Here is a 121,896-nt window from a genome sequence, read left to right as displayed (position 1 = left end):
TGCTTTTTATTGAAAAATGATCAAATGTACAGAAGAAGAAAAGTCCAAACTGTCACACACTAGATCACAGTTAGAGTTGCTAATTTCAAAGCTTCAAACCTACAATACAAACTAAATTATGACCCAGTGATAGGCTGCGGAGAATCACCATAAACAGTACTTCACATGTGGCGTTTCGTAACACTTGTACCTTCTATGCTGTGTTTGAAAAGCACATTCAATTACACTGGTAAAATCTTTCAAACAACTTCAACAGAAAATGTTTTTCACTCCTTCCTTCTTCACAGTACACGTCTGGAGTTTGGATTAATTTATCTCAAATAAAGCAGTGGTCCTCAACCTTTTCAGCCCACGACCTCCAAAATAAAGGTTCCATAGAGCAGGGACCCCCACTGTAGCTGAAGGTGGTTGAACACAGACATGAACATTGAAGAACAGTCATGTGGAGACAGGACCATCTATAAGGGGGAATAAAGGGGAGATTTTTGGGGTCCATCCATAAAGTCAGTAAAATGATGGTCCATTGTTCTATGAATCTGTGATAACCACATTTATTTATTCATCTGAATAATATCCACTGTTATCCAGGAACGTTTATTATTATTATTATAGTCATCTTAAAGATGGAAATCATGGTTTTAATCACTAATAAAATGGTTCAAAGTGACCAAAAATGGTGGAAAAACCACAAATTGGTTAAATGTTACAAATTAGAGTGGGCCAAAAACACAAAAAGTGTTAATAAAAGGGTTCAAAGTGTCAATATTGGAACAATTAGTTTAAACTGGCAAATAATGGGTATGACAAATTGTGAATGTGGTTAAATTGGCAAAAATAAGCATGAAATATGGTGAAAAGAGATTAAAAGTGACAATAATGGGTCAATATATGTGACATTAGGTGTAAAGGGTTTATAAGTGCTGAAAATGTCAAAAATCTGCAGAAAAGAAAATGGGAGTAATGTAGCAAAAATGCACTAAAAGTGTCTCCCGACCCCAAGGTTGAGAACCATTGAAATAGGGTAAAGGTTACTAACTAAATGGGTTCAAAGTGACCAAAAAGTGGAAAAGGTGGTGACATTGGATTCTAAAAACTACAGAAATTGGTTAAAAGTTGCAAATTAGGCCAAAGACAGACAGAAAAGGTGGTAAAAATGGGTTCAATGTGTCAATATTGGAAGAATTAGTGGAATAATTATTTTTAAACTGGCAAATAATGGACATGACAAATGGTGAATGTGTTTAAATTGGCCAAAATAAGCATGAAAAGAGGTTAAAAAGGACAATAATGGGTCAACATGTGACATTAGGTGAAAAATGGTGGAAAGAGTTTATAAGTGTTGAAATAAGAATAAAATGTGATGTAGAAGTGTCAGAAATGGGAGTAATGTAACAAAAAAGCATTAATAGGAGCACAAATATGGCAAGAAAAAGTGATTAAAAAATAGGTTAAAATATGGTGAGTTTGGTGTAGTTTCAGAAAAATAAGCAAAAATGGGCTCAAATTGTTCAAAAATTTTTCTTGGTTTCTTAAAGGCATTTTTGCAACCCCAAGGTTGAGAACCCCTGAAATAGAGTAATGATAACTAACTAAAACACTGTGTTGAGTTAGTCGTGATCAGTCGCTGTCGGACCAGTCCAGCTCCATCATGTCCATGGCCGTCTTGGCCATGTTGATCTTGGTTCCGTGTCTCACGCTGCAGCTCTTCATTGAGTTTTGATTGGATGACGTTCGGAGGCTGACCTGGACTCCGGAGTGGCCTAGGACTCCCACTTCTCCTCTGATTTTCTGGTTGATGGCTTCGCTGCGGTCGCCCCTCACCCCCTGCACCACCAACCCCAGGTCGCCCCTCCTCACGCCCCGCCCCACTACCTTTATGTCTTTCTCCATCTCGCCCATGTCGTCTATATCCAGCGTGAGCATCTCCCCCAGGCTGCCCACGTTACCATGGAGACCCTTGAACAAGGTGGGGAGCCGCCCTCGCTCTTCCATCCTGTCGCCAACTTTCTCCACCTCCCACCCTCCTCCTCCCTCCTTTTCTCTTTCGCCATCTCCCTCCCCGAAGCCCCCCGAGTACCCTCTCACTATGGTGGTCACCCTACTCCTCTGCCTCCCCACTTTCTCCCTGTCCCCCTCCTCCCACGTCCTTTCCTCTCTCTCTACGACGCCCCCAGGGAAGCTTCTGAGGGTCACCTGCACCCGCCGCTCCCCCTCCAGACTCCCACTGTTGTCTCGGTCCCTCCAGCTTTTCTCGTCCATCGTTCCTTCCTCGTCCTCTTCATCGTCCTCCTCACCGAACGTGCCCTGCTGCAGCCCCCGGAGCATGGCGTGCAGCCTCCCGCCGTCCAATGACCCCACCCCTCGTTCTGACCCCGAGCCGCCCCCCCTCTCTGAGTCGCCGTTGCTGAGCGTACGGAGCAGAGAGCTGACCCCAGCGCTGCTCACCCCTGCACTGTTGGAGTCCTGGGAGTGAGAGCGGAAGAAGGAGCCGGAAGAACCAATGGAACCGATGGACATGGGTGTGAAAAACTGCAGAGAGACACCAACGAAGAAGAAGAGGAATAGTTTTCACATCAGTTCAGACGATGATGTACAGTTAGTCCAGTATTTAACAACCGTTTTTGGGTCGTGACCCCATGTTCATTTCTAAGGACCCCAGAGACTTTTTTTTTTTTTCTAGAATTAGATTTTGATCATGTTTGTTATATTTTTTATTTTATTTTAACTAGATTTACATTTGAAAAAGTGACAATATAGCAGAGATTTTGTGGTGTTTTAATTTGAAAAACAGTGACGATTAAAAAAAATTTAACATTTTAATAAGTTTTTTTGTTTTTTTATCATTTACTAGACATTTCAGACGATCCCAAGGTTGAAAAACACGTAAGTTAGTGTTTTGATGACACTTTAAAGCTGCTGGACACATTTTTTAGCAGATACTGTAAATCCATAGTGTCATTAAATTAAAGATCATTTGCTTGAAAAAAAAAAAGATGCAAAAAGTTGAAAGTGTCGCTCAAAAGTTTGTTTTAATTTCCGCTCTGTTCATAGACTTTGTTGGAAAGGTTTTGTGCATTGCATTGTGGGATGTGGAGTCCTGTAAACGGTTCCATAGAAATGTTTTTGTTTCATTCCTAAGGCGCGTTTACACCGAATGCGACTTCAGTGACTATAGTTGTTTAAATCGTCCTCGATGAGTCGCTTGAACATTTGCTCTTTTTGCTCGTTTCATCGCATCATCTACACCAGTGACGTGACGCGATTGTATGTCGTGCGTCACTTGAAAAGGTTTGTTTGAGCGACTTCCAGCCGCTCAAAGCTTGGTTGAGTCACGGGAATAGCACGTTGCGTCATTTACATGATTTTTAATGTCTAGTCGCCAGATTTGCTGAAGTCATGTTCAGTGTGATTTCTTGTGATTCTTCACCAGACGAGGAGGACAATGATTGGATTTTGTTCCCAGTGTTTCCCATGACATCACCTCACTCTGCCAGACATTCAATTTCAACCAGATCAGATTTTTCTGTGTAGTGTTGACAGGTTTTTGAGGCGTGTGCGCTGCACAAAAGCTTCCACAGGATCTAAAAACATTTTCCTCATATTCACTTCATATGCGCGTCTGAAGTTCCACCAACCAGACTTCCTTTGTTTTCACCATCAACTATGGAGGACATCAGTAAAATCTCTGCTCTTTATCTTCTGTGGAAGGTGAAGAGCCGCCAAAACGCTCAATGCCGGCGTTCCTGGATTCACAGGTTTAACCAGCGATGCATCCAACTCGATGAGTTTCACTGTTTTCTTCAGGAGCAACAAATCCTTCCTGGTCCTGGTAAAAGAAACCAGTCCGTGTCGTAGAGCTCCAGGTGGTCACACACCGCCACCATTATTTTCTCCTCCATGCTGAAATGTGTGAAACGACCAGTGTTCGTGTTGACGACCTGACGTCTTTGTCAACAAGAACTCTGATTGGCTTTCACGCGTCACACGAAACATTCAATTTTTTCAACTCAGGCAAATGACGAATGTCACGGAAAATCTGGAGCGCGCGTGTCGCGGCCGACACTCTTACCACGCGGATCAAAGGAGAAGAATTTGCCTCTTACTGCGTCCATCCCATTAAGTTTGTTTGTAGTCTGCGAACGCAGCCTAAGCCCAGAATAAAACAAACGGCATCGTTTTCCTGCAGCTTTCAGTGAAAACAACCGTAATGTGTTGGGAATGTGTCACTTTGGTACAATTTTTGGGGACAAACATGAGAAATTACATAAAGAATGAAGCATCTGTCTACTGGCCTCTACATCCCACAATGCAATGCGCCAAACTTTTCAGACAATGTCAACCAAACAACAAAGAAAATTTTCAAGCAAATGAGAATTTTTCTGAGCACATGATCTTTGATTTATTGATCTACTGTATGATACTGACACTAGAGATTTATTTAAAATGCTTTAAAACGGGCGACAAATGAGACGTTATTTCCTATTACTGTCAACTTTTCAATCACTAAGACCCGTTTTGTTACGTTGTGGCCTTCTACTGCTCAGGTTCCACAAAGGAACCACACTGCCATCTTAGCATAAGCCCCGCCCACCTCTGTGAGCACGCCATGCTTACAGGTGAGATGCTAGAGCGCTCCATGAGGAGGGAGGGAGGACTGGGGGTCCTGTTGGACCTCTCCATCAGCCTCTCCTCCCACAGCCGGAGCCTCCTCTCCCTCTCCTCCAGCTCCTTCTCCTTGGAGTAGAGTTCCCTCTCCAGCTTACGAAGGCGCTCCAGCGTCGACTCGATTTCACATCTGTCAGATAAAAGCAACACATTAAACACAATGTTTACAACGTAGGGGTGGGAATCTTTAGGCAACTCATGATTTCATTTATTTACGATTATAATTGACTTTTCTTTGTTTCTGTTACTGATTCATTACAGGAGACAAATTTTATTTTATAAACCAGCAGAGGAAATGTGTAAACTGTTAAGATTTTTAGAATTCAACCAAACAAATTTAGTTTTCCAAAATAGCTTTTTTTTTTTTTTTTTTTTAAACATGCATTTTACAGCAATGCCTGTCAAAAGAAGAGTCTCTTTCAAAATAAAAGACAAGTCCAACATGAGAGACGTTAAATCTGAGTAGCTAGTTATTTATTTTTGACCAGCTGTTTGTGACCCACCCAGTACAGGTCCCACTGTGACCCACCCAGTAAAGGTCCCACTGTGACCCAGTACAGGTCCCACTGTGACCCACCCAGTAAAGGTCCCACTGTGACCCACTTTTGCTTTCTTCTTCTTCATCTCCTCCTCCTCCAACTCATTGTTTAAAACCTATTTAGTCTAAGACGGGCTTTTACTTTGTAAATAAAGGAGTTCTTTATTTCCACTCCTTTTTTAGTGTTGAGTTCTACTAAAAATGTTTCTCTTCTCTGTTTATTGTGAATTTAAAGCCTCAGGTTCCTGAGCTACATTTGAAAGATTTTTGGATGTTTTGAGTAACATTATGTCTATTTTCTATTTACTGTCTACTCCAGTAGTACTATTACAACTCACTCATTATTATTATTTATAGAAAAAGGTCATTTGACCAAATGTTAACTGCTTTACTTCAGGGAAAAATAACACATAGAGAGAAGGAAGTCAGAATGTTTGAATATTAAATGAAATGAATGAGTCGTAACTAATGTAAACCTCTCACAGTGGGTAATATGAATACACACAGAACAATGAATAATTACATTTGCAACAAACCCTATAATTAGTAGGTTTTTTTTTTATCTAAGAACTTTGTGCATATTTATTGTGTCGTTTATTAACATTAATCATAATTTCAAAAGAAAATAAATGAATTCCATTGGCCTTATTATTATTTATTTTTTTTTCTTTCTATTTATCTTTGTTATCTTAAAATAAAATACGTGTCACTGTAATTTTTTTCCAGTTGAACTTAATTGCAGTACTAGATCTGGCCACAAGGTGTCACTTTAGTTTTCTTTAGAAATGTATTTTTAAGAACAAAGACCTGACGCTGCATTTGCTACAAAGGTGCTTTTTTTTCTTCATCCAACCGTTTTTTCTCATTCATTCATTCATCCTGGTCCAGGTTTTTCTTCATATTATTACCTTTGGCTCTGGATTGATTGCTTTGGGCTGTTCTGATGTTAAATATGCCCAGAATCTCACACCTTCTCTACTCACTCCATCCTCTGGTTTCCACTGTTTACAGCGTTTGTTTCACTTGGAAATTTCACACTGACACATTGCTTTTGTGTCCTCTATCAACTTCTCTGCTGCTGCTGAAGTGAATCCTCCTTTAGCCTCCTCTAAAACTCCCCCACCACCCCATCCCTCCCTCTCCGTTTGTGGGGGAGCGAGGGCCAAGTGGAGGGCGGAAGGAATCTCTTCCATGGAAGCTTTCCAGAAAGCTTAATATAGACTAAAGTGGAGCACAGGGTCACACATTCAACTTATCTCCAGAGTCCACACAGTGTGTGTGTGTGTGTGTGTGTACTTCCCAGCACGTGTGAACTTTTTAAAATTGTCCTTCTGATGGGAACTTTAATGGAAAAACTGTAGGCGAGGGTGATTCTTTCAGCCAGGAATCTAAAAGTGTGTGTGTGTGTGTGTGTGTGTGTGTGTGTGTGTGTGTGTGTGTGTGTGTGTGTGTGTGTGTGTGTGTGTGTGTGTGTGTGTGTGTGTGTGTGTGTACCTCCACTGGTCTTTATTGTGTAGGAAGGAGTTGCACTGGTCTGGTAGTCTGCTATCATTGGCCATGGCCTCCAGGGTCACCAGTACTTGTTTGAATTGAGGACGCTCCTGTAGGTTGAGAGCAAAAGAAAGTGTAAAAAAAATACTTAACATTGGGGAACAAAAAAAGTGAAATCTCGTGCATGACAAAAATCGGAGGATTTCTCCTCAGCTCGGCTTAGATACCTTTGGATCTGCCTGCCAACATTTTCTCATCAGCTCTGCGAAACTTGCTGGACAGCTGGTGGGGATGGTCAGCCTCTGGATACCCCAAAAAAACACACAAACACATGGCTGGGATCAACCAAAGCTTCAAAGAACAGCCGAGGTTCAACGATCAACTACGGCTGGGCCCGTGGAACGTCCCCGCGCCGAATAGCATGTACCATGTTCCCAAGAATTCAGTGGAATGACTCGGTTCCACCGCGTAAAACAAATGAAATTGTGCGATGGACAATGGTAATCCACGTTGAATTGCCTTTAAAACGATATATCACACGACTATGTCACGATAAATTTAGAAATTACCGGAAAAGGAGGTGAGCCGCCCCCCCCTTTCAAAAATGTCTCCGAGAGGCTCTAGACATCCGCTCACAGAATATCCATGTCAAATTACCGCCCGATTCAAAGAGCATCAACAAGGGAATAGTCATTTGAAAAATGGCGCCCCCTGTGGCACATACAGAGTAATGGGCCCCATTCATATATTGTATGTGTCAATAATTCTGTACCAACTGTCGCAATATTTGACTCACAAATAAATGAGAAAACGACTTTAATGGAATTTGCCTAATTCCTCCGGGTCCCTAATTGTATTGTGTGAGGCATAATCCTAATCTACGTTGAATTACCTTTGAAATGATACATCACACGACTATTGGAATTCAAACTGCATTCCGATCTAACGAGAATTGTGCCAATGTTTCGGTACCACCAACTGTCGTAATATTTGACTCACAAATAAATGAGAAATCAACTTCTTTTTTCTTTTTTTTTAGGGCCCCTAATCAAAAATCGGGCTCTGAGCGTTGATTCGTACACATCCATAGATTATAGCTACCAAATTTCAGCCCAATCCGTTCCCGAATAACAGAGGAGTGATTTTAGCTCGTGTACACAACAAGAAGAAGAACAAAGTGAGGGCGTTTAGAGTCGGAACCCTACATTTGTTTCCAAATCTGGCCAAATTATTTGCGTCCAAATTCTGTGCAAATGAATTAATATTTAGAGGTTGTACAAGACACTTGAAAATTGCTCTAATGTGTCAAACTCAAGGCCCAGGGGCCAAATCCGGACCTTTAAAGCACCAATTCGGCCTGCAAGAGAAAGTTAAAAAAAAGTCAGAGAAAACATGAATTATTGTGTAAATTACCAAATAATCTATTTGTAGATATCTCAAATTTATAAACTCCACAATATTTTTAGGGTCTTGCATTTTGTTTATCATCACATTAATGCAGTCATTTTGAATTGCAAATTGTGGAAAGAACTCTCAATTTTTCCACAAATCTTGAAATTCCTCACTAACAATACCACAAAATTTCTCTACATTACACAAAAATCAGTAACAAAATCATCCATCCATCCATCCATCTTCTTCTTCTTTATCCGGGGCCGGGTCGCGGAGGCAGCAGTCTCAGCAGAGATGCCCAGACCTCCCGATTCACACACACCTCCTCCTGCCGTTCTGGGGGGACCCCGAGGCGACACCAGGCCAGCTCAGAGACATAGTACCTCCAGCGTGTCCTGGGCCTTCCACGAGGCCTCTTCCCAGTAGGACATGCCTGAAACACCTCCCGAGGGAGGCGACCAGGAGGCATCTGAAACAGATGCCCGAGCCACTTCAGCTGGCTCCTTTCGACGTGAAGGAGCAGTGACTCTACTCCGAGCTCCTACCGAGTGACTGAGCTTCTCACCCTATCTCGAAGGCTTCGCCCAGCCACCCTGAGAAGGAAACTCATTTCGGCCGCCTGTATCCGCGATCTTGTCCTTTCGGTCATTACCCAAATTTCATGACCATAGCTGAGGGTAGGAACGGAGATCGATCGATCCCTCTTCACCACAACAGTCCGATACAGCGACCGTATCACTGCTAACGCCGCACCGATCCGTCTATCGATCTCACGCTCCATCTGACCCTCACTCGTAAACAAGACCCCGAGATACTTGAACTCCTCCACTTGAGGCAAGGACTCTCCACTGACCCAGAGAGGGGAAACCACCTTTTTCTGGTGGAGAACCATGGCCTCAGATTTGGAGGTGCTGATCCTCATCCCGACCGCTTCACACTCGGCTGCAAACCGCCCCAGTGCACGCTGAAGGTCCTGATTTGATGAAGCCACAAAATTCCTCTAAATTACACAAAAATCAGTAACAAAATCAATCATTTAAAATTGAAGTGATTGACTTAAGGTCAAACTGGTCCGTATTTGGCCCCTGAACTAAAAATAGTTTTACAGCCCTGCTCTATGTGATAACATGGAGAGTAAAAAAAAGTTTTTTTCTGCAAAAACAAATTGAAACTTGGATAAAAATGTTAGAAAGTCCAGTAACCAGAGTGTCTTTGTTTCTCCAGATGAATCCAGTTGTTTCCTGTGTTAATTATAAATGCTGACGTCATTGTTGATCAGACAACCACCCGCTGTGATGAACGTTGCCCCCTCTCTGGAACAGTTTCTTTTGTCATTGCGTTTATTATGTTATTATTCTATAGAACAAATATGTAACTTTCTTATAGAAAAAATGAATTATTGTGCTTGAATCATTGTTTGGCTCATTATGTGGTCTTTATGGTTTTAATGTCATATTGACTGATGTCATTTAAACAAACGTGTGACTATGTCCCACCCCCACCCATTAAAAAACAAAGGGCTGTGACTCCGCCCAGGGGGAAACGTGTTTAAGAACAGTTGATGGAAACCATTTTCCCTGAGGATTATTTCCAGTATGGTGAGCAGTTGAAGGGTCAGGAAGAGAAGTGAAGCAGAGACGGCAAAAAACTAAGGGGGGGGATTTTTGGAGATTAGCCAACAGCTAAACAAGAGTTCTCATAGTTTCTTTAGTTTTAAATCCAGTCTGTGTGTAACTTAGACCTGTCCCCATCATCATCCTCTCAAAAAACAGCTCTACTGTTTCCACCCTCTCTCTCTCTCTATTTTGTCGCCCGTCCCTCGCTTGCTCGTAAAGACGTTAGGAAAGAGGGGGAGGGGGGGTGGGCTCTGGCCAGGCTCCACTGTTGTGTGTCCAGGCCTTACAAGAGCACAGAACTGACATCAGACCTAAAAATATTCCACCTCAGACTCACAAGCTCACAGTGGAAACCATGAGAGCATCACATGGTGCCTCCAGCTCTACATAGTACACATAGTACACAGTGTGCATATAGTACACATAGTACACAGTGTGCATATAGTACACAGTGTGCATATAGTACACAGTGTGCATATAGTACACAGTGTGCATATAGTACACATATAGTACACAGTGTGCATATAGTACACAGTGTGCATATAGTACACAGTGTGCATATAGTACACAGTGTGCATATAGTACACATATAGTACACAGTGTGCATATAGTACACAGTGTGCATATAGTACACATTGTGCATATAGTACACATAGTACACAGTGTGCATATAGTACACATTGTGCATATAGTACACAGTGTGCATATAGTACACATATAGTACACAGTGTGCATATAGTACACAGTGTGCATATAGTACACATATAGTACACAGTGTGCATATAGTACACATATAGTACACAGTGTGCATATAGTACACAGTGTGCATATAGTACACATATAGTACACAGTGTGCATATAGTACACAGTGTGCATATAGTACACATATAGTACACAGTGTGCATATAGTACACAGTGTGCATATAGTACACAGTGTGCATATAGTACGCCTCCAGGATTTTGAGGCGTGCAGGAAAGATTGTGGCCGACCCCTCCCACCCCGGTCATAAACTGTTTCAATCTCTCCCTTCTGGAAGGAGGTTTAGGTCCATCAGGACCAGAACCTCCAGACACAGAAACAGCTTCTTTCCCTCTGCCACCATCCACATGAACACACCCCAAGTCACCCACTGAACCCCCCACCCCCACCCGATCACCACCTCCATGATGACATTATCTGCTGCACTGTATATACAGTATATATATATATATATATATATATATATATATATATATATATACATATATATATATATATATATATATATATATATATATATATATATATATATATTTATCCTATATTCTCTATCCTTTGTTTATCCCTCATCCTTTATATTTATCATTATTATTATTATTATTGTTGCTGGGTTGTTCTTTGTTTTTTTATTTTTTTGTTGTTGTTTGTTTTGTGCACCAACTACCAAGACAAATTCCTTGTACTGTCCTTAAAACTGTACATGGCCATTAAAAACATTTCTGATTCTGATTCTGATATAGTACATATAGTACACAGTGTGCATATAGTACACAGTGTACATATAGTACACAGTGTGCATATAGTACACATAGTACACAGTGTGCATATAGTACACATAGTACACAGTGTACATATAGTACACAGTGTGCATATAGTACACATAGTACACAGTGTACATATAGTACACAGTGTGCATATAGTACACATAGTACACAGTGTGCATATAGTACACATAGTACACAGTGTACATATAGTACACAGTGTGCATATAGTACACATAGTACACAGTGTACATATAGTACACAGTGTGCATATAGTACACATAGTACACAGTGTACATATAGTACACAGTGTGCATATAGTACACAGTGTGCATATAGTACACAGTGTGCATATAGTACACATAGTACACAGTGTGCATATAGTACACATAGTACACAGTGTACATATAGTACACAGTGTGCATATAGTACACATAGTACACAGTGTGCATATAGTACACAGTGTACATATAGTACACATAGTACACAGTGTGCATATAGTACACATAGTACACAGTGTGCATATAGTACACAGTGTGCATACTCATAGTACACAATGTGCATAGTACACTGGGGGGTGGATACACTAAAGGTTTAGGGGTATTAGGGGTATTAAGACGTGTGCAAATGTCACTACACGTGCTAATAAACCGTACAAACCCTAGGGAATCAGGAGTGTGCTGCTGCTGCACGTCGCAATGCGACCTCAATCCAACTCTAATGAATATGTAAAGTAGGCGGAGCTCCCAAGGGGAGCAAAAATCTGGGAGGAGGACATGCAAATAAATGAATACAGTGGACGCAATGCAATTCATCAAACCAGAAACTGTTTGCGGTTATTGTTTTAGCACAAGAAAATAGTTCGACTGGCATTCAGGTGCAAACTCACACGCAGAGATCAGCTGCAGTAAATGTTGACACAAAACACAGCGGAGATGAAAAAAGGCTCCAGTTAACCTTTATAGTATAAAAAATAATTTAAATAAAACAATAGTTAATATTAACATCCACTAAATGAGAAAATAAAGTGCATAATTTACGCAGTGATGGTATATGAGAGTGTGCTGACACAGCGCTGCTCAGACCTACTGGATGATGGTCAGTTGATCATCTTCAAATAATACAGACTGATTGACAGACTGTGTAGCTGTATTAACTCAGATCAATGGTAGATCAATAGGACGGTTTATGTCCTAATCTGACATTTTTTCATTAACTGATCAGAGCAAAGTTACAGGACCTGATGGAGAACATTAAATGAGGGAGAAAAATATCATTAAGTTTTAAAGTGTGCATACTACACATAGTACACAGTGTGCATACATATAGGTTTTAAAGTTGTTAAAAAAAAGAAAAAACATTATCTGTTCATTTAGTTTTCTACATTATTAAATGTTTGTGCAGCAGACAGAGAAGTTTATCTGTCTCCATTTTAACTTCCTCAAATGTCATTGTGTGCTTCTGTGCACTCACGTCTTCAAGTTGAACGAGCAAAACGCTCATTAAATAGGGGCGGTCTGCACCAGTTCTGCATATACACTAATCATTGCTGCAACCTTAATGAATTCCTCACTGCAGGTGAGAAAGGATTTAGAGACACAACTGGTTTATTTCCCTTTATTTCAGATCTTAGTGAATCCGCCCCAAAGTGCACAGTGTACATATAGTGTACATATAGTACACATGCTCAAATCAAACTAAGACCTTGTCCACATGTAGCCTGGGATCTGCTAAAACAAATGTATTTTTTTACGGTTTGTCATCCACACAAAAATCTATGATGAGGTCATTAAAAATGGGGCTTTTGGAAAACTTGAACCAAAGTGAAGATTTGGTTTTAAGATTCCAAACGTCACAGGGACTGTGCTGGTGACACTGGTGTGGGGCAGAGGTGCCTGGTTGGGGGTGCTTGTGCACGCCTGCTTGTCGGTCTGTGGCTGGTTGATGGCGTCCTCTCTCGTTGGGGGGGCCGGGCCGCCTCCCTGTGGACTGGGTCTCAAACATGGGTAGGCAGGTGTGCAAAACTATAAGTGTGCACTGGGACCCCAATACATAAAGCTGCCAACCACAGAGAGTGACGTCACTGGTGAGTACTGAAACACATTTATGCAGTTTGGTGTGGATGGATTTATTTTTTTTAAATGATGATGTGTGGACCTAACTTTTTATTTTAACAGAGGATGGTGGATACACGTCTATAAAAATACCTGCCTACGTGTGGACGAGGCCTAACAAGAGAAAGTTCTGAATACCTCCTGCTTTTCTACGACCAACCACGCCACCTGAAGGCCTTCGAAACCTTTGAAAGGAACTTCCCGAGTCAGCATCTCCCATAAAACCTAGAACAAAGAAGCATACATGACTGGAATATCCAGATATTGTCTTAAAAACGAATGACAATATGGACATTTGAAGCCGACTCACCACTCCGTATGAGTACGTGTCACAGGTCTCTGACACAGGAAGACTCTGAATGACTTCTGGAGCCATCCATGGAAAAGTTCCCACCACCGTCATGTGAGTGGTGTGAGACAAGAACTTAGACGCTCCGAAGTCACAAATCTGAAAGCACAACAGAACCATGGTAATAAATGCTGATGTTTTTATCTGTATGTACAGTATGTAGAGAAATAATCAGGAATACAAACCTTCAGCACTTTATCAGCCGTCATTACCACTGCAAAATAAAGACAAAATCAACCTGTCACAGTTAGATAATGACAGTAGAAATCAAAGTTAAACGTGTATACTGTAAATAGGAAGTGACATCAGAATGAACTCATAATGTTACCGTTGCGTGACTTCAGGTCTCTGTGAATAACTTTGATTGGTGCGTCTGCGTGTAAGTAATTCATCCCTGTAAGAAAATACAACAGTAAAAACTACAGCTGCAGTTATTCTCTGCTGCTGTAATGGTTTATGTGGTGTTAGTTATCATTATTAAACATGTGCTTAAACTCTGCTGTATTTAAAGTTTAAAGTAGGGGTAAACATGTAGAAGTAGAACATCCAAAGACATATATATATATATATATATTTATTTACCTTTAGCCATCTGTATGGCCCATGTCATGATCTGCTCCATATCCATCTCTTCACTCTGTTCACTGGACAGATATTCATACAGAGACCCCCCACTGGCATATTCTAGACAGGGACGAGTGTAAAGACAAATAATTAGAATAATACAAAATAACAACATAGAAAACTGCAAAACTTAGCATTAACCTTTTTTTTTTAAATGTAAGGCAATTGATCAATGTGTTTAAATAACGTTTTTAAATGTCATTTTATAATCTTAAAATTAATAGTTAATCTCCAAGTAAAAGCACAAAAGTACTTAAATTAATTTTATCCAATTACAGAAAAATAGACTCTGACAACAGAAATAGACAAAATAACTCAAAACCACATGTTTTATTGATAACAGTTACAGTTCTCTGATGATAAAACCTTCATCGACTCTAGAAAAAGGCACAGAATAAAAACCAACGACCCTGAAAAGGACTTTGTAAATCTTAAGTCTATGATTTATGTAAAAAATAAATAAATCGTGTTTTACAGTCAAGTAAAAATATCTTTTGTAAAGCTCATTTGTTGTTTACTGATTTTGTAACTAATAATTTATAATGCTTGTATAACTCATCTGTATTATGTGTAAATGAAATCAAAAATTGACCATGTGACCACTGGGAACAACTGGTCATCTGTAATATTTGGTTATAGCAGGAAAGAGATGGAAAAGCTCTGCTCTATTTATTAACATGTTTACATAATAATAATACATTAACTCAAGAAACCAGAAAAAAATGAATTTAATCTGTCAATGTGACGTTTTCATCCTTAATATTAATATCAGGGTCCTCCACCGGTTAAAGCTTCTTTTTATGCAATAAAATAAATGTATTTATTTCATTGCAATAATAAAACATGCATAACTGTCAAGGTGAAAAATAATAACAATTAAAAATGAAAGCTTCTATTTTCCCCTGTATTTAAAGGCCTTGATTAATACCTAATTTCACATGTTTATGTTCACATAACTTTTAGTATTGTTGCTCTAACTTTTATGCACATTCAGTTTTTTATTGAAAGAATGATTTTTATGTCTATACATAATAATAATAATAATAAAACGTGATCGTCTGTTTCAAGAGCTACATTATTATCTTTTGCACATTCTATGTCATTATGTGTGTTTTAGGATTAAATTTGCCTATATTGGTATTGTCTATTGTGTATCTATATTGTCATTATATATTTTTCTCTCTTGGTTGTCGTTTAGTGTATTTTTGTTGTCGTTTTGTATATTTTTCTGCTATTTTGTGTTCATTTATAGTTATTTCGTTTGTTCTTGGAGGTAATTGGTCTGTATTTGCTGTTATTTTGAGCATTTTTCCATAGTTTTGTAACTATTTTGAGTTATTCTGTGTATTTTTGTGTTAACTTAAACAAAGATCATTTTTGTACTTTGTGTAATTTTGAGTGAATTTTGATTCACTCAATTTTGACCCCCGGCTGCAGTTACTTATGTCTGTCATACAGTAAGTGCAGTAAAAATAAAAAAAATCTGTTGTTATGCCTCATCATCAACACGTTAAACCCTAAATCCTTTAGTTTAACTCTATTATGCACATGTTGATGTTAAAGGAGGAAAACGCCTCCAACATTTATTTTTCCTCAAATGACTTTTAGCTAAATGAATTATTTAAATAAAACACACACACACACACACACACAGGTCTGACCTGTGACAATGCCATAGTTGGGAGATTCCAGCACGGCTCCATAAAACTGAATGATGTTTTTATGACTCAGCACACTGAGAATCTCAGCCTGGAGGAGGAAAAAAGTAGAAAAAGAAGAAGAACATTTGTGATCATCTAATCTTTGATTATTGATAAAAGCAAACTGTAAACCTTAGTGTGGACTCTGTGTGTGTGTGTGTGTGTGTGTGTGTGTGTGTGTGTGTGTGTGTGTGTGAGCCTCTAAACACCACAGTGTCAAACATGTCATTCATCTAAACTGACATTAAGATCATAACCTTTGCTTTAGTGGAAAACGCAACATTTGCCAAAAGACTTTTTTCTCTCACACGTTTTTTTTCTTCCAAAAACTAATTTGTATTTCAAATCTTTTCATATTGAATGAGAAACTATGGCGGCACTGAAAGTACAGCTCCATTAGGCTTTATTTATTTTATCAACTATAAACAGAATCACGTTCACGTCTGACCACCCTGATGTGTTTTTACGGCTTTCTAAGAAAATCAGAGAATGGAAAATCTTCTCCATTTGTTTAGATCAGTGGTTCTCAACATGTTCAGCCCTTTAGTGACCCCCAAAATAAAGGTCCCAGAGACCAGGGTCCATCCATATAACCACATTTATTTATTCATCTGAATATCCACTGTTATCCAGGAACGTTTATTATTATTATTATTATTATTATTATTATTATAGTCATCTTAAAGATGGAAATCCTGGTTTTAATCACTAATAAAATGGTTCAAAATGACCAAAAATGGTGGAAAAGGAGGTGAAATGAGATTTTAAAAACCACAGAAAATGGTTAAAAATTGTAAATCAGAGGAAAGTGGTAAAAATGGTTCAAAGTGTCAATATTGGAACAATTAGTTTAAACTGCCAAATTATGATCATGACAAATGGTGAATGTGGTTAAAATGGCAAAAATAATAAAGAGGTTAAAAGTGACAATAATGGATCAATATCTGTGACATTAGGTGTAAAGTGTTTATAAGTGCTGAACATGTCTGGAAAGTGGAAAAAATGTGCAGAAAAGTCATTAAAATGTCAAAAATGGGAGAAATGTAGCAAAACTAGAACTTTTACTGAACCTCATGTTGTTTTTATGATGATTGTGTTTGTTTGGCTTTAATCTTTGTGTAGTTGAATGTTGTTGGGAGGAGCAAGTGTAATGTCATTGTACTTGTGCAATGACAATAAAATGATTCTATTCTAAAAATACATTAAAAGGAGCAAAAAATATGGCAAGAAAATAGATTAAAATATGGTGAGTTTGGTGGAGTTGTAGAAAAATGGTAAAAATACGCAAAAATGGGCTCAAATTGTTAAAAAAATATGGGAACACTTTGAAGTTTTATACATGATGCTGTCATTAGCATGAATACGGCATTAAGCGTCCTTTGTTACCCTACCCCCACTAGATCCCTCCACCTAACCCAAAAAATGCCAACATAGCTCCAAAGGTCACAATTTAGATCAATGGTTCCCAAACTTTTTGTACCCATGGTACACCAAAGGACACCTATTGTGTAAAATATCCTTTATAACACGTGTTATTACTCATACATGTACAATATCACGGGCGATCGTACAAGAAAACGCTTGTTGTTTTAATATTTACCTTTGTCAGTCTTAGAATTTATTTATTTATTTATTTTAAAGAATAGTTTTTAGGTTTAGAGTTTTCCTCTGTATTATGAAATGAGTGAATATACAAAGTAGTAAATGTGTAGTTGTATATTACAATAATAATGTACGTGTCAGTGGGTTTATAACGTTACGGTTTCCCACACGTGAAAAAAAAACAACTTAAACCAAACTCAGGTTTTCACTCGTTCTTACTTTAATTTTTTCCAGTGACAGAAAAAAGTGAAAAACCTTTGATCATAAAACACAATGTTAATAAGTTCATCATTTTTCATCAAACAACGTAAGTACAAATAAACACTTTTTCAGGTCAATACATTTAATTTTGTAAAAGTATATTAAATCAATGCAGGTAATTAATCTGTAAAATAAGGCATTAATCAAACAAAAAACTAGATCTACTTTAATAACCTGCAACCTTTTTCCTTATGTTTATATCATTTATAGATATGACAATTTTAATTTAACAACAGAAATACTTCTATATTTTACTATTTTCATACATAAATTCACTTATTAAAGAGAAATTTGTAATACAGTACATACAGAAAGTATTCACACTGTTCCCACATTTCATCATGTTACAGTTTTATTCCTAAATTCTACCCATAATTCCCCATAATGACAACTTAAAAACGTTTGTTTGAGATTTTTGGCAAATTTATTAAAAATAAAAAAGGAAGAAATCACTTGTACATAAGTATTCACAGCCTTTGAGATCAAGCTCTAAATGTATCTGAGGTGCATTCTGTTTCTACTGATCATCTTGAGATGTTTCTACAGCCTAACTGGATGGAGTCCACCTGTGGTAGAATCAGTAGATTGGACATGATTTGGAAAGGCACACACCTATCTATCTATAGAAGGTCCCACAGTTAACAGTGTATGTCAGACCACAAAACAAACATGAAGTCCAAGGAATTGTCTGTAGACCTCTGAGACAGGATTAGGTCTGGAGAAGGGTACAGCAACATTTCTGCTGCTTTAAAGGTCCAATGATCACAGTGGTCTCCATCATCCATAAATAGAAGAAGTTTGGAACCACCAGGACTCTTCCTAGAGCTGGTTCGTACCTCTAAACTGAGTGATCGGGGAAGAAGGGCTTTAGTGAGGGATGTGACTAACAACCTGATGGTCACTCTGACAGAGCTCCAGGGTTCCTCTGTGGAGAGAGGAGAACCTTCCAGCAGGACGACCATCACTGCAGCACTCCACCAATCAGGTCTGTATGGTAGAGTGACCAGACAGAAGCCACTCCTTAGTAAAAGGCACATGGCAGCCCACCTGGAGTTTACCTAACAACACCTGAAAGACTCTCAGACCATGAGAAACAAAGTTCTCTGGTCTGATCAGACAAAGATTGAACTCTTTGGCGTGAATGCCAAGCGTAATGTTTGGAGGACACCAGGCACCGCTCATCACCTGGACAATACCATCCCTACAGTGAAGCATGGTGGTGGCAGCATCATGCTGTGGGGATGTTTTTCAGCAGCAGGAACCAGTAGACTAGTCAAGATTGAGGGGAAAATGAATACAGTAATGTATAGAAACATCCTGGAAGAAAACCTGGTCCAGAACGTTCTTGACCTCAGACTGGGGCGATGGTTTATCTTTCAACAGGACAACGACCCTAAGCACACAGCCAAGATATGGAAGGAGTGGCTTCAGGACAACTCTGTGAATGTCCTACAGTGGCCCAGAGCCCAGACGTGAATCCCATTAAACATCTCTGGAGGATCTGAAAATGTCTGTGCACCAACGTTCCTCATCCAACCTGATGGAGCTCCAGAGGTTCTGTAAAGAGGAATGGACCAAAGTGTCCACAGATAGACGTACCAAGCTTGTGGCTTCATATTCCTAAAGACTTGAGGCTGTAATTACTGCCAAAGGTACCACAACAAAGTACTGAGCAAAGGCTGTGAATACTTATGTACATGTTATATTTTCATTCTTTATTTCTAATACATTTGTAAACATTTTAAAAAAATTAAAAATAATAAAAAATTCTTCATGTTGTCATTATGGAGTATTGTGTGTAGAATTTTGAGGAAAAAAATGAATTGAATCCTTTTTGGAATAAAACTGTAACATGATGAAATGTGGGAAAAGCAAAGCGTTGTGAATACTTTCTGTATGAACTTTATTTTAAAAACTAACTTATTTTAGCTTTTAAATATATAAACAAGGTTTGAAGCTAAAACGTTTCTGGGGTTCTCAGCTCTGTTGTTGTTTATAGGGCGACTTTCTCATCAGTGCGATAACGCTCACCTGTTGAGGTGAGGAGTGGTGTAAGTGTGCACTGTCATGCGCTTGGAGCAACAGTATGGTTGTCACAAAATCCCACGGTACACCTGGACATGCCCACGGTACACCAGTGGGCCACGACACACCGTTTGGGAACCACTGATTTAACAAACAACACAATGATTTAATCTTATTTATAAAACTTCAAGTAAAGTGTTACCAACAATATTCTTAGTTTCTCAAAGGCATCTGGTGACCCTCTCCCTGGGTCTTGCGACCCCAAAGGGGGTCCTGACCCTAAGGTTGAGAACCTGTGCTTTAGAATGTGCTGTCATGTGACTTATTTATACTTTAAACTTTTGACCTCTTCCTGACACTGTGTGTGTGTGTGTGTGTTTTACCTCTTTGTCTATCTTCAGGAGCTTCTTCACAGCCACCTCCTTGTTCTTGGAGATCCACAGAGCCCTGTAGACGCTCCCAAAGCTTCCTCCTCCACAGTTCTCATAAAACAGCAAGTCGTCATGTCTGATCTGGACAAACGACGACGACATGGCATACTGACTCACACACACACACACACCCCCACACCCCCACACACACACAGTCTCACACACACAAAAACAGCCTTGGATGACCAGGATCAGAAGATGAACTTTGGTAAATCCAGGTCTTTTCTGCTCCACAGGTTGGACGATGTTGTCCAGAGTCAGAATCCAGAAAGAACTGGAAGGTTTTTTTTTCTCCTGTCAGTGAGTGAGTCAGGAAAAGTTCTTTATGAAGGAACTACATTGCCTGGTGGTGGTGAGTGCATGGAACTACAACACACACACACACACTTTCACAGAGCTTGAGGATGAAGGGTGTGTGTGTGTGTGTGTGTGTAACAAATACTCACGTTACTGTAATTTAGTTGCTTTTATGGCTTTTTACGTTTTTGAGTATATTTCTAAATGAGGAAATTAACTTGTCTTTTTGTTTTGTTTTTTTACAGAATAATTCATTTCTTTCCTGGAATTAACTGTTACTGAGTAAATTATATATATATTTTGTTTTAAAATAATCAATAGACTTTGTGAAACTACAAAGAAATGAAATGACCAGAAAACAATCAAATGAATCACATCATAGTCGACCAATCAGATTAAACGTAATGCATCACATCATAGTCAACCAATCAGATTAAACGTAATGAATCACATCATAGTCGACCAATCAGATTAAACGTAATGAATCACATCATTGTCGACCAATCAGATTAAACGTAATGCATCACATCATAGTCGACCAATCAGATTAAACGTAATGAATCACATCATAGTCGACCAATCAGATTAAACGTAATGAATCACATCATAGTCGACCAATCAGATTAAACGTAATGAATCACATCATAGTCGACCAATCAGATTAAACGTAATGAATCACATCATAGTCGACCAATCAGATTAAACGTAATGTATCACATCATAGTCGACCAATCAGATTAAACGTAATGCATCACATCATAGTCGACCAATCAGATTAAACGTAATGAATCACATCATAGTCGACCAATCAGATTAAACGTAATGAATCACATCATAGTCGACCAATCAGATTAAACGTATTGCGCTGCAGCAAATCATCATTGAATGAAGGTTATGTTCTCAGTTTTACAGTTGATAAATGTATCTATATTTAGATCATGATCATTTATTTTATTTTTAATTGAATTAATTGATGTTATTTTATTTAAAAAATAAATTAAGTTCCAATTGTGGTACATTATGTCTCTACATTATTTAAGTTTCTACATCATATGTTTACTGTATGTAAGGGACCCGTACCAAGATTTATTACCAACAATAAACGTGAGGGTTAAAGTATAATTAGTAACTTTTATTCTGAGTATTATTTATTTCAGGTACTTTTGTCCAATCAGAGAGTTCAGAGCAGACACACTGTTCAAATATGGTCATTGGCATCCAGGGCATTCCTTCCTCCTGGATAACTGAGGCTATATAAAACCTCACACACACACACACACACACACACACACACACACACACACACACACACACACACACACAATGATGTCAGATGTTATTCCTACTTTCCGATCAGTGTTACTCAGACTTTAAACGTCAGTGATGAACTGTCTGTACTGTCAGTGATTAACAGACACATTAATACCACGAGGCGTCTGTTATCATTACAAGTTTCATATTCATATTCTTCTCTTTCAAACTTCATCCTGTTTCCTGCTCACATTGATGGCAGCGCGACTATCCTGTACCGGGTGATGTCAGAGGGTCATTCCTGTCTGATTTAGTAACACACACACACACACACACACACACACACACACACACCCCTCCCTGTGCTGTAGTGTGTGTGTGTGTGTGTGTGTGTGTGTGTGTGTGTGTGTGTGTGTGTGTAGCGTTGCAGATGTCTTTTCACACATTATTTACACTTAAACTGATTTTATTATTTGTAGAGGTGGTAAAAGTACTAATCTTTAGTACTAAAGTAAAAGTATAGATACTTCAATAGAAAATAACTGGTGAAAGTATTGAAGTTGTTCCTTTATTTGAGTAAAAGTAAAAAGTATTCGCTACTAAATGTACTTATGTAAAAAAGAAAAAATGTCCCTTCAATAATAAAACATATCTTTTAAGAACTTGTAGAAAACTGGAACATGGAAATAAATTCAATCTGTTTCCTTTGAACACCTGGAGAATTGATCACTTATTATAAATACAATTTGTAATGAAATGTTATAAGAAAAAAATGATAATTCTCAATTAAAGTCAGAGCAGCTTTGAGTTGAACATTTTAAAAACTTTAAAATATTAACCATAAACTAAGGGACCTGTCTAACAGAAAAAAGTCATTTTTAAAATATAAGGAGTAGAAAGTACAGATATTTGTTGAGAAAGTAAAGAAAAAGGTTGAAAGTAAAGTACAGATACCAGAAAAAACTACTTAAGTACAGTAACAAAGCTTGTACTTCATTACTTACCACCTCTGAACATTTACTATTTAACAGTTTATTACTGTGACCAATATGCAATGCAATTTTTTTTGCTACACGTCTCTGATGTAATGTTTGAATGACAATAAAGTATTTTATATTTCATATCTGTTACATTATCTATATATATATATATACATGCTTTAATTGTACAGTGATTCCATTGCTGGTCTGTGGGCCATAAAAACTGATAAGTGTATTTTAACTTTTTGACTTTTTTATAGTAATTAAAATAATAATAATAATAATAATAAAACATTTTATTTAAAGGCGCCTTTCAAGGTATAAAGTCACCGTACAGAGAAACAGAATAAAAAACAGTGAAGAACAACAAAAAATATAAAGGAAAAAAAACAAGATGGACAATAATAGAATTTCAGTAGAATAATGTGTGAGTTTAAACAAGTGATGAGTGAATGTGCGTTTGGGACGTCAGGAGGGAGTGAGTTCTAGAGCGACTGAAAGCTCTGCTCCCCATGGTGATGAGGCGTGAGTGAGCGAGGGGGCGTGGCTATGTGGATGAGGTTGGAGAGGTATGGGGGAGCCAGATTGTGGATGGCCATAAAAGTGAGTAGTAATGTTTTGTAATGTGTGATGGGTAACATAACCAGTGGAGTTTATTAGAGAAACCGAACAGGAGGGAATATCAATAATCCAGAGGGGGTGTGACCACACTGTGAACGAGTATCGCAGCAGTGCGAGGGGTGAGGCGTGAGTGGAGGCGGTTCATATTGCAGAGGTAAAAATGTGCAGATCAAAGGGAGGAAGTGAGATGTTAGGCTTGGTGGAGATGTAGAACTGAGTGTCATCTGTATAGCAATGGAATTTGGTGTGATGTTGATGAACAATATGGCTGAGAAGGAGTAAGTAGATAATAAAAAGCAGGGGCCCCAGGACAGAGCCCTGGTGAACACCTGTAGTGACTGGGAGTGGGTGGGATGTAAATGAATGAGTGCGACCTGAAAGGTAAGATTTAAACCAGTTGAGGGCGTGTGTGTGTGTGTGTGTGTGTGAAATGGTATCAAAGGCTGGACTCAGATCAATGAGGATGGAGAGGAGACCAGGAGAAGATGATCAGTAGGGCTGTTTCAGTGATATGGAGGGGGCGGAAACCAAACTGGAACTGTTGATTAAAATGATTTCAGCAGAGGTGAGTATGAAGCTGGTTTTTTGAGTAATTTACAGAGAAATGTCAGGTTAAATATAGGTTATTGAGATTATTGAGTACCAGTGTAAAACTGATAAATGATGATTTAATATGGAAATCTAACTTTGTGGGACCTTTAGAACATTTTAGGGTTTTCAACAGGCGTCACTGAGGATATTATTGAAAACCATCAATGCAGCGTTTAAAGATCTTTCACATAAAAGTTTAAGATTGATATGTTCATTGAGTTTTATCTTTTTCAACATTTGTTTTCATTCCAATTTATTAAAGATACATCACAATGATATTTTATTGTGATAAAACAAATTGCTGTTGTGTGAAATGTAACTTTCTAAACTTAAGGATAATCTCTTAATTATTATTATTATTTTTTATGTTAATTCAAACTTTACAATGTTTTTATTCCAAACGAATAGAAATGCGTCATTTATTGTGATATTTTAATGTGATGCAGTAAATTACTGTTGTGTAAAGTTGAACTTTCTACACTTGAGGATAATTTTTTTTAAATTATTTTTATTTATTTATTTTTTAATACAAGGTTTATTTATTTAAGATTCAGTTTTACAATGTTAAATAGGAAATCACCAATGTTTTTTCCCTCTTTTCTTCAGTCCCTGAACCCCACAGTCAACACATAACGATCCAGACACGTTAAACAGGATACATAAATACAAAGATAATATTATCACGTTTAGTAAAATAAAATAAGTCAAAATATACGTAGAAATATAATGTAGTTAACAGTTCTAGAATAGTTTTTCCTTACACATCGCTATTAAACAATCTCACTTGCGTCCATCTTTTGAAAATAGGCAAGAAAAGGGTCCCAAATTTTGTGAAATTTTTTAACTGAGCCTTTAGTTGTGTATCTGATTTTTTTGAGCTGTGTGTAATATTTTATTTTTATTTATTTATTTATTCAGTTTATTTCCGACATGGTTACGTTCACTTTTTTTTTTTTACATTTTTTTTTTTTTTTGTACATGCCGAAAAAGGAGACGAGAGAAGCAGTTTGGTTATCTGGGTCCCGTCCCCTGTTTTACCATCGCAAATTTACATGGGTTTACATGTCTCTCTGGTCAAACATTCTTGAGTTGTTCTGAACAGTCCTTTTTTGTGTATTCTCATCTGTAGTCAGTGTTGTCTTGTTTTTATTCCTCCTCCTCTCTATCGTTGTTCGTGTTGGCCTTGTTCCCTGCCAGACGTTGTTAGCATTCCTCCAGTTCAAGAATAGTTCCTCTTTCGAAGGTGTTTGGAAGGTTTTTTCCCTTTTCATCCATAATGTCACCACTCGGGAATGTCTCTTTTGGACACACAAGTTTGCAGCTTGTTTTGTCTCTACATCAAGGCTAATCCAGCTGTTAATACATGACATCTCTGACCCAAAGTCCATGTGCCGGTGGCTGTGGATCCTTCCAGCCCAGCAAGATCCTCCTACGAGCCATGAGTGTAGAGAATGCAACCAGTCTAGCCTGGGCCTTGGTCAATTGTGGATTTAAACTCACACCAAAGATTTCAATAAATGGGCAAGGAGCCAGTGCCTTACCACATGCTTTAGAGAGGACTTGGAATATACTGTTCCAGAAGTTATGCAATTTTGAGCAAGTCCAAAACATATACAATAAAGAGCCAGGCTCCTGCTTACAGTGGTCACAAGTGGAGTCAAACCCATCCTTTATCTTACTTAGCTTGGTTTATGACCAGTGGAGGCGGTGCACCACCTTAAATTGATTAACCATGTGTCTGAGGCAGATGGACGAAGTGAAAATTCCCTCAATTATTTTATTCCAACTCTCAGTTGAAATTTGTTTACCCAGATCTTCCTCCCATTTACATTTAAGTGGCTGCAATGAAGCCATCTTATATTCATTTAATAACTCATAGGTCAGACTTATTGCACGTTTGGCATCTGGTTTTATCTTAAAAATATCATCTAAAAGAGAGTGTGGTGGACAAGAAGGAAAGGCGTCAGTATTACACACCATAAGTACCTGTAAAAGTGTGACCGTGGCAGGTCAAACTTAGAAACCAATTGTTCAAAAGAGCAGAAGACGTCATCACTGTAGAGTTTATACAAAGAAGTTATTCCACAGTTCTTCCAGATGTTGAATGCCTCATCTGTTAATGATGGAAGAAACATACAATGTCTCTGAGGAGGAGCAATAAGTGATAGATCAACCAGTTTGAAGTGTCTCCTGAACTGGAACCACAGTTTGGTATAGTGGGACACAGGTGTTGCTAATGCTAATCTGGCACAAAGTAAGGATGGCAGTGTAACATGGTCCACAGACATTTTCTCTTGTATCGCCCATGATGGTGAATTGTCATGATCCAGGGTCCAGTATAACATCGTCCTGACATTAGATGCCCAATAGTAGAACAAAAGGTTTGGGAGAGCCAAGCCTCCAGCGCTCCAATTCATTATTTTTATTTAATGTTAATTTAGTGGTTTATTCTTTTCTTACACTAATTTAGTTTCATCTTTCTAAACATCACATGAATAACTAATGCATTTATTCCAAACTATTAGAAAAGCATCACAATTACTTTGTTTTTATTGTGATATTTTAATGAGATGCAACAAATGACTGAATTTCTAAATTTAAGAAAAAAGAATTTTTTTTATTCTTTTTTATGCTAATAGTTGTTTATTCGTTTTTATGCTAATTTAGTGATATCTTTTGAAACCTCACATGAATAGCCAATTAATTTATTCTAAAATTTAGAATTTTACATTTTACACAAAAGTCACAAACAGAAACCTTTTTTTTTTACTTTAATTTATATGAGATTACGCAGTAATAAATGTTCTGTATTATGTGAGACAATCCTTTAATCCTTTACACGTTAACATGAGTTTTTTTTTTACAGCAACGTAAAATCATCATGTGAGCCTTAGCGCCGTTAAATAAGCTATTTTTTATTTACAAGGCAGAACTACACGTACAATACAGTGACAGGCTACTTTGGAAAAAGCCAGTTCTCCACACACGGCACCATTACAACAAAAGCTCCTGAGATCAAAGGAAAATAATAAGAACACATTCCAGATTTACACCCACGTACACAAAAATAAAAGCACACAGATTGAACACAACCAGCAGAAAAGACATTATTACACACACACACACACACACACACACACACACACACACACACACACACACACACACACACACACACACACAGCTCCATTAGCAGGAATATTCAGGTGTTTGACTGTAACACTATCAGGGCGATATTAATACTTCAATACTGTCAAGAAATGTCCAACTAGCTACTTTATATTTAAGTTTAAACATTTGATATTTTCATATGGACGTCTTCACATAATTAGGTTTTTTCTGTATCATCATTAGGATAAAGAGAGTCTAGTTTTGCTACATTTTGTGGGATATTTTATGAATGATTAGTTAAAAACTTGGTCTGAAGCAGTGGTTATCAAACTGTTTCTGTTGCGCCTCCCGCACCAACAAAATGTCAACAAAATTGGTCAAAACAGTTACAGTTAAAGGTCCCATATTATATTAATTTCATACTATTTCACATAAGTCTCAAAACAGTATTTGAAGCGTTTTGCATCAAATACATTCATCTTCTTAAATGTCAGCATTCTAAAAAGCTCCTTTTTCTGAGTTTACTTCCTGGTTTGCAAATGAGCTGTCTGGCCACGCCCACTTCACATCCCAGCGCGTTCACACATCTTATGTTGAACGTCTCCTAATATTATTTGCTCTTGCGTGTTAATGGATACAACGCTAGCAACAGTAACTGTAGCAATGTTAGCTTCCATGCTAATGCTACTCTGACATTTTAACAGCCAGCAGCTTAAGTCATGCTAGTTAGCCTTATGCTAGTTAGCCTCATGCAGTAAAAGAAAAGCAACTTGTAAACAATGAACTTACATAGTCCATGTTTGTGCTTGAATCGTGAAGTGTCGGCACCGCGTCGTGCTTTATCTGGAGTTTTTAAGCTAAGCTAGTTAGCTAGCTCTGTACGAGCACATGATTTCAAAGCCGGGCACACATACAAACATTTAAGAACGTCATTTAGTAACAACCAGCAAATATAAAAGTAGCTCGTCCTGCCTTAACCATGTAGGGAAACGGATTCAGGATGACCATGTCCAAGAAGAATAAAGTTGAAATATAATGTTGATGTTTAAATCAAAATTTCAAAAATTAAGTCAAATCTACGGAATCTGATGACTTTATTCTCCTTATTCTCAAAATTTCAACTTTAATCTTGATTTGCCCAAAATTATTTTCTCAACCAAAATTGTCCCTAATCTGCTTCCATAACCATGTCTGGGTGGGGCTCACCTTCCTGTGGGAGGGACAGGGGGAGGAGTTATTTCTCTAATGAAGTCATAAACACTTTTTTGTCTGAACACACGTTTCACAAGATGTGGGACAAACAAGGGATGGAGGAATCACACATTTTCACTTTTGGAGCCTCATAATGAGGCTATGGAGATACATACAACTATTAGAAAATATATTTCTATAATATGGGACCTTTAATGAAAAAGATAAAAAATGTGACTTTCCCTTTTCAAAAATCCTTAAAACAACATAAAATAAAATATGTAATGAAATATTTTAGAATAACAATAATAACAGTTTGGGAACCACTGCCCTAAAGTGATTTCAACTGTAATCTCTGATAGAAATCTACTGTATAGAACAAAAGGTCAGCCATGCAGGATAGTGATTGATTTCAGTTCTACACACTACAGTTCTATCCAACAGGCCCAGGGACAAGTCGTAACCGTCAGTTTCGGGGAATTAAAGACAAAGCAACGAGTACCGTAAACATCTGGAAGGAGAAAGACACAGTCATGTGACACTGCCACAGTCTGTGAGGAGTAGGGTTTGCTACTGAATGTCCAGTTAAGTTGGTTAAAGCTACTGGAAACAATCTTTTTTTATTATTATTAGATAAATACAGAGTTTAGGCCTTAGATCAATAAATACAAGATAATTTGATTAAAAAACAGTTATATATGATTGAAATGATTTGTTATTGCATAGAAGAGTTTTTACTTCATTGTTACCAGGATTTTTTGTGTTTGTCCCCTAAAGTGATTTCCCAACACTTTGTTGTTTTTATGGATTGAAAATTGCAGCAAAACAATGGCAGATGTTTATTCTGGGGCTCACAAAGAAAGTTCTGAATCTGGATGTCTTGAATGTCTCGTGGAGTAAAAATGAAGTAAAAAAACTTCTATGCATCCGTTAATGGAAGGGGTGTCAAACTCATATAGTTCAGGGGCCAAATTTGGACCAATTTAATCTGAGATGGGCCACAGATTATAGGCTGTAAAACGAGTCATCATTATCCCTAGTTTGCACTTCCACGTATCATAGTATTTCAAGTATGTAAGGCACCGACAATATCAGAGCAAAAGTAACAGATTCAGCCCCTGCAGCATCTTCATTTCCTTCATTTTGTGACCAATTTTTATTTAATTTGGGGAAATTTTTAAGAAAAATGTGAGGAAAATTGAAGGATATTGGCAAAATGTAGGGTACCTACAACAATTTGAGCTGAAAAATGACTTCCATCATGTGATATAGGCATTGAAGAACAGTTTGTACAGTTTTATTAAATGTGTGTGTTTGGAGATACTGAGATATCTACACAGTGAGTCATGTTTTTACTGTCATTTTTACTTTCTTCTGTCATTTTACTTTCAAGCCCCTCCTCCTAATGTCCAACTACAACATTTTGTATAAATGATGGAATGAATGAGTGATAACATGTTTGAAATAATCTGATTTTGTGAATAAGTGAATGAAACAGTTTTATTGGTCCTGATGTGGGACCAACACTGAGCCTTCTACAGTATTTTCATTTCATGTTCTAATTAAGATCATTTCTATCATCATTTTGTGTATTTTGTTGTTGTTTGTATGTTCGTTTTATTCAGTATATTTTTCTCCTATTCTGTGTGTTTTTGTTGTTGTTTATTTGGTAATATTCAGTGTGATTATCAATTTTAACTAAAAGCAAACATTATAAAACTATTTTTATTGCTTTCATTTGTTTATTTTCCTCTGTACCCCTGTAGGGCCATCACATACCACAATTTGAGAAACACTGGTCTACAGGACTCCACATCCCACAATGCAATGCATTAAACTTTTACGACAATGTGGAGATGAAAAGAAACTTTCGAGCAGCAATTTCAACCTTTAAATCTTTTTTTCTTTTATCAAATAATGTTGTATTTATTGATCTATGAGGCATAAACAATGTCTTTATCTAATGAAAAATGATCGTCTCCTGCAGCTTTAGGTACGTCTGGACAATATGATGCTTTCCTTTTAAATTCCAACGTCAGTGAAAAGGTGTTGGAGGTGGAAGAGTTGGAGCTCATGTCCTCCGTGGCTCCAGCCTGTAAGAGAGCTGAGTCAGCGCCCTCTGGTTATCGATCACACACAGATTCCTAACGTAAGTGCGCACCTCCGCCTGGTTCTTGTTTGGCTGACAAATGTCAGGATCTAAAATTTAAAAAAAACAAACTGTGAGTTTTTATAGCAAAGTTAATATGAACGTGAATGTTCAGACTCACTGAAAGGCTGACTTCTACAATGTCTCACTTGTCGAATAGTGTTTGCAATGATACGCTGGAGAAAGAAGAATAATAACGAGTCTTAAAACCAGCATAAAAACAGTAAATTACTTCACAAACATAGTTGCTGCGACGAACACTTACCATTTTCTCAAAATTCACCATGTTATCGATGTATGTCTTGTTGCCTTCGTGTGTAAATGTCATATCTGGAGAAAATGAACAATAACTCATTTTAAAAACACACATTTCCATTTTGATGAAAAGTTTGGAGCTCTACTAATAGGAAAGCAGAGGAAAGTCTTAAGAAGAATGTGGATTCTCAGTGTGTATATCGTTCATTCTTTGGTTATTCTCTTTTAAAAGCAAATTAAAATAACAAATAAACGGTTATTTTGTTTTTCTGATTTTAATCCAAAATGGAAATGCAACAAAAACCAGATAAGCAGCATTTAAATAAAATAAATATATGAATTGCGACATACTGACACCGAGCGCTACAAACGGCAGACATCGTCATGCACGGAAGTTGATCACAAGAAACGAGGGTCACCAGTAAATACATAACACCAACTCTGGTTCCTTTAATCTTCACATTTTATTTAAAATTATTACTTTGTGTATGTATTCATAATATTTCAATTTGCTTGTACATCAGTTGATTTCTCCTTTTTTCATCCTTTGTGTGCAGCAGACCCAAAAACATGTAAACATCCAAATATGAACAGTTTAATTTTAAAAGTGAAAAACGCTGCTTACCTGGATGTGGTTTTTTCTGTATTTTTGCTTTGGTTTTAAATCAATAAAACAAAACAACCGCAGTTTTTTATGTTTGATTTTGAAACAGAATATCCAAAGAATGAACGATACACAGATGATGTTATTTCCTGGTTGTTTAAATCCTACCTTTAAGCAGCAGCGGCATGAAGGGAATAATTGGTGGTTCCAGTTTGGTGACGGTGAGTCGGTAAGATCGGTGGTTTCTGGACGGGTCCTGAGGTCAAACAAGTAAACGCTGACACATTAACGAAAATTGAAATATTCATATGTGAAATATTTGTGTTTATCGTTACAACAAATGTACCAGTGTAAACAACTGAAGAGTCTACATGTTCACTGTACCCCAATCAATAACTAATATCTATAAACTCACCATCATGTTCTCAAACTCAGCGTAGAACTTTTTAAACTTGGTGGGAAGTTTCTGCCAATGACAAAAGATCAAAACTATGAATGGAGATGTTTAAACAGAAGATGTTTTCTTTTCATGCAACTGCATTTTAACAGTTAACATCAAAGAATGGAAAGTTTTATCACAACCTAAAAATGGGATTAACATTATCAACATTTCAAATAATGACCAATCCGAGCATTAATACAGGAGAGAACAAAGGGCTTTATTTGGTTTTGTTGTTTTATTTTTCTGGCATTTTATTATAATTTAGTTTTTCAGTGTTTAGTTTTTGTCATTTTATGATTTTCTGTTAATGTTTAAGCTTTTTTGAGTCATTTTGTGTTTTTGCTCAGGTTTTGTGGCTTTATTGAGTCACTTTGAGAATTTGTTTTTACCAGTTTATGTTTTTTGAGTCATTTTGTGTGTTTTGTGCATTTTCTTAGCAATGTGTATTTTTCTACTCATCTTGTGTGTTTTTGTTTTTTTTTTCTCTCATTTTGTGTGTTTTTAGTGGCATTTTGTTGATATTTTGTGAGTTTTTAAAAATGATTTTGTGTGTTTTTACTGTTGTTTTTTTGCATTTTGTGTGTTTTTGTTGTTTTGTTTATTTTTCTGTCATTGTGTTGGTTCTTGGATCATTTTGTACAGTTGCGTTGTATTTGTGTTTATGTTTACCTCCCACGTCTGGCTCAGCCTGCTGACAGCTGGGTTGCTCATTCCCATGATGATGGCGAAGAAGGAGTTCAGGTTCTTAAACTCCCGACAGCTTTAAAAACACAAATAGTAGTTGTTTATTCGGTCATTTCATTCCATTAAACATTAAACAAACATTTCCATTATTTTGTGTACAACACACATGAAAGAGTGACTGTAGCTGATCTTCATTTTAAATCCATCAGGTCCACTTACTGTGCTGCAATCTTGATGAACTTCTTCAGCAGCTGGACTCTCTTGCTGAGCTGTGCACAGAGGCAGACTTCAGTCACCACCCACAGCTGGATCTGGTTGAACCTTCTCAGGAACAGGTCCAGGTTTGCTGTGGTTCGTCTGAAACTGGGACGACCAAACGTGTGATAGAGAAGCTCGTGCTGCAGAAAAAGAGTAAGAAAATGAATTAATTTCAGCTATAATTCATCTATTCATGACTAGGGCTGTGCATTACCATGAATTTGACGATACGATACGAATCACAATTTACATGTCACAATACAATATATCCCGATATGAAACAATACTGAAGAAAATGCAAGTGCTGGCTCGCATTGAACTATATTAGCTTAGCATAAATTAGCATTAACATCAGCAATAACATTAGCATTAAGTAGCATTAGCGCTAGTATTAACATTAGCCAGCATTAGCATAAGTTAGCATTAGCATAAATTAGCAATAGCATAAGTTAGCACTAGTATAAGTTAGCATTAATATTAAGTAGCAGTAGCATTAACATTAACTTAACATTAGCTTACATTAGCATAGCATTAACCTAACATTAACATTAGCTTAACATTAGCAGTAGCTTAGGAATAGCATTTGCTTAGCAATAACTAACTAACCAAGCATTAACATTAACATAGCATTAGCATTAGCTTACCATTAGCATTAACCTAGCATAAGCACCAGCCTAGCATTAGAATAGCCTAGCATTAGCACTAAACAATCTTTAGTATTGGCCTAACAATAGCATTACCCTCGCATTAGTACAAACCTGGCATTAGCATTACCATAGCATTAGCACTCGCAATAGCATTAGCCTAATATTAGCATTAACTCAGCATTAACTTTTACTTTTACTACTTCTTGCTGATCTTGACGAGGACAGTCGCACTCTCTGTTTCTCCCTCCCTTCCACTCTTATCTCTCCCTGCTGCTGCTTTGTCTGGTCCTGTGAGCCTAACAAGAGCCTCTCTCTGCAACTCATCCAAAACCGGAATCATGGAATTAATTGGTCTCTCAGCGCTATCGACCAGAAAAGAACCAGGGGTGGTGAAAACCGCATGTCCAAGCGAGACGTTTGCGGCTGGATACACACTTGACCTTTGGAACAAGTGGCGAGTTGTGTGTCTGTCCATCCTTTCCGTGGAGGACATCTACATGAGCTGGTGGCTTCCTAATCTATCGAAAAGTCCGGACTACGCTGGCGACTGTTTTAGAAAAGCTGCCAGTGATTTCTGAAGGATGTAGCAGAGCTCTGAACACTCAGACTCATGTGTTGATCGATATCAAAAGCAAGCAAGAGCTGCTTTTGGATCGTCTACGCGTTATGTAGTTAAACCACTCATTGATTACAGCAGAGAGACCCAGGACAGAAGGCAATTGAAATTTGACATAGCCTGTATCAAAATCACATTGTTTATCTCCCTTTCAGCTTCCCAGCTAGCCAAGGCTAAAGCCAAGGTTGTCTCATCTCTTATCACCAGGATGTTTCTGCAGACGGCGGCTCTCACCCCCACTCCCTCCCCCCACTCCTTCCCTACATTCCCACCTGGAAACTGTTGATGCTGAACTGTTGCCACACATCATCTGGCTGTTGTCAGTAACGCAGCTACAGGACTTCAATTTCAAATGCCCTCGTCGGCCATCTTCCCGCCCCCTCCCATCTGCGCTGCATGGAGGCGTGGTAGCAGCGCCCATTGGCAGCACGCCCATGTCCCCAAACGACTGGAATCCTGTTGTTCTTCCAACCCGACCCCCTCCCCCAGCCAACCCCCCACCCAACCCTTCCCACATGCCTTGTCTCGAGTTGTTTGACTGTGTCATGCTTACATTTATGTTTGCAGAGGCGGTTTTTTTCCTGGTTTCACACTGCTTTCTCTCTTTAGGGAAATCAGTCTCAAACTGGCAGTTTTTTCCCCTCCCCCCTCCTCTCCTCCTGTTGTTGATCCCTTTTTCACCTAAATATGTGGGTGCCACAAATGGCTGCTCCGGTGTGTTGATGTGTACTCTTTCGCTGCAACTACCTAGTCAAATTCCTCGTATTGTTCTAAACTGTACCTGGTCAATAAAGCTGATTCTGATTTTGTTCAGTTCTTAAATTCTTAAAAGTCATTTAGTAGTGAGGTAGTTTAACAAGGTCTGATGGTGCGTTCACTGCCACCTAGTGACCGGGAGTTTACATGCTATGCATATATTAGTGCAATTAAATGTATTTATTTATTGGTAAAAAACATGAAAAATAAATATTTGGACAGTTTTTGAATTGATACAATAATGGCGCGGTGAAATATTGCGATATATCGCAGAATCGATTTGTTCTTCCACCCTTATTCATGACGTATTGCCGGTACTTGAGCGTCGGATGGATTGTCGTTGTTGTCGTTACCTCGTGTACGCAGCTGAAGAGCTCCCAGTCAAACATGGTCATCTGATAGGCCAGATCCTTGGAGCTCATCAGCTCAAACGTGGACATGGAACCAGCAGACGGACCGTCCTGGTCTGGTAGAGGAGTCTGAGGAGCAAACACAACATATCTGTAATATATCTGTAGACATATACAGTACCAGTACCAGTGTTAGTACCAGTACCAGTGTTAGTACCAGTACCAGTACCAGTACCAGTGTTAGTACCAGTGTTAGTACCAGTACCAGTACCAGTGTTAGTACCAGTGTTAGTACCAGTACCAGTACCAGTACCAGTACCAGTGTTAGTACCAGTGTTAGTACCAGTACCAGTACCAGTGTTAGTACCAGTACCAGTACCAGTGTTAGTACCAGTGTTAGTACCAGTACCAGTGTTAGTACCAGTACCAGTACCAGTACCAGTACCAGTGTTAGTACCAGTGTTAGTACCAGTACCAGTGTTAGTACCAGTACCAGTGTTAGTACCAGTGTTAGTACCAGTACCAGTGTTAGTACCAGTACCAGTACCAGTGTTAGTACCAGTGTTAGTACCAGTACCAGTACCAGTACCAGTACCAGTGTTAGTACCAGTATCCTACCAGAGAGCTCAGCTGGTCCCGAGGACACGCAAATAACCTTCCATTGATGCTCAGCGTAGAAAATACAGACACGTCGTTAGGTTTCAGGGTTTGTTTCTCTGTAAGAAGAAGAAATTTAAACATGTATTTAAAACATAAAGATAAAGTTAATTAAGTAAACTTTAGGTTTACAACACTTAACTATGTTTACACCAAATAATATTTAAAATATAAAAGGAAATGAAATAGAATAGAATAAAATAATATTAAATTAAATTAAATGAAATTAAAAAAACTAGAACAAGAACTACATTCAATTCCATTCAAAAACAAAATTCAGTTCAATTCAATTTAATTAAATTATTTTTTTTTCTTGTTTTAAAGGGAAAAGGGTAAGAGAATATAGAATAATAGAATTAAATTAAAAATAAAGAACAATAATAATTTAATATAACAATGTGTTTTTCCTCTCACCACCAGCAGAGCTCAGGTGGACCAGAACCAGCTCCTCAGTGGTTCCCAGTTTATCATTCAGAGTGTTGGTCACGTCTTTACCAGTTGCTGACACAGCGATTCGTATTGTGTTGTAGGTGCGATCGCTGCAGTAAACCTTCAACAGGACTGAGAAAAACATGCTCAATATTATTATTGATGAGGTTTTTAATCTAAACTGCTCAGAAAATGATAGATAGATAGATAGATAGATAGATAGATAGATAGATACTTTATTCATCTCCAAGAGAAATTCACAGTTCCAGCAGCTTACAGGTATGGGAACACAGGGGCATGCAGGGAAAGTACAATGTAGAAATTTAAAAATTTAAAAATGAAGCATAAAACCAGACTGACACAGTTTTGACCAAATAAATGTGCAAAATGTTAACAAATCAATAACTTACTGTCGTCTTGATTTCTAATGGGCTGCTTCTTCTGCAGACGTTCTTCTCCGTTGCTGAACTGTCGTATCAGTGTTTTCTGTTTAATTAAAAAAATCAGCGTCACCACATGAATAAACTATAGGAAAACATCCACCGTTACGTACCTTTTTGGTTGATTTTGCTTCCTCTGAACAGCTGGACAAAAAGATGAAGTTTATTAAACTTAGTGGAGGATGAAAACAGCAGCATAAGAAGTAAAATATTACATTTTAGGAAACATACTGTAACTTAACCACTGCCTCCAAGTCAGGGAGTAAATCTTTCAGAGCTCTCAGGATACGACAATCGTTAGAAACACTGGTGTACAACTCCTGCACAGAAACACAGGACATTAAAACCAGCTTTTTTTAATGTTTATTATTTTACTCACCTCGAGGAAAGACAGAGCAGCTGGCTCCTCCTGCAGCAGGTATGAGTGTGTGTTGGCCCAGCGTAGAGCGAGAACCAGGGCCCTCCTCTTAGTGTTGAGTGCACACTCCAACCTCTCCTGCTCAGGGCCGGGCGGAGCCGCAGTGTGATAAGTACGCACAGGGTTAAAGAGTAAAACCTAGACTATAATAGGATTAGAGCTAATGCTAAACATCTGCAAAACAGCTGCACCAACCTAATCCTGAAGCATTACAGGAAACATTTAACCAATAGATAAAATAAACAAGTAAAACCGTCATAAAACAACAAAAAATACACAAAAATAAAACAAAAGTATAGAAAAAAACAACAAGATCACAAAAAAAGACACAAAACACAGAAAATGACAGTGGAAATGAAAAAATATACAGAATTACTTCGGAAATGCACAAGAAGACCCCAAAAATATACAAAATGACAACAATAATACACTAAACGACAGAAAAATATATAGGACAACATAGATATAAAAAAGGACAATAATACACAAAACATAAACAAAATTATAGAGAACAAAAAACAGCAACAAAACACACAAAATGATAATATTAATACACAGATTTAGAAAAAGTTAAAACATTTTTCCTGTATTAAAGCTCATATTGGTCGTTATTCTAAATGCTGACATAAATGTCGATAATGTGGCCCTAAGATCCAATCATTTTGCTAATTTTTTTCCTGTGATTTACTCTGATTTACGCCCAGAGAACCTGATATATATTTATTTATATGGTGATGATTTTTTCTTTATTTCCACACGTTGCAAAGCGTAGCCGCCTTTCAGGTGTCGTATTACCAAAATAGAAATAAAAGTAAAGCTTTCTTGCTACTAAAAATAATGTTTATGATTATCACAATTCTTCAGATATTTGCTGTAAATATGAAGAAATACCTAAAGCCAAAGAACATGTGAGCATAAAATACAAAATAAAATAAAAACTAAAGGATGTTGAGCCATGAGCAGGGGGCACAGCTGACTGTTGGGCATGAAGACACAGTGCATGAGGACAAAATCATCCACTGCTGGATCTATAGACAACAAACAAGATGAAATCAATCAGATGGAAGATTTTCTCTTGAACAAAATGATAAAAGGATTCTTTTCCCACCGGGTTCATTAGGATGGATGTCCATCCTCATGGTCTCCATAAAGTGCTGAAGGATCTTCTCTGGTGTTCCTGATATCACAGTGTATCTGTACGGGACACAAACATTAGTGCACACAAACTAAAACTCATAACATTGTAAGTGTAAAAGTTATTGATGCATATATTCATAAATAAAACATACTTGATGCTTCCCAGGGTCGAAGATCGAGGACTTTTCTCCAACACGAGCACGACCTGGTCGTGTTCCTTCAAACGTACCGTGTTGGCTTCCACGTCCTGATAAATATTAAAAAGGCAAGTATCACTTTAAATACAGCTTCATGTCAGAGCTTTGAGAATGTCTGTCACACATTTATTAATACTTTTTAAATACCCTGAGGATCCTGTTGAAATCTTCTTTATCTACTCTCAGGAAGTGGCAGTTGTCCTCTCGTAGGACGATGGAGGCGGCACGAGGTGAGTCAGTGACCAAGGCCAGCTTTCCAAAGTCATCGCCCTCATGGAGTGTGCACACCACACCCTGATACACACACACACACATCATTGTTTACACACACTAATCCAAACTAACTCAGACACAGTGGGTTGGTCATCTACAGGCCTGAGGAGAAGCTCAGAAAGAGTTACGATTATTCAACATGACTGAGATGATTCACTTGTAGCCACTTATGTTCATAGTGCAAAGATAAATGATCAGGTGTGTACAGTGCACATGCATTTGTGCATTAATGTATGTATGCATACAATCCCTTAAAGCTGCAGTATGTAGAATCGTGAGATGCTCCATGCTCCCTCCTCCCCTTCTGAACTAAACTCCAGTCTTCTTCTGAACGCTTGCGTTCACGTCCACTCTGTGGAACTCTTTGTGACTGTTTTCTCCATAGAGACCAGTGACAAATGTAGGGATTTTATCCTGTGTTATTGGAGAGTTTTCTGATGTTTTAGAGACATGAACGCACATATCACTCACTGCTGTGAGGACAGTAACCCTGGATTTCCACTGGATGTGTATCTGCTCAGAAACTGCTCCGCTACGTAACTTCAGCGCAATCTGCCATCCGTCAACCCCCACCGCCTCCGGTCTCAGAAGAAGATCTCGCTAATTCATGCGTAATCGCGCGATACATATGTGTGATTCAACCATAGATAAATACCATATTTATATGTGAAATACGATTTTAAAAGTGCTCGGATCGAACCATCGGTCTGGTCCAAAAAGTCCAAAAATGTGCTCAGTTTTTGGATAGAGTCTGAAATGGTCCCGCTGGAGGACCACGGAAGGTCGATGTTTTCCTCCTTGAACACTTTTATTTTGAAAATAATCTGGATATTTTCTTGTGTTTATGTACTACTTCCTGCCCCACACGGGCTTATTTTTGTGAACTTGCTGCAGCAGAGCTCCAGCATGACTCAGCAGTTTCACAGCTGTGCTGGTGCAGATTTGCATGCGGTGGAAATTAACACACTGACTTTAATGGAAACCGATCAGCTGCGTTGCTGTTTCGCAGCAGTTACGGATCCAGTGGAAATCCAGAATAAGTGGGTCAGAGCTGCTCCTCCACCTCCTGATCAGAGCAGATACTCTCCACACTGCACATAAAATGGGTTTGTTCTCTCCACCTTAGATAATGTTTCTCTTAGGTTCACAAGCAATGTATTATGTGTTATTACTATCTCTCTCTGGCTCAGGGAAAACTGTGCACGGACTGAGAGCGGATTGCTAACAGTCTACCGCACACACCGAGTCAGAGGAACCTCCGTGACTCTGTTCCTCCTGAACACGTTTGTGTCTTTATTCTGTTGCTCCTCCACCTTGGTCTTGGAGCCATGGGACTGTCCCTACTCTCAAAACGGGAACGCACATTGACTTTTGACGAGCAGCTCCAGCAGCCAATAGTAACGCTTAAAACAGCTGATGGACCACCCTGTTGGTAGAAAGATCTCTGATTGGCTGAAGTCCAGCGTGATGCTCCTGTATTTCTAAAGCTCATTTACAAAGATTCACTGTCCACTCACACTTTGGATTACAATATGCTCAAATATCATTATGGACTTTTTACCAAATGACGCCAAAAAAAAACATACATACTGCAGCTTTAAACCCGTCTTCCTCAAAGAGTGGTTAGTGTGTTGGATTATTGGGCAAATATATATTTTTAAACTAATATGATTAAAAAGTGAAACAAAAACATTAAACATTTTAAAAATCAATAATTGTGTGATATTGCTTAAATAGTTTATCATGTACAGTTGAAGTAGTAAATAGTAAACAGATCTATTGGCTTTGGATCATGGTCTGGGACTTTTCTTTACTCACTATAGATTTTATAGACCTTACGAACAATGGAAGATTCCATGAATTTCATTTTGAAGGTGATCTAGATTCTGGAGCAGTTTCAAAAATCCACATTTCACATCATTAGCGACATTTAAAAAATTCATATCTCAGTTCGACTGTTTGGTGAGACCTACTGTATGGTTATTAATGGAGATCTTTAAAGTGTGAATAATCACAGATAATTAGTCTCTCTGAGGTGTTGGTAACTGGTTGTTGATGTGAAATAGTTTAGAAACACTTCCTAAACTCTATAGTTGCTCTAATGAGTCGTGATGTGATGAGCAGAGGTTTCTCAGCTCTTTGGGAAACACAATCCTGCTCAGCTTCGTACATACTCAATAAACTTAGATTACATGGAGAGAAAAAGATGCACGAATGCAATCAAACACACCTTTCCATAGATCACCACATTAACTGAACCTTTCTGGATGATATACCAGGACGTCCCCTCCTCTCCTTGGTTAAACACTGTGAGATTTGTAAAGAAAACACACGTTAGCCTTTTATGTGATGCTGACAACATCGTAAAACTGTAAAACTGTTGAGGCGTCCCATGAGGTGCCAGAAACAGAGAGGGAGGAGTTATAGAATTAGATCGTAACAGATTCAGTCAAAGCACACGAGACACGATCAGTTATTTATAGAGTGGAGTATAAAGGTTATCACTGCCCTGTGTCACACAACAGCAAAATTATTATTCATTATTGTGAAATAAATAAATAAGATAAGTAACAAAATACTGTTGGTATATTTGTAAGCATTAAGAAAAGTACATTTCAGGGTTAGAAATCAGAATAATTTGAACTCACACCCATAAATCCTGAGTTAATATATGAGTGTAATCTGAGGTTTCTCAACCAAACTGACATAAATAAGTTTAACTGTAGCTTTAAGAATCAGATTTCAAGAGTTTAGATTTCAAAGAAAAGTAAAAACCAAGACGGACTTACACACAGTTCCAGCTTTAGCATGTGACTCAAAGATCACGACACTCGCCAGTTCTCTCTTCACCTGCAAAATAAATCATGTCATTTTTATATTTAGACTCGCAATTAAATAGGTGAAAAAAAGCAACATGCAAAATTTTTTACCAAAAAATTAATTTAAAAAAGAATATTGAATGGACTGAATATTCTAATAGGGTCAATGCAAACAATAAATATGAAAAAAAAGGACAAGAGTAATCGTGCAACCAGTAGCAACAAAAATTATAAAGAAATATAAGAAAAAAACAGAAAAAGTGTCAAAGAAAAATAAAATTTTCAGGGACAGCGTTTGTACATATAAACATGAGTTAAAGTCTCTGTTCCAGCTTTCATTACCTTGTTAACAAGAGAACAGATCTGATTTAAACAGAAATCTGCCTCAACACAAACAGAATTAATTTATTCTAAATTAAACTGCTTTTAGAACATAAATCTGCATTTTTCTGAGGTCCCACAGTGACTCTCATAAAACGTCTAATTACCCCTCAGGGATAAATAAAGTGTTTGGGAATTTAAACAGAAAAACAGAAAAGACAGAAACACATATATAATATATTTATGTTATATGTTGTAGTGTGTGTGAGGGAGAGAAACAGCTGGACACCTGAGGCGGGGCGTGTTCAGTCAGGTGACGCTGTGATGCAGAGGGTCGTTATGCACGGAGCTCTGTGGATGTCGCTCCGGACGCACCAATGAGATCCTGTGTCTTTCTCTCCATGTTTTGACTGTAAAACTCTCGTGTTGCGCTGATGTCAAGAGCGTCAGGCCAGAATCAGCTGATGTAATTTATGCAGCAATGGAACAATGTTTACGTATGAGTGTGTGTGACACAGCGCTGCTCAGACCTGCTGGATGATGATCAGTAGATCATCTTCAAATAATACAGACTGATTGACAGACTGTGTAACTGTATTAACTCAGATCAATGATAGATCAATAAGACGGTTTCTGTACTATTCTGACTATTTTTCATGAACTGATCAGAGGAAAGTTACAGGAACCCACATTAAATTAGGGGGAAAATATCATTAGGTTTTATAGTTGTTTAAAAAAAAAAAAATTTCATTTCATTTTCTACATTATTAAATGTTTGTGCAGCAGACAGAGAAGTCCATCTGTCTCCTTATTTAAATAAGGAGACAGATTTAACTTCCTCAAATATCATTGTGTGCTTGCACTCACGTCTCCACGTTGAACGAGCAAAATGCTCATTTAAATATGGTGATCTGCACCACGTCTATACGCGCACCTATTAGTGCTGCAGTCTTCGCAGCAGGTGAGGAAACAGAGTTTACCGCCCTTTATTTCAGATCTAAGTGAATCCGCTCCTCTGTGTATTAATTCTACATTCATTCCAGGATTTTTCATAAATAAGCAATGTCTATTACAAGCTTCAGTCTGAAGTAGAAAATTGTGATTAATCACAATTTATTAGAGAAAATTGTGTGATCAATTGACAGCCCTAATGTATATGTATCCATATGTGTATGTATATATACTCTTCATTTATTTTTGTTTGGTTTATTTCTTATTTTGTTCTTGTTTTTTCAGTTTTGCTCTACATAGGAAATTTAGTGGTTTGAAAATCAATAATAAAATATTAAATGACTAATAGTGACTGTTAGTAGTGATCAGTGTGTCTTTAATAATAGATCACATGACTCACAGTGTTGGAGAGGTGAGCTAAGGCCTTGATGTGAAGCAGCTCATCATAAATGATCTCCAGGTCGTCTCCCGTCCTTTGACCAGGCCTGGAAACAGGAAGTGATGGAGGAACATCCAGCTTTGATCAAACATCAGTCAGAGAAACATCTGACAGGAACTATTGGATTAATAACTGATAATAACAACATTTATGTTTATAGCAATCAATCGGTTGATCAATACTAACGATTTCCTGAGGATCATGCGAAGCAGGGCGTCAGGGCCGATCTGAGCGAGGAAGAGGATGGACTCGGGCAGCTCTTCCTCACTCTCCCTCTTCTCCTCCTCACCCGGTAAAGGCGTGTCCTCCTCCTCGTCGTCAAGGAAACGGTAAAAAAGATATTTGTCCTGGAAGCCCAGCTCTTGGTCCACTGAGAGGAAATAAATAAATAAATGAATAAATAAATAAATAAATAAATAAATAAATAAATAAATAAATAAATAAATAAATAAATAAATAACATACATGCAATTTTTCCTATTATTCACTTTTCTTGCAAATAAAAGCCTAAAATAAATACATCTTTACTGATACTTCTAGATACAAAGAAAGATTGATCCAAAAAAAAGGAAGAAAATAAGTATCGGATTATTTTGTCTAAAATCTCCAATATTATATACATTGTTTTTATTGGATTTATTGAGGTTATTTTTCAGGGTCTTTTATTTATTTTTATCCAATTGTAGAATGTTCTTATGTTTAAGGTTAAAATGGATATAATCAGTGACGTGCCGTCAGGGTAGGCAAGGTAGGCAGTGCCTACCCAAGGGTGAATTGATATTTTGATTATTTAATTATAAATTATTTATTTTTCCATTTCCAATAGTCTACAGTACCTATAAGTTTGAAAGTGTCCGCATTTTGTGCGTTTCATAGCCTAAATTACTAAACAGCGCTATTTCCTGGAACAGCTGCAAAGTCTTTTTTTTTTTTTTTTTCGCTCCGCTGTAAGGCAGAGGGAGGCCACGCCCCCTCCCAAAGGCACGTCGCTCTTCTGCCTCCGTTCCCATTGCGTGATTTTATGTGTTTGCGCATGCGCAGTCAGGTCCCCAATGTGATATTCATTTACACGTAAAGGCAGCGTAGAGAGCTGCCTTTACACGTAACTGTGCTATGCTAAATGCTATACGTAAGTTCACAGCACATTAGTGAATAGATGACACGTGACCACTGCTGCTACGTTCTCTAGCTAGTGGGCGGGATAACACTACAGTCAGGATGACAGCGCTAGAGATGATAGAGAAACTTTGTTTTGATGAAAAACGACAGCTTTTAAAAGATGGAGACCAACACCTGAGCTACCAGAGCTTCACTAAGGTAAAGTCAGAACATGTTTCATACTTTTCACAGTGAATGGAACAAAAGGAAGGATTGACTTTGTGGATGCTCCTCACAGAGGATGTTCTGAGTTATTGTTGTTGTCTTTTTCTCTGTTTCTGTGTTTCCAACACAAACAACAGATGTGCTGTCGTGTCATGAGATATATGTTGTTGGACAGTATGGAGGCTATATTAAATAATGTTTATGTTTCTTTAATGGTGTTTATGATGTTGATTTTGTTAGATGATAAATACTTGTTCATGTGGATCTTATTGGGTTTTTTCTTTCTTATTATGAATTTGATATTTTGATAAGTGCATTGAGATGACTTTGTTGTAAATTGTTTCATACAAATAAAATTGATTTAAATTGAATTAACACTTGACAGCAGAAACATATGAAATTGTCATTGGTGGTCTCCATTTGCAACGTGCCTACCCAGCCCTAGTGGTCACAGCACATCACTGGATATAATGTATTGGTTAATAATCTATTGATCAAGTTGTTAATAAAATTCCATGCTACAAAGTAATAAATAAAAGTATATATGATTGGTGATGATATTGTATCGTAAATGAAAAGGTTAGATGAGGGCAGCCCAACTGGATGCAACGTAAAAAATATATTATTCATTCACAATAAGATGAGTATTAATTTTACTTTATTTTTGGTAAAAACATTATGAAACTGTAAAATGAAACTTAAAGGAGCATAGGGCAGGATTTGGGTAAAAAAATAAACATTCTTTTAATGCAAATGGTTGATGAAAGAGAATCACACACATTATTGCCTTGAACTGATTGTGATACATTTTGTTTTGCTGTTCCAGGTACAAATTTCCCACGCAGTTCTGCTGACGTGACGTCAAATGACACTAGTGCTCGTTCTCTACGGCTTGAATACTGGAAATAAAGAAGAATGAGAAGAAGAAGACAGCGCAGTGGACTAAACTACTGTTTGGTTCCACAGACGTACGCAGAGGCATGTGCACAGGTCACGTGAACGGCGAGTAAATAAATAACCGTGTCACAGTTGGAGTGTCATCCTGAGTCCGACCCAACTGTGAAAACCTTATTTTTTCTTAAAGAAATGATATATTTACGTTTGTTTTAGTGGTAAACACTGATTTTATGAACAAAAAACTGTTAATGTCAACCTCAGATCAGCGCATGGGAAACAAGTGAAAGTGAAACACAAACAGGGGTACAGTGCACGCTAGACACCCATGGGATGTATTTCTATAATCCATGTATGAAAGATAATGATAATCTGTGTAGTTCTCACTGTTAAAGCTACATTCTTCAGCTACAGCAGCTGCAGCAGGAAATGAAGAACGCTGCACGCTAACCACACCATGTGACCAACACCACCACCTCTACATATCTGTGTGAACCCCACCCCTCAGGGTTGGGTCGGGTATCCATCCTCTAGTTACAGTAACTAATCAGCTGATAGTTCTACTAACCACCGTGGTGTCACCATGGAAACTGATTTATACTTCCTGCCCTGGGATCATTTAAAGAGTGCAGTAAAAGTCTGAATGTCCGTAAAAATACATGATGGTGATGATGACTGTGTTACATAACATTTTAATTATTAATTGAATTATCTGTTGAACTCACCATGATTTAACCCCCCCTCTTCCAGCAGAGCCTGCCACATTCCCACAGCGTGCGACCGTGTGAGCACACATGCACTCTGCAGCACCAACCAGTCTACCAGCTCTGTGCCCACACAGCACTGCCTGAAACACACACACACACACACATAAATCATTCCATTTAATAATCAAATGCAGAAAAATGTAAATGAGGCCTCAGTGGAACGCTGTCCTTTTACAGCGAATTATAAATGAACTAATATTTACCTAACGCACAGGGCCGGCCCTAGACATCTTGGGGCACTAAGCGGGATACCTTTGGGGGCCCCATACATTCATATATGAACAGTTACCGATACCGTATTCTATTATAAACCAAATTAATAACATTTTCCCCTCTATGAACATGATGGTCATAGTTTAATAACTGCTCCTCAGTGTCAAACATTTTAAATACATTAACTCTAATGAACCACTGTAACCCTGAGGGTAAAATAAAAAGGATTTAAAGCCACTCTAATGGAAGATACATTGTTACAAAAAAGCCTTTACATTTATTCATAAATGAACATTTTCAATAGGCTAATAATACATTTGCATAAAGGATTCCTTCAAATAAACAGAAAAAATCAAAACACTCATTGCAGGAAAAAAAAATATGAATAGTGTTTCTAAAATGGTAAATGTAATTGTTTATAAAAAGGAGCCTAAAAAGAAATGATGGAAAAGTCTAAACATCCAAATGAAAAATGTATTTAAAATATTGTTTAGAACTTAAAAGAAAAACATTACAGATTATCTCCAACCACTTTATTTTCTTTCTTCTTGCTAATAATAGTTTTTCTTGTTTTTGAGAATTTAATAACGTCATCAGAGGAAATCCGCCTTAAGTTCCAACCTCGTGGGGGAGGGTGTTAACCAGTAGTCATCGTGTGGGGGCCCCCTGCTGGACCCTAAGCTTAGTGGTAGGGCCGGCTCTGCTAACGCACAAAACTCTCTGTGGAGAAACAGATGTGCACACCTGTAAGTTTTAAGGTGGTACTTCCTGTCTCTGATCATGTGTGGCGCTCTGGACAGGATCACGTTGCGTAGAACCTTTCCTGCTCTCTGCAGCTTCTCTGAAGGAACCTAACGAAGAAGAAAAACGAGGCACGGACTAGAAACCCTCACAGAGCACACCTGCGTCCTACTAGAATGAATAAAAACTCACAGATGTGGGAACACATTCAAAGACGCGCTCACCAACAGAGCAGCGTTTGAAAAACACCAAAGCAACACATGGTAATTGGGCAGATGGGATCTTTAATCTAGGTGCATGCATTAGCTAATATTAGCATAACTACAGACTACAGAGCATCCATCCTATTACTGACCCTCTGCTTCATTCACTAACATAAAGTATGCAGCAGCATATACTGTAGACGTAGCACACCTGCTAATACGCAGTATTCAGTAATGTTGTGAATGTTAAGATTTATTATATAATTGGGGAAATGTTTAGAGAGAATGATTGTTTTCCTTCAGTTGCAGCCGCCAGATATTAGTTTGGACCAACACAGTGTTTAGTTGGGATGCAGCTATTCTGTGCGGTGAAGAAGATATGCTATGCTAGCAGACAGAGCTAATAGAAAAACCTGACTTTTACAGATATTCACATAATATTACACATATACAGATATTCTTTGGGTGCTAAAGGGCTAAGGAATCATTTATGAACATGTTTAAGAGTAGAAGGCGACCACAAAGAGAGTAGTAGGAGATTCCGTCCGCCGCGGTGCCTACGCTTCTGGACATTCCTGGGCTACTCATACAATTAAAGAAGAAATTCAAATTGTATCGGAACGAAAATGTTAAAGATTTTCTGAATAATAGAAGCCCTGTCATAATTCTGAATAAATAATGAATTTAGCTGTAGAAAGAGGACGTTTAGATTTCTAAAATGCACAATTTTTTATTCTACTTAATTCAAGTAAGATTTCTTTAAGGCATTTGTAGATTTTAATCAAAGAGTTTTAGGCCCCTCCTTTACACAACAACGTTTTCTCGAGAAAACACAACCGTTTTGTTGCGTTTTCTCTGCATTCCTACCAGGGCTTTAAATATTTGCTAATTTTTGTCTTTTTAACACAGACTCGGCTCGGACGCTGCACGGTAAATGAACGGTCAGGTGATGTGTTTCGATTAACGCAAAAAAGATGCGCAAATGGATGCTGAGAAGAATAAACATATTGTCCTGCCATGTTTACTACATTGTTGTTTATGTTTCCCGCGGTCCCATGTAAATGTAATCATTTTGAAAACGTTGCCACGTGAATGTGGAACTTTTTAGAAACAAAAACAGAAACAGAAGCAAAGCGTTAAATAGGTCCTTAAACACAACTGTTACGTCCAAAACTCTCAGTTCTGTCCAATCTCTAAAATATGAGACTAAATGTACCTTATTGTGGGTTTTGTTCACAGAGTCAGAGTTCATGTTGTCCTTATCTGTGTGTCCTGAGGAGGAAAAGTGGCATTAGTGAAAAAAAAACATCTACATTTACTCTAAATATTGCATCGGAGAAAACGAGAAGAATCTCAACGTTGTAAATTATCATTATGCTTTTTATAGTTCATATCTGAATCTTTGAAAAAAAAAAACAAAAAAAAAGAATTATAGCATTATTTTAAAGAAATAAATACACAGCAGGAGCAATCAATATTTTCTTAATTTTCCTATTACCAACACAACTGTTGCCTGTATTTTACTGACTGTCATTGTTGGATCCACTCTCCATGGCACCATAGGGAGGGGCCAACAGTCCAGCCAGGCTCTGACGATACTTCTGTAAAAAAAAAAAAAACACATGTTAGACTGGATTTGGACAGAAAATCTATACGTACTATACTACTGCCATTTCTACAGACATTATATTATAATGTTCTTCTATCGTTCAGTTCCAGCTTGGATGAGAAAACAAAGTGTTTCATACGACATAGTTCTTTGACATGCAAAATAACTAATTATACAATAGACACGAGTGCACGCACACACACACACACACACACACACACACACACACACACACACACACACAGACACACAGACACACACACACACACACACAGACACACAGACACAGCTTTAAACTAGTGTTAGGCTGGTAAATGTATAAAGATGCAGTAGTTCTGGTGAGCATATACTCTTTTGTAGAGTCATCAATAAGCAACCAGTGCCCTCCGAGCACTGCCAGGAACACACACACACGCACGCACACACACACACACACACACACACACACACACACACACACTGACAGAGAAACACAGAGAGCATCTGTTTGACCTAAAGACACAAACACTCTCCTGTCCACTGTTATTTCTTCCATAAACACCCACAGCAAAATAAAATTGTCAAGCTTTTAAAAAACCTTTTTATATTAAAAATACACACTAGGAAGTAATCCAGACATATCGAAAGATGTAGAAAAAAGAACAGTTTATGGTTACGGACGATGAGTCAGACTCACCTGAGAATACACACTATAAAAACTCTTTGCTACTTTACAAATACTCCAAAAACACACAAAATTACAACAAAAAAAATAAAAAATGTTTCCTAAAATTTAAAAAAAAACTTAAACAACCGGAAATTGACTGCAAAAACATACAAAACAGCACAAAAATGTCACATATTTACTACAAATATACAAAAAGTAACTGAAAGACAACTTACTACAGAAACACACAAAATGACAACAAAAATCACACAAACAAGAAAAAATGCACAAAATGATTCAAAGAACGCACAAAACAGCAGCAAAATTTCACATATTTACTACAAAATATACAAAAAGTAACTGAAAGAATTTACAAAATTACACCAAAATTACAACAAAAACACAAATTTACAAGAAATATTCACAAAATGACTGAAAAAAAAAAAAACACAAAACAGCAGCAAAATTTTACATATTTACTTGACTACAAATATATAAAACGGAACTGAAAAAATTTAAAAAAACAAGAACAAAAATATGCATGAATTACGTCAATACATAATATGACTCAAAACATGTGCAGAACAAAACCAAAAATACAGAAAATTACTCTAAAAACACAAAACAACGACAAAAACATAAAATTAGAGACAAAATATACACAAACCCATTGTTATTTCCTGTATTAAAGCCCAGATTGTTATTATTGTAAATACTGACGTGAATATTGATAATGTGACCTCATACAGACGAGAAGTACGACTCACCTGAGGGAACACGCTGAAAACCCTTTTTTACGCACACGCACGCCACCGGACATCAACGTGCACTAAACAGGCTGCTCTGCTTTCTCCTTCACACAGTCGCCCCAGTGTCCGCCCGCCCGCCCCATTTTCTCCCTCACTCACTCTGGCTGCGATGGAGCCAAGTTCTAAAGCGTGTTCCCCCTCACAGGTTACCACGGTGATCTGAGTCCCTGAATTACAAGGCTACACTAGAGGGGGGGAGAGGATGGCAGGACTAGTGAGGGTGTCAGGGTGAGACTGGCCAATGAACAGAGGAAGTGAGAACAGTGGAGCAGGTGGAAGTGGACGAGAGGACACACACACACAGGCTGTGTTTTCTGCTTTATGTCTTATACTGTATGTCTTAAAATAGAGCAGATGACAACACACTACGAGCCCAATAACGACACCGTGCACATGATTTAATAGGAAAAGATCATCTTTGTCTCATGTGGCTCTGCAGCAGAAAAAAAAAGATCACATTTCAGAGAATGAATTTATGTGTGTAGTGACAGCACTTATTATCAGGATGGTTTTTCATGTTCTCACTTTGTGTGTGCATGACTTTTTCAGTCATAATAACATACGTAATATTTACTGATGTTTCTAAATTATTCATCCAAGTTAAGCTGCTGGAGACAATAATTGCTGTGGAGGTTTGGAGGAATGAGACGGAGTCCAGCTTTAGGGTTGCTGGTCAGATGCGGACTCAGATCAATAAATCAAAGATATTTCTTCAGATAAACAGGAGAATTTATTCACAAAGGTGGAATTTGCAGCTTGCAAGTTTGTTATTGATTCCATGGCTTAAATGTGACGAGAACTTGACAAGTTTTGCGTAATGCATTGTGGGATTTGGAGTCCTGTATAAGAACGTAAAGACCGCATCGAAGCGGAAACATTTCTTTAAGAAGTGTTTTACTTCATTCTTAACGAGATTTCTTGTGTTTCTTTCTTCTCCGTAATGTGACATCATTCTGATTACAGACGTATATTCAAGTGTTTCTGTAAAAGCCAAAATATCAGCATCTGCCATTGTTTATCAACAACTTTTAATTTGTGAAAACTCTAGGCACTGCATACTGTAAATAACCAGCAATAGATGTTTCTGTTTCTATGACTGAATAAATTATCATGTTTATAAGACTATAATGTAATACATAAAGACATAAAGCATAAAGACATTCTTGTAAAACACTTATTTATTATCTCAACTCTATGTAAAGATAGTGTGACGTGTTTAATGGTGAAAGTATCCAAAAAAACTGTAGTTGAGTTTAGAGCTGAATCACCTAATCCTAATAAAAATAAATATCAATTATAATAAAATATGATTGTTTGATTATTTTGAAGCAATGTAAGCACTGCATGTACATATCTATATAACAAATATCTATATAAAAACTAATTGTGTTTAATCTTTAGAATGTTCCAAAACACAGCAGTCAGAACTCAGAGGTACCAGATACTAAACAACACTTTCTACACGTGTGTGTGTGTGTGTGTGTGTGAGGTGTGTGTGTGTGTGTGTGGTGTGTGTGTGTGTGGTGTGTGTGAGGTGTGTGTGTGTGTGTGTGTGTGTGTGTGTGTGTGTGTGTGTGAGGTGTGTGTGTGTGTGTGTGTGTGTGTGTGTGAGGTATTTTTGTAGGAAATTAAAATCTAATCTAATCAAAGAATGACTCCAAACACACAAAATGATAACAAAAACACACAATAACTACAGAAATAAGCAAAATTACTGCAAAAACACAAAAAATGTCTCCAAAAACACACAACACGAGAAACAATAGTCAAAGACTCCATAAATCCCATAAAACACAAAACTACTCCAAAAACACACAAAATGACATTAAAAATAAAGAAAAACACAAAAAATTCTAAGGACACAAAAAACATAATTAAAGAAAAAAATGACAACAAAAACCATTTGTTCTTCCCTGTATTTTTCTTTATATTGGTGATTATTCTTAAAGCTAAAATGAACGTTGATAACGTGGCCCTCGGGTCAGACAGTCACATGTTTGTGCCCCCCCCCGCTGTGTGGCTCACCTCCCAGAGGCTCTTGAACTCTCTTTGTTCAATGCGGAGCAGCTCGCTGGTCTCTCTGCTGACAATGGTTGCGTGTCGGGGTGTATTGTCCAGTATGGACTCCCCAAAGGCTGTGCCGATGCCCAGTGTGCAGATAGTAACTGCATCCTGCAGACACAAACCAACAGATGATAAAACATCCAGTTTTATCATTTATCTTAATAACCTATGATGGAACATCAAATACAAAGTAAAAAGTCACATAACGTACACCTTCCCTTACTGTACGAGTGTTTAGTCTGACATTTTAAATATAGCTACAGAATGTAGGCCACCAGTAGCACTTTAGGGCTCAACACATGAAAAGAGCGTTTGACAAAAGACGCTGGAAATAAATCCTCTCCTTCCTCCACATGTAGTAAAACCATCTCATACTGGATTTAACGTAAAGGAAATCCCTTTTTTTATGAACTCATGCAGAAAATATTTAAAACTACTTGTAGAATAATATCAAAGAAATAAAGGTTATTAAAAAAGAAAGACGTCTGACCTGATGAATGGCCGTTTCTGACACTTTGACATCCAGGGATCCAGACAGGACGGCGTACCAACTGGTGCCTATGTCTCCTTGTCTAAACACTGCAGATGGAGAATTGTTTATGTGTGTGAATATGATTTGGATTATAAATGTGTACAGTATGTAATATGATAATAAGTGCATCCATTCAAACCATTTTCAGACCCCCTTGTTCCTGTTTTTCAGGGTCATGGGGTCTGCCGGTGCCTATCTCTAGCTCACACTGGGAGCCAGGCGGGGGTACACCCTGGACAGGGCGCCAGTCCATCACAGGGCAACACACACACAGACAACCACACACACACATTCACTGCTACAGGCAGTTTAGAGAACATGCAACTCCACACAGAAAGGACCCGTGTCCACCCCAGGGTCTAAACCCAGAACCTTAATATGTGCATTTTAGTGATTTTTTTTTCAAATATTGTTCTGTTATTTATGTGTGTATTTTGTAGTTCTTATTCGTTCTGCGCTTTGCCATAAATCTGATGATACGATACAATCCACGATTTGAATGTCAAGATGCAATATGATAAACATTGGGATATCAATATTTATGTGGTTCAGTGATACCTAGTGACTGGGCGTTTATGTGCTAAGGATATGTTAGCGCAATTAAAAAATTTTGTTAAAAACATGTCAGAGATTCTCTAACAGTACGGCCTCCAGTAGTTATGTTTCAACATTTTCTAATTTTGTTTCATAGTTTACCCACTTCCACATCATGTTACACGTTATATCATTTTTCACTGTTTAAATAACTGTTACTGGTTATTAAACTTCCTGAAAACGTACCAATCATGGTTAAACAATTAATAGAAGAGCTGTGCATTGCCATGAACTTGACGATATTATTCACAATTTCAATGTCACAATATGATACGATACATCCCGATACTAAACAATACGTTATACACCGCGATATATCAATAATTACAACATTCCCCTTTACATTTACAAAACAATATGAAATACAATTCATTTCATTTTTTTTAAACTTGCGAGAACAAGTAAATGTTAACTAACTGTAATTTAAGAACCAATATCAAAACAAGTGATATGTTTATCAAACTGTCAAAGTACATTTTTCAAAACTTTAACTTTTGCATCTAGAGCAGATTCTGATTCTGTAAAGTTCTTAAATTATTAAAAAAAATAAATAAAAAAGTAACCACATGCATCTATAAATGTGTCCAGTATGAAAATAAAGCTAGAAGTCATAGAGGAGTGACGTAGTTTAACGGTCTGATGATGCGTTCACTGACACCTGGTGACCGGGCGTTTACGTGCTATGCAGATCTATATGTGTGTTTTGTAGTCCGTATGTGTGTTTTGTAGTTCATATGCGTGTTTTGTAGTGTGTATGCGTGGTTTTGTAGTCTATATGTGTGTTTTGTAGTCTGTATGTGTGTTTTGTAGTCCTTATGTGTGTTTTGTAGTTCATATGCGTGTTTTGTAGTTTGTATGTGTGTTTTGTAGTCTATACGTGTGTTTTGTAGTCCGCATGTGTGTTTTGTAGTCCAAGTGTGTGTTTTGTAGTCTATACGTGTGTTTTGTAGTTCGTATGCGTGTTTTGTAGTTTGTATGCGTGTTTTGTAGTTCGTATGCGTGTTTTGTAGTCCTTATGTGTGTTTTGTAGTCCAAGTGTGTGTTTTGTAGTCTATATGTGTGTTTTGTAGTCATATGTGTTTTGTAGTTTGTATGTGTGTTTTGTAGTCTATACGTGTGTTTTGTAGTCCGCATGTGTGTTTTGTAGTCCAAGTGTGTGTTTTGTAGTCTATATGTGTGTTTTGTAGTCATATGTGTTTTGTAGTTTGTATGTGTGTTTTGTAGTCTATACGTGTGTTTTGTAGTTCGTATGCGTGTTTTGTAGTCTGTATGTGTGTTTTGTAGTCTATACGTGTGTTTTGTAGTCCGTATGTGTGTTTTGTAGTCTGTATGTGTGTTTTGTAGTCTGTATGTGTTTTGTAGTCCTTATGTGTGTTTTGTAGTCTATACGTGTGTTTTGTAGTCCTATGTGTGGTTTTTGGAGTCTATATGTATTTGATAAATTTCAGTCAGGTTTTGTTCTCATCACAGCACTGAAACTGATCTGATCAAAGTGATCAATGACATAAGGTTGAACACTGATTCAGGAAAAAGTATCTGTTCTCATTCTATTGGATCTAAGTCTGCTATTTGACACTATAGATCATACAATTTTGTTACACAGATTGTAAACATGGGTTGGACTAAATGTTAAAGTAATGGTTTAAGTTCTACTTGGAGGATCAAGTTATTTTGTAAACATTGTAAACTTTGAATCTGACAGATTACCAATGTCCTGTGGGTTTCCTCAGGGATCTGTTCTAGGACCTCTTCTGTTAACCTTTACATGCTTCCTTTAGGACACATTTTACAGAACTATAAGGGTTGATTATCAGAGCTACGCAAGATGACAACACAACTATATCTATCACTGAACCCAGATGACTATGGTCCCATTGAGGTGTTGTGTGACTGTTTAGAAAAAGTAAACTGATGGATGAGTGAAAACTTCCTTCAACTAAACCATGACAAGATGGAGGGTGATTGTCTTTGTAACAATGAAAAGAGGACTGCTGTCAGCAAGTATCTGAGTCTGGATCTTTAGAAGATAAAGACCAAGTCAAAACCTTGGTGTTCTGATTGACTCAGATCTGACATTCAGCATCAGATCAAATCTATCACAAAAAACATCTTCTACCACCTAAAGAACATCTCCAGAGTGAAAGGTTTAATGACTCAGAAAGATCAGGAGAAACTGGTCCATGCTTTATCTCCAGCAGACTGGACTATTGTAATGGTCTTCATCAAACATCTACAGCTGGTTCAGAACGCTGCAGCTCAGGTCTGAACCAGAACAAAGAGGTCAGACACATTACACTGGCTCCCAGTCAGCCTCAGAGGAGACTGTAAAGTTCTGCTGCTGGTTATAAATGTGTGAATGGGTTGGTCCAAATACATCAGTGAGATGTTAGTCAGGTAATGAAACCCAGCAGGGTCTCTGAGATCTATGGACACAGGTCAGATAGTGGAGCCCAAGAGCTTCACAGTAACCATTGTGATGCTGCTTTTAGTTGTTATGCGTGCAAAGAAGTGGAACAAACTGCAGCAGAGCTGAAGTCAGCATCACATGTAAACATTTTTAAATCAAAGTTAAAGGAACTTTTTTTCTCTACTGTATATGATTGAGAGAGATTTATGGTCATGATGATGATGTCATGATGATTTTACTGATGATTATAATTGATTTTACTGATGATTTTAAATGTTCTTATTGATTTTAAACAATTGAATGTTTTATCATGTAAAGCACATTGAGTTGCCTTGAGTATGAAATGCGCTATAACAAATAAATTTGCCTTGCCTTTGTGTGTTTTGTAGTTTGTATGTGTGTTTTGTAGTTCGTATGTGTGTTTTGTAGTTCGTATGTGTGTTTTGTAGTTCGTATGTGTGTGGTTTTGTAGTCCTTATGTGTGTTTTGTAGTTTGTATGTGTGTTTTGTAGTTCATGTGTGTGGTTTTGTAGTCCTTATGTGTGTTTTGTAGTTCATGTGTGTGGTTTTGTAGTCCTTATGTGTGTTTTGTAGTTCGTATGTGTGTTTTGTAGTTCGTATGTGTGTTTTGTAGTTCGTATGTGTGTTTTGTAGTTCGTATGCGTGGTTGCAAAATCAGACCATGGACTGCCAGTTGCCCACCTCTGACCCAGGATATTCATAAGCATAATCCATAATACAGTGTATTGATTGTGCTTTAGAGTGACTTTGAGACCTGGTAAAATCCGCCCCCCTCCTGATGCACTAGTGTTGTAAATGTGTGTGTGTGCGTGTACATACATGTGATGCCTTTCTCCAAACATTCGTAGAAGGCACAGGTACAAATCTGTAGGAGGAGAGGAGGTGGAAATCTCTGGAAGGCTTTAACTTCTCTCAGTCTGGTCAGAATAATGTCCACGTCTTCTCCTGAGCGCTCCGACGGCCTGTTCAGAGAACGTTAAAATCACCAATCAACATTAGAGTTACAGAAAACCTCTCACCTTTTTGTTTGTTTTGTTGCTTTAGAATCATGGAATCACATTTATGTCCTTTTTATAATTTTATAATAGTTTTTTATGGATTTTGTAAGGTTTTTTTAATGTAAAAATTAATATTTAAATCTTTTATTTTGTAGGCTTTTTCCTCTAAAATTTCTATCTCTTTTTTTTTTGTGAGGTTTTTTTTTTCTTTCTTTTCTATTTGTTTTAAACTGCTTTTAATCTGACCTGTAACCATGGGAGACCCTACATAAGCACCTGACATTTTGATGAAAAGTATATTTGAACAGAGGGAATAAAAGTTTAACTCCTTATGAAGTAAAATATTATGTTTCTGCTGGTGCATCCCCATTAAAGAAAAAGGTTTGTTTTTTTAACGCAAAAATTAATAGAAATCAAAGTAGTTGTAGCTGCAGCTTAATACATGTCCCATTAATATTAGCGACAAAGAAGCATTTAAGTTCCTTTTTTAATTTTATTTTAGGTATTAAAGTGTCAGCACATGCTCATATTTATTTAAGGTTTTGTTTCATGTTTAATTTTTGGCATTATTGCAATTGTAAATGTATTCTTAGATGAATATCTGCAGGATTTCTAGCTTCACTATGACTATGTGGAGCTGCAGGCTGTTGATGCAAGATTCTTAATGTACTGCTTCTAGTGTTTGAATCTGAACACACGCACACACACGCACACACCTATTGATTTAAATGCCAGTTACTCGCTCATGTCGCTTAATGTTTAAGACAAAGTAGAAAACCCAAATGTTCTTCATTTATCGCCACAAATGGAGCTCGATCCAGGATTCAGACGCTCGTTGCGTAAGTCGTCGTGTGTGGTGGAACATCACAATAGGAGCTGACTGCATGTGCTTATGAGAGTGTGTGCATACGTTTCCTAAACCTTTACTGTTCCATGTACTACAAACTGCAACTAAACATGTAAATTCTGTTTTTTTTCAACAAATCAAGTTTTTACGTTTCCATTTTGTCACTAATGACATTTGCAAAAGATAAAAGATTATTAAACTTTGATTAGTTTGGATCAATAAATGTAATTTACTGTAAATAATTCAAGCAGCTTGCATTAAAGCAGGAAGACAAAATTAAATTTCATTTTGGACCACAAATGAAGCCAAGCTGTATTTTATCTTTAATCTTTACAATTCATTAAAAAGAAAAAAAGATTTTAATCTTCATCAATAGTTAAAACAATAAATAAAACTGCATAATAAAAAATAGAAGATATATATACACACACGTGGGCCTAAAGCAGTGGTTCTTAAACGTTCCACAGTCCCGTACCCCTTCAGACATTTAACGTGAAGCCATGTACCCCCTACTTCTGTACACTGAAAAAACATAATAATGTAATGTCATATACAGTGTAACCCTACAGTGAAATGTGTGTCTGAATTATATATCATAAAAAAAGAATAATGAATAAAACATCTTATTCAGAAGTATCACTCCATTGATTTAATAATTAGCCTACTGGCATTTTCAGTCTACCAAACATTTGTTAAATGAACATAACATTAATACAACATAATCATCACCATAAAACTGTGAAACACAACTCGCTACAACTTTAATGAGAAGAATGACTTTGAAAGGACAGAACTCTCGCTGGGTTTCCATCACCGCAAAATCTTAATATTTCAATCAAAAACTGGTAATGAAAACACCCAAATATTACAAAAAGGTTTTTACACTTTCATGAGGAGGAATTTCACACATTTTGATGATAACGTGTGTCGTAAAAAGCGATATGGAAACATACATGCCTGGTCACATGACCACTTCTCTCTGAGGTACGTGTGGACAGACCCACACATTTCTTAGCGTTATACTTTAAAATGATTAGTACCACATTAGACGTGAAATGGGTGATAGTATATACAGTATGAGCTGGGAACAGGTCTGACTTACGGCCGGCAATGCAAACCAGACTCCTGTCATACAAAGAACGGACAGCCCTTAGCAAAGGGTCCCGGACCCCATACTCCCGGAGCACCCCCCACAGGGCACCACGAGGGACACGGTTGAACGCCTTCTCCAGATCCACAAAACACATGTGGACTGGTTGGGTGAACTCCCACGAACCCTCGAGCACCCGATGCCTTTTTCATCTACTTTAATTTACTGTAAGAGCTCACACTCATCTTCCACTCACAAATCAACATGAATCCAAAATAAGTAGGATTTTATGAAATTGTTACATTTTAAGAAGAAAAGAAATAAAACTACTGTACATAATGTTGTAGACATACACATGTACAATCATACAAAGCATTCCAAGGTGAATGAAATATGTTGAATGAAACATAATGAGGCTAAAAATGACTGGTTTTATGTCAGGTATAATCTGATAATATGTCTGCATATCATAAGATATGAGTTTTAGATGATTTAAAGTTGATCAAGGCATATTATTGCATTGGTAACTTACATGCAGTGTTGGGTAAGTTACTTTGTTACAAAGGACTAGTTATTTTCACGTTCAGTGCAAATGAAGTCTGTTAGATACATGTAAAATAAATACATGTTTAAAAATAATTGAGGATATTTTTCTGCCTCAGCCTGTTTTGTGAGTTTTTATTTTATGTCTTAATGGAGTCATTTTGTGTTTGAGTTGTTTATTGTGCGATCCTAGTCGTTTTGTGTTTTGTTGTTTTTATTTACATTATTTATCATGAAATAAGCTCACAGGAAAAGAACCTATGACATCATCAACAGTCGGCCTATGACATGTATGTTCTGTGATGTCATTGATGCTACTGGTTCTTTGTTTCCTTTTATGTTCATTTAGACCTGGAATATCTGTCACCATGTTTGGATGTGTGAGGAACGTTTTCAAAAAATGTATTAATAGAAAAAATAGTAATAATAATAATAATCCATCATTTTTACGTAGGGCTTTTTTGAGCGCTAAAAGAAAATTAAGGAAGTTTGTCCAAAAGTTCAAAAAGGACAAATCCAAAGCTGCGAAGAGGACATGCATCCCACAGCAGATACCACACCAGAAGGATGATGAGCACCACGAGGAAGAAATATTCAGTCAGGACATTATCTCGTTTCCAGACTTGTCAAGCATATCTCAGACTCAGAGTTTGGTTGGAGTAGGACCATCACAAATCAAAAGACTTGTACCTGGGCAACTATACCATCTTTTCCTTCATCTTCCACTGGTTCAAACCCAACTCTATCTTCAGCATACGTGAATGACTCTGTCCTTGAAGCCCTGGAATATTCTTGTCATCACCCTGAAGCCATGAAAACAACATTCCACCGCAATTCAGCTGTCCTGAGCAGCAGCAAGGAGTTCACAAGCAAGTACAAAGAAGAGGAACTGCTCGGTGAAGGTGGATATTCACAGGTTTACGCTGGAGAATGTCGGTCCACTTCTACACCTGTGGCTATAAAACATATCCCCAAGAAAGACGTGCGGTTTGCGCGAGTGAACTGTCAGGGTAATGTTTATCATGAGATCTTGGAGGTGTTCCTCATGGAGCAGGCGGCCGGTCGTCTCTGCGATGGCAGCTTTGAAAACCCCGCCGTGATTGGCCTCATGGACACCTTTGAGCTGGAGACTGAGGTGATTATCGTCATGGAACGACCCCCGGACACAGTGGACGGGCATGATTACATGTTTAAAGTAAAACATGTGCCAGAGGACCAGGTCAAGATCATCTTTAAACAGATCATCAACGCCGCATTGCTAATGCACAAAAATGGCGTCTTCCACCGGGACTTGAAGCTGGAAAACCTCCTGGTTGATAGGAACAAAGGAACTCCTGAGATCCGAGTCATCGACTTCGGCTGTGGGGATTTTGTGGAAAACGAGCCCTTCAGGGAATTCAATGGAACTCCAGACTTTGCACCACCAGAAGTTTGTCGTGATGAAACTTACAGGGCCGAGGCTACGACGGTATGGCAAATCGGAGTCATGCTGTATATGATCTGTACCAGAGACAGTTTCGAAACATTGAAGTACATGGAACAAGACAACAAGGTGCTGGGAAATGTATCGAAGAAATGCAATGACTTCTTGAGCCGGTGTCTGGCCTTTTACCCAAGTCAACGTCCAACCTTAGAGGATCTACTTTTACATCCCTGGCTGGAGTTAACTGGCCCCCACTCAAATGACCCTGTCCTTGAAGTGCAGGAATATTCTTGTCATCAGCCTGAAGCCATGAAAACAACATTCCACCGCAATTCAGTTGTCCTGAGCAGCAGAAAAGAGTTCACAAGCAGGTACAAAGAAGAGGAACTGCTCGGTGAAGGTGGATTTTCACAGGTTTACGCTGGAGAATGTCGGTCCACTTCTACACCTGTGGCCATTAAACATATCCAAAAGGAAGACGTGCAGTTTGTGAAAGTAAACTGTCAGGGTAATGTTTACAAAGAGATCTTGGAGGTGTTCCTCATGGAGCAGGCGGCCGGTCGTCTCTGCGACGGCAGCTTTAAAAACCCGGCCGTGATTGGCCTCATGGACACCTTTGAGCTGGAGACGGAGGTGATTATCGTCATGGAACGACTGCCGGACACAGTGGACATGTTCGATTACTTACTTGAAGTACGTGTACCAGAGGATCAGGCCAAGATCATCATCAAACAGATCATCAACGCCGCATTGCTAATGCACAAAAATGGCGTCTTCCACCGGGACTTGAAGCTGAATAACATCCTGGTTAAAAGGAACAAAGGAACTCCTGAGATCCGAGTCATCGACTTTGGCTGTGGGGATTTCGTAGAAAACGAGCCCTTCGGTAAGTTCGATGGAGCTCCAGCATTTGCGCCACCAGAACATATTTGTGGGGAAACTTACATGGCCGAGGCTACGACGGTATGGCAAATCGGAGTCATGCTGTATATGATCATTACCAACGCTGGTTTCGATACATCTATGTTTATGATAGAAATGATAGAAGGCGACCTGGTGTTGGACTATGTATCGAATCAATGCAATGACTTTTTGAACCAGTGTCTGGCCTTGGACCCAAACCAACGTCCAACCATAGAGGATCTTCTTCTGCATCCCTGGCTGGAGTGAACTGGCCCCCACGAACCTAAAAGTTGTTGACAACATGGCAGACACTGCGGGTCCTTCGTAGACTCATTAGTCTGTTGTTTGTACTGATTCACAGAGAAAACAAGCGACTGGAACAGAGAACGAGCAAACACTGCACTCAGTGCGCGCTTGTCTGGATATAAAGCAGTGGATTGAGCGGTTGTTGTTCCAATCTGCTCCTCCCTCCTCGACAAAATCGGCGTCCACCGTCAGCCGGGAGTGTGCATGCATTCAGCGTTCAGCAAAGGAGGAATAAAGTTCTTCTAATAAAGTTCTTCAATGCTTTTTATCCTCATGTATCATTTTATTCTATCCTACCTGTGTCTAACTTAGTGATTTACAACTGACAGCAAGTCTATCCCTCCATGTTAAAGTGTATTTCACATATTAAAGCACATGTATCCAGTGTTGTATCATACATCATGTAGAACATACTGTAATAAATAACAACACTGCTTAATTTGAGCTACTTTACTCTCATTCTTTAAGTAACAGGAGGTGCTGAACATTTCAAGCTGTTTTTTGGATTTCATCAGTTCATGTTTTGATACTGTAGCAAAAATGAAGCAGAAAGCGGCTGTCGGCCTCATTTTATCATCAATTTACCAATTATGTTACTAATGGTTTTTGCATTATTGTATATGTTACACACATTGTGGTTGGTGTGAATCTGGAGATGTTCTATATATTTAATTAGTCATAAGTATTTAAATGAAAAAGAATACTTGATGAGTCAAACCACCACTAGAAGGTATTTTAAATGTTTTTGTAGCAAAGTTACAGTGTTCACTTCAGTCTTCAAGGTGCAGCTATTTCAGTTCAGTTATTTACTTGTTTGTTTCTGTAAAACCTTCTATCAAAATAAGACAAAATGTCAAAAGTAATTTTGCTCATGTTTTCTAATTTATGTAAAGTGTCTTTGTCAGTATTAGGAATGTAACGGTGTGAAAATTTCACACCACGGTTATAGTGACCAAAATGATCACGGTTATTGGTATACTGCGGTATTTCTAAAATGTCTTCAAAATGTTCAAAAAACAGTGATAAATTGAAGTAATTTCACCAAAATGTATATTTAAATAGATTTGTTTTATATTAAAGTCTTAACAATAACAACTTGAACAAAACACTGCAAAGTCAACATTAAAAATGGTGCAAAATAAGCATTAAATACAGTAAATAAAAAAGACTAATCAAAACTATAACATTAACAATAGTCACAGCAAAAATGTATCAAAAATGCAACATTAACAACCACAAAAAATTGTTTTTTATAAAAACAGTTCAAAATAAACATAGTAAAAATAAAAATAAATTAAAAAAAATCTTAAAACTGCAACAATGCAATAATGACCATAGTAAAAATATATAAATAAATAAATAAATAAATAAATAAATAAATAAATAAATAAATAAATAAATAATCCAAATCCAAAAAGCACAGGTGTAATGTCACATTAAGTAAACTTGAACAAACCCACGTTTACCACAACTCTGGTTAATAAGTTAGTACAAAGTAAACCTAATTAAAAACAAACCTGAAGCTGAAGAAACCCTAAACGTTAACGTTTGTTGACGTGTGTGTGTGTGTGTGTGTGTGTGTGTGTGTGTGTGTGTTGATTGCATGATTTCCTGTCTTCTTAGTCGTGAGCTGCAGAAACATGACTCGTCTCTTTTGAATGTAATCAAACAGCTCCAAACCAAATCAAGTGCTGATGTTCCAGGGTTTAAAACCTCCCACCGTGCTTTCAAACTGGGAATTATTTTCATACAACATACAAAACACTATTTTAAATAATTGACTCTTCGATATGTGGTGACACACTTGTGTCTTGACTGAATTCAATGTGATAAAAGTGTGTCTGTAGTTTAAAAATCCACAGTTTCCTTTGCTTTTTATGGATTCACCTCTTTATTGCATATTTTGTTACCATTGTGTAAATTTCTCTGTTATTTTTGTGTCTTTTTAGTCGTCTTCCCTGTTGTTGTTTTTGGTTAATTTTGTGTATTTGTGCGGGGGGACACTCTACTGTAAAAACATCAACTTAAATTCACAGATATGCTATAAATCAGTCATTTGCTGGTTTTCTTTCTGTTTTAATTACAGAGGCTTTCTCCAGGTCTCACACACACACACACACACACATGCACGTCACACTTGGGCAGACCTGAGAACACAATGGTTCAGTGTGATATCTAAAACATCCCACTGAAGTGTTAAAACAACTGAAAAGCTGCAAACGCTGCTATTATTCGTGCATTCATTCACATATAATCACTCGTTGCTACTACTAACTCAGCACTGTGAGCGTGCACGTGAGCGTGCATGTGAGTGTGCACGTTCATAGAAACTAGCAGAAATACTACAAAGCACGAGAAAGCGTTTACCCCCTCCTTTCCATCAGAATAATTCACTTCCTTTTATTATGTCTTCACTAAACACGTTTCTAATCTCCTTTTTTTTCCCTCAAATCTCACCTGTTTTACTCGATAGGGTGAAAATGAAAAGCTGTTGTTGAACTCTCTCTGCTTTGAGCCCACCCAATTCCCCTCATCTCTATTACTGGCACAGATTGGCCTTCCATGCATGACTCTACACCATTTTCAAAGCCAACCCACATTTTTCTGCTATGCACGGCTGGATGACAGCAGGAGCGCCCCCATTTGCAGTGCTGACAGCTCCCTTTCTGTCCCAGAGCTGTGCATTGTGCTGAGTACCTGAGATTCAAACCTGCACACTAACTAACAGGCTGCACCACACATCACAGATTCTATTCTCTGTACGTCTACAGAAGCAATGATTTCTCTTTTTAAACAGTCTTTGCTCATGTAGCTGTTAATGTACTACGCTTTATATAAAGGTTCTGCAACAGTCGCCACGGTTACATTATGTTTTTTAATTTGTAATTTAGTATTTGGAAATAAATCATTCAGAATTAAAGTCTTCTGCTTCATGTTAACATGGAAATAGTAATTCAGAATTGAGGTTTACATGGAAAACAGATTTATTGGTCTTTATTTAATTACTCTTTAGTTGTGAGGGTTGGGAAGGTTCTGATTGGACAGGAGGAGAATGTGACGGAAATTCTACCGGAAAAAAACACAAAACAAACCTTTTCTTTTCGAAGAAAGAACTGTTTTCACCTTTATTTTGAAAGTAGGTTTGAAGCAGTAACTTGACAATAACACACGGTTTCACTTTGGTCAGCTGAGTAGGAGAAGGAGATAGAAGACGTACTTTGGCCAATCAAAACCAGCGATTAATGCAACAGCTGTTCTACCTCCGTCTACAGGACGTTGAGTGGAAGGAGAACTTTCGGACGACTTTCGTGAAGCTCCGTGTCCTGGTGCAGGGCTTCATGTCCCCTGATAAAGCCTGTTTAATTTTAACTTTTGTTGTTGGTTTTTTTAAACCATACTACTGATGTCTTTATAAAATATTCTTATTACATTACAACATTTGTCACCAAATCCCATAAACCTCAAGGTTTCTGTAATAAAGCAGTGTTTCAAGTTAAAATGAAATTATTATATGTCTAAAATCAATCTAGTGTGAAAATGTATTTTATAAAAACAGACTGACATTCACTTATTATTATATTTGCTAAATACCTGTTTTGTTTAAACTAATAAGTCATGTTTATGTCTCCATCCATCCACGTCTTATTAAATAAATAGTCTCAGCTGGAGTCCGGGCGGCCATCTTGGATTATCTCGTCACCAGCACGTAATTGCGACAGGACGAGCATGTGCAGAACGACCGGAATTAATTTAAAAACATAATGTCCAATATGAATAAAGAATATTATGATTGCATTGTTCACAGAGCACAGACTAAAATGTAATTAAGCTATATTCATAGTTACAGTTAGCACTGACCGTGCTAGCCACAACATGTTTAGCATTCACGTGCTACCCAAAGTGTTTTCCATCTGTTTTTATTAAAATTAATGCCTACGAAGCCCAGCAACGTCTTCTCCTCTGGTTCTCCTGTTTTTTGTGTTGTGGTGTGTGCATCAGTATTATGGGTGTACCAGGAACTTGTAAAGTGAGAAAGGTTCCACGCTGTTTGGAGTGAATTTACAAGTTAAAGTCCCAGCCCTAGCGTAATATATTGTCCCAAAATATGCATGTATGCATTTCCGTGTCATGTTGGGGGCTGATTTTAAAATAAAAAAAGAGAAAGAGAGAATAAAAAGTGTTATATTGTTTTTTGTGTCTCGTTTCCCAGAGATATAAAGAGTACTGATTTATCTACTCAAGTAGAAGTACTGTTACTTAATTACAATTATACTCAAGTACCAGTACAAGTAAGTCCTACATAAAATACTCAAATACAAGTAAAAGTAGCTCAATTAAATAGTACACAAAGTACTTTCCCCCCACACATTGATTGTTGGTAATAAATCTTGGTACGGGTCCCTTACATACAGTAAACATCTGATGTAGAAACTTAAAAAGAAAGAAAACAAATCTTAAACAATTAGAACTTCATTTATTTTTCACAAAGGTATCTGTAGAAAATAAAAGGTTTGAAAAAATGTGCAATTAAATAAAATAACACCAATGAATGAATGCATAGCTAAATGTATGAACTCTAAAACAGAGCCATGTGGGTAACAACATAATAGGTAAAAACCACAACCTGAACCAAAGGAAGTGGTTTTGATCAGAAATGGATTATGTTCAATGTACCTTCATAAACTGTTCATGTTTATTAAGAAACCATGAAATATTTTACTTCTTTTAAAACATACAAGTAAAATGACTGATTCAGAAATATACAAGTACCCATAAAAGGAACTTAATCATATCGTGAGTACTTTCACCTCTGCCATTTCAGAACGTGAAATGTTTTTTAATCATACAGTAACAGAACATGATGCAGAGTTGAACATGTAAACTCCCACACATTAGAATCAGAGACACTGCAGGGTTGAGTGGGTCACACCAGCTGAACCCTTCACCTGTTGGTTTACAGTAAAACTGATCGGCCCCTCCTTCAACCCTTTGTGCGTCGTCTCCCACCTGTCCAGAGGAATGTTCCTCCCCCCGTTGGTGTGAGACCAATGTGACCTTTCATCAAACTCTACGTTTACGCTCTGTGTTTGCTTCCCCTCCCCCGTCACGTTAGCACATACTGTATATCAGCTTTTACACATAAATCATATTAATACAGGCCCACGAGGTTGATTCCACAGAGAATATGAAGACATCATATGGTTCAGCAGATTGTTTATAGATACACCCATCAGAGGAGAAAAAACTCTGTTTTCTAACAAATTAATTATAGGTTAATCAATCAAAATGTCAGCAGATTGAAAGATTATTATAATGGAGATTATATTCATAAAAACCTTCATAAACACGAGCACTAAGAAAGCAACAACCTCCAGCAAACACAGCTATGTGTGTTTGATCAGAGGGTCACATGATCAACATTCATGTCAGCATTAGAATAATGAGTGATCTGAGCATTAATACAGGAAAGAACAAAACGTTTTTATTGCAATTCTGTGTATGTTTGTTGTTGTGCAAATCTGTAGTCGTTTTGTGTATTTTTCCTGTAAAATATATGTTTTTTGGAGTAATTTTGTGTTTTGTTTTGCTTGTTTGTTAGTACTATGGGTTTTCTTGTATTTTTGCATACTTTAGTAAAGTTTAGTTGTCATTTTCTGTCATTTTGAGTTATTTTGTGTATTACTGTTGTTGTTTTGTTCATTTTCGTAGTAGTTTTGTGTGTTTTTTATCTTGTCTTTTACTGCATTTTCCAACAATGTTGTAATTCTTTGTATTTTTTTAATGTATTTTTGCTTTTGTTTTGTGTATTTTTCTGTCATTTTCAACATTTGCTTTGGGGGCCGCATAAAATTAGACTGAGGGCTGAATGTGGCCATACAGTAGGTCTACACGTATAGACATTGGGAACCACCATTTTTTTAGAGAAATCGTAATAAAATGTGCAATCTGGATCTGATCTGGATGAAACTCAGTAGAATAATAGAAAAACCAACCCAAAACAACTGAGTCAAATTTCATAAAGATCAGTCAATTATTAATCAAGATATTAATTTTTGAAATTTCACCAATAATGAAAGACAGAGGTTTTTTTAATTTTCAAAATGATCCAGAATCAGTACAGTATATTTTTTTCAATCACCTCCAAAAAATATGGGAATATTCAATGGCATGACGTATATCGTTCTATGAAATTTTGTCAAAATTATTTAAGTGCTTTTGACGTAATACTCCAAAGTGAAAATATCATTAACCACTGCTGAAATGAGATACTATCCCCCGATTTTAATGATCGCAGACACTCATTAACTTTTATAAATGCTGACTTTAGGACATGAACATGTGACTGAAAATACAAATTTGTTTTTAACGAGAAGAGTCACATCAGGACTCAGGGCAGCATTCATGATTGATTCAATGCCACATTCATATTTTTCCTTTAACATCATTAGGTTGTCTTCTATTCTGAAATAAAGGACATGCTACATTGCATCTGGACCACTGCTGTTATATGTATGTGATGATTAAGGACCACCCAATGGACGGCTCAAGGCTACGAGAACAAAACAAATCAGTTCCTATTCCACATACTTCACTCTAACAGCCATAAATGTCTTTGGACAGATAAATTAGCCTTAACCTCCGTCTTTCCTCGCTTCCCCACCCCCTTTCTCCTCACATCAACAGTTACTGCAGATGGGAACGCACACAAAACAATTGATTGAATAAAGAGCTTAAGAGCACCGAGCGCTCCACAATGTTCGTTCATCTTTTATCGACATTCATTCACTCACTGTGGATGTATAGAAAGCATTTAGTTCCATTCTACAGTAAAGTACACTTATTTTTAGTGCAAAGCAATCTCTAAAACATGTGCGTACGCCTATTTCTTTGGAAATGTAGAAAAAAAGCCACAACTGTTTATAAATAAAATACAAGTCCAAGTCATTTTATTTTATAACCTCCTGAAAAGTCCAAATTATTACTCTGGAATGTTTCGACTTTCACATGCAAGGATGGGAATAAGTAATTAGTTAGAGCTGTAACTGATTTATGCACTTTCCTCTTGTAACAGACATGCTCACCATGAAACCCATATGAAAAAATGTAAAAAAGATTGATACTAGGGATTCACCAAAATGAAAATTCTTGACGAAAACCAAACACGGAAAATGAGAAAACCACTTTTGTTCTCACAATATCCTCTTTCGGTCGTATTTTTTCATGAGAAAAGTGTTTACGCCAAAAACCGAAATCCTGGCCATTCGAAATGGGCCAAACACTGGTCTAAGGGTGCGTTCACACTGACGGAACCTAGAGCGGTTAAAACGCTCTAGGATTCGTTTGGTCAGATAGTCCGCCTCGTTTGGGCCGTTTGAACATGTAAAGTCTAGAACAGATCAAACTTTGATCAAAATTCTAGAGCCATTGTTTCTGCCTGTCTCTGAGCGTTACTAATTGAAGTCTAGACGCTGTGAACACAAGCGTGCTCGGAGCGGACTAAAGTATGGGAGATGACGTAGAACGCCCAGTATTGTGGGTGATCAGGAGAACCTGTGTTGACACAAACCAGGGCTTTAAAACCACCAAAAGCACAACAACTTGTTGATGTTCCACAGTTAAATGTTGGTAAAGAACAAACGAAGAATGAAGAAGTTTCTGTGCACTTTACAGTTCTGACTTTGACCCATAGATGAGAACCTCTGGGTTTCTGTTTCTCTGCCTAGAGAAGTGGTGAGCTCATGGAACTGTTTACAGTAACTGTGTACAGTAACTGGTTAGCTCATGGAACTGTTTACAGTAACTGTGTACAGTAACTGGTTAGCTCATGGAACTGTACCAGAGGCTGTTTGGAGCGGATCAGGAGTTGCGTTCTGAACGTGAACCAAACCAAACCAAGGTGATGAAATAAATCAGCTGTTAGTTCGGTACTAAACCACTCACTCTTAGTCACAGTAGAACCAGCAGCATGGGTTAGACTTAGTGTTGTTCTCAAGACAACACTATTCCAGACATTTCTTAGCATTTGACTTAAAAATATTATTAGTGTTACATTAGACGTGAAACAATAAAGAAATGCTGAGTCTTCTAAGCAGGTTTGGAGCGTCCGTATACCTGCAGCGAAGTCTCGCGTGATGAGATTTCACGGCAGTTACGAGTCTCCAAAACAACCTTCAATTGAAACGCGTTCAAAGTGCAGTTATTCTCTGTTGACATTTAGAAATATCGTTTTCATTTTGCACAAATCTATAATGAAAACCCAGCGAGTGACGAGGTTGAACAGTTAAAGAACATTATCTCTCTTTAATTTATGTTTTCTTTTAATACATTTGACAGACAAAAACAAGACGTCTGCAACTCTTTCAAAACACAACATGAAAATATCTCAAATCTTGGAAAAATTTGATCAACTGAATTCTTGCAAAAAATAAATTATATATATATATATTATTGTATGTATTAAAAAGTCACCAATAAGTCCAGAATTATTTTAAATATGTGAAAATAAGATGCGTAAAGTAAGTGTTCAGAGGTATTTTTGACAAGAAATAAGACGGAGTGATGTGTGACTTTTTACACATCAAGCATTGGAAAAGATTTCCAATCAGTGAGCTAATGCTAATGCTAACGCTAAATATTTGATTATTATCACATTAATGAAGTTGAAGATTACCAGATTAGCGCCGGTCAGTGTGAGAACACACCAATGGAGTCGAGTTACTACAACACTAGAATTACTTTTATAGTAATAGTTTCATTAGAGAACAATGACTATGCAGAATATTGTGTTTTTGTCCAAAACAGGTCTCTCATTAAAATGACACCTCATTGTCTTTCAATGTGCCTCTAGCTGTATAAATAAAGGTTTTTAATCAATAAAACACTAAATATTAAGACACAATCCCATATTCATCATGAATCACAGTCTTTTTGCTTTTAAATCCAATCAACAACAAAAAATAGATAATAAAACACGTTACGTGTGATGAGAAAAGAAGATGGTAGCTTCAAGTTGCTAATGGTAACCTGTGAGGATGTGTCAGAGGGGTGTGTATGGTGTGTAATGTGTGGGCGTGTGAGCTGTGGGGTGCATACCTCATATATATATATATATATATATATATATATATATATATGTATGTATTTCCACTTAATTGGGAGATTTTCAATAAGCAAATGACTTTAGCTTCTCATCTACAAATGTTAGTAATAATAATAATAATAACAATAACAAAATGTTAGGTTTTTTCTTCATCAATGCAGTGCAATCACATCAGTAGCTACATAAACGCTAAAAATGATTTATTATTTTATCATACACGCGCACACAGACAGACATGAGCCATGTGCGTCTGATTCAGTCACAGATCAATGAACCAATGCAGTGAACCAACAACGCCTCATTGACTGAACACATCCTATAATAAATATGTTTTAAATGACACAGAGGGCGTGTCTAATAATGCATTGTTTACTGTAATATCAGTAAAACACAGCCCGACGGTAACGGATGTTATTCATCGTTCTTCATTTCTTGCACATTCACGCTGCACCGGTTCACAGTAGTCACACGGTGAATGAACAGGATAATAATAATATTAATAATAATATTAATAATAAGGAGATGTGTTGTGTTCTCATACCTTTTATCCAGACAACAAACCCATTCCGCCAGCGGAGATAAACCGGGGGATGTGTGAACCACGACCATGTTCTACCCGGTGTCGGTGATGCTGAGAGCGGGAGGAGGATCACAGCAGTCGGTGGTCGTGAGGTTTCCTCCCCGCCCCTTTGCATCCAGCTGCTACATCCAACCTGGCTGATGCCTCATCCAACCAGGCTGCTGCTGCTACATCCAACCAGGCTGCTGCTGCTACATCCAACCAGGCTGATGCCTCATCCAACCAGGCTGCTGCTGCTACATCCAACCAGGCTGATGCTGCTGCATCCAACCAGGCTGATGCTGCTACATCCAACCAGGCTGCTGCTGCTGCATCCAACCAGGCTGATGCCTCATCCAACCAGGCTGCTGATGCAGATTCATCATGTTATGCAGTTGAAAAACCATTTGATATAGTATCTGGTAATTATGAGATAGTATTCGATAATTAAGAATTGGTATCTCACAATTATGATTTTTTTAAATGATTTTATAATTCCTCATTGATCTTTGTTTTTTTTTTTTTGGCTGAAATGTAAGAAAACTATGGAAGCTCATTCCCGCCAGTAAAAAAAAAAAAAAAACTAGGAAAAGTACAATAATAAAAATATTAAGTCATAATTATCAGATAAGTCGTAATTAGTCTCACAATTATGAAATACTAATATCTAATTATGAGGTAGTCATATAATTATGACTTTGTATCTCATAATTATAATAATACTGGTAGTCAGATAATTCTGCCTTAGTATTTCATAATTATAAGATAGTATATCATAATTATAATAATAGTGTCTGATAATTATGCCTTAGTATGTCATAATTATGATTTGTTATGTTTTTTATTTAAAAAAATATGAAAACCCATTCCCGCCAGGAAAAAAAACTAGAAAAAGTTAAATAATAATAAAAGGTTCTTACTAGACTTTATATCTCATAATTATGAGATCGTATCAGATAATTGCGCCTTAGCATCTCATAATTATGATTTGTTATGTTGTTTTTTTGTGGGTTTTTACTGGTGGAAAAGTACAGAAGTTCATTCCCACCAGTAAAAATAAAAAAACTAGGAAAAATAAAAAGTTCTTACTTTTCATTAGAAAGGCGACAAATCCCTCCCCGTAGATCAGTTATTTCCTTAGTAATAGAATGTCTGATGTCTCATGGTCTGTAGATGTGGTCATCTTGGATGTTCATTAGTAAAGATCAGGGCTGGGATTCTACAGTTGCCAAAATTGGAAAAATGATGTATGTTGCAATAAATCCAAAGAAAGCACACTTTCAGAATAAACAATGGGTTGAAGAGGAGAAACTATTATCTGTCATCAGGTTTACTGCAGCATTAATGTAGGAATGGAAATAGTAAGGAGAGATGATGTCACCAGCAGAAAGGTCACATGTTTGGTTATTTAGAGTCTGAAATGCTAATAGAGTTCATTAGGATTTATGCGACACATGGTGAACCTGATGCACATAAACAGAACCTGTCATGACCTGTGTTGAAATATGACAAAGAGGACGTACGTGTTTATAGGCAAAACTAAAAGACCAGATGCCTAAAATCCAAAACACGATGCACAGAATATTCGACTCCCTAAGTGACTACATTTAAAATCATAAAACAAAATGCTAAACCACATCAAAAGTTATTCATTCAGTTCATTATTTATTTTTCATTTTTAAAAACATCATGTTTTATTGTTATTCTTCATGTTCTTCTTTCCTTCATCACTACATTTTACACAAAGTTCCAATCACATGCAGAAACGCGCCAATAATCCTGAAGGTGGCGCTACAGGAAACCTTTAAATCAACTATACAGTATGTGCTGCAGATTTAATACTGAGGAAACTTAAGTGCATTTAAACATATTGCAAATGATCAAGTCCATCATTGTTTGGTTTTATTTCCAACAACTGTAAAACTATATTCAATCCAACTGCATTTATTTTAGTTAAAAAAGGTATAAATGAATACAAAGATACCAAATATGTAGTAACTTAGTATATACTGTATGTGCTCATTTTGATTTTTTTAAATAGAAATGTAACTGATAAAATTACTTTTGTAATTTATTCTATTATTTAAAGTGTCAAAATATCCTGTGTGACTGTCTGGCCATGACTACTGTTTGGAAAAAATCTTTAAAATTACTTTACATTTATTTTCTGCCCTATTTTATTTATATTATAGTCCTGTAAATGATTTCAAATGATTTCTATTTTTTTTTTCCCATCATAATATTCATGCAAACCCATTTGCCTGATGATGCACATTTTATTAAATATGATATGGTGAAAATCTTTGTACATTGACACACGTAAATACATTTTCAATGTTTATTTAAAAGATTTAAAATGACTGTAGTCATTTAATAAAAAAAACTGGGAAAATTGCGATCCTGAAGGGCGTAGATATCTACAACTAAATTATTTGGTAATTTACACAATAATTTATGTTTTTTTTACTGGATCCTGCCGGCCCAATCGAATAGTTTAAAGGGCCGGATTTGGCCCCCGGACCTTGAGGTTGATACTTTTGGCTTCGATGATGATGTTTGGAAAATATCAGAACTTTATCTAAAAAACAATTTGATTTTTTTAACAGCATTTTGAATTTAACTTGTAGTTAATGAAAAAATTCAATATTGCAAAAAAAAAAAAAAAAAAAAAAAATTAATTGCAAATAAATAAAATAAATTGTTTCTGAGGTTTTCTAAAGTCACATGCCTTTTTCGCTCTCTTTTTATTTTTTTATTTTTATTAACAAATACATACAAGAATAAACAAACATGTCATTTTCCAATCGACAGCAAAACAAAAACAAAATAAAAAGCAAGAATTTGCCAAAGCAACATCAACTCAAAGCAATCCATCACTTAAGATTTAACATCACCATGGCAACCAACCATAGCAAACAAAATAAGATCAAATAAAACAAAACCAAACAGGAAATATTGTTTGTCTGAAAAAAAAATCACATCAAAAGTGAAACAACACATCAAGATGTCATTCATTCAGAACAACAACAAAATGAAATAATAAAATAAATAACAACAGTGATAAGCAATAAAGTTGACACAAGGGGGAATTCAGTTCAATTTTAAGTGTATCATATATTTGTTATTGTTTTACATTTTTTAGAGTTTTTAAATACTTTATATATAAGTCAAATTTATTTAAGAAATCAATTGTTTTTCCTTTGTCTCTCTTTATCGCACACAAACACACCTCTCTGAAATGACCTCACCTCTCAGCATGACGTCACTCCCTCATATTTCCCTCCCTCACTTGGTTAACCTCATTCAAGAAGCAACAATGATTGTGATTGGCTGGTATTTTTATCTGTGGTTCCACCTGGGAAATGGTCACCAGTTAAAATCCAGGTCATTTAAAAAGCTGTGAGACAGCAGCAGTAGTCCAGTCCAGTCCAGTTGAGTCCATCCCAGTCTCACCAGCTTCCGTCCCACCCAGACAAAGGTAGCGTCCTCGTGCATTAGCAGTGTTAGCTCAGGTGGACAGGACAAGTGTTTGTTCTGTGGGACACTTTACTGCAGCTACAGACACAACAAGATGCTGAGCCTGAGACACAGGTGAGAGGAATGGATGCTCCATGTTTTTAATTTGTATTTATTTCTGTAGTAGTAGTAATAATAATAATATTAATGATAATAGGCTGCCTAACTAAAGGTAAACATACAGGTGTAAATAACTATTGGCTCTTTTACATGATGTCGTAGCTGCTCGTGCACGTGCACTGTGTGGAGTAGTTTACACAGGATTACATCGGGATAATCCTGTTCCAGTATTTAGAGACATGAGTCTCCATCTGTCCTGTTTTATCACATCGAGGCAGAAAAGAAGAGAATATAAGATATTATTGTGTTGTGCTGCTTAATTAGAATGAATTAATTATAAGTAACAGCTGCGTCAGTGACGGTGGCACGTGAACAAACAGGTTAGTGAACATTTGGTCATAAATAGGTTCAAATATTCATTAAATAATCACAACTATGTGGTGAAGGTAAAAACTTGCTCACTGTTTCATATCAGATTCATTTTAAACATTTACCTCATTTTTCTTTCATTTCAGACAAATTCATTTAAGACGGCATATATTCTATATCATTATTGTGATCTAAAAGTTAAATTAACATCTAAATGTAAAATCTGTATTAGATTTAAATATAAGTTTAACATTTGGATTTAACTTTTACAATTAGATTTAAAATTAACATACATATTTAACTTTTACATTTATGTTAAACGGCATGTGCTATATCATTATTAAAAATAAATGTAAATTTTAAATCTAAATGTAAAAGTTAAATTCAAATGTTAAATCTCAATGTAAATGTTTATTCTAAATGAAAATGGTAAATCTAAATATTAATGTAAATGTTAAATCTAAATGGTACATTTAAATCAGTTGCCAACTTGCCAAGTGTAAAGCTAAATGTTTAGAATTGATACTAAGTGGACAGGTTAGCGCCTGTCGATCGTGAGGATTTAACATTTAGATTCAACATTCACGTTTAGATGAATTTTTCATGTCTACACATTTTCAACAATGACATAAAACGTGCTGTTTTAAAGGGGCGTCAAACTCATTTTTGCTCAGAGGCCAAAACCAGTGCAGTTTGATCCCAATGTGCTGCAGATTAGTTAGAAATAAAGTGATTTTAACACTAATGTGCCCTAGTTTTCACTTCCACAAATAACTGATATATACAGTTTAAAAGGTGCCGGCAATATCTAATCAATAAGTGACGGATATCAGTACCTGCAACACTTATAAAATCCTTGATTTTGTGGCCAATTTTTTTGTAAGAGTTTTGTGGGAGAATGCTTGGAATTCAGAAAATGTATTATTTTTACAATTTGCAATAAAATAAGAGAGAGGCACAAACGCCCCTGCAAATATTGTCACTTTATAAAATTTGTGTATTTGGAGCAACAAAGATGGTTTCCAACTTCAATATTTGGTCATTTATGCAATGATTCACTTGTCATTTTTATTTTTTCCTGTGGGCCAAATTGGATGCTCCAAAGGGCCAGATTTGGTCCCCGGGCTTTAAGTTTGACACATGTGCCTTACAAAGTCAATTAAAATTGTGACCTGATTTACTCACGATTCACTCAGCTTCTAACATGATTTAAATTACATGATTTCAGCGTCAGATTTGATATTTTTAATTAGGATGTTAGTTTAAGCTTTGTTTAACCTTTTTTCTTTTTCTTGCCTAAATCAAATTTTTTTCCATAACATAATCTTTCAGGAGTTTTTAGCTGAATTGAAAACGCTCCAATCTGAGGACTTCTCGATGATGAGTTTTCCGAGCCTAGAAGTTGCCTTTTCCTACTGAACTCTTAAAAAAACACCAGCCAGCGTTTCTTGGCATTTTTCTCCAGTTTCATCTCATCAGCAAGTCTTCAAATAAAATCACCAGATCGTGTGTTTTCTACTCAGCGAGCTCTAATCTTCCAGATGATGCGGATGGACAGCAAAGGCCGCAGTGCTTCCCCTCATCGCATAACTTACAAATCAGACTTCCACGCCATCAAATGCTCCTTTGACACTGGGAGTGTCGTACACACCGCGGCCAAATGTGCTGCTGCCAAATTACGCTCCTCTGTAACTATCAACAAGATCCCGCCCAGCATGTCATACCCCATAATGTCCCAAATCAGCTCGGGCAGCAGAGGAAGGATCCCCAGCACCAAGGGCGCCAAGATCCGTGATAATATCTTCCTTCAAATGGACAGCCACAACTTGAGACAAGACGGTGGCGTTGGCTGCAGCTCCACACCAATTCTTTCCCCTAATGTGCCCCAGCAAACTCCGCCTCTCACTAGATCCAGATGTTCTGTAACCAAGACTCATACCTCGGAGTCATCTCTGCTCAAAAAAAAGATCCAGAGGAGAAGAAATTGCCGATATCGACAGACTAGCTCTTGCCCAGAAGTATTCAGTGGCTCGGCGACTGTTTGAAGCCAAGATGATGGAAGGTGGAAGTTGTGCCGGAAAAGTTTCAAAACAGGAAGTCAGCAAAATGAGCACGGGCATTACTGAGTGGAACGGAGAGTTACATCAGACGATGGAAGGGGAAAAGGAAGAAGAAAAAAAGACTCAAAACAGTTCCTTCAGTAAAGATGACTTTGTTAAAGAGCAACCCATAAACCACATGGTAAATATTGGCTCTGCTATTCCTCACGCTGCACCTCGACTGACGGGGAACCTTAAATCTCTTTTATTGAACTACCCCGAGGAAGCGTGCTGCAAATCTCCCCCGAGGTTCGACACGCACGATCAAACTGTTGTATCTCAAACAGAAGTGACAGAACCAGGAGGTGTAAACTGTGACCGCGGCGTCACCCACGAGGAGACGCTGAGAGCTGAAATCGTCAATGTAAAGAGTGAGTCATCAGAAAGTGAAGAGACCGAAGAAGAGGATGAGAAGTGTACGAGTAATGCCACGGAAGAATGCAAGAAGTCGCTTGGGGATGAAGTTTTTGAAGATCGCCGCTCGGAAACGACACCTGGGCCGTTGACTTTGGAAAACTGTGCGATTGAAAGATTGGGAGAAGTGAGAGAAGACATCATCATCAGGCCAGAAGTGAAGCCAGTCGAGGCATTTGAGGGCATCCACTGGAAAAGTGATACTGAGGATGATGGGAAGGGAAGGACAGACAAGTTTGAGCAGGTGAACGCACAATGGGAGGGTGAGAGGGAGGAGCGGGCCAGACCAGAAGATCAAGGAAGCAATGAGGAAAAACCAGAGAGCACAGCAGAGGAAGAACTAGGAGAGAAAAGGGTCAGAATGCAGGAACAACACATTGGTAAAGACCACGAGGAAGTCCGTAAATGTGAAGAAACGGAACGTAGCTCAAGTCTAGAAAAAGAAGCGAGTGACAAAGAAGAAGAAGCTGAAATGTGTGTTTCATCCAGTGAAGTGTGTGATGGAGAAGATGAAGGCTCAGGAGCCAAGGACGACCAAACAGAAACCGTTTGGATCGATAACGAGGCTTTTGTGAATCAGCAAGAAACTTCCACTCATTCCGAAACGCAACAATCACACGAGCGTCCAAACTTCCCGAAGACAGAAAATCATCATCTATCACAAAATGAACCAATCCCTCCTGTGCCTGAGTTGGTGGTTCCAAAGACTGACGGTGAACGAGAAGCTTCAAAGAAGATGGTCAGGTTCTCTTCATCCCCTGTAAAGGTATGGAAAGACTTCCTTTTTTAGTCTTTTCTGTAGAAACATGGATTCATGAGAAGTTGTTTAGCTGTCACTTCCTGCTGCTGTGTTGAGTCTGTTAGAAGTTTTAGCCCAAGGCCACGTTTCTAATCCATTCAGGAAGAAGGAACGACATGATCGCACATGCTTTGCTCTGTCAACACGTACGTCAGAGCTCCTGTCAGTCATGCACAAACCTCCTCTTTGTCAGATACTTCGTTTTCTGGAACCAGATTATTCACAATTTAAAGCTTTGGAAGACATTTTTATTCCTATTAATGGTAATTTTGAAAATACATTTTGATTTACTATTAGTCAGTCTTTTGACTAGAATGCACTTAGTTTTACCCATCAGGACTATTTCATTTATAGTCTAGTTCAGGGCCAAACATGGACCAGTTTGAGGTCAAGAGCAGCAGATTTTAGGTGGGAAAATTAGCAATTTCAACATTATTGTGCCCTAGGTGGCACTTTCACATATTAATAAAATATATAAGGCAATGACATTAGTCACTGTAAGATCTTCTCTTTAAATGTCCTTGATTCATGGTTTCTGTCATTTTTTACTTCAGGTTTTAAGTAACGTGTGGTGTAGTTTTAACTAAATCTGTTAGAGATGTAGTTGACTAAATTATAAATGTAGTGGTTCCCAAACTGAGGGACGCTAGAATAGCTTTGCTAAACCTTGAGGACGAAAGAACAAAATCTTTTTTTTCTTTGCACTTTATTAATAGAACTTTTTTTACTGTGCTAAAATATGTCTTTTTGTTATTTTTGAAATTTGAAGAATGACAGTTAAAAAAAAAAAAAAAAAATTTTTTTTTTTTTCTTCTTTTGTATTTTGTCGTGATATGGGGACTTTGAGAGTTTTTCATTCTTCAAAGTTGGGCGCAGCAGAAAAAAGTTTGGGAATCATTGAGTTAACCGCTAGGGGTGTCCGATACAGCTTTTTCACTTCCGATACAATACCGATATCACAGCCTTGGGAATTGGTCGATATTGATACAATATCAGCATGAATCATACATACTTTTGACTTATTTTGTAGTGTTGAATGTTAAGAAAGGTTTGATCATGTGATGTTACTCAAACAGAACAATAGTCAACAACAGTAGGGATGAGAAAAACTGACCCATTTATTATTAACAGATTGGTTACATACATTTTAACCTTCAACATAATATCTACAGTATTCTACAATTGAATAAATATTATATATCAGAGATTTTTAGATGCAGTCCGATAAAATCCGATATCAATATCTGATCGGGACACCCCTAACCGCGTGATCACGAGTTCAAATGTAATTTCATGACTAAATTAATTTCGTTTTTATTAGTTGACGAACACATCAATATATTGTATATTATAAAGTAACACCAATGGACACCCCCATTTTTCCGAATACATGAAATGCGCAATTTGGATCTGATCTGTTTATAACTTAATATAGTAAATAAAGAACTAATTTAAGACAACTAAGTCAAATGGTGAAAATCAGTCATTTACAATAAGAGATGTGAGTTTTTTTTTAAATGTGTGAGAGGGATTTTTTTAGGTTTTCAAACTGATCCAGAATCAGTTTATTGATCCAGATCCCTCCAAAATGTAATGGAACCTTCCATGATGTAAGATCTATCTTTTGTTAATACTTGAGCATCTGTAGAACTTTTGACATAATCTGCCAACAGACAAATAAATAAATATGGGTTAAAATATGACCTCCTTTGTGGAATAATCAGTATAAACGTGACATTGGTTCATGTGGCTGTGAAAGTTGTTGTCACATTGAGCTTTAGCAGCGTATGCTCAGATCCCAACACTTCCCGACTTGCCAAATGCTTTGCCAACAGTAACGGCGTCTCGTGTCAAAAGCTCCAATCTGCTCAGTGTAAAAGTACCGCAGACATTAGCAGAAATGTGAAGTGTTTCAAATGGAACGTCTGTTTGTTTTTAGGTGTACAACACGTACTCTAATGCAGAGTACGACCGACAGAACGAGGACATCGACCCCGTGTCGGCCTCTGCTGAGTTTGAGCTGGAGAAGAGGGTGGAGAAGATGGATGTGTTTCCAGTTGAAATAGAAAAGGGTTCGTTTAAACAAAGTTAACAAAGTTAGATGAAGTGATGTAACTTTATTTCCCACTTCCTCCAGGAGACGACGGGCTTGGCATCAGTATAATAGGAATGGGAGTCGGGGCCGACCAGGGACTGGAAAAACTGGGAATTTTTGTCAAGACGATCACTGAAGGAGGAGCTACAGAGAATGACGGCAGGTAAACATCCAGAATGTTCTCTTGTTTTATCTTCTGAGTGAAGAGCTCTAAACGGAGAGGGTTTGTCTACATCAGGGGTGTTAAACTCGTTTAGTTCACGGACCAAATACGGAGCAGTTTGATGTCAGGTGGGCCACAGATTTTATTTCAGCATTATGGAGCCCTAGTTACACTTCTACGTATACATTAAATACTAAATATGTAGGAAACGACAATATCTAAGTAATAAGTGATGGGTATCAATCCCAACAGGATCTTCAATTTAAATTTTCTAGATGTTGTGACTAATTTTTATTTAATTAAAAAAATATCATGTAATAATTTGAGGAAAATTGTTGTTTTTTGAACAGTTTGACATTAAAAAATGACTGTAATCATGCGATATAAGCATTGGTAAAACTGTGAGCCCCTGCAAATATTGTTGGGTTTCATTTACACAATGATTCATGTTGTTCTGTCATTTTTACTTTCTCCTGTGGGCCAAATTGGATGCTCTCAAGGGCCAAATTTGGCCCCCGGGCCTTGAGTTTGACACATGTGGTGTACATGTTTTAGGATTCAGGTGAATGACCAGATCGTGGAAGTGGATGGGCTGAGTTTGGTGGGGGTGTCCCAGGTGTTTGCTGCCACGGTCCTCAAGAACACATCTGGCCTTGTCAAGTACGTCTTAGACACGCCCATGTTTAGTTATAATAATAATAATAATAATAATGATGATAATAAATAATGAAATTATTTGGGTGAAGAAAGTTACAATTCTGCTCCGCTACACAACATTTTCTAAGTTAATGAAATAATTTTCTTTAATGTTTAACGTTAAATCTCATATGTAGCAGAAAGGATGAATTGATGATGATGGACAACTTTTATCACAGCAGGGGCCACATGTGTGATTGTATCTGATCCAAGGGCCACATTATTAACGTTAAAGCCTATATTTAGAATAATGACCAGAGCATGAATACAGGAAAGAAAGAACGGTTTGCTACATTTTTGTGGTCTTTTTGCACATTTTGTCCTGTCATTTTTGTGTATTGTTGTTGTGTGTTTTTGTAGTCTTTTGTACTTTTAGGAGTATTTTTATTTAATTTTTGTCTATACTGTCACTTTGTATGTTTTTTGGAGTAATTTTCTATATTTGTCATTTTGTTTTTGTTTTCTGTATTTTATTTTTGTTGTGATCTATTTTTGTAGTCTTATGGCTTTTTTTTGTTGTCCTTTTTTACTCTAAATTCGTATGGTTTTTTTTTTTTTGTCATTTTGTGTTTTTCTTTTGTTTTTTTTATTGTGTTCCTTTTGTGTGTGTTGTGTAGTCTTGAGTAATTTTATTTTTGTTGTTTTTGTGTATTTTACTGTAATTTTGCATGTTTTATGAAGTAATTTTGTGTTTTTGAGTTGGTTTGTTTTGTGTTGATCTATTTTTGTTGTCTTTTGGGGTTTTTTAGGAGTAATTTTATTTATTTATTTTGTCGTTTTTACTTTAACTTTGTGTTTTTTTTTTTTTTAGTGTTTTTCTAATTTTTCTGTCATTTTGTGTATTTTTGTTGTGTTGATCTGTTTTTTGTGTGTATTGTGGTTTCTTTGGAGTATCTTTATTTTTACTGTAATTTCATATGTTTTCTTTGAGTTATTTTGTGTTTACTTTTGGGGCCACACAAAATTAGGCTGAGAGCTACATGCGGCCCCCAGACCACCAGTTGCCCACATCTAGTTTAAGTCATGGAGGACATTTAAACACAATCAGTAATGTACACAGAGGCTTTATGAATGCATTGGCTTATTAGTTAATATTAATGTATTCTCAGGCTAAATGTGTATGCTAGCTTCCTGCTCACAAAGCTATGTTCATATAATTAGTCATAGTTGGGCTTCATATGAGCTCACAGTTACCTTCCTCTGTCGTAGGTTCCTGATTGGTCGGGAGAAAGAGGGCGTTGAGAGTGAGGTGGCGAGACTCATCAATGAGAGTCTGGAGATGGAAAACATCCAGGAGGTTTTTAGAAACGAGATGTAGAGTTGGAATTCTTTAGTTTGATTCTAAGTTTCTGCTCACGTCTGTTTGTGGATAAAGAGAGAAGATGAGGAGGATGATGAAGATGATGATGAAGATGAGGAGGATGAAGACCGATCCATGTCACAGGGCGGAGCACTGGTTGAAGAAGAGTTTGAAATGGAGGACATGCGTGTGTTATCCAGACTGGACAATGATCAGCTGTGCCTTAAATACCAGCAGGTACTGAATATAACACACACTCTATTACACACGTGTTAAACTCGAGGTCCGGGGGCCAAATCCGGCCCTTTACAGCAGTGGTTTTCAAAGTGTTTTGGCTCACGTTCTCCTTATGTCCGACTAGAACATTTTGCTCAGAATTCTGTGAAAGAAAAAAAAAAAGATCTATAGATCATAATGAATTAGTGATAATGCACATTTTAAATAATTGAATGAAGCTGTATTTAAGTTTCCTGAAAGTTATTTCTATTGTTTTTATCATTTATGGTCATGTTCTATCATTTTGTCGTTGTTTCTGTTTTTTTATTATTATTTTTTATGATATTTTTCTCTTGTGTTTTTGTTGTTGTTAGTATTCAGATTATTCTCCGTGTGTGTTTTTGTTTGTTTCTTTCAAAAACGATTTTCAGAAGTATTGTTTGTTTGTGTTTCTGTACACGATAACTTGAAAAGTTATGAACGGATTTTGATGAAATTTTCAGGAAATGTTGTTAATGAGTCAAGGAACAGCTGATTAAATGTTCAGGCTACCAAAAGAAAATGTATAGATATATTATATCCCATTAGTTGGGCTATTATTTTTAACTAAAAATAAACTGTATAAAAACTCATATTTTAAATGCTTTTATTTGTTAATTTTTCTCCCTCCTGTAGTGCCATTGCGTACCCCTAGGGGTACATGTACCCCATTTGAGAAACACTGCTTTAGAGCATCCAATTCAGCCCCCAGGAGAAATTAAAAATGGAAAAAACGTGAATTATTGTGAATGACCAAATAATCCAGTTGTAGATCTCTCAAATTCACTAATTTAATGAAACTATAAATTTTTTTAAGGGCTTGCATTTATTATTATTTTTTATATTTGTATGGACTTTTTATTATGATAAGTTTTTTCAGCAGGAAAAACACTATTAATGTGCAGTAGTTCCAAAAATGAATGAGCGCCAATGTGAAATATTTTTTGAAGAGAATATTATAGCCTTGACTGAGTCAATAATTGATAGAAGAATTTTTTTTTAATTATTTTTTGACACAAGGACAGTTTTAAAGAAAAAAAGAACTTTTTACAAATATGTTCTCTGGCTGGTAGTGGGTCATTACACCTAAAACATATTTAAAATGTATTTTGAAGGTAGATGCTTTGATCTATTATGTATTAATTGAAAAAGCATTATGATATAACAGTATATTAAAAATATGTGGTTATAATGGGAGTCAATGAAACACATTTGGTTACAAGGTTACTAAATATCAGTATGAAGCATAATATACAGTATCTCCTTTTCTATACACGTCCAATACACAGGACTTTGGAATTAAGCAAATACAAATTTAAAATTCATAGTGGAAACATTTCATACAACCAGCCCTAAAAATGACCAGATTATTGAAACAAATAAAAAAAAAAACACCAGAAATGTCACTTTTGGAACCAAAGATGCTCAAAAAGTTAAAACTCTCTTTTCCATTCTTAAATTTTGGTGTCCAGTTGAAAACAAACCAATCCATATTTGGCCCCTGAACTAAACTGAGTTTAACACCCCTGCTTTAAAACAACGCAGCGTATAATCCCTTTTGTTTTATTTAAAAAATAGTGGATTTATATACATTTACTATGAGTTGGAATGTTGTGTAACTTTATGATTTTTGTTTTGTTTTTAAAGCTTCAGACAAAACTACAAACGACATCAACCCAGCTGTACATCGCTAATGAAAAGGTAGGACAGTCACATGCTGCACGTTCTACACACAGATCCATATTTAAACACGTTCTGACCCATTTAGCAGGTTTTGGGACATGGCGTGTGATCCAACACTGTTTTTCTGGCTTTAGATTTAAGTCATCGCTACTGGGAATTCATTGTTCTGGCCAAAATCAAATTTGGCACTTTTTTTTTTTCCTTTTTTTAAATTAAGCCTGAGTTTGTTTTCCTAATCACCTGAACCATGTTTCATTTGGTTTTTCTTTTTCTCAGGCAGTGAAAAATAAACATTTATAGAAGCTTATTTCCTGTTAGACAAACATGCATGTACAGTCATGGACCAAAATATTAACACCCCTGGAATTTTTCCAGAAATTACACTATTTCTCCTAGAAATTGTTGTATTTCCAAATATTTTTGATTTACACATGTTTAATTCCTTTATGTAAAAAAAAAAACAATGTCTACATTTGACACCATTTCTAAAAAAAAAAATGGACCAGACAAAGGTTTTCTGCCTTTTTAAAACTGTGGATGAATAGTTTTAGTTCAAGCATGTGACGCTCGTCTAAACTCACCTGTGGAAAGTAACAGGAACTGGCAATTAGGGCTGGGCGATATATCTGAAAAGTGTATCACGATATCAGTAATTATTGACTTTTTTTTTTTTTTTTACCAATTCAAAATAAGGAGCAGAAGAAAAAAGGCCAAATTTATATACCTTTATTTTAAACGTAATCTTTAACATTTAAAGAGGTCAACAAAACTGTAGAAATAAACTAAAAAAACCTCATTTAAAAACACAACCTGTTCAATGTGCAAATATAGACATTAAATAAATACTTATTAAAAGAAAATGTGCAATGCAAGTTTGTAAATCAATGAGATAGAATAAAACAGTATGTATTAATAACATATTATAGGGCAATTTAATAGTGTTTTTACTGTTTAATGTAAACCACAGCTGCTGAATCTAGTTTATTTTATATCTTATGAGTTACATAATTCACATATTTTCTATCGATATTGATTACATCTCTATCGTTATATAAATTATCGTCTTATCTTCCCAGGCCGACTGGCACTAATATAGAAATCACAGTTAAAGCCAGTTAAAATGTTTAATTTTCACTAAACCTTTGTATTGTTTTCCAGTGTGTCATTTCTGAGAGAAATTCCAGGAGTACCAATACTTTAATCCATGACTGTATGTAGATGTGTGTATATATATATTTATCTAATCATACATTGTCTCCTAGATCAGTACGCTGAAAGAGCAGCAGGCTCAGTGGGAGAACCAGAAGGTGGAGTTGGAGCAAAAATTAGCAGATGCAGAAGAAAAGGCAGAAAAACTAGAGAAGTATGTCATTGTATTTTCACTGCAGTATATATATATATATATATATATATATATATATATTAGGGATGTAACAATTAATCGTAAGGCAGTTAAAAATCGATTCATAGGTATCACAGTTCACATCGATGCTCTAAAAATTGAATCGCAGTACTTTTTTTAAACAGCAGAGGACGCTATATATATATATATATATTTATCCTCTTGTCCAGAAGCATAGGCGGCGGGCGGAATCTGCCACTACTTTCTTTCTGAACACCTTCTATTCTTAAACATGTTCATAAATGATTCCTTATCCCTTTAGCACCGAAAGAATATCTGTAATATTACGTGAATATCTGTAAAAGTTCCGTTTTTCTATTAGCTGTGTCTGCTAGCATAGCATCTCTTCTTCACTGCTAGAATATATGCATGCCAACCAACCACTGGGTTACCAGCGCCTTCTGCTGGTACAAACTGATATCTGATGTAAATACAGTACGATGCTAGGGTTTTTTAAGTCCAAGTGTTAAGGCACAAAATACATAAATTGCATTGTTTCGAATAGTTTATCAAGGGATTCTTTTGACGATAAAGGAAAATAGTACAGTATTTTCTAGTTTTTTCCCGAAAAAAATAAAGGAATATTTTATATTATATCATTTATCTACATTAGTATTTTGTAAAATAAATTGTGAGAATCACATCGTCAACTCAGTATCTTGAATCGGATCGTATCGGGTGTTGAGTGAATCGATCAACTTTTAAACAATGAAATTAACCTGATCGTCTGCAATTACATTTAAAATATGGCCTCTGCACTTTGTAATAAAATATTTAGTTATTATGGTACATTTTAAATTCTTATGGTTATTGTTTTTTAATTATTTTTTTTTCAATTATGATTTTATTTTAAAGCTTAATTTTGCACTGTAAACTGTACTCATATTGTGTGTTTAAAAGGAGTAGTAGTAGTAATAAAAACAGATTTTTCCTAATGATTAATAATTGTGATTTTAATCATGATTATAATATTGATCAAAATATTTTATTCATTTTAGCCATTAATTGTGCAGCCCAAGGTTGGGGTCAATTATAATTGTAATTGATAATTACAATTATGCCGTAATTGAGTTCAGATAATTGACTTTGTAATTGTAATTTGTAGTTTTTATAGAATTTTCATGCAATTTAATTAAAACTCAACCCTGGGGAAACATGTTACAGTTCTATGGCTTCTACATACTGTATGTAGTTAACAATTATTAAAATATGTTTTATATTATCTTTTCTTTAATAAATAAATAAAATCTAGGGTTATACTGACAGAAAAAAGGCTCAGACGCCCCCACATCATAAATATTAAAACTTATATTGTCATTGATTATGAAGGATAACAAGGTAATCAATAGATGGGAAACAAATTGGATGATAAATATTAGTTTTTAGTGTATTTTACGGCTGATTTAGGACCCGTTAGCATTAGAGATGCTATCACAAGAGGAAGGTTAACTTTTATTAGGTTATTTATTTCAGTTTTTCAGTAATTGTAGTTAATTGTAATTGAGAACGTAATTGTAATTGACTTTCTGAGGATAAAAAAATAATTGTCATTTCATTGTAATTGGATAAAATGCTGGCAACTATCGTCATAATTGAAGTGTAATTGAACATGGGTTTTTGAAAATGTAATTGTAATTGAGCCCAACCTATATAAATACACTAACTGTATGTATGGTAAACTAAATGTAAATAAAATGACTTTCTCATGTGTTCATCACTATTTATTATGTTATTAAACCCTACCATACAGTGTTTGTGTAAAGGTGTTCCTTTGTTCCTCAGGTACTGGCAGGAGGCCCAGACCCTGTGCAGGGTGGTGAGCCAGAGGTTGGCTAACGCCCAGAGCCAATCAGAAAGCCTGGAAATCAAATACAGCAAGGCTAAGAGACTGGTCCGAGAGTACCAGAGCAGGTACGGCTGAAAGTTAAACAGATCCTCCACTGTTTTCACTAATGTGGCCGAAAACCTTTGAAATGTAATTCAACATAGATATAAAATAAGTTTACAGTTGATGTGATGCACATAAGTTTAAAGCTAGTTTACAACTCTTGTCTCTGGTTGGGCATTTCTATATAACTAGGGTTGCAACGATTCACTCAACTCCTGATTTATTTTACAAAATGGTACTGTAGACAAATGACTAAAAAATATTCCTTTATTTTTTTTCAGGAAAAACCTAGAAAATGCTGTATTTTCCTTTTATTTTTCATTGTCAAAAGAATCTCTTGATAAACTATTCAAAACAATGCAATTTAACTAAAAATGAATCTTGATTGTAATAAATAAAGCCTATTAATTTAAATTATGGTTCTATAATAAACAATGCAAAACTGCATAATAGTTCTTTTTCTTTTTAAAAGTGCAACTGAAAATGTATTTTGTGCCTTAACAATTGGACTTAAAAAAAAAAACAATCATGGTACTCAATTTACGTCAGATATTTGTTTGGACCAGCAGAGGGTGCTGGTAACCCAGTGGTCGGTTGGCATGCAGATATTCTAGCAGTGAAGAAGAGATGCTATGCTAGCAGTCAGAGCTAATAGAAAAACGTGATTTTTACAGATATTCACATAATATTACAGATATTCTTTTGGTGCTAAAGGGGTATGGAATAATTTATGAACATGTTTAAGAGTAGAAGGCGATTCCGCCCTACGCTTCTGGACAAGAGAAGGATAAATATATAGCGCCCTCTGCTGTTTAAAAAAAGTACTGCGATTCAATTTTCACAGTATCGGTATAAACAGTGATACCAATGAATCGATTTTTAACTGCCTTACGATTAATCGTTACATCCCTATATGTTACAGTGGAATACAGTCAATACAATAAAACTCACCCACCCACAATAAAACAGTATAAAACAGTCTCACACACACACGTATTTTGACTTTCTTTCAGCCACGACTATTGGAACCACACCTCACCAGTAGGAAAAACTAACTCATGATGTTTCTAATCCCACAACAACACCAGAAAACGGGTGTAACTACACAATATCTTATTATTCCTTCAACTGTTCTGAGAGACCATAGTTGTAAATGTTTCCTTTAGAGTTTTTAGATCAGACTGGATTGATTGTTTCACACAATCCCTAAACTTTTCAGGTTGCCAGGTTGTTAAGTGGCTGCTCATGTTGCTCATATTTCCAGACGAGTAGCACACGTTACAAACACTAGCAGTGTTTACATATTGTCCAGCTTTTCTTCTTCATGGTTTTGTTGATGCGGTGAAACCAAAACGTTTCCACTTTTCTGACTTGGAGCCGCTGCATCATACACAGGTTCTTTAAACTCCTCCCTTTCTACGTCGCTCTGCTGCTGTCACCGTCCGCCATGTTTCCTTTAACCTCTGCCCTCACACGTGGTCACACGTCTGACGCTGCCGCAATGCATTATGGTACAGCCAACCCAAAAACGTCATTTTAAGCTCAACGGCTCATTATTTTATACCATGACATAACCACATTGATATCGAGGCACTTTTAATACTGCGTTACTGCGATATCGTCAATACCGTGACGTTCCTAAAAATGACCCATAAACACAATGAGTGGAAATGTTTGATATTTATTTATGGCCCCATAAAATCTTTTAGTTTTTTCCCAAAGTTTTCCACTTAAATTTTTTTAATTCAGTTTTTTTTTTTTTTTAAATATTAATCCTTTTTTTTTTTTTTTTTCAGTTTTTAACTCCTGTAAGGAAACAAAATAAATACTAATGAATAATAAACCATAATTAAACAATGTATGTCAAAAATAAAGTATGATACAATTAAAAGGTAGATATAAGTTGTAGTGACGTGGATTATTCTGACTGCTCCTTTTTATTTATTTTTATAATATAAAGATACCTGTATATGAGAGCAGCATTAATGTCACCTTATTTCCCTCTCAGGTATCAATGATTTACTGAATCTGATCAGGTTTATTGATTAAGTTTTGATCAACTTAATTTAAATTAACCTAATTTAAATTATCCAGATGACATCATTCCAGACTGTAATAATTAAACAAACAAATTGACATAAGGATACATCAGTTATTTCACCACTAGGGCTCAGAATATTTACAGTATCAATTATTATCAATAATCTACGATGTTTCAGACTCTACAATCACTGGTATTGATGATCTCGTCCACAACAACATCTTTATCCACAGATCTTCTGTAGCTCTGATGAGATGTTTAAACGCTCTGAGCAGGTGAAGATGATTAATGCTGACTCATGTTTTCACGGAGCGCCGAGTTTCAGACACGTTGAAGTTAAGTAGTTAGTGGTGGCTCTGTATTTAGAGTTAGTGGTGATTTATGTAGTTTTTTGAGCGGTTCTCACATTTCCCCATTAAAAAAATGTTTGCCTCATGGTGATGGTATTTAATGCCGATTATATCCATTTCGGCGTTTAACCGTTTTCATTGGTTGATTCCGGCCACAATTTAGTTAACGTGGATTTCATTGGGCCCTAAATATCTACAGTGCCTTGTGAAAGCATTCGGCCCCCTTGAACTTTTCGACCTTTTGCCACATTTCAGCCTTCAAACATAAAGATATAAAACTGAAATTTTCTGTGAAGAATCAACAAGTGGGACACAATCATGAAGTGAAACGAAATTTATTGGATATTTCAAACATTTTTAACAAATAAAAAACTGAAAAATTGGGCGTGCAAAATTATTCAGCCCCTTGACTTTCAATGCAGCAAACTCTCTCCAAAAGTTCAGTGAGGATCTCTGAATGATCCAATGTTGACCTAAATGACTAATGATGATAAATAGAATCCTCCTGTGTGTGATCAAGTCTCCGTATAAATGCACCTGCTCTGTGATCGTCTCAGAGGTCAGTTTAAAGCGCAGAGAGCATCATGAAGGCAAGGCAAGGCAAGGCAAATTTATTTATATAGCGCATTTCATACTCAAGGCAACTCAATGTGCTTTACATGATAAAACATTCAATTGTTTAAAATCAATAAGAACATTTAAATCAATAAGAACATTTAAAATCATCAGTAAAATCAATTAAAATCATCAGTAAAATCATCATTACATCAACATGACAAAAAATCTCTCTCTCAATCATATGCAGTAGAGAAAAAAAGTGCCTTTAACTTTGATTTAAAAATGTTCACATTGGATGCTGACTTCAGCTCCGCTGGCAGTTTGTTCCACTTCTTTGCAGCATAACAACTAAAAGCAGCATCACCATGTTTACTGTGAACTCTGGGCTCCACTATCTGATCTGTGTCCATAGATCTGAGAGACCTGCTGGGTTCATACCTGACTAACATGTCACTGATGTATTCTGGACCAAACTCATTCACAGATTTATACACCAGCAGCAGAACTTTAAAGTCTATTCTGAGGCTGACTGGGAGCCAGTGTAAAGACTTTAAAACTGGAGTAATGTGCTCTGACCTCTTTGTTCTGGTTCAGACCCGAGCTGCAGCGTTCTGAACCAGCTGTAGCTGTTTGATGCTCTTTTGGGGGATTCCTGTCAGAAGACCATTACAAGACCAAGGAACACACCAGGCAGGTCTGAGATACTGTTGTGGAGAAGTTTAAAGCCGGACGTGGATACAAAAAGATTCCCCAAGCTTTAAACATCCCAAGGAGCACTGTGCAAGTGATAATATTGAAATGGAAGGAGTATCAGACCACTGCAAATCTACAAAGACCCGGCCGTCCCTCTAAACTTTCAGCTCATACAAGGAGAAAACTGATCAGAGATGCTGCCCATGATCACTCTGGATGAACTGTAGAAATGTACAGCTGAGGTGGGAGACTCTGTCCACAGGACAACAGTCAGTCGTATACTGCACAACTCTGGCCTTTATGGAAGAGTGGCAAGAAGAAAGCCATTTCTTAAAGATATCCATAAAAAGTGTCGTTTAAAGTTTGCCACAAGCCACCTGGAGAAACACCAAACATGTGGAAGAAGGTGCTCTGGTCGGACGAAATCAAAATCCAACTTTTTGGCAACAATGCAAAACGTTATGTTTGGCGTAAACGCAACACAGCTCATCACCCTGAACACACCATCCCCACTGTCAAACATGGTGGTGGCAGCATCATGGTTTGGGCTGCTTTTCTTCAGCAGGGACAGGGAAGATGGTTAAAATTGATGGGAAGATGGATGGAGCCAAATACAGGACCATTCTGGAAGAAAACCTGATGGAGTCTGAAAAAGACCTGAGACTGGGACGGAGATTTGTCTTCCAACAAGACAATGATCCAAAACATAAAGCAAAATCTACAATGAAGTGGTTCACAAATAAACATCTCCAGGTGTTAGAATGACCAAGTCAAAGTCCAGACCTGAATCCAATCCAGAATCTGTGGAAACAACTGAAAACTGCTGTTAACAAACGCTGTCCATCCAACGTCACTGAGCTCCAGCTGTTTTACAAGAAGGAATGGACAAATATTCCAGTCTCTCAATGTGTAAAACTGATAGAAACAAACCCCAAACGACTTACAGCAGTTATCACAGCAAAAGGTGGAGCTACAAAGTATTAACTTAAGGGGGATGAATAATTTTGCACGCCCAATTTTTCAGTTTTTTATTTGTTAAAAATGTTTGAAATATCCAATAAATTTCGTTTCACTTCATGATTGTGTCCCACTTGTTGTTGATTCTTCACAAAAAATTACAGTTTCATATCTTTATGTTTGAAGCCTGAAATGTGGCAAAAGGTCGAAAAGTTCAAGGGGGACGAATAATTTAGCGTGTGTGTGTCCGTAATGACAGTGAAACACAGCAATCACACATACTAACAGTTGTCGTTTATATATATTATATATATATATATATATATATATATTTAGTCCCTCTTTTTATATTTTCTAAAGGATATCCTAAAACAATCCCCGTAGAAACGTCATTAATCATATGATCCCACAACCAGCGCTAATGCGCTACATAAACACTGATGTTGCTCCGTCTCACACCTGTCAGCGCTCAGAGGCGTCATGTCACGTCAATATTGCGCTTCAACGTAAAGTCCTATATTTGGTCCTGTTTTCTTTCTCACATGATTAAAACCGAGACCCACATTTTATAGAGGACCAGAGTTCACTTGGTGAGCTTTCACTTATCACAAAAAGACCAGAACTATCAGAGGAAACCAAGCACGGTGAGGATCAAAGAGTAAGTTAACGCTGAATAATTGTGTTTTTATAGAGAAGAAGAAGGAGACAAAAGGGAGGCAGATTTTAGGAGAGAAATGGAGGAGAGAGACAGACATCACATTAATGCTGTGGAAAGACTCCAGAAAGAGGTAGAAACTGATTTACTTTATGGATTTTACTGAAGCTGATTTCTCTGTAGTTATTGTTTTACTTTCTGATTGGTCAACAGAAGGCTCAGCTCCAGAGAAAAGACTCTTCACTGGAGGGAAAGAACCAGTTAGTGGACTCCACTGGTTCAGGTAGGAACCAAATAGTTTGAATATGGAATTATTTTGACCCTAGGTTCCTTAAGTGGGGTACAGGTGTGAAAACATTCCTGAAACAGTGTGACAACATTGGAAATATTAACTCATTCAGTGCCAGTCGTTTTACAGCATTTTGACTGATTTTTATTGACACAGAATATTTGGTACTATGACAAGTCTCTACTTTTATCAGAAAGAAATCATCTGAACATTGGTTTCCTTCTAAAAAAAAAAATAAACGAGGCTTTTGATGGTAAAATTATTATTTTTTTGCTATCTGACTCACAGTTGAATGTTTTACTTATTGTATTGTGTATCTGCCCCTCCCCCTGTCAATCACACAGATGTAACTTCCTCTTCCTCTCGACGCCCAGAGATGACCCGTTTGGTCTGTTTAGTTGATGGTTTTATCTCACAATCACAACATAATCAATAATCAGGTCCACACATGTTCTGTGTTAGTATGTGGAGCTCTGATCTGATGGATACGTCACAATATCACTTCATAGCTCCATATTCTCCCTCGTTCCTGCTTCTTCCTCCTTAGCTAATGGTACCATCAGTGGCTAATGTCACATCTAAACGTGTACTGCTGCCACCTTCAGGGCACAGTTGGTCACTACATCAACAGAGATGCCTTATATTCACAGTAGAACTCCGTCACAGTGTATCCTAGCAACTTCTGTGAAAAAATGCAATTGACGAGTGTTCTCGCCAATGGCACTGAGTGAGTTAATAGAATCAGGAGCCTCCATGCATTGCCACAAATTCCACATTGTTTTTCTGTCACCACTTAAGGGTGGTTTTACAGAGGCTAATCTCAATTTCAAAAAGTGAAAATTATGGCGAGAGCTACATTGCTTTGTGCTAGCCAAACATGCTTGATGCTCTTTGCCAATGTGTACTTGTGTAAAAATGCTTTTACAAACAAGAAAAAAAAATATAGAACAAGACTGCGTGGAGAACGATTAAAAACTCAGACTTGGGAACCACTGCCCGGGGGCCAAATCTGGCCCTTTATAGCATCCAATGTGGCCCTCAGCCCCTTCAAATACAGATTCAATGAAACTCCACCATTTTCAGGCTCAGTTTACATGATTGTATACATTTTTTTTATCTAAAATTGTGGAAAGAAGTCTCAATTTTTTTTTACAAAATCCTGTCATTTTCCTGAAGTTATTCCACAAAATTTCCCCAAATGAAATAAAATTGTCAAAGTCAAGGAAATTTGAGTGAAAATCTTGCAGAGACTGAAATCTGTCACTTTATTACCTGGATAATGTTGGTGACTTGCATACTTTATATATTATTTCTATATGGAAGTGAAAACTAGGCCACATTTACCTCATATACCCAATATAAAGTAATTATGATCAAAATATATCACAGTACACGACAAATAAGAGTTGTCTTTTATTTTCAACTATGCCATGCCCAACAAAATAAAAACTACTGAGGTGGTCTTTAAAAATATAAACCAAAATTATGGAAAAATTAGGAATGTAAGAAGAAAAATGTTGTAGCAAAAAAAAATTGTTTTTAATGTCCAGACTGGTACGTTCCTGTTCCTAACACTGGGCGTCTGGACTGCAGCGCTCACATAGCCAGAGCTCAGCTCGCCCAGAAATCCAAGCGTCACCCCCCCTCCAGAGACAAACTACGGGAGAGCTTCAGAAAACAGGTGGGACTCCTTGTACAGAGATTCTAAAGCTGACTCAGCATTTCTCACATATGACATGGTTCATGTCGTTGACAGGAAGCAGTGGAGACGCTGCAGGACGGACTCCTACTGACCATTCCTCCATCAGCACAAAATAGCAGGAGTGAACATTCCAGCACCTCCTCGTGTTCACTCCTCAGCCCCCAGCTCACCAACACCTCCGTGTTCACCCCCCCCACGTACCCCCCCTCACCCTGCAAGTCCTCTGCTTCAAAGAAATCCAAGAGGAAGTTTCCTCATTTCAGGTGCAACAAAAACATGCGTTTCCTACTCAAGGCCAGAGTTAACTCAGCTTATTTTCATCACTTGTTGATATTTGGACATTAAGGAGATGAATACATACATTAATAAGATCATCAATAAAGAGCTTTTGATTTATTTGTTCTTTTAGCGACATTCGTAAGTCACTCAGCAAACGAAGAAGTGAAAAAAAGAACAGAAAGTCCATAAACGACAGGTAAGAACATTTATTGTTTTCTTTTTTTAATTCAATTTTCTTTTGACTTTCCAACAGCATATACAGTATAATATCATATCATATTATATTATAATAGCAGTTGTAATTTCTTATGTAGAGCAACACAGAAAATAAAACCAAGAAACGGAGGGAAATAAAATACATTTATATTGATATTTTATTTGTTCTTGGCTGTCATCCAACATAGATAATTTAATACAAAGAATAAACATTTATTTAAACAACCAAAAATAGAATGAGCTGAAGCAGTAACAGCATTATATAAAAAAACTATAGAAACAAATCAATAACGTTATTCATTCATCAGCTGTTAGGGGTTAAGTTAAATGAAGAGCATACATATATCAGGGTTGGGGTCAATTATAATTATCGCGTAATTGATAATGAATTACAATTATGTAATACACCATAATCCTAATTAAATTGTAATTGAATTCAGATAAATGACTTTAATTGCCATGATAATTATTAAAATATGTTTTATATCAAGCTTTCACACAATTTACAATTTAAATAATAAAAACAGTAGGGATGAAAAAACTGACCCTAATAACAGATTAGTTGCATACATTTTAACCTTCAACATAATATCTACAGTATTCTACAAATGAATAAATATAATATCATATATATCAGACATTTTAGATGCAGTCTAATAAAATCTGATATTCATTTTCAGGCTGATAACGGACCGATATCAATATTTGATGAGGACACCCCTATAAATAATTATAATAGTGTAATATAAAAGAATAAATCACTAATCCTGGCTACTCCTTGTTTGTAACTGTTTAACACACAAGGAAAAATAAAGTTTTTAGGGCCAGAAATGAGTGGTATAAACATGGCGTATTGACCTGAAAAGGGTTGTGAACCACGGTTTTAAAATGTTTAATTGTTCCTAGGGGATCACTGGGGGACCTGGTGGATGATCCTGATGGGATTTCTCCGTCCAGTTCCGTGGCCTCCATGCCTTCATGTCTGCCCTTCCCCTGGTTTGGAGAACGTGAGAGAGAAAAGGAGGAGGAGCTAGAGCCCTGCAGACAGAGGCTCCGCTCCGTCTCCAGCACCAGTTTACCGTATCTCACCACCTCAGGCAGGAGACAGCAGGTATGCTGACGTAGCACTATTAGCACACAGGCACGGTTGGGGTCAATTATAATTCATTAACAACAAACATGATGTTATTGTAACTCAAATAAATCTGTTGCTGTTGTAATTAATCAATTTTAATCATACTCACAATTAAATGAAGCTGATTTTTCCATTTAAAATGTGACTCTGCTGTATATGAAACAAAGACTTCCTCTGCCTCAGCAGTCAGCCAACCACCAGGGGGCGATCACATGATTAAGGCTTCATTAGAAACCTTAATAACAGATCAATGTGTCACTCTGTAAACTAGACTAATGGGTAGTGTTGTGTTCAAGACCAAGACTTCCAGGAGCCGAGACTGAGTCAAGACCATAAACATTTTTTTTTTTTATTTATTTAAAAAATATATATAAATAAATAAAACTAAAGAGAGAATGTTATTTAACTGTCGAACCTTGTCATAATTTTAGTTAATTTTAAATACACTTGACGGACAAAAAAAATTCCTGCAAAAAATTAACTAAAATATTAAAACGGCTACTGATAAATTCACAATTATTCTACATATTTGAAAACAAGATGTTTATATCAGCTGAATGTACAGCAAGTGTTTAGAAATAACACACCACAGAGTGTTTCCTCTTTGTGTGTTTTTACAAATGTATTCTTTGTGGTTCGTAAAACCAAACTTCACAACCAACAAGTTAGCGGACATGTTTAGCTCCGCCTCTCTTTCCTGCGTGTGTGTGTGTGTGTGTCACACACGTCACTCAGTCACATTAAGGAAGGTTGCGGTCATTATACATTATAAAAAGTTTAAAAACAGAGTCCGGGCAGCCCGCGTCCGAGACCAGACCGAGTCAAAATGCTTCAGAGACCGAAACCGTTCTCGACTAATGGGAGCAACTGACCTGCAACGATGCTTTTTTACTGGTTTTTATTCAGAAAAAGCCACATGTAGGTCACGTCAGCTGCTCACACGCTTGTTGCCTCAGCAACAAGTTGATGTGATAATATTTTGTTAACGTGCACGGCAGTTGAGAAACTGGAGTTTTAAGGTTTTTTTATTTTTTTTTAGGTGGGGAGGGCACTAGTGTTGGGGTGGGGAGAAAGTGTATACACAGGCTGTAATATCACCATCATTGTACATGTTGTTAAAGTTACTGTATTTACCAGGGAGAAAATAGTTATTCCTGGTGTTTTTGTTTTCTGGAGTTTTATTGAGATTTATTTACCGTTCTTACTGCTTAGAAACACATGTAAACAGTTGTATTTTTATTCATTTTTTAATAAAAAGGTGACCTCATTCAGATGTAACCTACATATACAGTAACTATGCACAATAATGAAATAATATTTATTAACTTGTAAATATGCTGTAGTCACTGATAAATAAAACCTTTTTAAAACAATAACCTGTAGCTTAATGTTCTTAACTTTTCTTCATACACTAATTGTTTTCAAATAGTTGTACAGTATATTTATATTAGTACATTTTGAATAAATGTTATAGTAATTATCATTATTCGGTTTTTAAAGCTTTTCTTTTACACTAAAATGTTCACGTTAAGAAAAACATCTGTATTTTTATTTAACTACTTTTTAACAAAAGATGATGATAAATAATTGTGATGAATATCGTGATTCAAATCTTTATCCAAATGGTGATCCTTTTGGCCGTAATAGTGCAGCCCTAGTTGTAATAGAGTTCTGATAATTGACTTAAAGTTTTAATTGAATGTCCATTACAATTACAATTTAATTAAACTGTAAACTGTGAAACCTTGTGTTTCAGTTCTAAGGCTTACACATACTGTACGTAATTATTAATATGTTTCAGATCGTTTTCTCCACTACTCATCACTTCTGTTGAGGATATTTTTACCGTTCTTTAAAAAAATGTAAATCTAGGGCTATACTGACACGCACATTACAAATATTAATATCAAGAGAAAAGGAAGAAATTGGATCATTATTTTACAGCTGATTTAAGACTCATAAGAGATGCTAACACAAGGTCACATTTTCAGGTTATTTACTTCAGGATCAGTAATTGTGTTCATTTATAATTGACTTTCAGGTGAAAAATAATCATTTTAATTGTAATTGGGGGAAAAATGCTGGTCACCATAACCATAATTGTGTTTTCATTGATCATGTAATTGTAATTGAACCCAACCCTGCACACATGCATGGGTGAGCAGTGCACGTGGAGACGGGATTGATTGTGTTGGTTCCAGGGCGTTGGCTCTGCAGCGGACAGCTCCAGCATGGTGTGCCACGTTTCTAGTCACTCGCACACTTTCACCTTTTCCTCCACTGAGGTCAGTCGCTAATTTTCCTCCTCACAATAACTCATACGGTTTACGTTGTAGGACATCCTCATTCCTCAGAGTCAGGTATCATTAGGTATCTCACCCAGGCTTCTCACATGGTGTGAAAAATGTAGAAATGTTTAACTCTGAGGGCCACATTCAGCCTTACTTTAAAGCTAAAAGTTACATTTGTTGAATTGTGTGTGTGTGTGTGTATGTGTATATATGAGAGAGAGGTCCTCCACTAATAAATACTCACAAACACTGTAGAGATGAGAAAACATTTTATTCCAAAGACTGATTCCATTTCAAATTTAAATGAGGTATTATGTGGAATCTGCAGTAATATGGAAACGCACGCGCAGATGACGCACGCACATACAAGCGTGGAGGACATGCATGCACACGCACACACATGAGTGTAAAGGATGCACGTGTGCACACACCCATGTGGAAGATGCACACAGTAGAGCTTTAATCTGGCTGAAAAAAGACCCTTTCAGAATAGTGACGTCTCTTTAAGCCTGAACTCATTTCAACCAGACGGTTTTCACATTGTTTGTATTGGACAGTGCACACAGGCAGCATCGGGGGCAGCTAAAGGGCTGCAGGGGTCCTCGGGTAAAGACGGAAACGTCCGAGCAGATCGCCTGTATTGAATAGATGGTGCGTCTGATGTATGCGTTATTCAGATTAAAAACAGTTAAAACAACCTGTGCACGACTGGAAGTCTCTGTGTCCAAGTGTGCAACAATTATTACAACGGTACCGAGGAAAAAACTGAAAATCCCCCCTACGTTGCTGAAAACTGAACATAGGGGCACCATCGCTCTGTGGGGGAGAATAATTACGTCGGGGGCCCTACGCTCAACATCACTGGAGAGAACCCTAAAACCTGTTATTGATTGGACCAAACTGACTCATGTAGATAGTTTTTTAATTGTCGTTGTACGAGAAACACTCAGAAAAACTCTGTCAGATGTAACAGCCTCAGGCTTCAAAATAAAAGTCATCAGACTAAACGGCCTAAAAAAACCTGAGTATTTTTGAAGAAACAGGAAATACATGTGGTTTGTTCAGATACAAGATTAAAGATGAAAGCTGTTATTTTCTATTTATTTTTAAAGGTTTCATTTAACTATGTATTTATTAATCAAACAATGTTTGTTAACTTTTGAAAAATCAAAGGAAAGAATGGCTTTTCAACGTATGTGAACTTCTGGTTCCTTCAAAATAAAACGCTACGTCATGTTTTACAGCCGGAGGCCTTTGAGTCCGAGGACTTTTATTTTGAAGCCCGAGATTGTTTGATTGGTTTAATAACAATAATTCATTTGAAATAAAAGTGCCTTTCTGGCCACCCAATGACACTTTACCATAAAAATGGAATAATAAAAACAGTGTAATACATTATAACACAAAGAAAAGAATGTAGGAACATTTACAGAATCAGATGAAAAATGTAATTACAGGAAATATACCGACAATGTTTGACAAGTGAAGCTGTTTCATCTGACAGGTTTTGCTGAGTCATGAGGACGTCCTACAGTAAACACCGTACTCCATTCATAATCAGTCATATTTTACCTACAGTATATTTTAATCTTTAATCTTAAATCTTCTCTTGGATGCTGGGCAGACTTTAGATGATGATGATGATGATGATTCCATTCCCACCAATAACAACCATCAGTGGCGTAGTCGACCCGTTCTGGAGTGGAGCCCCCAGCAGGTGTGTCTGTGGCTGATCGCCCTGAACATGGATCAATACAAGACCCAGTTTTCTGCCAGAGGCGTGGACGGAGCGCAGCTGCTCAGCATGGACGGAGACAAACTCAAGGTGAGCATTATTGATGATTCAGCATTAGGGATGTAACGATTTATTGTAAGGCAGTTAAAAATCGAATTCATAGGTATCACTGTTCATATCAATACTATGAAAATTTAATCGCAGTACTGCTATATTTATATATTTATATTTATCCTTCTCTTGTCCAGAAGCGTAGGCAGCGTGCCGAATCACCTTCTACTCTTAAACATGTTCATAAATGATTCCTTATCCCTAGCACTGAAATAATCTGTAATATTACGTGAATATCTGTAAAAGTCCCATTTTTCTATTAGCTCTGTCTGCTAGCATAGCATCTCTTCACTACGAGAATAACTGCATGCCAACCGACCACTGGGTTACAGCGCCCTCTGTTGGTCCAAACTAATATCTGATGTAAATACAGTGAAAATACATTTTCAGTTGCACTTTTAAAAAGAAAAAGAACTATTATGTAGTTTTGCATTGTTTACTATAGAACCAGAATTTAAATTAATAAGCTTCTTCATTTGTATTTTTCCTTTATTTCATTCAAGATTTATTTTTAGTTAAATTGCATTGTTTTGAATAGTTTATCAAGGGATTCTTTTGACAATGAGTCACCATTTGTCTACATTCCCATTTGGTAAAATAAATGGTGAGAGAATCGTATCGTGAACTAAGTGAATTGTTACATCCCTATTCAGCATTTATACAACATCACTGATACTGTAGGTGTGTATCATTTTTACATGTGAGCTTTTAAAACAGAATTACAAGTAGTTTCATATGTAATTAGTTTTATTTGAAGGAGGTTTAAAACATTTTCAACATGTGTAATGATAATAATAATAATACCCTTTATTTATCGGATGGATATAAAACATTAACAATGGTTTTAAAAGTGTTTCCCAGAGTTCTACACAGTATGTCATACAGTATGTGAGAGTATCAAAGTACAATAAACTGTAAACAAGGAATTGTAATTAAGTAAATCTTTTGTTTTATATAATATAACACATCAATTTGCTTTGATTTGTATTTATGTAATTTGTGTTCCTCCAAGATAATTTAGAATCAATTATGACACTTTATTTAACTTATGGCGACCATACGTCAGATTAACCCAGACATCCAATTAGTGAAATTATCCACGTTTCCCAGGGACCCTGAACACATCTTATGAATTTCATATATTTTGATAAGCGCATTGAGATTGTGTTATACATAGTCATTTACATTAAAGTTGAATCTTGGGAACAGGTTTACTTAAACCGTAACTAAATATATATAAAATAAAATTAAACTATGGTTAATATAATAAAATAGAATTAAACTATGGTTCATATAATAAAATATAACTAAACTATGGTTAATATAATAAAATATAACTAAACTATGGTTAATATAATAAAATATAACTAAACTATGGTTAATATAATAAAATATAATTAAACTATGGTTAATATAATAAAATATAACTAAACTATGGTTAATATAATAAAATATAATTAAACTATGGTTAATATAATAAAATATAACTAAACTATGGTTAATATAATAAAATATAACTAAACTATGGTTAATATAATAAAATATAATTAAACTATGGTTAATATAATAAAATATAACTAAACTATGGTTAATATAATAAAATATAATTAAACTATGGTTAATATAATAAAATATAACTAAACTATGGTTAATATAATAAAATATAACTAAACTATGGTTAATATAATAAAATATAACTAAACTATGGTTAATATAATAAAATATAACTAAACTATGGTTAATATAATAAAATATAATTAAACTATGGTTAATATAATAAAATATAATTAAACTATGGTTAATATAATAAAATATAATTAAACTATGGTTAATATAATAAAATATAATTAAACTATGGTTAATATAATAAAATATAATTAAACTATGGTTAATATAATAAAATATAATTAAACTATGGTTAATATAATAAAATATAATTAAACTATGGTTAATATAATAAAATATAATTAAACTATGGTTAATATAATAAAATATAATTAAACTATGGTTAATATAATAAAATATAATTAAACTATGGTTAATATAATAAAATATAATTAAACTATGGTTAATATAATAAAATATAATTAAACTATGGTTAATATAATAAAATATAATTAAACTATGGTTAATATAATAAAATATAATTAAACTATGGTTAATATAATAAAATATAATTAAACTATGGTTAATATAATAAAATATAATTAAACTATGGTTAATATAATAAAATATAATTAAACTATGGTTAATATAATAAAATATAATTAAACTATGGTTAATATAATAAAATATAATTAAACTATGGTTAATATAATAAAATATAACTAAACTATGGTTAATATAATAAAATATAGTTAAACTATGGTTAATATAATAAAATATAAAACTATGGTTCATATAATAAAATATAACTAAACTATGGTTCATATAATAAAATATAACTAAACTATGGTTCATATAATAAAATATAAACTAAACTATGGTTAATATAATAAAATATAACTAAACTATGGTTAATATCAGCTTCCGTGTTCGTCCTGTGATCAGTCTCTGGGTGTGTGGAGTCAAAGCGATCGATCTGTGATCAAGAAGAAGCTGAAAGACTTAAAGAAAGAAGAAAAAGATCAAAGGAAAGATCAGAAGAGGCAGAAAGAAGTGAAAGTGTTTCAGGATAAAGAGACGAAGGATGAAAAACCAACGACGGTCGTGAGACGCAGCAGTAAAACAGTGAGGACCGAGTCTCTGCTGTGACACACACACACACACACACACACCTTTAACATCTGAGAGACGTGTTCTACTTTTTTAATTTAAATTCATAATTTAACAATGATTTTAATGTGTTTTCCTGAGTTATGCTGTTTTGTGTTAATAAATGATGTTTTATCTCTAAAATAAAAACTCTGTTGAAGTCATTTAACACAAAATAAATTCAACATTTATTTTGTTTTACATTTTCATTTTTTTGTGTTTGACAGCTGCACTAAAGTTAAAGTATATGGACAATAGGACAGTGATTTTCAACTGGTGGGTCGGGACCCAAAGGTGGGTCACGGACAGCTGGTCAAAAATACATAAATACTTAATGTCTCATGTTGGGTTGGACTTGTCTTTTATTTTGAAAGAAACTTGTCTTTTGACTGGCCTGTTGTGAAATGCTTGTTGCACAGGCAAATATAAAGATTTATGTTTATAAAAAAAAAAAGATATGGATTAATAAAATTAAATTTGGTTGGTTGAATTCTTAAAGTAATGACGTGGTAAAATTGGGTGGCAGGGTGAGACCAGTTGAGAACCACTGCAATATATATACATGTTGAGAATAAAAAATGGATTTACTGTTTTTAAAGAAGATGATTAAGAAATCCTGAACGAGAAAAAACACATTTAAAGAGTCTTTAAGCCGTAGAAAACGTGACAAAAAGTGCTTGAATAAATAATATTCTAGAAAAGGATGAACAGTTGTACAACACGTAGCATTTCTAGAATCCTCTTAAAACGATAGAGTAGGACGGCATCCGTCTATTCAGTGATTTGTTAACAAAAAATGTTAAGACTTTACACAAGATCAAAGATGTTCAACAAATAAAATCCTGTTAAAACTGCTGGAGTTAATCATTTTTTGATCAGATAAAGACAAAGTGTAGGCCTCATAATCAATAAATGTATATTAGCTTGAAAACAAGTGAAAGGTTTAAATTGCCGCTGAAACTGTAGCATCACGTTGCACTCTCCTGCACACCTTCCATTGACCTACCCTAACTCCATCTCCCCTGTTCCCTTCCCCCTCACCCATATGTAACACAGCCCTCTCTTTATATCCTCCTATAATAAAGTGTTTCTTACCCTTCGTTAGGGAGGGCTGGTGATGGGCACAGTTATGCAATAAAATAAATGTATTTAATTGCAATAATAAAACATGCATTGCTGAAAAGATTGCACGACATATAGTGTTGACCTTCGACAGCATGTGCAGACAAAGTGGAGTAAAAAAAAAATGGAATGAAAGTTTTTCGTCTTCATTGGAAACTCAGGTTAGAAATATTGTTGGAAAAGTTTTGCGCATTGCATTGTGGGATGTGGAGTCCCATAGAATGTGTAGGGAAGTCACTTTGGCAGAGTTTTTTGGGGCAAATGCAACAAAATATTGACAATAATGAAGTGTAAATAATTTTTGGGGTCCATCCATAAAGTCAGTAAAATGATGGTCCATTGTTCTATGATTCTGTGATAACCACATTTATTTATTCATCTGAATAATATCCACTGTTATCCAGGAATGTTTATTGTTATTATTATAGTCATCTTAAAGATGGAAATCATGGTTTTAATCACTAATAAAATGGATCAAAGTGACCAAAAATGGTGGAAAAGGAGGAGAAATGGGATTTGAAAAAATGCGGAAAATGGTTAAAAGTTGTAAATTATAGTGGATAAAAACAGACAGAAAAAGTGTTAAAAAAGCTTCAAAGAGTCAGAAATGGGGGATGTTGGATAATGTAATTTAAAAAGTTGTAACAATTTAAGCTGGAAAATGATCCTGATGAATCGTGAATGTGGTTAAATTGGCAAAAATAAGCGTGAAATTTGGTGAAAAGTGACAATAAGTGAACATATGTGACATTAGGTGGAAAAGTGGTGGAAAGGGTTTATAAGAGCTGAACATGTCTGGAAAGTGGAAAAAATGCAGAAAACATGGCATGTTGGTGTAGTTGCAGAAAAATTGTAAAAATAAGCAAAAATGGGCTCAAATTGTTCTAAAAACTATTATTTTGTTGAAGACATCTGGCGACCCCAAGATTAAGAACCCCGTTAACGGGACTTGACATCCCACAATGCAATGCATGGAACTTTTCTGACAAGTTTCAACCATTTACATCTTATTTCCTAGCAAATGATCTTAAATGTATTGATCTATGATTCCAACACTACGTCTTTATCTGATTAAAATGAGCATCTGCAGCAGCTTTAAGTGAGTTGCTTTTAATATTTACATTCTCTGCTGTACTAAATGATGATCTGGTTCAGCAGTGACGGTAAATCTGCACTGGTTCTAATAACTGTTCAGTTATTAACGTCAGGTTGTCATCGGGGCGTCGTCTTTTCCGGTAGATTCTCTCTGTTCCCAGGACTCCTCCCCCTCTCCTCGCGACTGATCCGCACCGCGCTGTAACTGGGAACTTTGTCTTTGTATTTGGCTCGTGTAAAAAATCCACACTGCAGAGAAAGCAACAGAAACGACTCATTGTGATCAATAAGTGCTGAGTCGCTCTGTGTAGCAAAAATACAGATTGGAAATGGATCAAAAGATGTGATCAGAGAAGACAGTGATGATCAGTTATTGTTTCTGCCCCCCCCCCCCCCCCCCCCCCGCACCATGCAGCTGAAATCATGACGTGAAATCCAGGGATTTTTCACCGTTTTTACTAATGTGGCTTAAAATCTTTCAAATGTATTTATTAGTAAATCTATGTCTAACAAAACAAACTATTTTACACCATATTCATTCCACAAAATAATCTGAGCGCGGGGGGCGGCAGTTCTCACTCAGCAGTTTGGTAGTAGACAATGAAGCAGAGAAGAAGAGCTCAGTGTGCTGACGTGCTCTGGTAGCTGAAGTTAGTGAGTAAATCATAGACTGTTGAAGACGCACAAACCCTGAGGATAAAAGTCCTTTTGGGCGGAGTCAGTCCTGCCTTTAACCTGTGGTCATTTGGGTGGTTCACGAAATCCGATTTTACCAAATTTTGCCAGATTGCTTTTTGCCGTGTTCCAATTGACATAAACATCTGTATCAAAAATGGAATAAATCGCTGCACATTTAGGATGGCACGCTTTTTCACAATGTTTTTTCTATTTTCAGGAATAATTTTAACTAAGGCTCTTACTCGTTAAGTATACATACTGTACAGGGAGAGAATATTAATGAACATACCTTTATATCATTCATGTGATATCTGTGAAAGTTACTAATTATTTGGTTTAGCAATAAAGATAGTGAAAAGGTGTGCCACCCTTTATGGACATTATATTGACTTCATTTTTGGTACTGATGTTCAAAATATCAATAGAAACGATCTGGCAAAATTTGGAAAAAATCATTTTCTACCATTATATTGTGAATCACACTCGCGGTCATAGATCATTTTCTGGGCAGTATATTGACATTCAAGATATATCAAGGTTTCCATTTTGGTGATATTGAAAATTTTAATATTGTTATATTGATAAGTGTTTATTTTATAGCTTATTTTGGATTAAAATACATGATTGAGGAGTTACTGCTGTCACTACTTCTTAGAACAGCATGAAAAGCTGTAAATCAACAAGGTTTTTTCATCTTTAACAAATTATTTTGACCAAAAAATCTACTAAATGATCTAAAAATCTACTAAATGATCTATAAATCAGGCTTAATGTTTACAGGCAGTGGGGCCGTGTGACATCATCAATCATGTGATTTCAAGATGGAGGAACACAGGCTCTAAAACTGTAAAGTCGTCCCATTTTTAAAATGAATGTGGTTATTAATAATGTACTCTGTTAGACATAAATCTACTAATAAGGACATTTAGAAGGTTTTAGACCACATTTATAAAAACAGTGGAGGATACTTTAAAAGTGTTAGAAAACAGCGTTCAGAACACCAGAAAGCAGCTGTTGTAGCAAAAAAACAAAAAAGTGAGTAAAAGTGTTTGAGTCGGTCGTGGCTCGTCGGGTATTTTTTTACCCTCTGGTTTTTATGCATTAGGTGTCAGTTTCTCTTTTTCTGACGGGTCTTCTTTATTCTTTTTCCCAAAGACTCCACACTGAGGAGAGGCAGATTATTAGAGAACGTGGACACAAAAAAAGATGTGAGGTTAAATTAGCTAACACATGTTACCTTCCAAAGCAGGAAAACCAGCAGACCCAGCAGCAGGAGACCAAGGAGGATGGAAAGCACGATGATCCACCAGGGCACGCCTCCAGACTGAGCCTCACGCCTCTCTGGGAACACCGTCAGTTTGACCTGAACAACACAACACAACCCGTGCGCGTTAACGTCCTAAAATCAGTCAAAACTGAGCTTAAAGTTATTTTCTGCTCACCTCTGTCTCAGCGTTTTGCAGCAAAATGTTCTTTGCCAAACTTTCAAAGCTCAGAAAGGCTCTGGCTGCTAGTTCTGTGTGGTGTAACTTGGAATAGTCCTGTTAGAACAAAAATAAATGTGATTCAATAATTTAATTTGCTGTATTACACACGTAGCGTGTAATACAGCAACATCTGGAGCAAAATGATCACATTAAAGATGTAAGATTAGTATAGTGAGTATTAAGTAGCTAGTTAGCGTAGCATAGATTGTTCTTTTGGGATTTTATGGTATAGACTGGGCGTGTCTTAACTGCTCCAGGAGCCCCGCCCACAATCAAAGCTTTTTTTATTTATCCCTCATTACAGGTCAGCAAAAACCTGAGGGTTTAGTTACACGTTAAATGTCATTTTATTTACACGTAATGTTGTGGCGTCCCCCAGGGGTTAGTATTGGGTCCCCATTTGTTTTTAATGTCTATCAAAGATTCATGTAATGTAACAACAATATAAAGATGATACAAATGTTTTTTTGTATCATCTTTTATGAAAAAGAGAAAAACTATCATTGAACTTAACCAAATCAAGTATGTTTTCTGTAAATATGAAAACCATTAACAGTAGATAGGATAGAGCAAGTATCTTAAAATTAATAAATGACTATAGACAATTCACTCAGCTGGAAATTGCACATTAAATACATCCAATCCAAATTTTCTAGAAGCGTTGCAGGATTAAACAAAGCAAAACAGTATGTTGACCATTAATCATTCCATATTCTGTATTTTATCACTGGTTTTAACTCCTCTACATTACTGTGTAGAAGTTTAGAGAAAAATGCATTAGACATTAGTTATTCATAAAAGAGCAATGGCTGGATATCAGTCAATAAATAAAACAATGTAAGGATTTGGTTAACTATCAAACAAAGCCAAACACGATCAATTGGCAGAAAATATTCAACAAATATCCAGGAAAAAAAGGGACTTTTTCTAAACTAAAAAAATGTTTCAAAATTTCCAAAAAGTTCCTCTAAAAAATGTTCTTTGTATTATTATTACTAGTAATATTTATTGTTTGAATAAGCAAACTCTTTATTTCATATCTAGAACAAAAACAAACTTTATCCCTTTGTAATCAAACAATACTTTTACAATTTTTTTTTATGTATTCAAAAACAAACATGTTTTCGCTTTTACAAAAAGATAAATGAAAAGTTTTTTTCTCCCCCATAGGACGGTGAGAATGAAACCGTTAAAATCATCGCACGCTGATGTGAAACGATACAGCAGGTGAGTAATATCAATGGTTTTTACCTCTAGGAAGGTGCTGTTCCACAGCCGAGAGTTGAGAGTGATGAGTGCATTACTGTCCAACGCCCGCAGAGGGCATTTTATTCTCACACATTTAGCACCTTTCCCACAAGACTGTAAAGACAGAAAACACAAAATCACCACTGAACTCTCCTCTCACTGGTTGACACGATGAATTCAAGTGGACAGAATCAAGTCATTTACCAAAGTTTTGCTCTTTTTTCCATCAGCCAGACGAGCCAGAGTGCCCTGTTTACTCTGATTATTGCTCTTTTCTGCTGCTCTCCTCCACCTGGCACTGGATGCTCCCTTTAAATGAAAAGTTATATTTCAATTTAAAATGATAAAATCTATGAAAAACTGTTCAATTGATATTTCTTTATCAATCAATCAATCAATCAATCAATCTTTATTTGTATAGCGCCAAATCATAACCAATGGTATCTCAAGGCACTTTACAGTAGAACAGTCTTAGGGACGGACTCTTCATTTTATGGATACACACATATGCATATATACGTATATACACATACATATGTATCCCACACCCAACATGAATTCATCATGGCGGCAAGGAAAACCTTCTGTTAAGCAGCAGGAACCTTGTGTGGATCCCATTCCTATGATGAACAGCCATCCACGTTATGCTGTGTTGGGTGTGTGCAGAGGAAAGGGTGGAGACAGAGTTGTTGAGACTCTGTAACTCCACACTGAGGATCCCACGGACCTGCAAGACAAAAGCCAGAAGGAGAACAGGAGCAAACACACAAGGGAAGAAGCAGACATAGAGGGAGTGTTAGAGAGAGGAATGGGACCCTCTATCAAGATAACAACATAGTGGAGGCCCCGTAGATCAATAAATTGAAGATTATTTTCTCAAAAAATAATCTTCAATAAAATAAAATAAATAAATAAAGTTCAAATTGCCACAAAATAAAGACTTTTTCATAGTCAGAAAAGTTTCCTGCATTGCATTGTGGGATGTGGAGTCCCATAGACAGATTCAGGGTGGGGGGGAGAAAAAATGTAATTAAATATATAGACCGTCTTTAGATCCGCTCCAATCACAATGTGTGTAACATTAAAATAATGCAAAAAGGATTAGTAATTGTTGCGTCGATGTGTTGTAAATAAATGATCAGGTCAGCAGCCACTTCTTGCTTCATTTTTGCTGCAGTACGATACATGAACTGCTGGGGGCAGTGTCGCTTCACCATTTACATTGGGAAGAAGAATTGCACAACAGAAAAAGAACCAACCTAAAGTCTCAAAGGTTTGGGACCATTTCACTGAATACTACACACCTGAAAAAAACATGAAACTAACAGTAATATGTTAGAATCAAAGCAGCAGAAAACTGTTTCATATTTTTTTCGAATAAATTCGGAAAAACTGTAATGACAACTTTTGCTGCCCCACCCCCAAAACTCTGCGTATGGTGATTTCTTATTTTTCTTCACTCGATAAGGAAGACAATAATTCACTTGACGCCACTTTTGTTCTAGTTTGTTCCCGGTATTCCCCGTGATTTCAGAATGAAGTAAAAACACTTCTATGCATCTGTCTCTGCGACTCAAAATCCCACAATGCAATGCGCAAAAATGTCACAATGAAATTGTTTACAGTGGAGATGAAAACAAACTTTCAAGCACCAATTTTGAGGAAATGATCTATTATTCATTGAGCTATGGGACCTAACGCGACTACTGTTGTGCTCTAGACCACATTATCCAAGACTTTTACGAGTCGAGATTAAGTCAAAAACCATGACAAGTATTGAAACCGTTAAAGAACATTCTCTCCTCAGTTTTAGTTTCTTTAAAATACATTTGTCAAACAAAAAAAGGTAACGCATGAATCAAAGATATTAATCGTTTTACCAAGTTCTTCTCCTCGTCATCACATTAATAAAGTTATAAAATAGCAGAAATCAGTGCCGGTCTAGACAAAAAAATTCAAAGTTCGGGAACTCCAAGACCGAGACCTTTAAAAGACTACAACACTAAGGCCAACACTACGGATTTATCTGATGAAATATGTTTTATGTCCAGCAGCTTTAAATGATCCTGTGACGCTGACTGACCATGGTAAGAGGGTTGATCTCCCCCTTCGGCGTGCACTCCATCTCCACTCCCATGGAGCTGATCTTCATCAGGTAGAGCAGCCACTTTCCCTTCTCCGTCTCCTTTGGCCAGTCAATGTTCAGGGTAGCAGTGCCAAAGTCTGCCAGTCGCTTTCCTAAGTTAATGATCTGGGAACATGTGGGAGTGTAAATCTTCCTTCATTTAGTTCGTTGACCAGTAGTTGGACAACAGTAGTAGCATTACTCACTCTGAACTGGTGTATGATGGAATTCCCGATGTCGCTCTCTGACTTCATGGCCGCCTCCCCTTTAATGTCTCCAGTGAAGTAGATCTGAGATGGCTGGGCTTGTCTGAACAGTTAGTGACATACTTTAGTGAGCAGTTATTAGAAGTTCAGCTATTGCTAGGTTGCTAAGTTAGTGTTAATGCTAGGCCAATGCTTGTATGTGTTATTGCTAGGTTAATGCTAATACTTGGTATGTGTTATTGATAGTTTAGTGCTTAGCTAATGTTAGGTTAATGCTATTGCTAAGTTAGTGCTAATGCTAGGCTAATGCTAGGTATGAGTTATTGCTACGTTAGTGCTTAGTTAATGCTAGATTAATGCTATTGCTAAATTAGTGCTAATGCTAGCCAATGCTAATTCTAGGTACATGTTATTGCTAGGCCGATGTTAATGCTAGGCCAATGCAAATGCTAGGCATGTGTTATTGCCAGGTAATGTTAATGCTAGGTTAATGCTAATGCTAGGTTGGTGCTAACGTTACATTAATGTTAATGCTAGGCAAATGCTATTGCTAGATTAATGCTAATGCTAGATTATTGTTAATGCTAGGCTAATGTTATTGTTAAATTAATGTTCATGCTAGGTTAGTGTTAATGCTATCTAATGCTAGCTATTGGTAATGCTAACTTATGCTAATGCAGTGCAACACTGGCCAGCACCTGCATCCTCTCTTGCATTGTCTTCAGGAAATGCAAATATTCTAGTTGTTTTTCTCTTTACACTGTGTGTGTGCGCGTGTGTGTGTGTGTGCGTGTGCGTGTGTTTGTCCATTCTTCTTACCCTGATACTGACAACTGTAACACAATGGCTACTTTGGCCTTGGCTTTGACAGGACCTATTTGCTTCTGGTTACTTGTCCTGTGGAATCAGAGTTATAAATAACCATTAATCATGTGTTGATATTAATATATAAAACGTATCTTATAAATTAAATCTCTTCAGAACAGGTAACACATAATCATATTGCGTGTTTTAGTTAATTGTCTTTGATACTTTTGTGTTAGATATGTTTTTTTATAATGCTGTTTGGGGATGGGCTCCGATAAGCAGTTACTGCTTCATCCCATTTAATTTTTGGTTGTTAAAATGAATGTTTATTCTTTGTATTGTATATGTTTTAAGACAGCCAAGAACAAATAAATATCATCATCAATCAGTAATCAGATACAGGAATGTAACAACATTTCGTGGCACGAAATTTCGCGAGTGCACAAAATAAAATCCAATAAAAAATGTTTCAAGAACATGAAGGGGCTTAATACAGATGCTTAATACAAGCACCACAGTCAGTGCGCACTTGTCTGGAAACGGGCCAACATGTCTGCAGAACGGCCGTATTTCAAGCCTCTTCTAAGCAGAGGTTGAGACAGATCATGGACTAAAAACAGTGGAAAGTTCACTCTCAGGTGTGATTTATGTTACAACGACGTGCAGTCGCGTGTCAACACTTTACACAGAGATCCTCTACACTTCATTGTTCATTCTGTGTTCGTGAAGCAAAACACTCTGTCTCCAACTTTTGAAGTCAAATTGTTTTTCATCAACAAATATGCATTGTTACTCTCCATTGGGAATTTTTTTTAATTTTTTATATTGTATCATGAGAAATTTGTGTTGTGAGTTGACTATTTCGTTACACCCCAAGTTAGAAAGCATAAACATCTATTCTAAATATATTGTGAATCTGCTGCTGCTCTGTTTGTGTTTTTGATAACGTTGGTCAAAACATTAAAGAGTCTCCTCAGGCAGATTCCTTAGTGTGTGTGCTGTGGTATTTGCCCAGAAGTGACCATGAGAGACAGTTCTGTATTTACCATATCAAAATGTTTGTTTGAATGATGATATTAATCCAACTGTACTTGTCTTAGTTTTCAAACGCATAGTTTTTGCTGCAGTACTTGCAGTGATTGACTTACGTTTCTAACTGAAGTTCAATCTCCAGTTCAGAAGTGGCAGGAGAAATCCCAGATGTGCCCAAAATAATATAAAAAGTTGTCTGGAAACAAAAAGGCAGAAATATGATTTCATAAAACAAATAATTGAAAAGCCCAAAAGGACGTTTTCTCACCTCAGAGTCACGTTTAAAGGGGTTTCCAAGATCACAGTCAGCTTTAGATCCATTTTTATTGGCAATGCAGCTCATTGGAAGCTCCTGTGGGCAAATGAGAAGGTCATGATTGTGTGTGTGCGCGTGTGTGTGTGTGTGTGTGTGCGCGTGTGTGTGTGTGTGCCATCGAGGAAAAAACTCACCTGAGGTGAAACTCTGTAAGCAGCGTAGGTCAGGGAGCGAGGGAAGCTAGCGCTAATAGACGCCTCGTGCGCATCGTCTCCATCTGGATTGGTCACTTTGATCTCCAGAGCGATGTTGTTTTGGTCACTGAGCGAGATCACGGGAATGCCATTTTCCCTTTAATTAAACAGAAACAACAACAAAAATACAAGAATAAAATGAGAAATAAGGAATACATTTAATTCACTGTAATAAATAAGCAAGAAATATACATATTTTTTTATTATCAACATTTTCAGGAAATGAACAAGTTTATATAACATTGTGTAAATAACAGGAAAACAAGGTTTTTTTTTGTTTTTGGGGGGGGCACTTTCCCCACTCCTTCCACTGTCTGTCCCACCCTAACTCCCTCTCCCCTGTTCCTTTGCCCCTTACCAAGTTGTACCACTGCCCTCTCTTTTTATATAATTTCTATAATAGTTTCTCTATCCATCACCTGGAAGCTGTAATAAAAAAATACAGCATTTGAATATGAAACTAATATTTGCAGGAAAACAACTGAATGAAAACCTAATTTAATGCCTTATTTGCTCTTATTTTGTGCACTTTTTCAGTGAGAAAAGAGCAGTAAAAACCAATATGTTAAGGTTTCATAACTTTTTTCATTGACTTCGATCTCCTGACATGTTTCGACCGTCAACTGTCATTCTTCCTCAGAGGCATCTGCCAGTCGCTTTGATGTGTCCTAATGAGTTATTTCTGCAGATCAAAGTAAATTTGCTGAAAGAAATTGACGGAATAAATTAAACCATAACATATTAACTTCAAAATGAAGTTGCTGGAATTAGCAGATGAATAAGACATTTTGTCTATTAAAACATTGTTAGAAATGACTTAAGACTATACTTCACAATAAACAATAGTGTGAAATGCTTTTTATTTAGAGTTCATATTTGATCTCTGTCATTTATGAAAAAAAAACTTTTTTTTTTATTGATTTGAATTTGTTTTAAAACCAAAAATGTAGAAAAAATGGGTTTCCAGCTTTTTGTTGGAAATTAACCTTGTTAGCAAATACAGTAATAATAATTGTAATATAATATTATATAAATGACTGTATGTGTATGACTTCTTACAATTCCAAAGGAGTGAATGTGTCTTGATCAGTCGATCTGTGTCCAAAGCGATGTTTCACCTGCAGGTTGCTCTCACACACATTGTCACCTCCACAGCCTTCCTTAAGAAAATTCACCTAGAAAACAAATGTACACACAAACACTACAGATGATCTGTTATAGTTACATTTATTAGGACAATATTTTTCAGAAAATGTCTTCATTAAAGTTGTCTGAATAAATGAAAGACTACAAATAATCACACAACAAAGTTAAATATGCTTATACACAAACACACTGACACGCACACACACACACACACACTCTCACACTTTCACACACGCACACTCACACACACACTCTCACACGCACACACTCACACGCACACACTCACACGCACACACTCACACACACACACACACGCACACACTCACACACACACTCACACACACACTCTCACACTTTCACGCACACACTCACACACACACACTCACACACGCACACACTCACACACACTCTCACACTTTCACACACACACTCACACACACTCACACGCACGCACTCACACACTCACACGCACACACTCACACACACACTCACACGCACACACACACACGCACACACTCACACACACTCTCACACTTTCACACACACACTCACACACACTCACACGCACGCACTCACACACTCACACGCACACACTTTCACACACACACTCACACACACTCACACGCACGCACTCACACACTCACACGCACACACACACACGCACACACTCACACACACTCACACGCACACACTCACACGCACACACTCACACACACACTCACACGCACACTCACACGCACACACTCACACGCACACACTCACACACACACACTCACACACACTCACACTCACACATGCACACACGCACACACTCACACACACACTCACTCTCACACTTTCACACACACACGCACACACTCACACACACACTCACTCTCACACTTTCACACACACACGCACACACTCACACTCACACGCACACACTCACACACACACTCACTCTCACACTTTCACACACACACGCACACACTCACACTCACACTCACACGCACACACTCACACGCACACACTCACACGCACACACTCACACACACTCACACTCACACGCACACACGCACACACTCACATGCACACACGCACACACACACTCACACGCTCACACGCACACACACACACACACTCACACACGTACAAACCTCTGATCGGGTCGTTGTGGGTTCGTTGGCGTCCAACACGGGGTTCAGGGGACCAGTTGAGCTCTGCCTACGTTTACGCGTTGCATCAATTTCAACCGACACGTCGATCGGGATCCCGCGCAGTTTGTCTTTAATGTTTTCCTGCAGGACAAAAAAAGACACGTTAATGTTTTATTCATTTGTTTGTTCATACAAAATATTTTTTAAAAATCCATCAAACATTTATGACATGACTTTTCTGCTAGAAGTTAAGAAGACCACAGGGTCTCATAAACTACAAGTAAACAATGAATTTACATTTATGAAGCAACAGATGAATACATAAAACTTAAGGATATAGATTTCAGAGTCTGTGGTAAATCGTTCCAAAATGATGAACCTCTATATTTCCAAGTCCGTTGATTAATTAAAGTTCTGTAACACGGCAGATAAAAATACCTGCAATGCCTTGTTGAATAATTGTGAAACTAGGACAGAATATTTAAATAAATTACAGAATACATTTGGTACCTTAGTGGGTAAGTGCACATACCTACACATGAATAATGTTCACTACCTGTATGACAAGCTGGCGTTTAACACACTGTGTTTTGTCTTTGACATTAAAAGAGATGATGCCTTTGTGTTGGTAAGTATGTTCAGATGCTCCAGGCTCTGTGAAGTATGATCTGGGAATAAAACCGTTCTTCCTCTTGTCAGCGTCTGCCTCCATGGTGTAAGATAAGGCTAAATAAAGTAGAGAAAAGAGTTGATTTATTACAGACAAGCCTGTGATGTGTTAACATTAAATGTATGACTGAGACGCTTAGTTTACCTAGTCTGGGAGCGTAACTTTTAGGGTTGGCAGTGTAGGTGAAGCACGCCTCAACCGTCAAACTGGTGACATAAGATTAGCTGCATTAGACTGGATAAAAGCATGTTTGTACTGGTTTTTAACCATTAAATTTACAAATCGATGGTCACACGTTTGCATTATAAAGTCTAAGGCTAATTTAATTCCAGCAAGTCCATTTTGTCGTTGTTTTGAATAATATGTTCAGGCTTCATTTATTCAGACAGGAAGTTTACTTTGATATCCTGACATGTTTTGAATGTCAACTGCCAGTCTTCCTCAGAGGCGTCTGCTGATGGCTTTGATGTGTCCAATGCTTGAACACATTTTCATGACAAAATACCATCGTGAAACAGCTTAGTTTTACCATACTGATAATGTGTTGTTGCAATAGTAATGCTGCTGATGGACAGAAGTGTGTCCAAGAATTGGACACATTAAAAAGCGATCAGCAGACACATCTGAGGAAGACTGACAGTTGACAGTCAAAAGAAAGAAAGTCCTGAAAGAAAGTTGTCTGAATAAATAAAACCTTAACAGATAGTTAAAGTCTGAGGCTGCCCCGATTCCAATATTGATATTGAATATACAGTAGGTCCGATATCAGCAACAAAAAAATATTATTGGATTATATCAGGCTGCATCTAAAATCTGATACATAATTAGTTTTTATTACATTTATTAAGGTTATTTTTCAGGGTCTTCTAATTTATTTATTTTTAATTTTTTTCAGTTGTTGAATTTTCTAGTGTGAGGTGTTCATTCATAATACATGGATCAGTTTTTCTCATACGTACTGTTGCTGACTATTGTTCTCTGTTTGAGTAATATATCACTTTATCAAGGTTTTTCTAACATCCCACAGTAAAAAAAAAGTATGTATGATTCATGATGATATCGTGTTGGATTGATATGGTATCGACCAACTCTCAACGCACCAATATCGGTGGAAAAGCTGAATCAGCACATCTCTAGTCAAGCCATCAATTTATTGTGGATTCAGCGATCCCGAAGAAATATTAAAAACACAAAATGAGCGTAACTAATAATCATGATTATCGGCAATGCTGAAAATTCTCTGATTAATCATGCTCGTGATAAATCGCCAAAACAAATGTGCAAATAATCAGATTAACAGTTGAAATCATTCCCAACGCTAGATTAGATGTAAAAAAAACAAGCGTACCAGAAGGTGTTGCCACAGTTCTTCTTAGTGAGGTCGATTTCTGTTGGCGTGAACTTGATCGTCTTCTTGATGGTGATCACTGGACGTGCTCTGTCGATACAAACGTAAAACATAAACTAAACTTGAAAGAAAATCCAACACATAAACATAATAACGATGTTCCAACACCTGAAGACGAAAACGGCATCTGAAAGGGATCCGACAGCCACGTCAGGATATGAGTTCTCATCCAGGTCCATGTTCCCTGCCAGAGAGTAACCAAACCACTTCACTCCTAAACGTCGGCCGGACAGCACCTGAAACAAGATCAGTAGAGTTATACCAATATTTATAAAATAAGATGCTTCAGAGGAGGGAAAGTCTTCCTCAGAAACACCCGAAATCACGAAAAATGAAGCAGGACAGAAAATGTCGTCAAGCGAATCATTGTCTTTTCTGGTGAAGAAATCACGGCGAGAATAAAGTAAAAACACTTTTCTGCTTCTGCGCCGTCTTTGCATTCTTCTACGGGACTGCAAATCCCACAATGCAATGCACAAAATCTTTCCGCAGTTCAAGTCACATGAGCATTGGTCAACAAACCAGTTTTCTGATTCCAGCAAGTTCTTGTTGACTACTTTAAGAGAATATGTTAAGGTTTCATTTATTCAGTCAACTTTTTTTTAAGAAATGTACTTTGATCTCCTGACAACTGCCAGTCTTCTTCAGAGGCCTCTGCTGATCGCTTTGATGTGTCATTGACTTCCGTGTTTCTCATGTATTACATAAATAGACCAAAGGATAATGAATGGATCGTTCATATACCTGTGCAGCCTTTTTGGAGCTGAGCCCTGTGTCTGATCCATGGTAGATAAAAACATTTCCACCTTCATCATCATCATAAGGAGCTCCCACAGCAAAGTCTGTTCACAAAACCAGCAAAACAGTGTTTTTCTGAGTGTCAAAAAAACAAAACACACGCACAGTGGTTCATCAAAGAATACACATGTGGCCCTCAGTCTAGTTTTTTTGCGGCCCCCAAAGCTGCCCCCCAAAGTTGTTATTCAAGATGTTGGAAAGAATTTAAAGCCCAATACAATACACAAAATAACTTCCTAAACATACAAATAAAACAGCAAAATGCATAAAGTAAACAAAAGACACACACATCAACCATTTAAACATACACAAACATCAAGAAATGACAGAATACCTTCAATGACACACAAACTGTCAACAAAAATACATAAAATTACAAAAAAAACACACATAATGACCAATAAAGACAAAACCCTTTTTTTGGTTGGATAAGCTCCTCAAAGTGTTTCCAAAATCCTGCAATTTTCTTCAAGTTATTCGACAAAACGAGTTTAACACCCCCAAGTATAGATCATTTGTCTTGCGCAATCTCTAAATAATGATTTATGTGCATAAATTTTGGACCCAAATAATTTGACCAGATATGGAACCAAATGCAGGGTTCTAATGTACAGAATCTGGAAAAAAGGGTTTTTTTGGACCACTCTAACACACACACATCTGTGAGTGTACGTGTGTTTCATCCTCACCATGGTAACCATCCAGATTGATGTCTCCAAGGTTTTCCACCGACAGGCCAAACATGGAGTCCTGAGGCCCAGCTATTCTGATGGGTGTGACTTTGTTCCATTTTCCAGCTTTGTTGACAAAGACGTAAACGGCTCCACCGATCTTTCCGTCCTTTTCAAAGTACTGAGGAGCTCCTACCACGATGTCCTCCCAGCTAACAAACAAACACCAGCATAGCATCGTCACTGTCCACAGCTTTTTAGCTCTTTAATCCGTGAACCCTTCATTCTTTGGTTTTAAAACCAAATCAAAATAAACAGTGTGGTTATTTTGTCTTACTAGCTTAAAACCAAAACAGACACACAGAAAAATCAAAAACCAGATAAACAGGGTTTTTCTGTAATAGAATTAAATCTTGTTTTGTTTGTGTGATATTTGAATATTTACGGGAAACTATGACGAGAGCTTCATGGGGGGTGGACTTTTATGGGGGGTGGACTTTTACTCCTGACAAAAAAGGAGCAATGCATAAGTCACATTACAGATGAACTGGTGAATTGAAACATTATTATTACATTAATAAATCAAAACCAAAAAATTTACGTTACGTAAAACATGGGCATGATATGTGATTAAAGGAACCACAGGTGGTGTAATGAATCTACTGGTGCTCCTCGTTTCTGGTGATCAACGTGTGTTGACGGCGGCTGTTAGTGGCTAGTGGTTTTATAATGTGCAAAATATATATTTTTGCTGCCCTCAAAAAAGCTGTAAAAGTGTCAAATGGTAGAAGTTTTACTATTTGGACCGTAACACTGTTTGGTAAAGTTGGCAGACGTTCACAGATTCAGACTTCCAGCATCAATAACTCTTTAACGAAACGTCATCAGTGTGAGGTAGACAACATGATACAAGATCGATTAATCAAAGGCAGCAGAGTAAAAGTTTGACCCCGTCTGTGGGTCCCCTCTGTGTGGTGAGATTAAAACATGAAGCTCTCCTCCTAGTTTCCCTTAAATATCCAAATATCTCTCAAACAAAAGATTTAATTTTAAAACAGAAAAATGCTGCATGTCTGGTTTTTGATGTTTCTGTTTTGGTTTTAAGTCAATCAAACAAAGTAACCACAGTGTTTATTTTGGTTTGGTTTTAAAACAGAATAACCAAAGAATGAAAGGTAAACAGATTCTCTTTGTATCCCTGACCCGAGGTTTCTACTGGATACGTCTCCACTGCGCCACGGCTCCGATCCGGTTTTGCTTCGCTGTTCGACGTCCAGAAATCCCCACCGGTTGCGTTTTGAGTGTCCAACGGCGCAGTCCGGTTGACGTCACGAGACAGAGGAGTTCTCACGATATTTACATAATCTCGCGAGAACGCAGTTAAAGAAAGTGTTTTTTTAAAGTGAATTACAATGACATATACAATAATAAAGTGCAGCAATATTCG

General features: G+C 36.8%; 4 protein-coding genes across 6 annotated transcripts in view; 1 reads left to right on the top strand and 3 right to left on the bottom strand.

Moving 5' to 3' along the window:
• Positions 1-1,450: 1,450 nt before the first annotated feature.
• LOC114479146 (mitogen-activated protein kinase kinase kinase 20-like) lies at positions 1,451-20,694 on the bottom strand. Its single transcript, XM_028472663.1, has 11 exons — positions 20,282-20,694; positions 15,972-16,059; positions 14,269-14,370; positions 14,015-14,080; positions 13,872-13,900; positions 13,648-13,785; positions 13,476-13,562; positions 6,922-6,996; positions 6,698-6,804; positions 4,615-4,795; positions 1,451-2,529 (listed from the first exon to the last, which is right to left on the bottom strand). The coding sequence occupies exons 1-11, from the start codon at positions 20,429-20,431 to the stop codon at positions 1,618-1,620; spliced, it is 1,935 nt and encodes a 644-aa protein (XP_028328464.1). The 5' UTR covers positions 20,432-20,694; the 3' UTR covers positions 1,451-1,617.
• Positions 20,695-29,987: 9,293 nt separating this feature from the next.
• Positions 29,988-72,081, bottom strand: LOC114479295 (rap guanine nucleotide exchange factor 4-like). Of its 2 annotated transcripts, XM_028472899.1 has the most exons (30): positions 71,788-72,081; positions 56,856-56,998; positions 52,973-53,061; positions 52,444-52,590; positions 48,883-48,955; positions 48,571-48,626; positions 47,155-47,261; positions 46,156-46,277; positions 43,400-43,583; positions 43,175-43,259; positions 41,473-41,533; positions 40,914-40,990; positions 38,558-38,704; positions 38,366-38,460; positions 38,185-38,270; positions 38,026-38,104; positions 37,038-37,188; positions 36,890-36,978; positions 36,772-36,802; positions 36,629-36,704; positions 36,204-36,350; positions 35,751-35,848; positions 35,136-35,261; positions 32,725-32,903; positions 32,491-32,581; positions 31,795-31,845; positions 31,548-31,635; positions 30,786-30,850; positions 30,642-30,696; positions 29,988-30,570 (listed from the first exon to the last, which is right to left on the bottom strand). In XM_028472899.1, exons 1-30 carry the CDS (start codon positions 71,853-71,855, stop codon positions 30,443-30,445), a joined length of 2,994 nt encoding a protein of 997 aa, XP_028328700.1. In that variant the 5' UTR covers positions 71,856-72,081; the 3' UTR covers positions 29,988-30,442. The 2 variants fall into 2 exon arrangements, with proteins under 2 accessions (XP_028328700.1, XP_028328701.1); XM_028472900.1 differs by lacking the exons at positions 52,444-52,590; positions 52,973-53,061; positions 56,856-56,998; positions 71,788-72,081 and adding an exon at positions 50,377-50,460.
• A 3,044-nt stretch (positions 72,082-75,125) lies between these two features.
• On the top strand, positions 75,126-104,428 carry LOC114479503 (neurabin-1-like). The gene is given in 20 exon segments (XM_028473211.1): positions 75,126-75,396; positions 77,083-77,704; positions 77,706-79,029; positions 81,002-81,134; positions 81,200-81,320; positions 81,876-81,980; positions 83,226-83,313; positions 83,392-83,553; positions 85,219-85,272; positions 86,517-86,617; positions 88,439-88,567; positions 93,835-93,931; positions 94,012-94,081; positions 95,638-95,768; positions 95,844-96,052; positions 96,199-96,264; positions 97,191-97,395; positions 99,621-99,704; positions 101,335-101,535; positions 104,107-104,428. Coding segments are annotated over 19 exon segments (3,897 nt in total). The 5' UTR covers positions 75,126-75,396; positions 77,083-77,291; the 3' UTR covers positions 104,311-104,428.
• A 1,803-nt stretch (positions 104,429-106,231) lies between these two features.
• LOC114479518 (integrin alpha-6-like) overlaps positions 106,232-121,896 on the bottom strand; it is a 31,354-nt gene continuing 15,689 nt past the window's right edge. Inside the window, exons 7-26 of one of the 2 annotated variants that reach the window (XM_028473237.1) lie at positions 120,468-120,661; positions 119,725-119,822; positions 119,089-119,216; positions 118,921-119,010; positions 117,717-117,778; positions 117,459-117,628; positions 116,903-117,043; positions 115,680-115,795; positions 114,561-114,717; positions 114,379-114,462; positions 114,227-114,306; positions 113,091-113,168; positions 112,272-112,374; positions 112,024-112,191; positions 110,145-110,249; positions 109,944-110,054; positions 108,648-108,746; positions 108,443-108,568; positions 108,290-108,368; positions 106,639-106,776 (exon numbers count right to left, since the gene is read on the bottom strand). In XM_028473237.1, coding sequence (XP_028329038.1) covers positions 108,300-108,368; positions 108,443-108,568; positions 108,648-108,746; positions 109,944-110,054; positions 110,145-110,249; positions 112,024-112,191; positions 112,272-112,374; positions 113,091-113,168; positions 114,227-114,306; positions 114,379-114,462; positions 114,561-114,717; positions 115,680-115,795; positions 116,903-117,043; positions 117,459-117,628; positions 117,717-117,778; positions 118,921-119,010; positions 119,089-119,216; positions 119,725-119,822; positions 120,468-120,661 — 2,179 coding nt within the window. In that variant the 3' untranslated portion in view covers positions 106,639-106,776; positions 108,290-108,299. Of the gene's footprint in view, positions 106,777-108,289; positions 108,369-108,442; positions 108,569-108,647; positions 108,747-109,943; positions 110,055-110,144; positions 110,250-112,023; positions 112,192-112,271; positions 112,375-113,090; positions 113,169-114,226; positions 114,307-114,378; positions 114,463-114,560; positions 114,718-115,679; positions 115,796-116,902; positions 117,044-117,458; positions 117,629-117,716; positions 117,779-118,920; positions 119,011-119,088; positions 119,217-119,724; positions 119,823-120,467; positions 120,662-121,896 lie in introns of both variants that reach the window. The other variant, XM_028473236.1, reaches the window with a different exon arrangement.

Source organism: Gouania willdenowi, chromosome 17, assembly GCF_900634775.1.
Source record: "Gouania willdenowi chromosome 17, fGouWil2.1, whole genome shotgun sequence".
Lineage (NCBI taxonomy): Eukaryota > Metazoa > Chordata > Actinopteri > Blenniiformes > Gobiesocidae > Gouania > Gouania willdenowi.
Note: the sequence above shows the minus strand (reverse complement) of the source record. Positions and strands in the feature narration are given on the sequence as shown.

What these genes read in the sequence shown, in the direction of transcription:
- LOC114479146 (XM_028472663.1), bottom strand. Translation starts at nt 20,431, where the DNA reads ATGTCGTCGTCGTTTGTCCAGATCAGACATGACGACTTGCTGTTTTAT. An exon ending in GGCCATACAGATGGCTAAAG is followed by an intron (nt 14,081 to 14,268) that starts GTAAATAAATAT and finishes ATTTTCTTACAG; the next exon opens with GGATGAATTACTTACACGCA. An exon ending in CACAATAAAGACCAGTGGAG is followed by an intron (nt 4,796 to 6,697) that starts GTACACACACAC and finishes TTTATCTGACAG; the next exon opens with ATGTGAAATCGAGTCGACGC.
- LOC114479295 (XM_028472899.1), bottom strand. Translation starts at nt 71,855, where the DNA reads ATGGTCGTGGTTCACACATCCCCCGGTTTATCTCCGCTGGCGGAATGG. An exon ending in CATCCATCCTAATGAACCCG is followed by an intron (nt 38,105 to 38,184) that starts GTGGGAAAAGAA and finishes TGTTGTCTATAG; the next exon opens with ATCCAGCAGTGGATGATTTT. An exon ending in GAGGCAGTGGTTAAGTTACA is followed by an intron (nt 36,803 to 36,889) that starts GTATGTTTCCTA and finishes CTTTTTGTCCAG; the next exon opens with CTGTTCAGAGGAAGCAAAAT.